General features: G+C 53.3%; 1 protein-coding gene, 1 long non-coding RNA gene and 1 pseudogene across 5 annotated transcripts; 1 reads left to right on the forward strand and 2 right to left on the reverse strand.

Annotated features, from left to right (window-relative positions):
* Window positions 1-885: 885 nt before the first annotated feature.
* On the reverse strand, window positions 886-6,000 carry LOC139080323 (uncharacterized). Its single transcript, XR_011534757.1, has 2 exons — window positions 5,322-6,000; window positions 886-3,386 (listed from the first exon to the last, which is right to left on the reverse strand). It is a non-coding gene; the product is annotated as an uncharacterized lncRNA (long non-coding RNA).
* Window positions 6,001-6,376: 376 nt separating this feature from the next.
* Window positions 6,377-91,117, forward strand: FBLN1 (fibulin 1). Of its 4 annotated transcripts, none has more exons than XM_070600319.1 (17): window positions 6,377-6,621; window positions 24,445-24,550; window positions 30,300-30,435; window positions 32,535-32,706; window positions 35,755-35,814; window positions 37,297-37,398; window positions 38,024-38,161; window positions 39,299-39,436; window positions 44,085-44,228; window positions 45,074-45,202; window positions 45,935-46,060; window positions 48,746-48,865; window positions 49,730-49,861; window positions 51,727-51,850; window positions 67,146-67,288; window positions 69,361-69,492; window positions 90,351-91,117. In XM_070600319.1, exons 1-17 carry the CDS (start codon window positions 6,543-6,545, stop codon window positions 90,488-90,490), a joined length of 2,121 nt encoding a protein of 706 aa, XP_070456420.1. In that variant the 5' UTR covers window positions 6,377-6,542; the 3' UTR covers window positions 90,491-91,117. The 4 variants fall into 4 exon arrangements, with proteins under 4 accessions (XP_070456420.1, XP_070456422.1, XP_070456423.1 ...); XM_070600320.1 differs by having other exon boundaries at window positions 6,412-6,621; window positions 24,448-24,550; XM_070600321.1 differs by lacking the exons at window positions 67,146-67,288; window positions 69,361-69,492; window positions 90,351-91,117 and adding an exon at window positions 59,157-59,598 and having other exon boundaries at window positions 6,378-6,621.
* A 15,875-nt stretch (window positions 91,118-106,992) lies between these two features.
* Window positions 106,993-107,092, reverse strand: LOC139080394 (U6 spliceosomal RNA; annotated as a pseudogene).
* Window positions 107,093-122,712: the final 15,620 nt, after the last annotated feature.

Genomic DNA, 122,712 nt, shown 5'->3' on the forward strand with positions numbered 1-122,712 from the left:
CACTGCCAAATTCAGGCCACAAAACCAGTCAGGTGATGTCACTGTCACCTGCCACTGTGCCACTCAACACCAGATGCCACAGCTTGCTCTGCTGCCAGCGCTGACCCCAGAAATTCCATGTTCTGGCTGCTGCTGCTTCTCACTGCCAACAAGGTGGATTCACCACCAACCCCGCTCCTCTCCATCACCAGCTCCCTCTGCAAAGGCTGGGGCGGTTCCGTGGGATTGGCTCGCCTCCGTCACCGCCAGCACCCGGGCTTTAGGGGAGGCTGATGTGGGAGAAGTGAGAGTTTAGTGTCTGCAGTGGAAGAAAGCAGTGGCTCCTGGTGCTGCTCTTACGTGAGAAATTCCTCAAACAAGGGATGGGTATCCATCAGAATCCCATTCGCTATTCTGCAACCTGGACTATTAGACACTTAAATATTGCCATTCCTAAGCAATACCTCAGGCTAACAGAAAGAGAAATGCACACTTGTCCTGGAACATACAAAAACCCAACAGTCTGTCCCATTCTCCACTGCTGGGCCCAGGCTGGGGGCGGGGCCAGGGGCCGGGCTGGCAGTTCTTACAGAACCTGATCAGAGCTCCCTCTTTTTGTCAAAACAAAATGACACTTGCTTCAACCACGTAGTGGCGGCTGCTGCTTCTTTTCTTTTTGGACCACGAGCTCCAATGCCTTCAATCTTTTCGACAATCACTTTTTCCAGTTCCACTGAACTACTCTAAGGACAGCCAGATATCGTGCCCCCCCTCCCCACCACCCCCCCCCCCACTTCCCCATGTCAGGATCTCATGACTTTTCTGTTTTCTGGACTTTTCTTTCCGTGGCACAGGAGCTTCAGTCTTCAAAGCAGAGCACATCTCCTCAAGAACTACGTCTTAATGTAAAAACAAATGATGGTGGTTTTATTTGAATTTGCCCTGGCAATCCTTCCTCAGATCCATAGAGCCTTCTGAGGTTCTAGGACGCCCTGGAGTGTTGCGTGCTCCCCGCCCCCTTCCTTCCCCGGTTCGAATGCCCATTTACAATATGCCAGACCACAGACACATAACGCCTCTTCCTCAGCCCTCTCTTTCTGACTGTGGGAGCCCGCTAGGGCTGCGTCACGAAGGACCACAGACCCCAGGGGCTTAAACAGCAGAAACTTAGTTCCTCACAGTCCTGGAAGCTGGAAGTTCAAGGTCAAGGTGTCGGCAGAGTTGGTGCCTTCTGAGGCCTCCCTCCTTGGCTTGGAGATGGCGTCTTCTCCCTGGGTCCTCACATGCTCGTCCCTCTGCGTGTGTCTGTGTCCTCATCTTCTCTTCTTATAAGGTCCCCAGTCCTATTGGATTGGGGACCACCCCAATGACCTCATTTTACCTTAGTCACCTCTTCAAAGGCCCTGTCTCCAAATACAGTCACATTCTGAGGTCCTGGGGGTGGGACTTCAACGTATGGACTTTGGGGGAACACATTCAGCCCATAACGCTAGCCAGCCACCTGCCACTGTGCTGGGTAGGGACTGCGGGGTGGCGATAAACGTGTGAGCTCAGGACTCAGGCGTGCCTGAGTGAAGCTGGCAGGTTCCTCTAGGATCCCGCTTCCCCTGCCGTGGAACAGGGTCCACACAGTGGGGAGGGCAGCCCTTCCTCACCGGCTGGCTGTGCATGCGAAATGAGATCAAAGGCCAGAGGCATGCGAGGGCACTGGACACGTGGAAATCAACATCTTCAGATGTCATAGGGGAGACAGAATAATGAGATGGGCCCCCAGTCAGGGACTTCCCTGGTCACCACCTGCCCTGAGGACATGGGCTTGTCGCTAGATGTGGAGGAGCCCCGTGAAGGCAAGGAGGGTGTCCGAGGTGCCCAGTATGGGTCACTCCATGCTCGTGTACTGTGAGAATGAACATGGCATTCAGGAGAGGCTTCATTTCGTGCCATGCTGCGTGGGAGGCACAGGGTCAAGAGCGCCAGAGTTTGGGAGAGATGTCTGCTGGAGGACTGGGGGAGCCCAGTGGGTCCCTATATTTTGTGTATGTGGCATAATTTGGAATCTCTAATTTTCGGCAGCCTAGGTGAAGGGACAGAATTCTTTTCACATTTGTCACACTAGTCACACGATTGCCCCTAGGACCTTCCTAGTGAGGAAAAGGCCCTAGTGCAGGAGTGGAGAGGGGACGTGAGTGGGCCCAGGAGGGAGGAGCTTGGATCACAGCACCAGGCCAGCTCCCTGGCCAGCAGAGGGCAGTGCCCGGGAGTCACACTGGGCACCAGGGACTCACTGGGGTTTTGGGGCCAGCTGTGCCACTCCCTAAGCTGCCGTCTCCTCAGCTGTAATATGGAAGGGGAAAGCCCACGTCAGCAGTGGTGGCGATGCACAGCGTGACTCAAAGCCAGCTTTTCTCATCGTGCTGCACTGCTATGCTAGGAACACGGCTTTCTCCATCCATGCACTCAACAAGGATTTATCATGCACCAGAAACGTGCACACACAGTCCTTGTCCTCAGGGAGCTCACAGGCTGGTGGGCGGAGAGACAACCAATGCTTTAACAAAGAAATAAAGGAGTCTGAAGAAGGGGAAGTGTCACAAAGGGGATGGTATCTTGGTTGAGACCCAAAGGACAGGGAGGAGCCGGCTGAGCAAAGAGGCAGCAAGGTAGAAGAGGGAGTTTGGGTGTTCTAGGAGTCGTGCAAAGGCCCAGGGGCTCCTGCCAGTGAGCAAGGGGTGTGGGGCTGAGAAGCTGCTGGAGGGGTGAGCAGGGGCCACTGCCCTCAGGAAACCACCCAGGTGGATAGCAGCAGCACATGCAAGAACCACAGGAGGCTTGGCCTCCAGAGGCTGGGCAGCATCAAAGCCGTTTGTTTTTGACTTCGGGAAAAACAGTCCACGCACCCGACAACGATCTTTCAAACAAACGGGGAGCTATTTGTTATCGAGGAGATCAACCAGTTGTTCTGCTTCTCTGAGACGGGAGAAAGCTGGATTGTCACAACAGGACATAACGAATGACTTCCTGCTTGGAGCAGAATCCGAGGGGTGTGTGTCATCTTGCCCTGGCCCCCGGGTGTCAGAGGGTGGGGGGCTTCTCCTTTTCTTAATCCCCCAAATGGAACCTCTCTGAAGACCAGTCCCATCTTTTGCAAACTACAAACAAATGTGCTGTTCATCAGTTTCTTGACTCTTACATAAGGACCCCGAAGAAAATGGACAGAACTTAGAGCCACAAAGAACCTTTTCTCTCCTGACAAAATGGGAGGCTTTCTTGGGTCAGAAAACAAGAACTACATGAGTGATTATAATTTGATTGTTACTCTGGTTGCCAAGAAACTCAAGGTCAAGTTTAGGTGTAGTAATTATATCTCTCCAGGCTTCTGGTACAATTAATCCTGTCTCAATTGTGTCCTGAAAAAAAAAATTAAAAATAACAAAATTTAGTCAAACAAAATTTAGGAAAGCATGCATTTTCATTCAGTTCCCTTTTGATCTTCAGCTACATGAAGACAGCTTCTACACAGCTGCAGTTCCCGTGTGGACCTGTAAGCTCACACTCAACTTGGTTTTCTATTTTTTTTTTCATAATAGTAGTTCGCAAAGATCCTATTTCTGCTTAGATATCCTATTCGGCCTGTTCAACAACAGCACGATATTCCCCTGACTCACTGAACGTTGATACAGGTCATCCCGTCGTACATACCGTGAAGAGGCTACTGTTGGGCATGGCATGCTTTTCTAGATTTTCACTGTAATAAATAATTCTGCTATTACCAGAATAAATCAGTACAGCCTAGGAAAGATGTCACAAAAGGAGGAATAAAAACGGCTAATAAGCACATGAAAAATATTCAACCTCTATGATGATTAAAGACATACGCTGAAACAAGAAGACGCCTGTTTCTTTTGCCTGTGGACGTAGCCCAGATTAGACAAAGATGGTACTCAATGCCGGAGAGGAGGAGAGACGTGCTGCCCGGCTCATGTCTCTCCCCAGGGATGCGAATCAGTCCTTTCCTGGGGGCAGCAAATGCCGTTCTGGTGCATCCGCGCTCGCAGCTGAGCTGAGAGCACCCAGGTCTCATGGCAGCATGATTTAGAACCTCCCCTCCCCACAAACTTAATCGGCTTAAATGCCCACTAACAGGAGAGTGGTTAAGGAAATGTATACACAACTTCCACACTGTTCCCTCACTAGATGCGTAATGCAGATTTCTAATAAGATGGGGAAACGTTTGTGCTATAACGTTCAGTGAAATGCACAGCTACTCTCAGACAAGCCGGGGGCCTGGGCGTCAGATGGCCTGGATTCAAATGCCAGAGCTGCCACTCACTAGCCACGAGGATCTGACCCATGACCTCACCTATCTGAGCCTTGATTTCCTCATCTGCAGAACGAGAGTACTGGAGCCTCCAAGAGCTGTCGTGAGTATTAAGGAAATAGTGTGCGGGCACAGGCTACCTGGGCACGCACTCCAACTTCTCTTTCCTCTAACCTATTCTCAAAAGGCACCAGTAACCTCCCTGGGCTGCCCAGGGTCTCTGGTGCCTCCACGCCTTTGCAGATGCTATTCCCTCAGCCCAGGAAACTCTTCTGCTTATCTTTCAAGGGCCAGTCCCATGTCACCTCTTCTGGGGGCCCTCCTTAACCTGGGAGGCAGTTAGCAAGCACCTCCTTTCCTGAGCTTTTCTGGGCTCTCTGCAAACCTCAAACTTGCCAGGCATCCTGTGGGAAGATTTTGTTTCTTAATTTGTTTTCGAGGAAGATTAGCCCTGAGCTAACTGCTGCCAATCCTCCTCTTTTTGCTGAGGAAGACTGGTCCTGAGCTGACATCCATGCCCATCTTCCTCTACTTTATATGCGGGATGCCTACCACAGCATGGTGTGCCAAGCAGTGCCATGTCTGCACCCGGGATCTGAACCGGTGAACCCTGGGCCGCCGAAGTGGAACATGTGCACTTAACTGCTGTGCCACCCGGCTGACCCCTAAGTTTTTTGTCTTTGATTTTTGTATCTAGCATTCATTCAGAAAATGGCACTTATCGTAAGTGGATAGCTTAATACATTTTCACAAACTGAATCCAACTTTGTAACCACTATGCAGACTAAAAATCAGATCATAACAGCCCCTGAGAAAGCGTCTGTGTACCCCGCCCCCCCATGTCCCCCTCCCCCGGTCACTAATCCACCTCAAGGGTCATCACAGTCCAGACTTCTATTCTAACTTGTTCTTGTCCTTCATATGGACAGAATCACGCAGTTGGCATTCTTTACTGTCTGGCTCTATTGTCACGTTGTGTCTGTGACAGCCATCCTGGCAGCTGCATGAATTGTGGAGCACTCACTTTTCAGAGCTGTGTAGTGCTCCAAGGTGTGACTACCCAGCAGTGTCTCCATTCTACTGTTGGTGAGGTTGGGCAGTTCCAGCTGGCAGCTCTCGTCAACAGTGCTGCTATGAACACTCCGGTACCAAGTCTCTCTCCTTCGGTGTGTGCATGCACATGTACGCGGTTCTGCTGGGTGTCAACCTGGGAGTGCAATTGCTGGGTTGGGATCCACACATTCAGTAAATGGTGTTCCTATGGGTCTTATTCAGCATCTTCACCTGCATTAGTTTGGTTTTCAGTTCTTCAATAAATCCTTTGATGGTTCCAACAGACTAATGCATCCTCAAGCACCGCTGACTGGTCGCAGTCATGAATTCCTACACAAAGAAGTGGCTCTTACAAACCCAGCTCGAAGGCTGCTTCCTGTCCGGCAAAACGAACCTCTCCCGGGCTCGTCACATTTCACAGGTGTTGGGATGTCGGCTCGAGTCTGCATCGCTGCCCGGACGGACGGGCAGTCCCCTGAGGGCACAGCCAGGTGACGGCCTGGAGCACGCCTGCCTGGGGTCGGCCACCGACCTGCGGAGCCCGGGCAACCCGCGCGCGAAGGGCGGCGGAAGGCGGGAAACCAGCAGGGAGTGGGTGCAGGGCTTTGCCTGCGTGGCCGCGTCCTGCAGGGAGGCCCCGAGAGGACACCGCCCTTATTCCCCCAAAAGGCGCCTCCGACCCTCGGGACGCCCCGCTGCCTGAGTTCGGGCCCCCGCCCGTTCCGCGGAGACGGGCGGAGCTAACCTTTGGTACCCAGCCCGCCGCGCGCCGGCGCTGGGGACGGGATCGGTTTTCACTCGCGCGGGAGGGGGAGATGAGGGGTGGTCGCGGTGGGCTGCCTCCCGCCCGAATGCGCCCCCCTTCTCTGGCCCCCACCCGGGAGAAGTTTGGGGTCCCTGCTCCCACCCCCTAGCCGTGGGCCGCGCGCCCCTCGGGGCCGGGGTGCCGGGAGGGAGGGGGCGCCAGCTGTCCCGACGGGGGGCGGCCCGGAGAGAGGGGATGGGCGCCCGCGGCCCCGCCTCCACCGCGCCCTCCCCCGCGCCCTCCTCCGGGGCGGGATAATTGAACCGCGTGGCCGGGGCCGAGCGTTGGCCGCGGAGGCTCGGCCGGAGCGTGGAGCCCGCGCTGCCCGCCCGCCAGCCCGTCAGCCCGCCAGCCCGCGCCTTTGTCCGTCCGCCGCCCGCCGGCCCCATGGAGCGCGCCCCGCCGTCGCCCCGGCTCCCGCTGCCGCTGCTGCTTCTCGGCGGCCTCTCGCTGCTGGCGGCCCGAGGTAGGGGCGCGGGGGGCGGGCCGGGAGGGAGAGGGTGCCCCGAGTCCCCGGCCCCCTCTGTAGGGTCTCCCCCGACCGCCCAGCCCCGCGCTCCCTGGGAGTTCTGGAGCGCTGGGCACTCGGAGCCCGCGCGCCGCCCCGGCCCGGCCCCGAAGACGATCCCTCCCCCTCACCCCACTCCTAGCTCCGGTCCTCATCCCCTCGCTGGCTTGGAGGCTGGTTTTAAAGACGGGATCCCCCTCAAACACACCCCGCTGCAGGCCCACTCACACCCATGCTGTCCATCCTAGGCCTACCCAAGTTGGGGGTGGGGGCGGTGGCCGAGTCCCCTGCCGCCGTGCTCATTGCACGGGGGGCGCCGCTGGCACACCCGGTCTCACTGCCCACCTCCAACCCTAGAGAGGGGCTGTGGTACCCAGCTTGCTGATGAGAAAACTGAGACTGAGAGGTGGGGAGCAGTAATTTGCCCAGGAGACAAAACCAGTCAAGGAGTAGAGGGTGGACACGAAGAAAGCAGAAAGGAAAGGAACAGTCTGGAGATTTTCAGGCAGATGGTGTGTGGGGAAACCCCTGCCTGCCCTCCTGGGACACAGAGGGCCCCGAGGCAGAGGTTCTGCCCAGCGCCATACTTAGCTGGGGCTGGAAACAGGCCACTTCAAAACCCACCAGCCCTGCAGCTAGGGGGCCGGAGTCCCCACTAGCGGAACCATGGGCCAGAGCGCCCAGCCCCGAGGCTGACAGCGCCTGGCCGGCCAGCACTCAGCTGCACCCTTCTTTCTCCCCTAATCCTCAAGCCCTTGCTCCCCGGGGGTGACACCGGGTGCTGCCGATGAGAGCAGCTGCGGGTGAGCAGAGCGCTGACCTCTGATCTCTCTGCTGACCCGAGGCTCGTCAGTCATTAGCCAGGCCCGCCCTCTGGGAGGCTTTGTTCCTCCTGTGACCAGGCGCAGACCAGAGCCCCGGCCACCCTCGGATCCCAGATTCTTTATCTCTGGCTTAGCTGAGTTTCTTTTTAAACTCTCCAGTGACCACCCTCCTTCTTGGTCAAAAGGTCACTTGTCTCAGCTAAAACGTGCTGGGGGATTCAGGGAGCGGCTGTTGGGGGGGGGGAGCTGTGCAGAGGTTTCTCGGCTCACTTGCTGGGGGATTCAGGGAGCGGCTGTTGGGGGGGAGCTGTGCAGAGGTTTCTCGGCTCACTTGCTGGCTGCAACAGACCTTTGTGGGCTCTGGGTGTTGCCGCCGCCGGCTCTGTCCTGGGCACGTCCCGGGGATGTCTCGTGGGGCGAGGCTCAGGGCTCAGTGTTGGCGGAAGAGCCGTCCCAGCCCCCTGGGCTCACGGGAGGCTTTTAGAGGAGATGGTGCTTGGGCAGGACCTGATCAGCCGGGCAAGGAGCAAAGACATTCAGGTGACCACTGGCTGGAGTGAAGGCCCAGAGAGGGCTCAGATTGGGGGCCACACAAGACTCTTGTTGGAAATGGAAGGGGCCCCTGAGAGGCCTGTATTTTACAGATAAGGACTCTGAGGCCCAGAGAGAGGGCATAGTTGACCTCTCCTGAGCCCCACCCCAGACCCTCCATCGTTGTTCTTGTCTGCCTTCTGTGTGAGGACGTTCGCCCGCGGCCTGGCAGCGCCCGACTTTGAAGGAACACGCAGGACCGGCTGGGCTGGAGAGCCGCACAGCCGCCCTTCTCCAGAGAGAGTCCTAACTTGAAGCGTGTAAAAGAAACCTCTTCGTTGCACACTTCGTTGAGAACACCTGGATCATCTGTGGCCTTTGGTGCTTTGGGGAGGTCCCTCTTTTGAGTTTCAACAAGTTTGCTATGGTTGGGAGGGGGGGCTGGGAGCCCACCCAGTCCCTCTGTGCGGCTGCGAGCTCGGCAGCTGTCAGTTTCCCTGAAGTCCTGTGGGGCTGTGCGCGGTGACACTGTGCCCACTCTCCAGAGAGCAGTGGGGTCCGTGAGGATACATGCAATTTAAAAGTGACCATGGGGAAGGCCATCAAGGGTGAGCCCGTTAGCTAATCTGCTGAAACTCATTTGGTGACCTGGTCACTGAAATGCAGAATGCTCTTTCGTGGAGCCACCGATCTGTCCTGTTTTGTCTGTCCTGTTGGGCTTTACTGAGAGCGGGGGTGGGAGGGAGTGGAGAGGAAGAGGGTGTTGGGAAAGACAACTGTGTTTTCTCTAAGACTTTCTTGGCCTCTGGCTCCAGCGGGCAGTGTTTCCGACTGATTACAGAGAAAGTCGGAGAACAAAGGCCAAGAGGACTTGGCTTGGAAACATGTGGCCTGCGCCGCTGCCGCTCCTGGAAGTTTCCCAGTCGGGTGGCGGGGGCCAGAAAGGCCGAGGGGGGCTGCTGGAGCACCAGATGCATGAAGACGAGACTCAGGGGGCAGCACCGGGGCTGCAGGGCCCACAGCTCTGGTCACCCCTCCCTCCTGGCCCTGCCCCGGGTCCACCAACTTCGGGCTGCGTTTGCCACCCCTGCTGGACTGCGGTGTGGGTGGGGGTGGAGGCGGAGACCATGGCTCAGGCATCTTCGGTCCTAGTGTTTGCAGGATGGAAAACAACTCTGCGTGTCATGCCTCAGAAAAAGCCCTTGGGATGGTTTGGTGGTTTTCTCATTTGTAAAACGGAGGTAACAGAAACGATTTCTTAGGCTGGCTTGAGGATGGAGGGAGAGAACACAGGACGGTGCCTGCCATGGTAGCTGTACTGTTAGAATCTGTTATTTGTTCTGTCCCCTTCCCTGGGCTAGAACAGTATCCTTTTCCCCAAGATTGCTTTGAAAGTTCCACTAACACTGAATTTCCTCGGCCAGGAGCTGGGAAGGAGGCCCAAGCGGGTGACGGAACCTTTAGCCGTTAAGTGCCAAAGCTGCATTGGTAACGGTCGTGCAGAGTGGCCTCAGCTGGCCTCCTTGGGCATGCAGTCATTCATACGCTAAAGATCTGCTGAGGGCCAGCTCTGTGCCTGACGCTGTTCTAGGTCTTGGGGGTATGGCAGGGAAGAAGAGAGACCCGGCCCTTCCGCCCATGGGCCTCACGTTCCCCGGGAGGTCCAGAAAAGTGAACAGACAATTACAAAGCAACCCTGACTGGCAGAGAGTGAGGGAAGCCTTCCTGGAGGAAGCAGCACGCAAGCTGGCATGTGAAGGAGCCGGAGTTGGCTAGGTTTGTGGGTAGGGCTGGGAGGAGGGTGGGGAGGGTGTTCCAGGCAGCAGGAACAGCATGGGCAAAGGCCCGGAAGGTGCAAGAGAACATGGGAGCTTCCGGGAGTTGTGCCCCCCCCTTCATGCTTGGGGAAGACCACAGTACATCTCCAGCAGCCTCCCCTCCTCCCCGCCCCCCGTTCCTTTGAGGGCGGGGCTCTGTGAGCAGTGGGCACAGGGGCTGGGGCAGCTTTGCAGGTAAAGTTTTATGAAAACAGCCCTAATAGGGTGCACAATTATTTTGCCAGTGTATTTTATACAATAAAAGATTTTCCTTTTGGAAAGCATCAAATTATAACAATTTGATTAATAAGTGCTTTTGCAGGCTCCATGTGGTTCCAATTTCCTTGTAATGATCGATTGCAAATGTGGCCACATAACAAAATGTGGGGAGGAGGACACCAATATGTTGACTTTTCTGGGATCAGAGACTATTCAGCTTGGAGAGAGCTCGGAGACCCCGTGTCACCCAGCTTGTAGCCGGCACGGCGGGCCCCGAGGCTGGGCTCTGCGGCCAGTGCTCCTCCTTTCACCCCAGGCTGGTCCTGCCAGAGGCTGGGTCAGGAGGGAGCCAGGTGCCTGCTGCTCCAGCTGCCTGCGTGTCATCAGGAGGGTCCTATGTGCTGGGGCCAGCACTGGAAGGGGGTCAGGAGACTGCTCCCAATTCTGAAAGTGACTCGAGAGCTTGACCAGCTCCCGTACCCTCTGCGTCTGTTTCCTTAAATATGGAATGAGAACGCGCTCTGCTCTAGGAAATGATTATAATTGAAAGCTCTTACATTTCGTCACTAATTTGATTCTCTCAACAACCCTGTGAAGTAGGTACTGTTATTATTTCCTTTTTACAGGCATGTAAACTCAGGCCCAGAGCAGTTACATAACTTGCCCAGGACACATGGTAGTGAACAGAGGACCAGGACATGGGACCCCTGCTCCTGACCTCTGGCTGGACAGTGCTTTAACCCCGTGAGCGAGCGTTGTGCACTCCAGGGTGTCCTTAGGAAGAGCAGGCACTTTCCACACCGGGGGGAGATCATAGAAGCCGGGGCCACAGGCCAAGCCCTTGAGGGACTCACTGCCAGCTGGACAGGAGGTGACCACCAAGGTGATGGCACCCGCCGTGGTCGGGATCAGTGGGTGAGCCTGTCCTGTGTTGGTGGCAGGGCGGCTTGCTGAGGCGTCGAGCCCGGGGTCTGGCCTGGCCCTGCCTCTCGCCCGGGTGTGGCCCCAGCCAGGGCCTTCTCGCTGCCTTCTGGAGTGGGGCTCAGGAGGCTGGCAGGGCAGGGGGAGGTGGTGCATGTGGGGGCACAGCAGGGATGCAGGGACGGCTGGCTCTGGCCACTGGGAGAAGTCTGGAACTGTTGGAGGGGAAGAGGGTCACCCCTTTCCTGGAGCCTCTATAAAGGAAAGTGCTCTTGGCTGGCCCTGGGTCCCGCGCCCAGCAGTGCGGGCCCCGCATCTGCAGAGGACGGCCCTGGAAGTTGTTTAGGCCGTGTTCCTGCTTGATCTGTCAGGACACCGCCCCCAGCCTTGCCAGCTGCTCCTGCCAGAGGGCTGTGCTAACGCGCCAGTGCCCCGAGTCGGGAGACTGATTCCCACCAGCTCTTTTGCCGACTTCCTGGGGGCTCAACCGGCAGGGGCCCTGGTTGCTCCTCCCCGGGGTCAGGGCCCAGAGCCGCCTTTGCCCCAAGCAAGGGGTTTGCGATGTGCGCTGTTACCTGCACTGCCAGCTTCAGGTCACTCAGGGGACGCCACACAGATGGGGGTCCTACCCCTCCTAATGGTAGCAAAGATGTGAGAGCCAAAAGGCCAGCTTTGGAGTCCGAAGGGCCCAGGGTGGGTTTTATGTCGGGCTCGTGGAGAATTTGGGAAGAAATAGTTTGTCTATCAGGATACAGAAACTGCAGATCAGCTGGTCCACTCTCTTTATATAAGTGGGGAAACTGAGGCCCAGAAAGGGGAAGTGACTTGTCCAAGGTCACTTAGCCGCTAAGTGGTGTCATTTGTAAGCTATTTTTCGGTTCTATTCGGCACACATTTCCCAAGCATCTCCTGGGAGCCTGGCCTGACCCCTGAGCTGTTTGTCATGCATCTATCATTTGTCAGTTTGTCCATTCATTCAGCAAGTGCTCATTGCGGAGGGGGGCCTCTGACTAGGCCCCCGGGGCATGTGGCAGACGAGGACCCTGCCACCTGAAGCTTGTGTACTGTATCGGGTTTCCTGCGGCTCCAGACCAAATTAGTGCAAACGAAGTGGCTTAAAACAACAGAGATTTATCGTCTCACCATCCCGAAGGCCGGAAGTCAGCTTTCAAGGTGTCTGCAGGGCTTCACTTCCTCTGAAATTTCTAGGGAAGGACCCATCCTTGCCTCTCCAAGCTTCTGGTGGCTCCTGGTGTTCCTGGGCTTGTGGCTGCTTCACTGAAGTGTCTGCCTCTGTCTTCACCTGGCCTTTTCCTCCTCTGTCCGTCTCTTTATAAGGACACTCATCATGGGATTTAAGCCTCACCTGGATGATCCAGGGTGATCTCATCTTGAGATCCTTAATTACATTTGCAAAGACCCTTATTCCAAATGAGGTCACATTCCAGTGCTCAGGACGTGCCGTATCTCATTAGGGGCCGCCGTTCAGTCCACTGCACGTAGTAATAGTAATTACAGAAACACGCAAACATGTCGGGAGGGATCAGCACCCAAGGACCGTACGTGCCCTGACAGTGACAGCGGGACGAGGGTGCCTCTCAAGTGGGTGGAGCAGGCCAGGGACTCGAGCTGAGATGTGAGTGGTGAGGAGCCATCTATGAAAAGACTTGGAAGAGCGTTTGGGCAAAGGGAACAGCTGGCCAAAGGCCCCCCGGTGGGACCAGGTGTATTGGAGGGACTGGAGGAAGGCTGTGCCTGGGGGTGGGAGGAGAAGGAGGGGGATGAAGGGTGCTGGAGAGGGGGGCTGAGATGGGAGGGGCCAACACAGTAATGGAGGGCCTTAAAAAATTAGCATGCCGACTGTGGATTTTATCCTAAATGGGCTGGGAATCCGCTGGAGGATTGTAAGCAGGGGGTGACATTATTTGACTTACATTTCTAGAAGGCTCTCTGGACTGCGGCATGGGTTATACAGAGATGAGAGTGGAGGCAGCATAAGCCAGCATGGAGGCTCCTGCAGGATCCAGGGCTAAAGATGCCCTGGACATGGGGCTGGCCCAGTGGCTTAGGGGTTAAGTTCCCACACTTCACTTTGGTGGCCCAGGGTTCACTGATTCAGATCCTGGGCGCAGACCTAGCACTGCTCATCAGGCCATGCTGTGGTGGTGTCCCACATAAAATAGAGGAAGACTGGCACAGATGTTAGCTCAGTGACAATCTTCCTCACAAGAAAAAAAAGGGAAAGCAAGATGCCCTGGATGAGGTTGTAGTCTGGGGGCTGGCGAGCAGTGGGAAGATCTAGGGTGTCTGGGAGGTTGAGTGGGCAGGACTTGCTGAGGGATCGGAGAAAGAGGGTGAGAGAGAAGGAGTGATTCAGGCTGACCCTGTTACTCTGGCTGGAGCAGCTAGACGGATGGTGATGGCTAATTACCCAGACGGAGAAGGCTGGCTGAGGGTGGGGGTGGGGAGGTGGAGGGAAGAATCAGAGTTCTGTGTGGACACCAGAAGCATCCTGTCAGATGTCCAGGTGGAGCCTGGGCTCCAAGGTGATCGGGATGCAGACAGAAACTTGGGAGTCTCAGCTCAGGGATGAGGCTGCAGGAGACCACCCAGGGAGATGGCAAGAGTGGGGACAAGGGGTCACGGGACTGAGCCCTCCCTGGCAATTTGAGAGGGAGAAGCAGCAAGGACGCTCACCTGCTCAGGGGTTCCCAGGCCCTGGGTGGTAGCTGGGATGTTGCCAGGACTGGTTTCCAGATGGGAGCCATTAGAATATTTTTATGCTAATGGAGTGAGCCAGCATTTTTTTTGAAGCTATTTTTCCTTTTGATCGTACTATAAGTTTTGCTACTTACACACGCTTCTTATTTTGACCCAAGACTTCTCTGGGCAGCCCACTCTACACCGTTCCTGTCACTATCCCCATTATCTGTTATCGGTGTGAGGACACTGAGGCACAGAGAGGCCAAGTAGCACACTTATGGGCACACAGCTGCTAAGTGGCAGCACCGGGATTTGAACCTGAGCAGCTCGGCTCTCGTGTTGTATTCTTAGGCAGGACGCTGAACTGCCCCCACTCATCTTTCCAACTGAAAAGTTGTGATTTTTGTTAAGTCCAGCTTCGGGGGGAAGCCAGTTTCCTTCGGCGTTTTATAGTGGATGTGTCTGAGCTTTCCAGTTGGAGTGGGATTCAGCTGTCGCCTCTGTGTTTGCTCCATGGCCTCGGGCAACTGGCTTCATCTCCCCCGCCACACACACACACCTCTCCCCCTTTCATAGAGTTGCGAGGATCACATGAGATCATTTGTTCATTCGTTCTTTCACAGGTGTTTATTGAGTGCCTGGGGCAGGCATGGGGCAGGCATGCGGCAGGGTGCAGAATGAGACGAGCCCGTCCCAGCCCTCGTGGCCCTAAGTACACACACAGTTAATTATTTGTGCTAGGTGCTGGGAAGTTCAGGGTGCAAAGAGACTGTGCAAGAGACTAATCGGATCTGGCCCCCGCCCCCCCCCCCCCCCCCCGCCACCTGTGCATGTGTGATGGTGGGCGATTAGGGAGGAGTTCCTGGAGGAAGGGACCTTTGAACTGGTGTGGGTGTGAATGAGCTAGCCCGAGGGGAGGAGTGGACCTGGGACCACCCAGCCTGTGCAGCTCCAGCTTCTGAAGGCCAGGTGCAGAGGACACATGACCTCCAGGTGGCTGGAGAGTTGAGAGGAGAGCCAGGGAGATGGGTCCTGCAGAGTGGGATGCTGTAGAGATGTCCGAGGGTAAGGACGTGTGACCGTGTCCACTGGCCTTGGTCCCAGGAGGTCAATGCCTGGGCCAGAGCTGCCTGGAGGGATCAATGTGGGAGATGCTTCTCTTCCCCTTCCCAGATATGTGCCTTCTGGTCCTCTCTTGCTGCCTCCTATTAGCTGGTTCTCTATCCAAGACCCCTCTCTCTCTGTGATGGGTGCTGGTATGTCAGGGTGAGGGCACCAGCAGCTCTTGTGCTGGGGCAGGGTCTGGAGCCGTAAGAGCTCAGGCATGTCTTGCTTCCTCCTGGGCAGGGCAGGTGGCCTTGAAGGGGAAGTGGGTCTGTCCTCATCCTAGACCTGCAAGGGGCACAGAGGCACTGGCACCCAATCCAGTGACAATTGCCTGGCATCTCCCTGTGCTGTCCCCTTGAGGACAGAGTCCTGCCTTTTCACCTCTGGATCTCTCACCCTAAGCCAGAGCCTGTGCATAGAAGGATCCTAAGAGGGGCTCAGGAGGGGAGGGCCCCTGGAAGGGGTGGGCTCAGTCTCACATGGTTCTCTTTGCTTGGAATTTCCTGTTGGCATCTCTGTGGGTGGCGTCTCGTTGCATGTCAGGCTGCGGCCCAGCAGAGTAGGTCCTGGACACCATGGGGATCTGCGCCAGCTTTTTGCTGCAGCTTTAGTCAGTGCTCTGGGGCAGATGGGGCACGAGCCTTGCAGGGTGGCGAGTTTAGAAGACACGCAGGACAACATCAGGATCCCATTCACATTCCGAAACACCTGATGCCCTTGGCTGCCTCTGAGGTTTTCAGCTCGAGCAGAGGAAGTCAGGAAAACTGACTTGCTCGCCAGCTTCTGATGACACACATTTCCCCCCTTCTCATTTGTGCACAGAGCTTGTCAACTTTTTATTTTCCCAAACGAGAATATTAAAAGATAAAATAAACAGAGACCAAACCAACTCCCATCTCGTATCTCACCATTTCACATATATAAAGGGCATTTTAATGCCCCATGTTTTGGACGGACAAGGTCTCAGAATAAAAGAAAGCCTTTAGGGATCGGCCCTGTGGCCTAGTGGTTAAGTTCAATGCGCCCCACTTTGGTGACCCGGGTTTGGTTCCCAGTCATGGACCTACACCACTCGTCAGCAGCCATGCTGTGGTGGTGACCCACATTCAAAATAAAGGAAGATTGGCACAGATGTAGCACAGGGTGACTCTTCCTCAGCAAAAATAATAAATAAATAAAATAAAATCCTTTTAAAGAGAATCAGGCTGGGTTTTGGAAAGGTCCTTTGTTCATTTCCTTTTCTCATTTTGTTGCAATCCGATGGAAATTTTGTTAGACCAGTGTCCATACATGAGGTGGAGTTTGGAAAGCCTTTCCTTGACTCCAGGACAACTCCTCCACCCAGTTTACAGATGAGGAAGCTGAGGCCAGGGCTTGCTCCAGGTGGAAGGACCCTCAATGGTGGAGCTATAACCAGACCCCAGGCCTCTGGAGCTCCAGCCCTGGGCCTGTCCCACAGCAACACTGTGCAACAAGTAACCTGGCTGTTTAATCTCACTGGCTCGAGGGCCCATCAGGCATTGCCCAAAGCCCCTGTGATGTTCACAGCTGGCAGGCTGACATTCTGGAAGCTTCCACCTAAGGAGCCATACAGAACCCCTCCGACTGCCAGCCAGCATCTTCAGTCTTGGAAAGAACATGTGTCCATATCTTTACTTCTCAACAGGAGCATGTGCTCCTCCAGACCACGAGCCTCAGCTGCCCCAGAACACATAGCGAGCCCTTGGCATGCATCAAATCACCTGAGTCACAGCCTGCCGTCATCCTGATGGAGACTCAATTCACCTGGAGGAAATTTAGTTTTAGCTGCTGTGACAAATGGTATCTGACACCTGTGAACCGGGCTGTCTCTGTCCACCTGCTCACTGATTACTTCGGGCAGGTGTGTCTCTTTCCTGAAGAGAGGTGACGTGGTGGGGTGTCGGCCATCTGGCGATGTGTCAGCCTGGGGAGTGTGTGATCCCTTGAAAAATAACGTCCACCCCATCATGATGCGCTAACTCCTGTGTTTATATTATTTTGAAGATCCTGTTCCTTTCTGCGGTCAGGTGCCTGTTGAGGCACTTCCCCTGGGTTCTCTCTTTGATCTTCCCAGCCCTACGCAGTGACTGCCCCATTTGCCAGAGAGAGAAAAGGGGGCCCAGTGAGGTTCCGTAAGACGTGGAGCTGGGTTCAGGGCTGGGCAGTCTTAACCCACAACGATGCCTTCCTTTGGAACGTCTGAGTGGCAGGCTAATGAGATTTTGCGAGAGTTTATTCTTGGTTTAGGTTCAGTGTTGTGCTTTGTGGATCTAATCCGCACAGTCAGATTACAGGAACCAGAGGTTCAAACTGTGTTGCACTGAAGCTTCTTCTCAGAAGAGAGGGAGCTGATCTGAGAGAAGATTCCACACTGGCCCGAGCCTCGCTTCTCTCCCATGAGCATCTATGGCCCGGGGATGGGCGTGGGTGGGCGGCCAGCATGGGGTCACCTGAAGTAATTTCAGAGATGTTAGCACTGCTCCGAGGGGCGGAGAAGGAAGCAGCGATGGCCTCGTTTGCTCCAACTGGCTCTCCTGACACGATGTGGGAGGGCCACTCGGATGTGGCGGGTCTGTGCGCTCAGGTGATGTCTTTGATTTTATGCCCTCCTGGAGCTGCTGCCGGGGGTCTGTGACTGCCGGGTTGGCCTGGTCGATGGGATGCTGTGGACCTCTGCAAAACCCTGGGTACCAGTGAGGTGTGGTGTTGGGTAGGAGGTGTCACTTGGTCCTTTTCTTGCCCCCAGCCCCGTTCCAGCTGCATGTCCTGTGTTAGAGCGGGGCCGTCGCCTGGGAATCTCCTCCCTCTTTCCCCTCCACTGACGTTGCTGAGTTCCTGTGTGTGTTTGGGGGAAGTGATGCTGCATGGCAGCCTCCTTGTCACCTCCAGAAGAACTCCAAGGTGACAGTCACTTGACCCAGCTGCTTGCTCCTTATCTGGGAGCAGCTGGGCTGACTCTGAGAAGGCGCCGTGTAGGGGTGTGATGGGATGTGCAGGCGGGGAGAGGGTGTTGACAGACAAATCCACGAGTGAGGGCAGGAGACAGGCGCCTCTGTGGTCCTCAGGTAGTCCCCAGCTTTGGTGAAGGGGCAGTAAAGCTAGGACACTGGCTTTCAGATAACTGAGAGGTGCCCCAACCCCCAGGTACAATGAGCCGGCCGAGGTGCCCGCAGTGATGCAGTAGAGAAAAGCCAGAGCAACGCTGACCATCAGGCCCTCCTGCCTCTCCTCCATCCGTCCGCCCTGTCCACCACCCAAGACATGCTGTGGAAGTGTGATCCCAGGGATTTTTGTTTTCACTTTTAAATCATCTTTATTTTGGTTGCGAAGTTGCAATTTACTTTGTTACTAAACATTTTATCTGTTCCCATTTGAGGTCTTGTAGCTTGCCACGTAAAACATTGTATTCACTTCCAAACTGCAATACAAGAACATTCTAAGACACCATTTACCAAATTACCTCTCTACGGTATTCAGACTCGCGCCTTAAAATGACATCACTTGAAAACGGCAAGCGAGTTAATCAGCAAAAACATCCAATTCTTTTCCTGATGAAGGGGGGTACCAAATGGCACACAAACACTCAACTTTTTAAATGTATTTTTTATTGTGATGAAATGTACTTAACATAAAATTGCCCATTTTCACTGTTTTTAGGTATATAGTTCAGTGGCATTGAGTACGTTCATGTTGTCGTGCAGCCTTCACCACCGTCCAGCTCCAGAACTGTGTCATCTTCCCAACTGAAGCTCTGTCCTCGTTCAGCACTAACTCCACATTCCCCCCACTCCTGGCGCCCACCGTTCTACTTTCTGTGAATTTGGCTCCTCTAAGGGCCTCATACCAGTGGAATCATACAGGATTTGTCCTTTTGTGACTGCCTCACCTCACTTAGCATAATGTCTTCAACAATAAAACTTGAAATGAAGTGTTTAATTTAGTGTTAGGTGCTCAGCTCTCAAAAGCAACAATCATGGAGAACTTGGCATTAATTTTAACCCAAGGATGCATATGTAACCGTTATTCTGTGGGACACAGGGAGAGAGAAATAGTGGTCCACAAACCAGACTGTCGTACTCAACGTGGTTTCAGTAGAGTAGCTGGTTGGGACCTTTAGAATCTGAACGCAGTGGGTAATGATTTTTCAAACCCTTCCTGCAGGTTACAACACACATTTCTAGGGACTACAGTTTCCCCAGTGAATTCTGAGGACAAAGCGGGGACACCAGCCCGGTCTCCCTTGTCTGCACTCTTTCCCCGGTCCTCTGCGCCTCCCTTTCTGACCTCATTTGATTTTCACCACCGGAGTAAAGCTTGTTTATTACGGAGGGGATGAGTATGAAAACAGCAAAGACAACTCTTTCTGTCCCTTTCTAATTGGGGTCGCTTGGAAGAGCTGCCCGGGGGTGGAGCAGCACTTGTTTTTGTGCTTTAGAGAGCCTGGTTCCGAGAAAGCAATGCTCCCAAAGAGGTGAGTGGCTTTATTTGTTTCTGCACGTAAGTTAATAACAGACCTTTTCTGGACGGGATGCACACGCTTTTAGACCAACCTGCAGGAGATGGTACCTTTGGTGACATCTTGAGCTGTGACACCGGACAGTTCACCCTTCTGTCCACCAGACCCCTTTCCCTGCAGCCCCGTTTTCCTCTAATGGGCTGGGGGCAGCTGTCTCCAAGGCCAAGAAAGTGGCAGTTCTGGAGTCTCAGAGCCGTGTCCCCAGCATGTCCCTGGCTCTGCTGAAATCGCAGCCCGCCCTGCGCTTTGCTGCCAGGGGCTCCAACAACGATTGTGCCTCGGGGTCATTCCCTCCCTGCGAGGGGGCCTGTTTGCAAGCAAACTACATTTCAAGGATGGTCTTGCCGATGAGGCCCCTGGTTGAGATGCTTGTGGGCCAGTCCTGTTTAGTGCTTGCTGAGCCTTGCTGCTCGTGCTGGGCGTGGACGGGTGCTGCGGGGGTACTGAGACGAGAGATACTATCCCTGGCCTGAACGAGTTTTTAATTCTGGAGGAGGCAGACCAGAACAGCTTTGGAGGCTGCCAGAACCAAGCTTGATGCCTGGCTTTGCCACTCGTTGGCCCCTCTGGCTGTGTGACCTGGAGCTGGTGACTTAACCTCTCTGAGCCGGAATTTTCTTCTCTGCAAAATGGGGAACACAATGAACTGGTGTCACTGGGTTCCTGTGAGAGTTAAGACTCACAAAGGCTGGTGCCCTGCCTGGCACATGGTGAGCAGTCAGTCCTGATGGAGCACCAGTGGAGATGGCAATGATGGTGGGGAGACAAGGTGTTGAGGGACATCTCGCAAGAACTGGGTAGTGTCTGGGGGGAGGAGGTGACAAGGCTGGACAGAGAAGGACCAGAGCCTAGAGGGGCCAGAGCCCTGACCGAGGAGCCGGATGAGAGGTTGGCAGGGAGCATCAGGAGCCCTGAGTGATGGCTGAGCATTGCGCAGACCTGGCCACCCACTGGGTGGGGGCGAGGACACCTTGATGTTTATGTTCACATCACTGTTTGGTGACTTAACTCCATTCAGCTTCTTCCATTCTTATTTACATTTAAAGTCCAGGTTCCATAGCCACAGCCACTGATGTGATGGTTTGGTGGCGGGGCACTTAGGGCACGCACTTTAGAAGACAGCAGTGAATGGGGGTCGAGGAGGGATGGCGGTGGGAGAATCCCTGACTGCCTCTGCGCACCAGGCCCCCACAAGAACCCGGTGATGCAGGGTCCGTGCCCCAGTTCATGGATCAGGAGCCTGAGGCACAGGCGGCCTCAGGAGTTGGCCTGGGGGTGGCGAGCTGCTAAGTGGGGTCAGGGCTTCGCACCCAGGTCTGGCTGACGCTGCGACCTTCCTCCACTGCCTGCACTGCCACGTCCCCAGAGCAGCCGCCAGCCCTCCAGGGGAGCATGGTAACAACGAGGGCTGGCGTGCCCCTTGGGTCCCCTCTGACCAAGCTGGAGCGCTCAGCCCGTCCCCACGTCAATAATTCAGCCTTGACCAGGGGCCCATGAGCTTGGGCCAGTTAGCCCGGCTCCAGCTGGCCACCCATCAGCCACAGGCCCTGGCTCTAAACAAACCCCTGTCACCCTGGTCCAGTCGCAGGGTCGGCGGGACTGTGCAAGCAAGGACGCCCCTCGGGACAGCTGTATGTGTCAAGAGTCTTGAGGATGTATTCCCTGTGACCCGGCTTCTCTCCTTCGGGGACTGTGGCTTTAATCATGACTTCAGGAGTAAAGATACACAAATAAGGATGTTCGAACCAGTGCTGTTTGTTCCCGATGGTGAAATATCAGATGACATAGACTCCAAGAGGGGGAATGGGTCAGAAACGATGCCACCTCTCCTCGACAGTGTGACACCATGTGCCTGGCACGGAGGCATGAAAAGGAATTTAAGGGCCCAGGGGGTGAGAGATGGTGAATGCACGGGGCCTTCTCTACAGGGCCCATCAAGTGTCGGGGCTGTTTATTAGGATGAGGACGGTGATGCCCTGCCCAGGGCTGCCTTGTCACTGTCCAGCCAGGCTGTGGTCCCTGGTGAGCTCTCCGTGCCCTCTGACGGGGCCGTGCAGGAGCTTTCCGTTGGCTGACGGGCGTCTCACCCCCAGGGAGGGTACGCTGACCCTGGGCAGCTGTGAGGCTCCGTTTTGCACAAGTTCCAGTTTTGTGGCTGTTTGGAGCATTCCAGTGACATTCCAAGTTTCTGGACTGCGGGAAGGACTTAACATTTTATTGTCCTGCTGAGAATAAGGTTCAAAGAGTCAAGGCTTCCCAGCGGGAATCGTTTCCAAATGTTTCTACAGCTCAGGGCACAAAGCTCTCGCCCCGCTGAGCCGGCCGCGGGAGTCTGAGCTCCACCTGCGCCTGCCCTTCTGGGAGTTGATGGAGGCTCTGGGGCTGCTGCTCATCCCTCGGGGCTGCCGCACCCCACAACGGGGCCCTGGCTCCCCCATCTCATGGGCAATGGCAAGCAAATCCCCTTTGTTCCTTTAACGTGTAATCAAGCCGCTGTTTAACCGAGCACACTGTGTGCTCAGAACTTCATAAGCTTTATCCATCTTCTCAGCAACTCTGCAAAGGAATTGTGGGCCCCATTTTGCCGCCAAGGAAGCTGTGGCTCAGAGGGGTGAAGTGGCCTGCCCAAGGTCACAGAGCAAGAAAGCGCTGGAGCTGGGATCGGAGCCCAAGTCTGACTCCAAAGCTTACGCTCTTTTCCTCAACTCTGTAGCTGCTGCCTGCCAGCTTTGTGTCGAGGTGGAAGAGGACGAGAGGCAGGCCCGGCTCTCAAGATGGTTGTGGTTGGGAGGGGAAGGCAGACAGAATATTGGAAAACGGTGAGCTGTGCTCCACACACACAGTGAGATGTAGGGGCAGAGGGCCACCCAGGCAGGCTGCAGGAGCGGGTGATAGACCGGATGGGGGGTGGGCCAGGACTGGAGAGAGGCTGTGAGAAGCCACGAGGGCTCAGACCACAGGCAGGAGAGCTCAGTGGGCCCGGATGGAGTTGGGGTGAACGGGGAGCCCGGGCTGGCTGTGCAGGGAGACCAGCCTCAGTGTCAGGCCATGTGGCTGGGTCATAGTCATCCCAGGGATGGACCACGGGCCATATTTTATCTGGCAGGTAAGGTCCTTTGTTTCGTGAGTGCTTTTCTTAAAACCAGTTGAAGCAAGAATGAAGGGATGAACAAATGACTGCATGGGAGCATTTGAGACAATCCCCGTGACTGTGGCTCTCCCTCATGGTGGCTCTCCTGCTTTGGTGCGGGGAGGCTCGTGGCACCATGTGAGTCTCTTATGCCAAGGTACATCTCCCATGTTCACTAAACAGCATCATTGGGGAGTACGGAGAGGGTACAGCTGAGGTAGGGATAGACTGAGTGGCCAGGTGGCAGTGGACTAGGGTGCTTTGCTATGGGGTGGACTGTCACCCTTAGCCAAACCCCCTCATACTCCCCCTGCCAGCCTGGGGGAGCCCAGGAGAGTGAGATGGGGCGGGTTACATCCTTCCCGGTGGAAAGCAGCTCGGAGGTCCCCGGGAGGGGACTTGGACTTGGTTCGAGGCAAGACCCCTCCTCCACCTGGCCACACATAACTGCCAGCCTAGCCTCAGCTCCTTGCCGTGCACAGACCACCCCAGGGTCTTTCTGGAAGCAAGTGCCCTTGGCGGCGGTGCAGTAGTTTCTCCTGTGCCTGAGAGCATTCAAGGGCAATGTGTTCCAGACGCAGTTTGACAGCAGAGGCATCCATGGTGGTTGACGCCGGGTGGTCAGAGCCGGTGTTTTAGGAAGTCCCGGCCTCCTCTGAGCCCGGGGTGAGCCTTCCATCCGGGGCCACCCCGAGGGCCCAGCCTTGGAGGAATAATGAGCTCAAACAGGACACCCGGCCGTCGGTGCCAGGAAACGCTGCCAAGCCCGGCGGGATTTACGCCCTTGGGCGCTGGAGAGCTGTCAGTAAGAAAACGTGGTGTTTCTTAAGCCCAGTTTTGCAATGTCCTGCTGTGCGCTGGGTGACCTGCCCGGGCTGCAAAGACCATTGGTGCTCAGGCTCTCGGCACGTGAGTCCCTTATGCTGAGGGCAACTTGGTACCCTGCTGCTCCTCCCCTGGGGCACAGTGGGGTCCTCTCCCTCCTGTGAGCTGAGGGGCCTCTCGGGGCAGCAGGCTGGGGTGGGGGCTGAGAGCCTGTCTGTGGACTGGCAGGCTGGGTTCCCAGCTCAGCTGGGCTGTTATCCAGCTGTGAGGGCATATGTGGGCCAGCTGCTGGACCCCATGAGCATTCATCTTTCCTTTGTGTGACCAGAGACTCAGTCTTGTGGCAGATCAAGGGCAGAAACCACCCCCAACCTCAGGTTCCCCCCCTGCAAGATGAGAGCTGACACCACCCTGACAGTGGAGGTTAAGTGAGAGCACAGATGCGGGTCCCAGAGGCTGGTCTAGAAACACTGGCCCTTTCCCTCTTCGAGGCCCTCGTTTCCAGCTCCTCCTCTGAGCCTCCTCCCTGGTGTGCGCTCCCCACTCACCAGGCCGGGTCCCCACGCACCAGAGAAGCATTCCTCGGTCGTCCCAGGTTTGGGTACCAGCCCTGCTTGGAACCTCCAGGCCTACCCCTCTCTGCACTGTCTGTCTCTAGTGGCCAAACCATCTCCGACCCTAGAGGAGTCAGGTTGGTCACGTCCTGGGTTCCCTGACCACTGAGCTGGATGGCAGCTTTGTCATGCCTCTGTCAGCAGCTCCTGTCTTTCTTGCCCTCTGGACCGTGACGGCAGGGACCCCGTCTGAGTTTCCGGCGTGTGGTCAGAGCAGGCATTCAGTCCGGGCGGGCGTGGATCCTGGATGCTGAGCTGCAGCCCCATCAGAGTGGGTTCGGAAGGTGACAGTGAGATTTCAGCCTGCTCTAGGAAGGAGCAGGATGTGTGCTCCCAGCCCGGGACCCAGTGAGTTTTCAGTATGCGTTTGTCAAGTGACTAAAGGAACAGGTGTGCCCATGGCCCTGTCAGACTGGCCTGATGCTATGGTAGAGACCTAAGGACGTGGGCGTCTGGGTGGTGTGGCTGTGAGGGGGAGCCCTCGGCCACCCAAGGGAGACGCATGTCAGAGGGGAGCCTGTGTGCCAATCACCCCATTCTCTTCCCTGCACAGCAGGTGCAGATGTCCCCCTGGAGGCTTGCTGTGCTGATGGACATCGAATGGCCACTCAGCACAGGGACTGCTCGCTGCCTTATGCCTCGGAATCCAAGGAATGCAGGTACGTTGGCCAATGGCCACCATTTTACCAGAATGGTGGTTCTTTAGAGGAAAGCCGGGCAGGAAGGGAGTATGTGCCAGACTCCCCTAGGAGAGGCTGGGCACCCGGGGCTGGATTGGCCCAGGCTATGGGAGGTGCCGTGGATAACCCCTACCTCCTTTCTCCGTGCTCGCATGGTCGCTGTACGGGACTTGGCTCACCCTTCCCGTGCTGCCCTGTGGTTGTCAGGGGGTCTCTACCCTTCACTGGGCTGCAAGCAACAAGGCCTGGGTTTGCAGCCCTCTCTGCCACAGCTGGGCACTGGCCAAGTCAGTTTCCTTCTGACAAAAAAAATAAAAGCGTGGACCCCCTTCAGACCCCAAAAACACAGATGAGCCAGTCCAGAGCAGAGTCCCCCAGACAGTTCACCTTATGCGGTAGCCAACGTCTGGACTGACTATTTTTATTCTGCACTCCCTAAATTGACTCAAGCTCCCTTAAAAGTTTTGGGAGAATGTAAACTTAGAATAAATGATGAAGGTATATAATGTTGATTGTCACCATAAACATATTGTAAAATTAAGAGCAAGCCTTTATGAAGCTCCTACTTTGCACTGCGCATTTGAGGCGTATTATCTCATTTAACCCTATAATTAATCCCATTTTACAGACGAGAACACTGAGCCTCCCCCAGTATACATAGCTGGTAGGTGATGACGTCAGGATGTGAACCCAGATCTGCCTGTCTAGGCAGCAGATGTCGGGGACGAGGGTGTGTGCACGTTCTGACGTTTGCCATCCATTCGTCTGCTCTGCCTCTAATCCGGTCTGAGCTGCGTTGCCGCTTGGAGCCGTGGGGTGCTGGGTGGAGAGCTGCTATGGAAAGAATGTGCAGGGAAGGCTTGCGCGCCTCCTCCTGGGGCTCTGCGTTTGTGTTGGCGTCGAGCACAGCGTGCTGCGGCCAGCAGTGACGGAGGATGTAAATCTCAACTTAGCAAATTCTTGAAAAGTCAAAAGCATTATAGACCAAACAAAGGAAGAGAAAGCAGGGCGCTTGGATTCTTTGAATTGACTGGGAGACCACGGGGTTAGGGTTCACGGAGCCTCCGAGGAGTGAGAGCTGGGATCTGGGCTCCCAGATGCGGCTTAGCGCTAGCGATGTCGGAGGGGCAGGTGGAGCTGGGGGATCAGCACCGAGCCTTCTGTTCGCGGACGTTGCCGACGAGAGGCCAGACTGACCAGGCCTGGGTTTCTCTGGCTGTGTGGCCTGAGCCAGCTCAGAGCCTCGGTTTCCCCAGGCGTAAAAGGAGGACTGTGGTTCCCTCCTTTCAGGGCTGGGATAGTGATAGAGGCGAGGGAGGAAGCCAGCACCACAAAGCCGGACAGTGGCAGCATGGTAGTCTGCTGGGGGCCACCATAACAAAAACCACAGACGGGGGCTTAGACAACGGACGTTTGTTTATTTCCTCACGCTTCTGGAGGACCGGATTGCGAGGTCAAGGTGTCGGCAGGGTTAGCTCCTTCTGAGGCCTCTCTCCTTGAAGGGTAGAGTGCCGTCTTCTCCTGTGTCCTCACGTGGTCTCCCTTCTGGGTGTATCTGTGTCCTGATCTCTTCTTGTAACGACCCCAGTCATGGGATTAGGGCCACTCCAATGACCGTTTACCCTGAATTACCTCTTTAAAGACCCCATCTCCGAAGACAGTAGTACTAGTAGTAGTAGAGGTACTAGGGGTTAGGATTTCAACAGAGAGTTTTGGAGGAGACACAGTTCAACCCATAACAGAGAGCTGCTCTTATTAATACTGAAATCAAAGACTTAGAAAGTGAGGCATCGCCAGCCAGACTTCTCCATGTCAGAGGGAGGAACTGAGGTCAAGAGACTCAGCGGCTTCTGGGCCTCCTTGAGAACTTGAATTTTAGCCCCGACTACATTTATTCCTGATGTCTGCTCACCGACGTCTTTATGAGGCCTCGAGTTATCTTTGACCCCCAGCGGCCCCTTCTCAACTGTGCAGTAGGCATTCCCATTACGATCTACGTTTTGGTAGGGGTAAGTTTCAAACATGCAGTAAGAGATTTCCTGAATGTGAATAATATCTGAATGGCCAAGAGGGAATTTTTTCTCTCTTTGTGGGAAATGTGGGGGCGAGTCCAGGCTCCTCTTGGCCCCTAATTTGTTTCTGGTGGCGCTCACTTCATCCTGTGGGGCCTGGGGAAATTCTGGCTGGCTGATGGGAGCTTCTATATTACAGTGTTGTCAGAACGCATTAGTGAGCTCCCAGGACACCAATCACAGGTCACTGATTTTGAGCAACCACCCTTTTGTTTCACGGAGGCGCTAGGAGGCCGTTCGACTTAGCCCAGTGAACTCGCGGGCAGGGGGCCGTGTGTGGGTCGACACCGCTTGGCGAGTTAGCTGTTGAGTTGACTGTCTCTGACCGTGTCGCTGCCCTGCTGTCCCTCTGGTGCCTGCCCTGCACATGATCCCTTTTGCTCAGTTAATGTCGGGGTCCCAGCCCCACACAGTCTGAAGAGGTCAGGGGCCCAGCCTGGGCTCTCGGGCTGAAAGTGAGAAGCAGCTCATTTAAGATGCATCTGGGGTTTCATTCAAGATACAGATGTGAGTGCCACCGTGGGGGCCACTCAGGAGACCTAGACACCACCCCCCCGCCCCCCCGCCACTGCCGCCCCAGCCCTCCACGCTTTCCCTGCCCAGCCTGGAGGACGGCAGACGACAGAGGCTTCCGAGCCCCGAGTCGGAGCTGCGGTGCTGCGATGAGGGCAGGCTGTGTGCCAGGGCCCCTCAGCAGCGCAGTGATGCCCCAGAGCAGGGGATTTCTCTCTAACTCTATCCATGGGACCATTTTTAATGACAGCAGGGAAGGGAGAGAGCAGATCAGAAGTCAAATCTGGTTTAAGAGGATGCTCTGACTAGTAATAGTTAAAAGATGCAAGAAACAAGGATCACCGGCCACCTGGTAAGCCACTAGTTCTGGCGTCATTTATCATCTTTCAAGATGGCCTTCTACCAGGCTCACCAGTTTTAAGTAAAATTCTCAGTTTTCCTTCAATCAGCAAGTCTTTATTGATCCTCACTGCTGTTCTAAGCTCAGGACGAGGTAGAATGGGATGACACGAGCTGGGGGGGTGGTGCAAGCCTCCTGGACAGAGCTGAGGCAGGAAGGCCCTGGGGGTCCTGTGGGGTGGACTCCAGGGGGTGGTGAGGCGATCAGAGGGGACAGCAGGAGGAGCCGACCCCTCCGCACACGTTGGCTGTAGCCGAGCGCGTCCTGCTCTGCCTGAGCCTCTGACGCGGGCGCGTTTGGAGGCTGTCAGGAGACGGCAGCTCTGACGCTTCCCCGATTCCCGCATCACCCTGCATTCTAGCCCTAACCAAGTGCCGGCATTTTTTAGGATCCAAATCTAAATTTGCCTAAAACCTCGGGTTGAATTAAGCCCACGGAGTCTCTCGGAGGAATTTGGACACATATGAGCCCAAACCTAAAGCAGGTCCCCAGCTGACATCTTTCACTCCAACAGGCACTTGAACCCCTTCATTTATTCATTTCACAAATATCACTGAGGGCGTGCCAGGTGCCAGGCACCGTTCTGAATGAGATGGGGGTAAATCAGTGAAGGAAAGACGCAAAATCTCTTCTGCAGAGGATACAGATGATAAAATAATCAGTGAATTACACTCTTTGTGAGAAGGTGCAATGTGTCATGGGAAAGGGAAACTCAGGGACGAGAGACAGGGTCCTGGTCAGGGCAGGTTTACAATTTAGGTAGAGCTGTTGGGGACGCCTCACTGAGAAAGGGGTGTTTGAGCCAGGTCCTGAAGGACGCGAGGTCATTTGTGCAAGTTGTCAGGCAGCGAGGGGAGAGCAGAGATGTAGGCACAGCTCCCAGGCACCTGGCGCCGGGCTCCTTCCACCGCCGGCCCCACCAGGGCAGAGTTTAGTCGCTGCTCCCCGGAGCCCCCTCGGTGCAGGAGGCTGTTCCTCTCCCTGTCCCTGAAGCCTTTGCATGGGCCTGGCTCAGTAGGGCCTCAGCCAAATTTTGTTTTAATTACAGTAAAACACATGTAACATAAATTTTACCATCTTCACCACTTATAGGTGTAGAGGTCAGTATATCTGCATTGTTGTACAAGCATCACCACCAGCAGTGCCAGAACTTTTCCATCTTCCCAAATTGAACCTCTGTCCCCATTAAACGCTAACTCCTCATTCCCCTCCCGCAGCCCCTGAAACCCACCATTCTGTGTTCTGTCTCCGTGAATTTGATTCCTCTAAGGACCTCATGTGAGTGGAATCATGCAATAATTGTCTTTTTGTGACTGACATTTTACTTAGCGTAATGTCCTCAAGGTTCATCAGTGTGGTAGCATGTGTCAGGATTTCCCTCCTTTTTAAGGCTGAGTAATATTCCATCATGAGTATAGACCACATTCTGCTTATCCGTTCTTCGATGGACACTTGGGTTGCTTCCATCTTTTGACTATTGTGAACAGTGCTGCTCTGAACACGAGTGTACAAATATCTGTTTGAGTCACTGTTTTCAGTTCTTTGGGGTGTCTGCCCGGAAGTGGGACTGTATGGTAATTGCATTTTTAACTTTTTGAGGAAATGCCCTGCTGTCTTCCACAGCAGCCGTAACATCTTACATTCCCACCCACAGTGTGAGAGCGAGTCAGTCTCTCCTTATTCTGGCCAATAGTTTTGAATGAATGGATGGATGCCTGCACACCGGTCACTCTCCCTGATGATTTAGTGAAATGCCTATTATTTGCAAATCCACCAAAAGTATGATGGAACGTGTAGTCACACAGGATAGACAAAGCCATCCCGGAGCTCAAGGGCAGTTCTGGAAGCACCTGGAAGCCGGGTGCAGACCTCCAGCCCCACAGCGTGGAGGCAGGGGAAGGGCAAGCTGGGGGCTGCAGCCCGCCGGCAGAGGCGGCCTGGCTGGCAGCGCAGGGAGGCCGGGTGGGCCCCACCCTCTCTGGACAGGAGCAGGTCAGGTGGCTCCTCCTGCCTGTGCTGGCTTCTGCCGAAGCCAGATTTATTTTGGGTCTGGTGGGAGCCACACCTGCAACTCACGCACACCTGCTGCCCGCTGCCCTGAGCTGGGTCTGAGGGATGATTCTGGCAGGTCACCGTGCTTGTGCAGACACCAGCCTTTATGCATGTGTGTCCTCCGGCTTCCAAGGCCTTTCTTCCTAGAGCCCCTGACGGGGCTGGGAGATGTGGCCCCTGCGGTCCGGCCTCACTGTTACCACTATCCCTCTCTCCGCGGCCTTGGGCAAGCTCCCCCACCTCTCTGGAGCTATTTTCAGAGTCTGGACAATGAGGATGAGTGTTGAGAAGAATTCAACTTGATGAAGGAGGAGAGTGTCTGGTCCAGAGTCAGCTGTCAGCAGTTTTTGTTTTTTAAACAGGTGGCAATGTTTTGTGGGTGATAGAGCTTAGAGAGGTGATTCAGGGCTTTGGTGGCACAACTGGGTCTCCTGACTCCACCCCCAGACACTACTCTGCATTCAGTCATCTCACTAAACACTTATTGAGCGCCTTCTGTATGCCAGGCATTGTGTGTGTGTCTCTGTGTATCTGTGGGTGAGTGGGGGTGGGTTGGGAATGTGGAGAGACACCCAAAGATGACAGAGCTCCCATCCCCAAGGGGCCACTGCTTCCAGGCCCTGTGTATCACCCGGTGCGCCCCCCCCCCACCATCAGAGCCCTTGGCCCAGCCTGCCCTCTCTGCCCGCAGGATGGTCCAGGAGCAGTGCTGCCACAACCAGCTGGAGGAGCTGCACTGTGCCACGGGCATCAACCTGGCCAACGAGCAGGACGGCTGCACCACGCCATACAGTGACAACGCCAGCCTCGAGGCCATGTTCGTGAAGGTGGGAGCCGGCCCCCTGCCAGCCTGCAGGCCCTGGGCCCCTCCAAGCTCAGGAGCCACGGTTCATCTGTGGGAGGGCCTGGGGCGCCATTCTCCCCACGCCCCCTACCCCAGTCCACCCGCCCAGGAGGGAGGAGGGACCACTGTAGTCTCCTATGGCCTCCAGCTTAGTCAGTAAGCCCTGGACCACGCCCCGGGCAGTCCAACACTGGGAAGCAGGGATGGAGTGACCTCGCCTTGCCCTGAGGACCTCCAGGCCCAGGGCTTCCAGCAGGAATGCTGAGGTCAGAGCAAGGGTCACCTGGCCTCAGAGCCTTCAGAACCCTCTTCTCGGTTCCAGGTGAACACCCCTACCCCACCCAGGAGGCCCTCAAACTTCTCTGCCCTCCAGGGCTAGTCATAGCCCAGAGCTCAAAATAGGCCCCCACTAAGCCTCTGGTAATGCAGGACCTCTGTAACTGCTCTAGAAGAGAAAACTGAGGTTCAGGGAGGCCCACACTCTAAAGTGGCCTCTCAGCAGCCCTGACAGCAGTCCTGTCAGCATCAGCAGGGGAGGGTCTGGTGAGGCAGAGCTGGGAGTGGGGTCCATCCAGCCCAGGGATGCACTGAAGGGAAGCTAGGAGTAAATGTAATCTCTCCTGGGACTCCACATCTGGGCCAGTCGCTCAGGGTCTCTCACTGTGCAAGGTCTGCATCTTTGCATGGGTGCGGAGAAGTTCCCGAGAGCATTCCCAGCTCTGAAAACTGCAGATAAATTGGGCTGTCCCTCCCTTACCACCCAGGGAGGGAGAAAAACCAGCCCAACCGGCAGGCGCTCTGGTCTGGAGAGTTAACCTGGTTGCTGGGGTCCTGTTGGAGGTGCCTGGTGACAAAAACGAGCTCCCTGCAGGAAGGAGTTCCCATCCCAGCTAGGAAGGAGCAATTTCAAGGAGCAGGAGTTGGGATGAAGTGTGGATTCTGGGAGAGGGACGGTTCCTTTTTGGGGAGTCTCTCTTCCCACAGATTGGGACGTGGCGGGAGATTCCACGTGGAGGGATCGGGGTTCCGGGGCCCCTCTGCCCACCCTCAGCCTCTGTGGACTTTCACGGGAAGAGGCTTCTGGCATGAGGGAGCTGGGTGGGGTGGTCTGGACCGTGGGCGTGACCGCCTCTCCGGGCAGGGCTGGGGCTCCGCAGACGCCGTCTGCCTGGCAGCGAGCTCTGCGTGTGTGCCCAGACTTGAGAGAAAGGGAGGTGCGGAAAAGGCATGGGACATTCTAACGGGAGTGCGAGCAGATGGCTCTGGCAGAGGGGTGATGGGTGTTTCCGGGAAGGATTGCTCACGCCCGGCAAGGTGGAGGAGGTCGCCGACACTCCCCTTTTCCTGGCAGCCAGCGTTGTAGACGGAGCGGGATGGAAGACCCATCCACCTCCAGAGGAACTCAATCCGAGCAGCCTCTCCCTAGCTCCTGTCCTGGACCTTTTGGAAGTTCTGGGCTTTTCTTAACACAATAAGGACCAAAATATGCTTTTCATGTGTCGGGGTGAATGTTGTCCCTGGGATTCAAGTGTGACTTCCGGGGCACTGGGGTCCGGGTGACAGGCAGTGACTCTGTCCCCCTCCTGATGGCCTGTCTTGAGACTCTCATGCTTTTCAAGCATACAGTGCTATTCCTGCTGCCAGAACAACCCTGACTCAGGGAGGGAGAGACAAGGTGTGTCTGCAGGGCCGGTAGAGAAATCTTAGAGCGCCTGAAAGGAGTGGGCCCTTAGAGAGCTCTCGGGTGCCCCGGAGGTCCCTCCCGAAGCTCCCTCTTCCTGGAGGTGTGTAAGGTGGGCAGGGCAGGGAGCTGAGGGGGCAGCGGGGTATCGGGAAGCACACGCTGGGTGCAACCCCCTTTGAGGCTCCTTTGAAAACCAGGACCTGTGTGTGCTGGGGGCCAGCAGCCCCAGGCTGGGTTGGCTTCGTTATGTACTGCCGATATTTAGAAGAGATAGCTAAGTCAGATCCGTGTCATTACCATCCAGGGCGAGTGCACATGGGGGGATCCGAGAGGCCCGTGGTGCCCCACTGTGTTGTATATCTGGCTTCTCCATCTGGATTCTCCCCCTGTGTTTGCAGAGGTGCTGCCACTGCTGCCTGCTAGGGAGGGCAGCTCAGGCCCAGGGTCAGAGCTGCGAGTACAACCTCATGGTCGGCTACCAGTGTGGGCTGGTCTTCCGGGCGTGCTGCGTCAAGGGCCAGGAGACTGCAGACTTTGCCCCCGGTGATGTCGGGGACCTCCAAGAAACAGGTAATTTCCCCCCCCTTCCCTCTTGGGGAGTGCGTTAGTCAGGGTTATCCAGAGAAACAGAGCCAGTAGGATGTGTATTGTAGAGAGAGAGACATTTATTTTAAGGAATTAGCTCACACAATTGTGGGGGCTGGCAGGTCTGAATCTGCAGGGTAGGCCAGCAAGCCAGAGACCTGGGGAGAGCTGAGGTTGCAGTGCAAGTCTGAAGGCCTTCTGCTAGCAGAATTCCTTCTCACCTGGGGGAGGTCAGTCTTTCTCTTAAGGCCTTCACCTGATTAGATGAGGCCCACCCACATTATGGAGGGCAATCTGCTTTACTCAAAGTCTGCTGGCTTAAATGTTAATCTCCTCTAAAAAATACCATCACGACAACAGTCAGACCACTGTTTGACCAAATATCTAGGTACCACGGTCCAACCAAGTAGACACATAAAATTAGCCATCAGAGGCAGTGTGGGCACACAGGTTTCCCATTGCTTTAACCTGGTGCAGACCAATTCTAGTTGTCAGAACGATTTCACATTGGTCACCTCATCTAAGAGCTGCTGTCCTGGAGTAAGACTGAGGGCTTGTGATCTGGGATCTGACAAATCTGGGTTCACGTCCCCGTCCTAGCATCTATTTTAGGGAGCCTGACTTGTCCAGGCCTCAGTTCCCTTACCTGTGAGATGGGTGTAACTACAGTCTCACTCCGGAAGCTTGCTGAGAGGATTCAGGGGGAGAACGAGTACAGAGCGTTTGGTGCCTGGCTCTGTGAGCCTTTGCCGTCACAGTTCTTCCCTGTCCTTCCAACGGCCCTGGACAGTGAGAGTGGCTGGCGTTGCTCTCGTTTCACAGATGAGGACTGAGGCTCGAGGAGAAGGGAGAACGCTGGCCTTCCCACTCCTGGCCCATGCCCTCTCTCTCTCCATCTGGGGCCGATGATGTGTGGACAAGAGGCTAGAGAGCCCACTCGTTAATGCTGGGCTGTGCCCTTTATTTAGCAAGGGGCCGGTGACCCCAAGAGCAGCTTCAAGAGAGCTGCCAGCTGAGTGTCCTCCAGCTCTGCCTCTCCACCCTCCTTTAGTCCGAAGCCAGATAAATCCTGAGGCCTTGGGGCATGGTTCAGTGACATGGTTCAGGAACCGTCTTGGTTGTCTAATAATCTTTCCCACTTATTGCTGTGGTTTCCTGCAGCGTAATGGAAAGGACCCTGGACAATCTCAGGAGTCTGCTCCGCCCCCAGCCTGCTGCGTGACTTTGGGTCCCTTCTCACTCTGAGCTCCATCCCCTCGCTGTTAAAAATGGATGAGGGGCAGGAAGGGGTTAGAAGGGAAGAGCTCGCAGACCCGTGCTCCCTAAGTCAGGCCGTCCATCACTGTGCCTTCGTGACCATGATGGCTTCGGGCTCCTGGGTCAAACGGACCAGGCTTTCATTCTTTGTTTTTAATTTCTCAAGTGCAGGACCCCATGGATGCCGTGGGGCTGATTTCAGATATCTCAGTCGTAAAGCGGCATTGGAACCACATCCTGGCTCCTCCTTGACTTTTGAAACCAGAGCTGACATGTTCACTTTAAACAAACTCAAACTATTCATCTTGGTGGAGAATTTCTCCTCTGTCTCTTGGGGGGGGAGGGTTTGTTGATTTAGGTCTTATCTTAATCACAATCTCTGCTCCAGATGTCTTATTTCTCCTCTTTTATCTGCTTCAGTGCTTGCCCCAGGCTTTCCTCAAAGTCGCTATGAAGACTTCCCCGTGCCTCCTCCTCACCCAGTTGCAGACGTGCTTCCTCCCTTCCCCTAGCATTTCTTGTGGGCCTACTGTGTGCTGCAGCGGGGCCACATAGAGCGTCCACAGACCAGTGCTGGCCTGTGAAAAAATAAGTACAGAAATTGAGAATAAGCTTCTAGAAACTTCTTAAGCATTTGATAGAGGAACTTCTGTCTGTTTAATTTAAATTTAAGAATGGGGACTTGTATGTTTCCATGAGGTCACGCACTTCGTTCAGTCTTTTTTCTGCTGCTTGGCTCCTCTCCTTGAGGCGTGGTTGGGCTTCCCGCCCAGCACTGTAATGCGATTGCTGTTGAATTGCAATCGCTGTCATTTTATCCTGTGGAAGGGTCCTTAACGTCAGAGAGCTTGGTTTTCTAAGGATTCATCCCACCCTTGGCTATTTCCACTCAAGGGAACAGGACTAATCCATTTCTTTTTTGCCAGAACTGCCAGTGGAATACCACCCTACTAAATTAGGGCCCCTGCACCCTACCCGGTCCCCCCCATCCCATTGCCCTGTTGAGAGCAGGGCCAGAAGTCCAAGGTCAAGGTGGCGGCAGGGCTGGTTCCTTCTGAGGCTCTGAGGGAGAATCTGTGCCAGGCCTCCCCCCGGGCTTTTGGTGGCATCAGGTGCTCCTTGGCTTGTGGACGGACATCTTCTCCCTCTCTCTTCACGTCATTTTTCTGCTGTCTGTGTGTCTGTTGCTGTGTCCAAATTCCCCCTTTGGTAAGGACATGGTCATATTGGATTAGGATTAGGGCCCCCCTTAATGACCTCATCTCAACTGGATCAAAGACTATGCTTTGAGGGGTCATTTCTGTAGTTCATTAACTTGATCATCTGCAAAGACCCTTCTCCAAAATAAGGTCACATCCCCAGGTACGAAGGTTAGGACTTCGATGTCCTCCGGGGGGACACAACTCAGCTCCTCACACTGAGCTTTTATCAGGTGCATTGTTCTAGGCTTGGAAGATGTGCTTGATTTATAGTAGGCCCGGCTGCGTTTGCTGAAATATTCACGTCCTGTGGACGTCACAGCCACACTCAGCATTAAGACTGCAGGCCCTGTGCTCACGCTGCTTCTGTTATCGTAGGTCTGTTAGAGATTGAACTACACTGATGAGTGTATTCTGTTTTTAAAAAGGATAAAATGAGTACACAGCTGTTAATAAGATGGACGGGTGGGCATTACCGCCTGATACTTACAAGAAGATAAAATACTTGGAGTTTCTTCTGCGATGAAATGGGACACTGCCTGTGGATTAACGCATCTTTGCCTCTCTCTACCCTCAGCTAAGATTTCTGAGGTGAAGGAGGAGCAAGAGGACCCGTACCTGAATGATCGCTGTCGAGGTGCGACTCCGCTGCCTCCCGAGGGCTGTCTGCTGGTTACTTAGGCCCGAAGGAAAGTTAGTGCTCATCTCACTGGGAGTCTGACCTAGAGTTTTGCTCAGGGTCTCCTGGGACGTGCCCTTTGGCTGGCAGTCAACTGTAAGACACTCTGTCCTCCTGGGCACCCTCCCTTCGCTCTCCTTCTAGCCGGGGCCTGGCGGGCCAGGGAGGTGGGGAGAGGGTGGTCTTAGAGAGAAGGGGCCTTGTGAGAAGCTAGCGGAAAAGCCCTCCCACCACTGTCCGCCTGGACCCAACCCAGTTCGCAGGCTCTGTGCCCTGTGAGCTTCCCCCGAGGCTGGAGCCCCCCTGGAGGCGGTGAGCGTTACTTGACCTTGTGTCTTGTAGCCCCAGCTGGGTCGCTGGTACTATCCATTTGTCTCTGTGAGGTGTTTGCGAATTTATAGCAAGTCGAGCCTTGCAGGTTTGTTTTTCATATGATAGAACTTTATTTCTCTTTCATGGAACATTCCTGTATGTCTAGACGGGCAGGTCTGCCCCACGAGTTCGTTCAGCAGCTCGCCCTGTGGTTAGGCCAATAATAGGGAGCCAGTTAAATCACAAAATGATATGGTCGGTGTTCAGGGATAGTCAGCACACAGGCCTGGGAGGGGGAGGAAGGGCAGAGAGCCCCAGAAAACCTGGTAATCCTCTCTGGGGGGCGTGGGAAAGTCCTCCTCGGGGAGGGGATGGCTGGTCTGCAGTGGGTGAGGATGGATCAGCCAGGAAGTAACATTGAAAAGGGATTGGGGGCAACAGGAATGGAGACATGCAGACCCGTAGCAGCCGGGCGCTGGGTTGGGGTTAGGGTGAGGGTGGAGCTGGGTGGGGTGGAAGGACAGGAGAAGGGCCTGGAGCAGTGGGCAGCAGTCAGAACTTTGTCTTGTGGGATCTTTACCTGGTAGGGGTTTGTCCCTGTGAGATTTGCTCTTTGAGCATCTCACTGGCTGCCCTGGAGGAAGCATGGTTGGAGGGCTGGTATAGCGATGCTCAGGGAGCAGTGTGCAGGCGGCCGCAGCTGAGGCAGCGGTCATGGGCCTGGGGCCTGGGGCCGGCCTGAGAGATGTAGGGGGCCGTGAGGGCCTCTTCAGGGCCCGGCCTCCCTTGTGGGGCCTGCTCCCCCCATGTCTATGCCAGGCGGCAGCGTCACACTCTTCTCTGCCTCCTCTTCCGGCTCCACCATACCCTACAGAGGCCGCCCTACATGCTGCCCCGTTCATCAGACCGGGGCTGGCAGCTGAAGCAGCAGCCGCGGGGTACCCAGAGCCAGACCCTGGGGTCTCCCATGGGAAGGGAGGGGTGCGGTGAAGGCGTGGGTGGGCTCCGGCCTGCCTTTCTGTGTCGGTCCACCCCGAAGGCGTTTTCTCTGGCCCAGGCCAAACAGCTGGAAAACCAGAAGGTCTCTGGTGTGCGTCTGGCCTCGGCTCACACGCACTCTGATTCCAGGCGGCGGGCCCTGCAAGCAGCAGTGCCGAGACACGGGGGAGGAGGTCGTCTGCTCTTGCTTTGTGGGCTACCAGCTGCTGCCCGACGGTGTCTCCTGTGAAGGTAAACGCCACCTCCCCGGGCGACAGCAGGACAGCAGGTCGCTGCCTGCGGAGGCTCTGCCTCTCCTTGCTCTCCAGGCAGGACCCACTTTCCGTAACTCGGGGCCCCATTCATGGATGGAAAACAGCCTCGGACTGGCTGTCTGGCATTCCCTGGAGTTTGCAGCGCGGTGGCTTCCAGCCACGGCTCTCATCCAGGAGAATATAAACACCACGTTGGGAAAAAGTTTGGAGTCTGACCGGGCTCTGAATCCAGGATCTGCTGAGTGGCCCTGGGCACATCCCTCAGGCTCTCTCAGCCCCTCGTCTATGAGAGGGGGAGATGGAGGAGGGCCATAGCCCCTTAGAGGTTTCCTCAGGATCACATGACTCCATTTCAGGGCCTGGCATTGCTTAGTGGTGCTCAGAGAGAGAGCAATAGATCAGAAACTTAGCAAGGGGAGAAACCTTTGCTTTTAACTGGCGGTGAGTGCCTGGGACTCCCCTCCAGGGCACAGCCCGAATACGTGCCGGACTTGATAGATGCAGGGAACTAATTCCTCTGTGCCTTCTGGTACATTCCTTCTGATAAAGCCTGAGGATCCGTTGTTTGCTGCTTACTCCTGCATTGCCTCTGTCTCTCCTAGATATCAATGAATGCATCACGGGCAGCCACAATTGCCGGCTTGGAGAAAACTGCATCAATACTGTGGGCTCTTTCCGCTGCCAGAGAGAGAGCAGCTGTGGGACTGGCTATGAGCTCACAGAGAACAATGACTGCAAAGGTATGGCATGCTCTGAGTCTGAGAACCTCACCTCCCCAGAAGTACATATGATGTGATGGGAAAGGCAGCATGGGGCTCCCCCAGGGTCTGGACTCTGTGCGGCGTCCACCTGTGGCGCCTGGGGCACCAGCCAGTTCTGTTGTTAGGAAAGATTTACCTTGTTTACCATAATATTGAGTTAATGACAGTTTCTGAAAAGGCTCAGAGCATGATCATTTAAAAACAAGACCAGGGATGCATTTTGGGTGCTTACATATGCTTTCTACAAAAAAAAAAAAAATCTTTTTTTTTGCACCACAGCTGCTTTCCATCTGATTGCAGGCTTCCTTGAAGTTCAAAGCATACTCCTTCCACTGCATAAAAACATGACATTTCTGGCTGCTGGCCTTTCCCCGCCAAGCCATAGATGTTATTTGGCAGATAAGGCTTTGATGAGAATCTGTTAGAACATAGTTTTCTGCTGAGGGTTTCCAGCCCTCCAGAATGACAAAACCACTTATGTAAAAACGTTGGTTGAATTATGAGGGTAACTCGAAAGCAGGGCACACCCTCTTGGCGGCTGAGGGCCTGCAGGCAAGCCCAGCCTGCTCCACCCTGCAGACGCACTGGGCGGTTTGGACCCCAAGAACCCAGGGGCCCGGCCAGCTGAATATACACTTTTGAACATTTGACAGCTGTGACCTTCAAGGGAAGGGCAGCCAACACGACTGATCATGACAGTCACCATTGTTCATGTTTGAAATATTGTGACGGCTTCAGAATGAATAAGTTTATAGGGACCGTGTTTATTACCACTAAGATTGTTGCTTTATGATCTAAACTAAACATGCACTTAGCCTGAAATGGGGAAAAAAACCACCATATCTTGCCAGGAAAATGCCTGGATTATTTATTATATAACAGAAAGTTTGCCTCATAAGAGCCTTGGGAAAAAAGTCAGCGTTTTAAGACTTTAGCAATGTAAGCACCATTTGGCTAACTAAGACCCTTTTTGTATGTAACCTCTCTGTTGGAATGTTTTGGGTTATAGTCTGAATAATGAGCATTAAAAAAAAATCTTTCTTGTGATTTTAAAGTGTTGTAAGATGCTTCTGGCAGGACTCTTGCTAACAATTTCCTTTTTTTATGATGTACCAGATATTGACGAATGTGAGAGTGGTATTCATAACTGCCTCCCCGATTTTATCTGTCAGAATACTCTGGGATCCTTCCGCTGCAGACCCAAGCTACAGTGCAAGAGTGGCTTTATACAAGATGCTCTAGGCAACTGTATTGGTAAGACATTGCCGCCAGGGCTAATGGGGTCCACCTCGTGGGATGAGTGATCCAGTGATGAGCCACGTCTCGAGAACGTGGGAGGTTGCATAGTGTCTAAAACAGGGATGGGCAAGCTTTTTCTATAAAGGGCCGGATGGCAAATATGTTAGGCCCTTGGGCCGTACAGTCTCTGTTGCAACTACTCAGGTCTGCTGTTGCAGCTGGAAAGCAGCCACAGATATGCGAACAAATGGACAGGGCCGTGTCTCAATAAAACTTTATTTACAAAAACAGGCGGCAGGCTGGGTTTTGCCCCAGAGCTATAGTTGTGCAACCCCTGGTTTAGAGGAAAGAGTTAGTATTTTTGAAATCAGAGACACCTGGTTTTGAACTGAGGCACCTCAGGTAATTTACTTACCTCCTCTGAACCTCAATTTCCTCTTCTATAAAATGGGAATAATCATAATATCTGCTTATAAGCTTGAGGTGGGGATTAAGCAAGGTGATTGTGAAGTTCTGGTAGATTAAAAAATTGTATGAAAAAATACTCTGTGTGAGTGGTCAGATTCATAGGGACAGAGAGTAGAACGGTGGATGCCAGGGGGCTGGGTGGAGGGATGTGGAGTTAGTGTTTAATGGGTTTGGCGTTTCAGTTGGGAAGATGAAAAAGGTCTGTGGATGGATGGCGGTGATGGTTGCACAGCAATGTGAATGTACTTACTGCCACTCATCTGTACACTTAACAATGGTTAAAATGGCATGTTTTATGTTATGTGTATTTCACAGCCATAAAAAAAATACTGTGTTAATATCAGAGGAAGATGGATGTGAGATGAAAGAAAACCTCATGAGAATTTAGTAAAAGTAGGAGGTCTGGGTAAGACTGCTCGCGCTGGAGGAGCAGCCCAGGTGTGGGAGCAGCTGGCAGGAGTGCCTGTTCTGGAAACAGGAGGCGACTGTCCTTTCTCCTGAAATTCATCCTTGGAAATTCTGTTTCCTGTTGGCTTTTGAGTCCAGATCTGCTGGCCTGCCCTTGCTCTCTGCTCAGCAGAAGCTTCTGGGTCCTGCCGTTGAGGCCAGGAAGACTTCTGCCCTGATTTGAACTGCAGACCCCACTAGTCAGGGCCTCCCCTCCTGGGCCGGCCCCTCTCCTTAGAAGGCTGGCGCCACCGTGAGCGAGGGGCCCAGAGTTTCTGTCTTGTTTCTGTCTCACCCTCTCCCAGATAGATCTGTATTGATCTTTGATTTGAAATGGTAGTTTGGGTTGAAAGCTCTCCCCACTTTTTTGCTGCTCCAGGCTATTGAAAGACAAATAGAATAGTGACCCCTTAGGACAGGGGTTGGTCGGAACCCTACCCCCGTCTTCATTCCTAAAGCTCTCCTCTCATCCAGCGCGGGAGGAGAGGCGTCTGAGATGAGGGGGCCTCAGCTGGGCTGCTTTGGGCCCCTTGCCAGCCTCCTGCCAGCAGGGGTGTCGTCACTCTGTCGGCGGGGGAGGGGGGGCCAGTGGGCGGGAGGCTGAAGGCTCTCCCAGGGCCAGCAGGGAGGAGGGTCCTGCCCAGACTTGTGGCATGCTTGGAGGGGGCTCCGCAGAGGAGGCTGGCATCTGTCGGGGATGGAAACCCTGACTCATGGCAAAATCAGCCCTGATTCCCACCGAGAAGGAACACTGACAAGTCCCGACCTAGCCCCGATTTCCCTCTACGGGGTGCAGCACTGTGCAGGGGGAGCACAGGAACGCAGGCAGGAGTGGGCCCGGCTGGTGGGGCCAAACCCCGCAGGAGCCCAGGGCCCAGGACACCCACCGAAGCCCCGCCACCCGGTGATTCAGTGGCTTCAGAACCAAACATTCAGCTCTCAGGGATGTCCCTCACCTCAGCACTGGGGGTCCACTTTCTTGTGTGCCCACGATCCTTCTATCCAAGCTCATGATTGCTTTTAAAGTTATCTTTATTTCAAAAGTTATATACATCTTTATTGACAAAAAAGCAAGCAGAACCCAAGTGCAGGTGGGAAAAGCTAGCCCTGCTCGGCAGTGTCTGTGAGCCCTCTGGGCTCCCGTGCCCTCGGACTTTTTGTTTTTTATTAAAAATGGGATCAGACGGTTCTGCCACTTGCTTCTTTGCCCACTTAACAATGTATTTAGACATCATTGTATGTCAGTACCTGTATGTCATCTTTTTAAAAGTGACTGCATCGTCCAAAGTAATATTTATCAGGAGAAAGTTTGTCAAGACTGCAGGATAGTTTCAGGCTGTCTGTGAGAGGGCAGGTCCCCTCCTCTATGTGCTGGGTCTTCTTCTTGCACACCTCCACCGACGGCACCCTCACTCCCTTCAGAACAGTGTGATCTGTGGTAGGAAGCTCTGACCTCCCGTGTAGCCAGAATCCGTCTTCCTGGAGCGCCTGGAACCATGCCCCATGAGGCTGTCTGATCCTCCCCCAGCCACCCGGCAGACAGCCCAATGGCTGCAGAGCTCTGCCCGAGGGGCCAGCACAAAGCACGGGATGGAGTCTTAGAAAGCAGAGGCCTCTTTCCTTAGTATAAAAGGTAGAATGTTCTAGGACCTTGAGGTTTAGCAGCCGAGGGCCTTGAGACTATCACATCTTGGTCGGTTTCCTTTTTTCTCTTTCTTCTAATCCTACGCCCTGCCGACTGCCTTCCTTTCTGCCTTAGTGAGGAGGGCCAGAGCAGGGCTTCCCACACACCACGGGCCACACGGGTCTCGGGACGTTCACGGGTCCTGAGGCAGGAAAGGGTTCCATGATCACTGGGTTGAACAAAGGGAACAGGGTCCTTTTACAGCTGGGATCATCCGGGCTTTTCCCACACGCATCCGTAAGAGGGAGAGATTCTATGATGTGTTCACAAACTCCTTGGGCCTTTTCTACTTATTTGTTCTTTGTTTATTATTCTTTATTTATTCAGCCTCCCATTCATTAATTCATTCATTGATCGCCTGGTCCTTCCCTCTTGGAGCTTGCAGACTGGGGGACTCCCTCTCTTGAGGGGCACCAGTGTTCCACGGCACAGAGCTCAGGAAGTGTAGATCTGATTGGCACACACAAGGCTGGGGGGAAGGCAGCAATAACATTTCTAAAACGCTGCATTTGTTCTTGACATAAGGCAGGAGCTGCTGAGCTTTTTCTCTAAAGTGCTGGATAGTAAATAGCAACTTCGCCTGCCGTAGGGTCTCGGCTGCAACCACGTGGAAGCAGCTGTAGACAATACGCAAAAGAATGAGCCTGGCTGTGCTCCAATAAAACTTTCCAGAACAGGCTGTAGTTTGCCTACCCCCAATTTGAGGGCCCTCGCCCTGGCTGGGGGGCAGGAAACCCCGGTTCTAGACCTGAGCTGGCCCCCAACTCCCACCTGGCACTCGGGGAGTTTCCTGTTTATAAAATGCAGATAATCATCCTGGCCCTGCCTAACTTTCAGGCTAGCTGTGGTGTGGAGGGCCGTAATGGATGTAAAAGCTTTTGTAAGCTGTAAAGTGCTGCGCTGGTGTAGGAAGGTGGGCTCCCGTGGGGGAGGCGGGAGGGCTGATCATCTGACTGTCTGAGGAGGGTGGGGCTCGGCTGGGAGGGGCGAAATCCAGCTGATCGCTCTTTCTGCCTTCAGCTCAGGGGTCCTCTACCATCACGCCCCTCTGTTTGCCCCCTAGATGCTTTGAACAGGTGATTCTTAAAAACTTAGGTCCTCTTAGAGGACCGCCCCCAGTAGGAAGTTCAGTCTGTGCAGTTTTTCACCAAACTTGAGCGTGAGGAATGAGCAGGTGTGCGACCCAGGTCTCCTGGTTCATTTACTGGTTCTCACTCGCTAGGCGTGTGTTCATCAAAGGTGAACGCCTCATGGTCCCCACATGGGAGGCAGGTCCAGTGAGGAGGGAGACGGCTGTGCAGCGAACATAGAGCGGCAGCCCATCCCGCGGGGCCCGAGGAGCCCAGATGGGGGACCAGAGGAGGGTGTCTTGAGGAAGTGGCACTCAAACTGTAAAAGTGTTTACCGGGCAGACAAGGGAGATGGCTTTCCAGGCAGGGACTGTGTGAACAGACATGCAGCGGTGGGACCGAGGGGCCTATCCGGGAGCTGTAGGTGTGTTGTTAGGGCTGGAACCTGGGCTGCAGGAGAGACTGGCCAGAGTGAGGCTGGGAGGCAGGCAGGGCCAGGCCAGTCACCAGAGGGGCCCAGAGTCTCACAGGGCAAGAGTGCTGGCAGCAAGGGGGCAGCCACTCCTGTTTCCCTTAGCCCCACGCCCCACTCAGGGAAGATGCTCCATATACTGCATGGAATGGGTGAACACAGGATGCCACCCACATTGCCAAGTCCACAGTGTGGACTGTGAGTCCTGTGGGATTTGTGTGATCATGGAAGGGCCTGGAAGCCAGGCAGGCAGCTTTGGATTCAGTGCAATGAAAGGTGAAGGTGTTGAAGGTCTCAGGGCAAGAAGATGGACCAGGGAGGTGGTATTTAAGGGGGTGTGTGCTGGTGAAATCTGGGAGCCAGTGCGGAGGCTGCTGTATGGTCCAGGTTGAGGGCATTGTAGCGCCTCTGTTTGTGTTTTTGCAAAGAGGAGGGCAGTGGGGTTTCTTTGGAGATCCAATTGTTGGGTTTGGGGAAGCCGTCCACGTTTAACCTCGTTGTTTCCATCTTTTCCTGCTGTAGATATCAATGAGTGTTTAAGTATCAGTGCCCCGTGCCCTGTGGGGCAGACATGCATCAACACGGAGGGCTCCTACACATGTCAGAAGAATGTGCCCAACTGTGGCCGTGGCTACCATCTCAACGATGAGGGAAACCGCTGTGTTGGTTGGTATTAAAAAAGAAAACCCATCTGAAATAGACTTTTCTATCTGCTTCCAGCACAACCCTCCCTTCTCTGGAAGGGGAGAGTAGATAGATGCCCAAAGCAAAGCTATTTCCACCTGCCCATCCATCCCATTGCTGACCTCCAGGCATAGGCCTTTATCATCTGTTGTCTGGACTAGTGCAATAGCATGCCAACCCACCCATCCACTGCGCCCAGCTTTGTCCCCTTCGGTCTGTCCAGTCATCCTGAGCAGAAAGCTCTTGCCCCTCCTTGCTCACAGCTCCCACTGGGGATAGCTCCCCATTGGTGACAGAGGACACATGGCCCTGCTTACAAGTCAGTCTTCCTGGGCTGGCCCCAACTTCACAAACCTTATAATCCAGATGAACTAGGTCTTGCTGCTCCCCAAACATGCCCTGCCCTTTCACTCTTACTTTATCCCCTCTGCCCACCTCTCCCACATTCCATCGGATCCAGGGCAAAGGCCTCTTGATCCAGCCTGCCAGCCTCTTGATCCAGCGTCTCCCGCTCTGTAACTCCCCGAGCACGTCCGCAGCATCTCCCCAGGTCACCGGCACCTCCTGCCTTAACTAAGGTCATTGCTGGCTGGCCAGAACAGGTATCCCCTAAGGGTAGGGGCTGCGTCCAGGTCAGCTGTCTCCCCAGCATGGGGGCCGGCACGCAGTAGGTGCCTCTTGAAGTCGTGTTGAAGGATAAACGATGCTGCTTTGTCAATGCCCATTTTTGTTTGCTCCTTTCTTGCCTTGCCTTCCTTTCTGATCCTCTTAGGAAAACAAAAAAGCCCACATTAAAGGGTTTTCAATGTGTCTTTCTCTTTTGCAAGACGTGGATGAGTGCTCCCCGCCCGCGGAGCCATGTGGCCCTGGGCACCGCTGTGTGAACTCCCCTGGAAGCTTCCGCTGCGAGTGCAAGGCTGGTTACTACTTCGACGGCATCAGCAGGACTTGTATAGGTGCGTGGGGATCCCCTGCAGGCCTGGGGTCCCGGCCAGGTGGCCCTAGAGACAACCCAGCCTGTGGTCCCCTGGAGTGACCACAGAATGCTCCTCGCCTCAGAAAAAATCCCAGGCGCAGCCGGTTCCAGAGAAAGACCCGAGGCAGGAGACCCCCTGACTCTAGGTCCAGCCCTGCAGCTGCCCTCTTGGTGTGAGCCAGCTCCCCACCTGCAGAGCAGGTGCCCAAGACCTCCAAGCATTTATGAGACTCCAGCCCTCTCCACAAATGCCCTAAAGGACTGTGAGTTCCCAGAGATTCATCACCCACCTGCAGTGCTGCAGGGCCCAGAGCTGCATGCTTATCCCAGGGCAGCAAGAACCCAAGACAGCCGCCCCACGGCCAGCAGTGGGGACAGACCCTGCTGCCCGATGCCTGCCATCCCCAAACCAGGGTGCTCAGGGGAGGCTGGCGTCTGCTCTGCCCACCCCCACGGCCCCTTTGTCACATCCCAGTGGCCCACCTCGTGGGCTCTGGGGTGCAGAACTAGTGGGAGGGCGAATGCGCAGGCATGCAGTCGTGGAAGGAGCCTGAGGCTTGCCAGAGGGCAGGCCGGTGGGGTGTGATCCCGGCTCCCCGCTGACTTGCTGTGCTCTGCCAAACTCGGAGCAACGGGACTGAAGGAGTTGGGGGCGAGGGTCGCGAGCTGCCGGTGGGTGGACGTGGCCCTGAGCCCCGCCGCTCTCTTGCAGACATCAACGAGTGCCGGCGCTACCCCGGGCGCCTGTGCGGCCACAAGTGCGAGAACACGCCCGGCTCCTACTTCTGCAGCTGCACCGTGGGCTTCCGGCTCTTGGCCGACGGCCGCTCCTGCGAAGGTGAGGCTGGGGCGGGGCCTCGTCCGCTGCCTCCCCGAGCCGCCTGCCTCCTGGGGAGGGCGCCGCCGCTCCCACCGGCCCCGTGTGGGACTGACTCACATTCGTTTCCGAGCACATTTTAAATGCAGTGTTAGCAAGACAGATGCCCATGAAAGGCTGTTTGTCGGAGAGGACCGCTCGCCTCGACTTCTCCTGGGCCCTGGAGGGGCTGGACCCCCAGCCCTCCACGCCTGCACACGTGGGGAGTCCCAGGCTGGCCCGTGAAGCCGTGGGGGATACCGTGGGGGACACGCCTGAGGGGGTGGGGTTTGGAGGGGCCACACCCACCGCTTACTCACGTGACCCTGGGGAGTGGCTGACCTCACCTGCCTCGGTGAACGTCCTCCCCCGGAGATGGGGCTGGTATGTCAAAGAGAAACAAACTCTAGACGCTTGTTGAAAGGGTGACACAGATTTTATTCAGACTACTGCAGGCAGGGAGAGAGCGCTCCGTGTGAATTGATCTCAACTCCACCAAAACGAAAGGCGGGGGGCTTTTTAAACGCTGGGGGCTGGGGCTTGCTGAGGAAAAGGGCTGAAAGATGTTACGGGGTGGTCCTCGATTAGGCCAGCTGTGTCTGCTCACTGGCACAGACGGAGGATGGGGGCTATCCCCCCAGGTCCTTGAGAAAGACATTCCTGGGTTGTGGAACATACATCTCAAAGGGACAGAGAAAGGATTTATATTTGCATGTTTTCTAAAGTAAATGCTTCTAAGAAAAAGGGAGGTCAGGGCCTGTAGTCAGGCGTTGGCTGGAACACAGTAAATTCTTCAGGCAGCGTTGAGCTTTCTCAGGCAGGTGTTTTAAGGGGCCAGGATCGTCATCTTGGGCCAGTATCAGCCGTGCTGGAGTTTGGTAGGTGTCTGAGCGTGGGGGCCGGGGGTTGGATGGAGCCATTGGTGCCAGGCATCCTGTGGTTCTCAGATAACACTGACCTCCTCTGATGGGACAGATGGAGATGGGGTGTGCAGCTCGGCAGGCGTCATGCCTTCTAGGGGAATTAGGTTCTGAGGTCAACAGAAATTGAGAGCTTTTGACAGCGCTTAGCGGTCCCTCAAGTTGCCTGCCCAGCCCTGTTCTGTGCCGTGCAGTCCAGGGGGCAGCTGCTTGTGGAGCAGGCTCAAGACATGGCCAGTCTTAAACTTCTGGATTAAGAAGGATGATCACAAAGTCCAATATGCCAGGAGGCACTCCAGCGTACATAATTCTCCCACTGGAGGATGGACAGCGTGAGGGGCTCCTGGGTCCTAGGCTTTCCCTGAGATTCTGGGATTTGTCCCCAAGAACCAGACCCAACACAGGAGTATTGACAAGGAACAAGATTCTCACATGGGGGTCCCTCTGACCTAAGTTCAAATCCCAGCTCTGTCGTTTTTGTGGCCTTGAAGAAGTAAGAGCATTTCTGGCCTCAGTGTCCTCATCTGTAAAATGGGGAGAGTAGGACCCACTTTAAAGAGGATCACGAGGATGAAGCAAGACAAAGCATGTGAAGAGTTTGTCACAGAGCCCAACATGAGACGAAATGCCAGCAATATGGAGACTGCTGGTATTATTGTTATCATTCCTGGTTACTCCTAAGTGACTGAAAAACAGGCATTCATATTTTCGTTAGTGGGTAATATTGTGGGCACAAAAACGGGGTCTGGCCAGCCTTGCCGTATTATTCTACAAAGCATTTATAAAGCACCCCCCCCTCCAAGGTGTGTAGCAAGAACATAGTTCCTGCCTTCAGGGAGTGTCTCTAGGATGTGATGAGAAACCACACTGGGCAGAGGGGAGCAGGTGAACAGCTGATCAGGTGGTGGCCAGGCATGTGGGGCCTGCAAGGGTGAAATACCACGTGAGAGGCTGCTGGACATTCTCAGCTGCCCACCGCTCCTGCCTTGCTAAGAATTAGCAGTAAATAAATTCCAGAAGGGACTTCTAGGCCAGAGATTGGCAAACTGTTTTTCTAAAAGCTACGTAGTAAATATTTTAGGCTTTGCTGGCCACAGTCTCTGTTGCAGCTGCTCAACTCTGCCTTTGCAGCACAAAAGCAGCCATAGACCATGGTAAATGAATGAGCATGGCCGTGTGTCGATAAAACTTTATTTACAAAAACCAGTGTTGGGCCGGGTGCATGCTGATCCCTGCTCTTAGCAAAGGGAACAGATGAGCAAGAGCCCAGAGTTGCTGAGTGGCCTGGTGAGTTCCGAGCGTTGGAGAATTAGGAGTAGTGGCACATCAGCTGGGTCAGGCAGGGCCTCCATCATCGGCAGAGGATGTTGTCTGGGAGGTGAAGCGGGGAGGATGTGATCAGATTTCCATTTGAGGACTAGAACTGATTCTGGTACCCGGTGGGGGCTGGATTGCAAGGAGCCAAGACTCCGAGTTTGGAGGCAATTCCTGTCATCCTGGCGGGAGATGGTGCAACTTGAAGCAGGCAGTGGCGGGGATGGAGAGATTCCAGATCCATCAGTCTTGCAGGATTGGAGTGGGAGCCCCTCTCCCTCGGGGTGACCCAAAGCGGGTCCCTGGCCCCACACCCCAGGACCTCCACCTCTCCATGTGTATTAACTTGAGGGAGGTGCTGTGCTCACAGCCCCACCAGGGAGGGGCATGTGATGTGCCTTGAGTGCTGACCCCCGGGACCCTTCTCTTTCAGACATGAACGAGTGTAACAGCAGCCCCTGCAGCCAGGAGTGCGCCAACGTCTACGGCTCCTACCAGTGCTACTGCCGCCGGGGCTACCAGCTCAGCGATGTGGACGGGGTCACCTGCGAGGGTGAGGGTGCCCCGCTCAGCTGATTGGCTGGAACAGCCCGTGCCCACCTTCCACTTAACGCCCTTTCCTGCTGGCGGGTGGTTTGTTTTTCCCTCTAACTGAGATTTATTTGGATACATTTTACCCGTTGTTGAGAGGTCTCGAAAGGAACGAACCTGGATTTTTCTGTAATAAATACCCCGCAGTGGTGATCGCCATGTGTGCTGACACCTCAAGCAGGGCTGGGTGGTAGCGTGTGGCCCAGGGGTGAGGAGGAGGCTCAGAGGCCACCCACATCCCTGACTCGCAGCTCTGCCTCTGGCCTTTTGAAAGCCCCTTACCGGGCACGAGCCATCCTCCTCTGTGACGTGGTCCAGACTCACCAGGTTGTCAGAGGATCAGACTGGATGTCGACTCAGAAGGGCTTCATCCAGCGCCTGGCGCATGTAGGTGCTTATTGGGCAACTGTTACTAAGATTATTGCTATTTCCATGGGAGGTGTGTTTTTTATTAACACATTTATGATAACTGGCATTAGGTTTGCTTGCGGCCTTTAGGGCACCTGTACTCTCTGTCATTCTGAAGCCCGTCGCCTTTCGCCCCTGCTCAGCTCCCCATTCTGCCTCCTTCGCCCCCCCCCCCGCCCACATGTACACACACCATGAACTTGCTGTGTGACCCTAGGCCAGGCCCTTCCCCTCTCTGGGCCTCAGTTTCCCCTTCTGACATGACGGTCTCAGAGGCTGCCCCAGCCCAGCAATTTGAGGCCTCCTGTGTCCGGCTTGCCCTGTGCAGCTGCCCTCCCAGGCCCCAGCCGGCCCACTGGGGGGATGTAGCTGGGCGAGGGTCTGCACGGGCCGCTGAGGGTGGGCTTTGCCGTCGCAGACATTGACGAGTGTGCTCTGCCCACCGGGGGCCACATCTGCTCCTACCGCTGCATCAACTTCCCTGGAAGCTTCCAGTGCAGCTGCCCTTCCTCCGGGTACAGGCTGGCCCCCAACGGCCGGAACTGCCAAGGTGAGTGCATTGGGACCCCCGGGACGGCTCAGGCAGTGCTTGGGGCTCTGCAGTGTTGGGGGCTGGACCGGGCAGCCCCCAGCGGAGGGGATTTGCTTCCCCAATCCAGGGGCCACACCACAGATGGGGTGCATTTGGGAAGTGGATGGGGAGCCTCTGCATCCCAGGTGTGTCCTGGGGCCCACATGCACCCTAGTCTCCCACACCGGCACGCCTGTCCTCTGGGGGTTCTGAGCCCTCCTACCTTCCTTGGCAGCCCCGAGGCAACTGGAACAGAGCTGACAGTCTTTAGGAAGATGCCCACCAGGGAGGAAATGGGAAGTCAGTGCCCGAAAGGCCCCGCTTGCTATTGCTGGCCCCTACAGCATAGTGCTGTTTGTTCAGTCTTTCATTCAGTCATTCGACAAACCCTTGCTGCAAGCCAGGCCTTGCCAGACATTAAGGACAAAACAGTGGGCGGATGGTGGAGCCTTCTGTCCCAAGGTGCTGGTCATTGCCCAGGCAAGGGGGTGGGCATGGTCTGGGTGTGTGACAACCCTGAGGTCTCTGTACTTGTGGATACTATGGCTGTGGGGGTCCCGCTGGGGCCGGGGGTCTGCTCCAGCATGGGCTACATGAGAGGGCCTTGCTGTACTCAGCTCTCATTTCTAAGAACACCCTAGAGGTCATCATGTGTCCTGGAACTGTCCATTTGGTAACTGAGTGGATATTTGTGAATGAATGATCCTGGAATGGAATGCTGCCTCACCTCTGGGAGCGGCCCCAGAGGCTGAATCACAGAGGCTGGGTCTGTCCAGCCCCTTCCTCATGAGCCCCACGCAGGGCTGGCGACCCTAATGGGCTCCAGAGACCCCGAGTCCCGCAGATGCCGTCTCTGGTCATGAAGGCAGCCACTCTGATCAGAGGCGGGCGGGAGCTGCGGCATTTCTGGGGAGGGACCTACTCGGCTCGTCGGGAGCTCGGAATGGAAGTCACTTTGTGTTTGCGTTTCTGACGGAGCAGGTGACTTTCCTGCTCCTGGCCAGGCTCCCTCACCGCAGCCTGGCGTCCTGCCAGACACAGCGCAAACACCTTCCTGAGCCTCGGCCCTTGGGATGGGGGCATGCTGTTTTTGCCGCCGACAGTCAGACATTTGGCACCTCTTAACAGATGCCTCCCAGCTTGGTGATGTCCCCTGGGCCTCACCATTCAGCTGCTCCTGAGAGCTGTGGGAAAGGGGATGGCTCCCATGTCCAAGGTGCCCCAGGCCTGGTTCTGATCCAGCCCAGACAACGTCGGACACTGGGCCCCATGTAGAATCCTTTTAGGCCTCGGTTTCCTCATCTGTGATATGGGGCTGGTACCTGGGGTGGTACGAGTCACATGCAAGGTAAGGTGATGAGCCTTGGAAACCACAGAGAGAGCCACAGAGAGGTGCTGGCTGGTTAAGGCTCGGACCCTGGCACCAGCCTGCCTGGGTTCAAGGCTCAACTCCGACACTTATGAAATGTGTGACCTCAGGCGAGTCACTTAACCTTTGCGAGCTCCTCCCTAAAATGAGCATAATAACAGTACTTGACTCACTGAATTGTCAGGAGAATTAAGAGAATTCCTGCAAGGCACTTCCAGGGCCGTCCTATAGTGTTTGCTGTTATCATGGTGACACTCACTCCAGGGATTGTGACTAATAAGTAAAATTCTATAAATATGAATATCCTGTAAATAAAAGAGCTGGCACAGAGCACTGCTCCAGAAAGCAGCCAGGGGATGGCAAGGATGGCTTGATCCCCCGACTCTGGTTGGTGGGAGGCCTGGGCACCCTTGACTGGGTGGGGATGGCTCAGGTGGCCTCAGCCTTCACTGTGCTGCCTTGGGGTCTCTCGCAGACATCGATGAGTGTGTGACCGGCATCCACAACTGCTCCGTCAATGAGACCTGCTTCAACATCCAGGGCGGCTTCCGCTGCCTGGCCTTCGAGTGCCCCGAGAACTACCGCCGCTCCGCAGACACGTAAGTCCCTCGGGCCCTGAGATTGTCTGTCTGTGTCCGCCTTCCTGGGGGCCTACCTCCCAGCCCTTGTGGGTGGCTAATGAGCTGTGCCCTCCCACAGGGGTCTCGGGAAGCTTGGGGATCTCTGGTTCTCAGGCCCCTAAACACCAGCAAGGGAGGTCACAGAAAGCCAAGATAGTGACTTCAAGTGAGCCGAAGGTTGGTGGGCCTGCCTCAGGTGAGCCTGTGCGTGGAGCCAGGCAGGAACCCCAGCCCTCTCCTTTCTCAATGTGAAACCTTGGGAAGGGACAGCTCTCTGGGCCTCAGTTTCCTCATCTGTGAGACGCAGATGTCAGAAGGTGCTCTGACTCAGATGAAGGTAGTGATGGCTCCAGGTGGGCCGACCTGACTTCTTGGGCCATCGTTATTAGGTCACCTAAGAGCTCCATTCTGTTCAGCCCGATGACTGTGTGGGAACAGCATGGAAGGTTCTGTGTTGTAAAGTTGAGACTGTGTGTCCATGTGTCATTGTGAGCTCACTCACTCCTAGGCCACCAGGATGTCACCTGGGGTGTCCGGGAGCCCCCTTTCTCAGGAAGTAGTGAGGACCCTCTGGCCTTACGACACTCCACTCCCGCCCTAATTTTGTTCGGAGAGTCTCATTTAGTGCCACTGTCAGTTGTTTCGGGAAAAGCTCCATGGTGGCAGCCAATCTCAGGAGCATGGACATGTGACCCTCCCTCCAGCCCCTGGAAATGCTCAAAGCCAGCACATGGCCAGGCTGCCTGGGTGACCCAGCCTCTTGACCTGCTCCCCTCACTGGAGGGTCAGCGCCTTCTTGGATGGCGCACCAGGCCCCAGCGTCCACTTACTCAGCCTGAGGGCCCTGGCTGGTGGTTCTGGCCCGGACTCCAGCTTGCCAAATGCTGGAACAGGAGACGCTCTGACAGCCCCAGTCTCCGGCAGCCCTTTGTGTTCTTTCCAGCATTGGGGGCTCCTCCACCAGCCTCGCGGCCTGCTCTGTTGCCCCCACATGTGTTTTTGTCTGCCTGGAAACCCAGTACCTCGCTTCCTTCCTGTGCCCAGTTAGGGAAAAGCCACTCGAGAGCTGGGTTTGCGAGCATGCAGCGTTCCAGACCTGTGGGTTACGCAGCAGCCTGCGTGCAATCATGAGGCTCGTCTGGGCCTTTCAGAAAGTTCTGTGTCCTCAATCTGAGGCTGTGCTGCCATTTGTCTTTGTAAGTTCCCTCACTCCCAGGCCTTTGTCCACATCTGGGTTTGAGAATTCTGGAAGATGGGCTGTTGTTTTCCATCGGCCTCTAACTCACACACAGCACCGAAAGCAAAAGGGGAGGAGGCTGCCCTGTGCGGGGTCTTCCTACCTCCTAAGCCCCAGGGTGGGCAGGCTGATGCTGTGCACTGAGGTTGTGACTGAAATCGGCAGACCCAGCTCCTCCCGCTCGTGTTGGTGCATGCTGTGGATGCCTTTGCCAACCCTCAGTGCTGGAGAAGGTCATTTACTTGTTTGGGGCATGTTCACTGTGGGCCTACTGTGTGCAGGCACCTGGGCAGACATCAGGTCTACAAAGGCCCCTATTCCCTGCCCACTAGGAATACATGTAAAAACCAGCAGTGGCCAGTCAGTGCGTGGGTGCTGAGACCAAGGAGGGCCCCCACTGGCTGGGGCAGGGGTGGTGTCAAGCGGGTACCTGGAATAAGTGATGCTTGAATGAAGCGGGACAGAGGAGCTGAGTTGGGCAGAGAGGGAGGGAGGCAGGGGTGGGATTGGGGAAGAGGCATGGCATGCATTCAGCAGGGAAATGCATTCTGGAATGCATTTACAGGGGTCCCCAGAAATGAAGTGGGGTGTTCAGCAAGGAAGTGCATTCCGCTCACTGAGGGGTTGATGCTTCAGGGCCAGGTCTGTCCCCATCCCATGGAGGCATCAGCCTGTCCCCGGGGCTGATAAAGGGGGGGGCTCCGTCATTCTCTGTAAGTAGGAGCAGAAGGTGGTCCCTCACCCGCAGTAAAGGCAATGGGGATGGGGGTAATGAGGCTGAGCACCCGTCCAGTGAAGAGAGCCATCAGGTTAACACACGTTCCTGCTCGCCAGCCCCCCAGTGGCCTGAATGGAGGCTGGGAGGGGTGTGGGCCCCGTGCTGAGGGTCCTGAGCTGAGGAGGGTCAGGCTGAGCCCCTGTGACTGTTCACGCCTTGTTCGGATGCATTCTGGAAAAATCCTGGCTTTGGAGTTAGGCTTGCTTGGGTTTGCCTCCCAGCTCGGTCCCCTCCAGGTCCCTTAACCTTGACCTTGACTATGACCAGGTCTTGTGAGCTTCTTAGAACCTCCATATTCTCAGCTGTAAAGGGGGTGGTGATATTGCCCGCCTGGGTTCTTACAGGGAGACCTGCGACTCAGGCAGAGCCCCCTCTCACAGCTCACTCTGGGTTCAGCTCTGATGGGGTGTGGCTGGGCACCCCGAGGAATATTTACTGCCGGTACTTATGGCTCTCCTGTTCCTCAGTGCCGTGGCCTCGGGCCAGCTTCTTGGCCACCCAGGGGCCCTTTCTGCATCTGTAACACAGCACTGAGAACACCTGCTTGGCAAGCCCTTGGGGATTAGTGAGGATTAGCGGTAATAGCCCGGGCACCCAGCCGAGTGCAGCATCGGTGCTCAGGACAGAGTGGAGGTGAGGGGGAGGGTTAGCATCCCGCTTCTCTTCCTCATGATGCAGCGACTCAGAATGCAGACATGCCTGCCAGTGACCTTGCAGCTCTTACTCTGCTGCTTGCCGACTGTGTGACTGTGTGCCGGCTGTGTGGCTGTGTCCCGGCTGTGTGCCTGCTGTGTGACTTTGTGCCGACTGTGTGACTCTGTGCTGACTGTGTCGCTGTGTGCCGGCTGTGTGTTGACTGCGTGGCTGTGTGCTGACTGTGTGGCTGTATGCCGGCTGTGTGACTATGTTCTGACTGTGTGGCTGTATGCCTACTGTGTGACTATATGACTGTGTGCTGGCTGTGTGACTGTGTTTTGACTGTGTGGCTGTATGCCAGCTGTGTGACTGTGTGCCGACTGTGTGACTATATGACTGTGTGCTGACTGTGTGACTGTGTGCTGACTGTGTGACTATATGACTGTGTGCTGACTGTGTGGCTGTGTGCTGACTGTGTGACTGTATGCTGACTGTGTGACTATATGACTGTGTGCTGACTGTGTGGCTGTATGCTGACTGTGTGACTATATGACTGTGTGCTGACTGTGTGACTATATGACTGTGTGCTGACTGTGTGACTGTATTCTGACTCTGTGACTGTGTGCTGACTGTGTGGCTGTGTGCTGACTGTGTGGCTGTATGCCGACTGTGTGACTATATGACTGTGTGCTGACTGTGTGGCTGTGTGCTGACTGTGTGGCTGTGTTCTAACTGTGTGACTGTGTGCTGGCTGTGTGGCTGTGTGCTGACTGTGTGCTGACTCTGTGACTGTGTGCTGACTGTGTGGCTGTGTGCTGACTGTGTGGCTGGCTGAGTCAAACGTTGCTCAGCCCTCAGATGGAGAAGATGGGACACTGGCTCCCGAAGGGCTGTGTGCTCATGGGGCCATCCCTGTTGTACCCCGGAATCTGTCTGGTTACAGTTTTCTCCTTTGTTGAGCCCTGTTGAGGGATCATGGACCAGCCGGGAGCCCAGCGTCCTACGTAGGAAGTGCAGGTGAGGCCTGGAATCCAGATTGAGGGGCCACAGTGCGTCTTATCCTGGTTGCCCCACCTCAGTCAGGGGAGTTACTCTGGGACCACGGGAGCACCAGTAGCTTAGTGTGAACCTGGTGACAAGTCATGTACCCAACCCAGACAGGATGCTGCCAGGGCTCCCAGTAAGGAAAGGCCAGCCTTCTCTCAGCTGCTAACTTCTCAGCCTGGGATTTTCTATTTTAAACCCTCTTTTCTCCTCCTCAAAAATCTTCTTGAAGAATTTATTATCTAACCTTCAGAAAGCAACTTTTAAAACCTAAAAGAGCTGTATTAGAAAGGATCCAGTGGCCAGCACTTCTGTGGTGAACATTCAACCAGAGCGGCCCATTCAGGGAGCCCTGGCCTGCAAGATTTATGAGTCTCTCTCTCTCTGTCTCTGGTCCTCAGCCTTCTCTCTTTCTCTACACAATCTCCTTCTGGGCAGCATCCCCGCTGGCCAAGGGGCAGTAACTGGAGCATGACCCAACAGGCTGGGCCACAAACCACAGAGCTGGGCCTCGCAGACTGACCAAGCTGTTAAGATTCTGACCACAAGATTCCCTCCTACCCGCAGGAGGAATGTTCAAAGTGTCCCGGAGCCTGAGATGGGACTGAAAACATCCTCTTTATCCCTCGGCGGGGCCGACCCTGAGACTCGTGGTCTTGAAAGCCAGAGCAAGGCTGGGCGGTCTTGGTTGGCACAGTTCTTGGCTCCAGGGTATAATGCCAGTGGACAGAGTGGGTGGAGCGGGGCCCTGGCCGGTTCCTGAGGCATGTCTCCGGAATGAGAAAAGCGTGAAAGTCAGGGAAATGCCAGCAGGGACGGCTGCAAGCATCAGACAGCCTGGGGTAGCAGAACGGCCACGCCTCCCAGGAGAAGGGACCGGGCCGTAAGGGCCTTTTTTCTCTGGTGCGTGGTGGCTTTCAATGATTGCATTCTTACGGAACTTGGGGTGTGTTGATCAAATTTGTTGAACTGAGAAAGTGGGGCACATTGTTCTCTCATGCACAGTGAGATGGAGAGCAAGGTGTGTGGTCCCAGAGGCCTGGCCCTCCTCTGCTCTGTGGGAGATGCAGTGACGACAGCCCCTCCTCAATCTGGACATACCTGCCAGCAAGGACTTTTGTGCCATTCCCAGTCTGACAGGCGGTCTGTCGGCTGCAGTAGTTATGATTTCTGGGATCTTTCAATAAGTTTGGGATAGAGAGGATAGGATAATTGAAGTTGGAACTGACTGGGAAAATCAGGGCCATATTTTTTTGTGCACATTTACTAAGCAAATGGTAGGTGTTGAGTCCGTGCTGGGTACTGGAGATAAAACCAAAGAGCCACAGGCCCACCGTTGGGGAGCGAGTGGTCTAGAAGGGGCCAGGCCCAGAAACGCCTCGTGTGGGGAAGGGTTTGGGGTGTTCCGGTTAATGACTCTTTGGGGTCAGGCTTATGGAGACCGTCGAGGAGGAATGAACGTCCGGCTGTCTGGTGTGTGATGGCGCGGGAGCTGTACTAGAACATCACACACACCTCGCCTGCCCTGCCTGCCGCGTGTGCTGGGTTAACGCTTCCATCTGGCAAATCGAAACCCTGTCCTCGGACAGGCTGCAGGCCGCAGGGGAGAAGTGGAAAGCTGCTCACATGAAGGAGACTCTAGCGCCACCTGCTGGCCGGAACCGCCAGACCCTTCCTGAAGCCGCTGGAATGCACGGGTGTGTGTGTGTGTGTCTGTGTAACGGCTTTGAAGTAAGGCAGGCCGACTTTGCCTCTGCCACTTACTGCAGACTGTGGAGTCGTGGATAGCTTACCTGTCCTTACTGAGCTTCAGTCTTCCCATGAGTAGAATACGGAGGATGATGTGGAACAGTGAGCTAGTGGAAGGAGAAACCCTGACGTCCCCAGCATGAGGCCAAGCACTGTCAGTCAGTGTCTCCCAAATCACCCGGAGCACTCCCTTTTGGCCTATGCCTGGGTGTCTCTGGGGGTGGGCTGCCCCTCAGCAGCACCCATTCCCACTTTCTTTCCTGCCTCTCCCCTCTGCCCCTGGGCCCCGTCTCATGCAGGACTCACCCCGTCAGTGTGGCTGATGCTCACATACCTTTAGTACCATGGAGGTCATTCCAAGGACGGTCCTTTCTAAGAACTTGGAATGGTAAATGCCTAAGTAAATGAAAGGATTCCTATCAGTCCTGATAAAGAGCCTGGAAATAGAATGGAGAAAGAGACCACTCACAATGAATGCCAAGTGTAAAATATGTCCGAGTAACCAAACACTAGGCATAGAAACTTAAAAAGTTGAAAGGGAGACACGATGGAAGACTAGGGCAGTAGATGCTCCTGATTGGAGAATCCAAACACAGTCAAGATGGCGGAACTTCCTGGGACATGCTCTGCCAAGTCCTATGGGGCTCTGCACTTTGGCTCTGCTTCCTAAGGCAGTTGTCTTCAGAGTGTGGTGGGCCTGGAGTTCAGGAGGCAGAAGATACTCCCTGTCCCCATCATCTCACAGGAAGTTAGGGCCCATCCTCATCCTGTCACAGGAAGTTAGGGCCCATCCTCATCCTGTCACAGGAAGTTAGGGCCCATCCTCATCCTGTCACAGGAAGTTAGGGTCCATCCTCATCCTGTCACAGGAAGTTAGGGCCCATCCTCATCCTGTCACAGGAAGTTAGCTGCTATCTTCATCCTCTCACAGGAAGTTAGAGGCTATCCTCATCCTGTCACAGGAAGTTAGGGCCCATCCTCATCCTCTCACAGGAAGTTAGAGGCTATCACCATTCTGTCACAGGTAGTTAGAACTATCCCCATCCTGTCACAGGAAGTTAGAACCTGTGACAGGAAGTTAGACCCTATTTCCATCATAGGAAGTTCGAACCTGTCTCCATCTTCATTCCAAGCCCTGGCTGGCCCTGGGGACACAGACGGGGAACTGGGCCTGGAGCACAAGGCTTAGTGGGGGGGAACAGGGAACAGACCTCACTGCTTGAGCACAAATCTGGCTTCCTCACTCACTCTGTGGCCTTGGGAAGGCCACTGACTCTTTCAGCCTCAGTTTCCTCGTCTGAAACATGGCGCTCTACCCACCCTCGCCGTGCGGTTGTAGTGACACACTAGAGAAAGCATGATGATGTTGACCGAGCACTCAGCAACTGGCAGCAGCTGTGATTGCTAGTGGTGGAGATGATCACTTCAGGGGTCGTCTTCGAGACCCACTCAAGAGCCCTGGGTAGCCCTGACCCCTGTCTGGGCGAGGGGCCAGGAGCCTGGACGACACTCAGAGGGCCGGGTGTGCCTGGGGAGTGCAGCCCAGGGTGGGGCTCTGCCAGTGAGAAGGGGACACACCTCACTCCAGGCACAACCCTTGACCCCAGCCATCCAGCGCCCCCTGAGGGTGTTGGAAGAGGCTAGTGCCTGAGTCAGCGGCCCGGAGGTCCACGGCACCTCCCACAGGTGAGTGAGGGGTGCTCTTCCCGTTGGCTGAACTGGCCAGAGGGGCGGCGGGAGGCCCCGCACAGCGAGCCCCCGCTTCCCCTCGCTCTGTTGTTTCTCTGCTTGCTGAATTGGCCCTAACCCTCTTCTTGTCTCTCTGTCCACTTTTCTTGCAGCCGCTGCGAGCGCTTGCCTTGCCATGAGAATCAGGAGTGCCCCAAGCTGCCTCTGAGAATAACCTACTACCACCTCTCTTTCCCCACCAACATCCACGTGCCCGCGGTGGTTTTCCGCATGGGCCCCTCCAGTGCCGTCCCCGGGGACAGCATGCAGCTGGCCATCACCAGTGGCAATGAGGAGGGCTTTTTCACCACCCAGAAGGTGAGCCACCACAGTGGAGTGGTGGCCCTCACCAAACCCGTCCCCGAGCCCAGGGACTTGCTCCTGACCGTCAAGATGGACCTCTATCGCCATGGCACCGTCAGCTCCTTTGTGGCCAAGCTTTTCATCTTTGTGTCCGCAGAGCTCTGAGCTTGGGCCGTGGGGGCTCCTCTTGTTGCTTTCCTAACCCTCCCCTCGGGATGCTAATAAAGTTTCAGCAGGCGATCCCACACCGCATGCATCGCGTGCCTTCGTCTTATTTGGCCCCTGGTTGGGAGTCTCTGAGCTGCTGACCGCCCCGGGGTGAGCTGAGCACTGCCACTGCCCGGTGCGCCCAGGGGCTGACCGAGGGGTGTTTTCCGCAAGGGGGTACGCGCCCGGGAGTCCTTCTTGGTGGAAGTCGCTGTCCGTACGGCCAGGGAACCCAGGCCGGGGCGGGGAGGGGAGCAAGGCGTGGGTGCATCTTTTCAGATGAATTCTCTCTTCTCCACGGTGTGTTGAGCCCGAGGGACAAGGTGACGATTGAGAAGGCCCTCAGCGATGACCGAGCTCCAGCCCTCTCCTTTTCCTAATGTGGAAACTGAGGCCCAGAGAAGGGCAGGGGCTTGGCCAAGGTTACACGGCCTGTTTGCAGCAGAGCCGGGCCTAGGAACCGGGTCTCCTGGTCCCAGCTTGGTTTTCTTGCTGTGTCGCATTCAATGGAGACAAAAAAGCCCTGTCCTGAGAGTCAAGCCTCCATTCTGCTTGTCTTGCTGAGAAGTCCGAACGTGTGGTGGAGAGACACTGAACGCAGGTGCGCCACCGTGGCCGCAGCCCTGCCTAAGTGAGGTCAGCTGTCTCCACTGAGGATCCCCGCGCCATGCCTGGAGGGGGCAAAGGGCAGCACCATAAATGTGCTGCTTGTGGGAACCACTAAGTGTGCATCAGGCCTTCAATCCTGCGAGGCAGGTGTACCATCCCCATAGAGACTCAGAGAGGGCGAGTGATTTGCCCAAGATCACACAGCTGGTATTTGAACCCCGGTCTGCTGACTCCACAGCTCTGACTGTTCCATTCTGTCACCATACCTTCAACATAGGCCTCGACCTACCTGCCTCTCTTCATTTCCTCTGTTATGATTCTAGCCAAGCCGCCATCACAAGTCTCCAACGTGCCTTTCAAGGCCTTGCATAATTTAGTCCTTGCATACATCTCCAGCTTGACCTCAAATTGTTCTTTCCTTGCTCACTTCCCCAAGCCAAACTGCCAAGCTCCTTTCTGCCTCAGGCCCTTTGCACGTGCTTCACACCCTTGGCCTGAATGTTGGTTAAACCTCAGTTTAAGTGTTCCTTTCTCAGAAAGGCCTTCCACGACACCCTGGGTTTATGTTTCTTCTGTCAGTCTTTCTCATAACATTTCTTTCGTGATGCCTGTCACAGTTTGCCATTCCCATTTGTGTTGCTCATTTGTCTTCCCCACCATCCAGGAGGCTCCATGGCTGCAGAGACTAGGTCCCTCTCATTCAGTGTCATGTCCCCAGCTCCTGGGAAGGTGCCTAGCACGCAGTGGGTGCTCTGTCCATGTCTGTTGAGGGTATAGATGACTTTCTGCCAAAATCAGCTTATGTCTCTGCATCTCTGTGCCTGCTGATGCTGTTTCAAAGCAGAAACGTGGAGCGGAGAAGGCAGAACGCCACAGAGGAGTCAAGTAAAGGATATCGCAGGATCCTAAGTCCTTCCCAGAATTACACATACGGAAGGGGGTGCCCAGCCTTGTGGTCTAGTGGGGGAGACAAGTGTACTTGAGGCTCTTTAGCTCTGTGCCTCGTACCTTACGACACAGGCAGCAGTCGACCTGCCGTGGAAGCACGCACAGTCACCTCCTAGCCTCCCACCCTGTCTCCCAGACCTCTCTCATCATCTCTGGTCTGGACCAGCGTCCGGTCTCCCATCTTCCAGTGCATTCTCCAAGCTGCGTGCAGAGGACCTCTGAAGGGCCAGTGTGCGTGTGTCGTTGTCCTCTTTAGAACCGTCTGTGGTTCTCTTTTACTAGCAGATGAAGTCCAGCTCCCTTGGAACGGCATTCGAGGCGCTGCCTGAGCTGCCTCTGGCCACCTTTCCAGCCACCGCCCCCCACACACACACTCTGGCTCGCCTCCTTTGCTCGTGTTCTCTTCACGCAGGTATCATGGCCCTTCCCGAAGGGGCCTTTGGCTATAGCACGTGCCATGCCCTCCCCTGCAAACTGCCATTCTCCTTGAAGACTTAGCTCAAAAGTCACCTCCTCCGTGAAGCCTTTCCTTGATCTGCGCTCCCCTAGCCCCGGGCGTACTCCATCAGAGCATTTACCCTCTCGCCTTGTGGTCGTTGCTGTCTGTCGTCCCCACTGCACTGGGGCCTTTTTGAGGGCAGGGATTGTGTCTGTATTCTCTGCACCTTCAGAATGTTCGGTCTATAGAAGGAGTTCAGTAAACATCTGAATGCACGTATGGATGGACGGGTGGGTGGGTGGATGGACGGATGATGGGTAGATGAATGAATGGATGGAGGATGGATGGATGGTATTTTCAAGACTTAGTTCAAATATCACCTCCTCTGTGATGTCAGCAAGGCACAGCAGGGGTTCAGTCGCTGCATTCAATTATTCTTTCATCATGGTCCAGATAATTCAGGCCAGAAGGGCCACTGTTTCCTCACTTCCGTAGGAGCAGTAAGAGGGGGGAAAACCCTCAGGGCTTTAGAGGCCATCCAGTGCCCTTGCCAGAATCCCCTCTACAACAGTCCCACCATTTGCTTGCATTCTCCCGTGTTTGTGGAACTCCCTACCTCTTCTGGTGGCCTGTTCCATTTGCGGGCACCTCTGATGTTTCTGCATGTGTACCTGAGTGCCCACGTGGGGATGATATCTGAATTAGCTGCATGCTCACCTCTCCCCTGAGGTTCCTTGTGGCTACATAGCGGTAGTCCTGTGTCCTGCTGCTGAGGTCGCACAGCGCAGGAGAAACAAAACAAGCCGCAGTTTGAATGTTCTCCTTACCATTTCCTAGTTCTGTGACCTCGGATAAGTCATTTGCCTTTCAGAGCTTCAACGCCCACCTCATGGACTGTTGTGAAGATTACATGAAATTACACATGAGGCAGCATCTGGCAGATGGTAGGCAGGGTCACTCATTGGACCTGCCAGCAGGTGTTGGTTCATTCACTGGAAGGTACTTAAGTGTTCATTGGATCTTGATTTAAATGGAGGATGAAGGTTCAGAGAGTTCGGACGTATCCAAGGTCACTGATGTATACAGCTGCCATACTTCTGACTTGGAGACCTGTGCACTTCTGGCTGTGTCACTGTACCAAACCAAGCTCCTAAGGGGGAATGATAATAATCATGATTATCATTATTAGAATGATAATATTCATGACAGTTATGGCAGTTAGCATGGATACTGCTTACTGGGGGCCAGGCACTGTTCCAAGTACTTGACTCAATTAATCCTCACAACAGCCTGTGAGGAAGATACTAATATGATCCCCATTTCACCATGAAGATGTGGAGGCATGGAGAGGTTAAGTAATTTGTCCAAAGTCCCACAGCTGATACAAGGTGGGGCTGGGATTCAAACCCAGGTGACCTGGCTCTGGGGTCTATGTTCTGCAGCCCTGCCCCATGCTGCCTAAATGCTATGAAGAGGGAAGGACCAGTCAGTGCTGGTCAGATTGTTACTCTAGCCTCATCTCAGGAAGCCCTGGGTACCAGCCCCGTCTATAATCTCCAAGTACAAAACAGGATATTTGATTAGCTAAAGAAGGAGCCAGTGTGGTACAGAAGAAAGAGCTGTGAAGATTAAATGAGACAATGTATGCAAAATGTCTAGCATAGAGAACATGGGAAGATGCAGCAGCATAGTGTTTGAAGCTCTCTGGATCCTAATCAGAAAGTACACAGAACAACTAGATAATAAAATTCAAAAATCCGTGGAAAACATTTACAACTAAATAAGGTGACGAGGTATTTCTGTGAACCCTAAAATATAGTTCATGCCCACCTGTATGGGATTGGCACCTCTGCAGGAGAAAGCCGTGGGAGACTCCAAAACAGTCAACAAGTATTCCCTAGAAAGTACAGGAGGCCGATTTGGGAACAGCAGCTAAGACTGGGAAGAATTTTGCTCATTCCAGTGGGCAGTGTGTGCAAGAAGCTCATGGAAGGGTTGAAGGCGTGGAGCGATCTAGCCCCCAGGAACTCTAGAAACTGAGCCCCCAGGGCTTCCCTTAGGGCCAGAATCTCCACTATGAACAAATTGCTGGAAATGAAATAGAAAATTGAGTAGGAAAGAGATAGTAGGGACTATGGAAAAGAAGGTCCAGGTAAATATAGAGGAAAGTCAGAAAGCAAGCTGTCAAAAATAACAGATGACGGAGCTCTGTGAAGTCAGAAAAACCGCTGTGAACCACGCCTCTTTCTAAAATTTCAGGAAAACTAATTTCCCATAAAAATGACCAACCAAAAAGTATCAAAGTTAAATCTCATACAAAGTTATTTTAAGAAAAAAGGGAATAAAGAACATAATGACATCCCTTTGGGTAATAAAAGTACACCAGAAAGATATGCTCACAGATTGGATCAAAACTGTAACCTGCATCAAAGCAAACTAAAAGTATTAAGAAAATGATCAAAAATGGGAGAAAAATGTAAGTCAGAACTAGGAAAAACTGAGAAATAAAGTGATGGAACTTAGGAAATAATTTAAAATTAAAGAAAAAAGTGAGTTCAGTAAATACATACTTAAGAGAAAGAGAAGCTGAAAAGAACAGAAATTTTATAAATCGAACAAGAAATAACAAGAAATGAAAAGATTTAAAGAGAAAGTGACAGATCTTGAAGACAGGCAAAGACGATCCAACATACAGATAATAGAAATCTCTGAAGAACTAACCCAAAACAAGGGGGTAAACATAAATACCAAAAATGATAACTCAAGAAGCTTTCCAGAAATTTTTTTTTAAAGATTTGAAATTCCATATTGAAAGAATACACAGTATACCTGACCATTTCTACTCAGAGCGACCAACACAAGACACAGTCTAGTAAAATTATTGGACTTTAATGAGAAGAGAAAACAAACTATGGGCATCTGGGCAAAAACTACAAGTGACTTATAAGGGGAAAAAAATGATATTATCATCAGACTTTATAGCAACACTTATGCCAGAAGAAAATGAAGGATTAGGATCCTCAAGAAAATGTAAGCCAAGGATTTTCTACCTAACAAAACTGACTTTCATGTACAAACGGCACAAACTATTATCAACATGCAAAATTACTGACCTGCAAGCATTAGAAGTAGTTACTCACAGAAGTGCAGCTAAATGAGTGTTGAAAGACAAAGCATAGTGTGAATTGCTATCTGCCCGGAAAATGTAGATACAGGCGTAACTCAGAGATCTTGCAGGTTTGGCTCCTGACCACTACAATAAAGTGAGTCACACGAATTTTTTGGTTTGCTGGTGCATACAAAGTTCATGTTTACATTATATTGTAGTGTATTGCGTGTGCCATAGTGTTATATCTAAAATAATAGGGTACATACCTTAATTAAAAAAGACTTTATTGCTGAAAAATGCTAACCATCATCTAAACCTTACTGAGTTGTAATCTTTGCTGGTGGAGGGTCTTGCCCTCTGTGCAATATCTGTGAAACACAATAAAGTGAAATGCAGTAAAACAAGGTATGCCTGTATAGCATATCTATTTAAAAACTGTAGGTGGAATAGGGAGAACATATCGAAAAAAATTATTATTTCAAGTAATTATGTTAATGTGGTAATTTTAGTATTGTTATTCTGAGACTACTGTGTCAGAATATGGACTACAAGTAAGTATGGGATATTCTGTGATCTCTTATATGTTCTTAAGAACCAGGATTCTGATATGGAAGAAAGGAGATTCCTTTGTAATATGGAAGAGATTAGGTAAGAAACTGTGTGGTCCTTGTTTTGAATCAGAAATATCAGTATGAACTCACGATGTATTTTATCTTTAAAAATGTCCACTGAAGAGGCCCAGAAACAACCACCAACCCAGGAGTACTGAGTCTCCCTGGTGTCCAGATTGTGGTCTTGAAATTCCATTTTTCACTAAAAAACAAAACAAAAACAAACCCAAGAAATAGCTGGGGCAGTAAAAGTACAAGATGAGGCTGGACCGCTTCATCATACGAGATAGCAAGAGCACTATCGAAGCTTCCAGAGGCCAAGTCCAAGGGACTCAGGAGCCGAGCTGATTTTCCCTCTGGCTAAAGATGGGAAAACTTGAGCTCCAACAAAGGATAATAACTGCAATGGACTGAAATCCACCAAATAGTTTAAATCCATGTGTTCATATTGGTATTTTTAAAAATCAATTGGTAACCTCTGGATGATGATAGACAGCTAGTTCATCATCCTGAAAACTGGAAATACAAGGAAAGAATCAAGCACTGATCTTGCTTTTCCTCTATGAACTAAACCCCCGGTAACCAGATAGCATATGAGGGGAAGCATCTGGTAACAGAAGTATTCCAACTAATAAATGAAAAAGAAATGATCGAATTAGACTATCAGCATTTTGCAATCCCCAGTGAATCAGTGGATCTGGGCCCTGAGCATCAACACGGAAAGAGAGATGACCAGAGACCACACGCTCCTTGATGGAAGACACGCCACCGTCATCCTGCCACTGGAACTGTGCCTGCACTGATCAGGCGTCTGGATCGGCTGCTCAGGTGCAGAAAGTACAGAGGACAGAGCAGCACTCGGGGCTGCCCCAGGAGGATGCAGTCAGCAAGGGCAGATGGAGAAAGCTCTGTAGCGCAAATGCTTCTGGTTCCTTAACAGATAAATTGCATGGAAAATGAAGGGATGGAGATGAAACCTGTAGATTAAAAACTACTTAAAAGACATAGCAAAAATTTTCTAATGGACAAATCTAAATGCTTGTGTCTCGAGATGCACACTTGTGTAATACAAGCCATAAAGAAACCCAGGTAGGCGATGGCTAGGAGGGTCAGGACGGGTTACACTGGGGACACAGGATGGGGCTGAGATTGGCCTGGGGCACATGAAGGGTCCTCAGGGGGCTGGCGAAGATCTCTGTCTTGACCTGAGTGGTGACTACAAAGGCGTTTACACTCCTCAGGAAACTGTACCTTTGTTTTGTGTAGCTTTTGCATTTGTGTTTTATTTTACGATGAAGAGGTTTTAAAGAGATGTCTAGCACAAGGCCTGGAACACAGACCCATAACATACTTGCGTCTCTTCTCCTTCTCCGTCCGTCATGTGACACTGCAGATTTGACTTCTTGTGCTGGGCACCTTATATAAGTTCCCTCATTTATTGCCCCTGCAACCTACCCGCCCAAGGGCTCCATGGAGGCAGCACCACGTCTCACTCGGTGTTGCCGGCACCTGGAACCCAGCAGGCACTGAAAACACACTTACTGAGCGAGCGAATGAATGAATGTGCTTTGCAGTTGTAGAAACGGAAGCTCAGTTCATGCAGCTGGCACATAGCAAAGCTTCGCTTCTTCACAGCCGGGCAGATGGAAACTGGAGTGCGTCTCTGGTGTTTGGGTCCCAGTTCAGTTTGCAGGAAAGACCATGAGGCAGCCGCACCGGGCAGCCCGGCTGCGAGGCCACTTCGGTTCTCCAGTGGAGCCTTCTCTGGGCCAGGAGCTCCCAGCCTGGCGACCTGCTGCTCCTCCCTGGACCTCGGTCTCTGTGGGAGTGGTGGTTCTGACTTTCCCATCGCCTCTTGTGCTGTGGTTCCCCCCAGGCTCCGCCAAGAGAAGACAGACACTGTCCGCTGCATCAAGTCCTGCCGCCCCAACGACGTCACCTGCGTGTTGGACCCGGTGCACACCATCTCCCATACCGTCGTCTCGCTGCCCACCTTCCGCGAGTTCACCCGCCCTGAAGGTGAGTGCTGACTCCCACGGCCCGGAATTGGCATGGAGGTCCCAGGGGAGGCCCTCATCTAGAGAGGCGTCCCTGAGAGGCAGCCCCCTTTGGGGCCTCCCAAAGCTTGAGCTGATGCTTGGCCCGAGAAAGCCATTCCTTGGTAAGACATGGATTTGGGGTTGGAAATGTAGACCTCGCCCCACCCCCGCATGTCCTCCATCCCCAGACCACACAGCACCACGCCGGCCCAGTCCTGGCTCTCGGTGCCGGGGGTCTCTTCTCATGGGTAACAGCCATTCAGCAAATAGCTATCAAGCATTGGCTCTGTGCCGGCACTGGGGAGTCAGGGAGGGCCTCCAGGAGGAAGTGACTTCCACACTGGGGCTTGCATGCTCACTGGGAGGTAATCTGGTGAAAGTGGGGAGCACAGAGAGAGGAGGATGCGAAGCAGAGCAGAACACATCTGGAAAGGTCTGGAGGGAGTGTGGGCATTTGAGGAACTAGGCCAGGTTTTTCTGGCTGGAGTGGTAGAGACTTGGCAAGCAACGGGCTGAAAGGATAAATGAGAGCCTGAACTTGGAGTTGGGGCTGAAACGCCAAGGCTTTGGGACCCATTAAAGGTTGCACCGGATGATATTTGCATGCAGAAACATCACCTGGAGACCGAGGGGCAGCGAGACTAGAGGGGCTAGACAGGGTCCAGGGAGCCCAGGAGTAAAGTGGTCAGTGTTCCCGAGCCCGCCCCACCCTGCAAGCAGCTCCCAGCCTGCTGTGTGGACCTGCCGTCACAGCACCCGTTTCACCAGGGTGGGGCTGGGGCGGCATGCTGCTGGTGCCCGACAGAGGGCTCTGGAACGGTGCTGCTCGGGACGCCTTGCTTCCGGGGGGTGCAGCTCTCGTGCAGGGCTGGTGTGGTCTCCAACCACCCCTTCCTCTCCGGATGCTTCATTGTGGCCTTCAGAGGGGCTCGTCATGGTTGATTCACTCAGCAAACACAGACTGAACCTGACATGTGCCAGGTGGGGGCCAGGATCTGGGACACAGTGAGGAGAAGGAGCCCCCTGACCTCTCAAGGGAGACGTACAATTGAGCCAGCATGACTGCCCTGTGTCTACATACCACGCCAGGGCCCTGAGGGTAACGCAGGAGCACGTTCCAGAACACGAAACCTGGTCGTGGGGGTGGTGGGGGCAGGAGATCCCCCCCTCCCCGAGGACGTGGCTGCCTGAAGGAGTAGGTGGCTCCTGGCTCTCCACTCTCTGACCTGTTCCTCTAGAAAAGGGGAGGGTGGCACGGACTTGGATCGGAGAAAATCATTGACTGGTGTTTGCCTTATGCAAAATGACGGGTTCCACCAAACCACAGACGAATCCTTCCCACATCCCTAACGGCCAGTTTTGTGGCCTCTTGGCCAGTGCTGATCTATGAGTTGGTTCTACAGGGAAATGGGCGTGGTAGAGACAACTGTCAGCATCTTCGACCCAGGAAATCCAGACTTCAACCATTAGTGGTGAAAGGACCGTTAGTGGGCGCTGGCAGGCTGCCTCCTTCACTTTACAGATGAGCAAACTGAGGCCCAGAGAGAGGACGCCCCCAAGATCATCCAAAGCCGGAGTAGAATTGGGGCCACGTGCTTTCAGCCGAGGGCAGTTTGACCCTCTTCATGTCAGGCAGTCTAGGAGATGGACGCAGCCATCGCACTGCCCAGCCCACCCTGAGAAGTGGCTTGTCTGACCTGTGTCACTGTGGGGCAGACCAGCCTGCTCCCTTGCCCTTTCTGAGCTCTCTCCTGTTGTCCCCTCATCCAGGTCCTTTCCCCTTTGTCCCAGCTTCGTGAAGATTCATGACTGATTACTAATTACTTCTTAGTGCTGGCACCGCCACTGGTTGGCTCCCTGACCACGGGGCAGATCCAAAATCCCTCCAAGCCTGTTTCCCCACTGATGAAATGGAGGCTATGATCTGTGGCCCCTCAGGACCCCTCCACATGCAGGGGTGCCATGTGTTGGGGTCTCGTCCCCAGAGGGTGCGTGCCTGGGCTCCGCAGGCTGGGTGCTGCGCCCTCTCCATGCTGAGCTTCTCTCTGGCAGAGATCATCTTTCTCCGGGCCATCACGCCAGCGTATCCTGCCAACCACGCCGACATCATCTTCGACATAACGGAAGGGAACCTGCGGGACTCCTTCGACATCATCAAGCGTTACATGGACGGCATGACTGTGGGTGAGTGGCCGGAGACATCCAGGTGTCCCGACACCTCCTTGTCCTCTAGCCAACGGCTTGGCCAGGGCCTGTTGTGCCAGTCGGGCAGGAAAACCTCTCAGGACCAGCCCAGCTCCTATCTGAGTCCCCTTCCTAAAGCCGACCCCACCCGTCCTTCAGGGCCCAGCTGGAACCCCCACACCCCCGAGTCAGTCCCGGCACCAGGAGTGCCCAGGGTGGCAGAGCCTGCCTGGGACGTGCCCCTGGCTGTGCCACTATATTGCTGCATCTCACAACCCTGAATTTCAGACACGATCCCGCAGGTGAAATGCTTGTCCCAGGGTGGGCACAGCACCCCAGGCAGTAGGGGCTAATGTAATTTTTATTCTCGTGGCCCAACGGAAGGAGTAGCAAGGGGGGAGTCAGAGGAGCTGCGTGTGCCCTGGTCTCACCGGAACTGGCTCGCCTTGCTGTGTCACTGTCCCCTCCCCACGTGGCAGTCAGTAAGGGGTCTGAGGTCGCGTCATGGCGCACACATGCACACAGCCCCTGTGCTTGTTGGGCCTGCGGGAGCCTCCCCTGGAGATGCATACCCGGGGCCGAGGGAGGCGAAGCGTGTCCACAGGGTCCTGGCGGAGGAGCGGGTGAGTCTGGGAGGCTCCGTGAACTTCGTCTAGAGGGAGGGAGCAGACCGCAGAAGCCCTGTTCCCGTCACTGTCGTTCACAGCACCTCTCCTGAACTGTCGCCTTCTAAAGAATTTAAGTTTGTGGGGAATGAAAACAATACCATCTGCCATTTTGGACTTAGATTTAGACTCCGAGCATTTTCAAAGAAGCTGAGAAGACGAGGGCCAGGCCTGTCCGCACCTGGGCCTCAGTTTCCCCGCGGTGGATGCGGGGTAGTGGGCTTCGTGGTCTCTTAGGGTCCCGGCTCTCTGAGGTCTTGGGCCTGCGCGCGCTTGGCCCCAGCAGAGCGGTTTGGAACATGGTCTCTAGGTGGCGCTGTTGGATCTCAGAACCGGGGTCCCCGCCGCCCCAACCCCGACTCTTGCTACACTGGCAGCTGGAGGCGGGCAATCGTTATTCCTCTGTTGCCAAAGAGCCATTTATAGCGACTTTACAAGCTCTTAAATGGGTTTGCACGTTGTAAACATGACTGAGTCATTTGGGGGCTACCCACCCCCAGCCTCCTCCTCCCCTAGTTGGCAGCAGGAATAATGAGTTAATTACAATTAATGGTCCATTAGCCCTGGCTGGGATTCCAAGGGGAGGGCCTGCAGTTGGCTTGTCAGCAGTCATAAAACTCGCTGCCTGCTCTTGAGTCACTGCCCACTCTGGCCTCGGTTTCCCCCATTGTTGGGTGAAGAGACACTTAAGGGACCTTCAGGGGCCTGGGGATGAGGGCAGGCAGGAGGAGGTAGGGTCAAGGGTTTGTCCTGCCTGGGTGGGTGTCGGGGTGAGCAGCCTGATGACATTTGCGCCCAGAAGTCCACCTCCCGCCAGCCCTGTGCTTGATGCTGGCCCTGCAGGTGTGGCTGCAACACGGCCCACACTGGGGTAATTCTCAGCTCTTGGAACCACAGGAGCTGGGAACCATCACCTTCTGATTCATTCGTCCGTTCTTTCCGTTTCTGCACTCTTCCTGAGCCCCATCTGTACCAGGTCCTGGGCCAGGGGGTGTGGATACAGAGATGCACAAATACAATACAGCCTCGGCCCCTGAGGGCTTTGCGTTCCGGCAGGGGAGAGACAGCCACATAAACAGACAGACAGATCGACAAAGCACGGTGCTGAGGCCGGCATGCACAGAGAGACCAGGGCTCTCTTGGGGGTGCATTCCCTGCAGTGTCTGTGCCTTCAGTTCCCAGCTAAATCCTTCCTGGGGTGAGCCGAGCCTGGCGGTTGGGCAGTGGCCGGGCCCAGATCCAGTGCCTACCAGCACTTTTTTGCAGCCGCATCTATACTCCAAACAGAACCAATCTGGGAGTCCCTGTTTCTCGGCTTCCCATCCAGTGGGGCGGAAAATCCTGGCGTGTCAGAGCCTGGATGCTCCTGGAGATCACCTCTCCCAACGCCTTCTTTGGTAGAGGAGGAAACTGAGGCCCAGAGAGGCGAGGGGGCTTGCCATTCTTCTCACGGTGACTCCAGGGCAGAGTGGAGAACGGAGCAGAGCCCCTGGGTGTGAGGGGACCACAGGTGCCATCCCCGCGTGCGCTTCCTGAGAATGGAATGCGGCTGAGGCCTCGGAGACAAGCGGCTTCTCCTCCCTGTGCTTGGTCGGTGTGGGCTCTGGTGTTTGGAATTCCAGGCTGGTGCTGCGTGGGGGAGGGCCCAGGCTGCCCTTGGGACTTTGTCCTGCCTCTGGTCCTCCCGGGTGGGCCCAAGCTCTTCCACTTGTCCGTATGTTTGCAGGACGTCCCATCTGGTTGGGCTCCTGGAGTTTGCCAATGTCATCCCCAGGTGGAGGACCAAGGCCAGAGTGGGCAAGGTCTCGCTGGGGCGGGACCCAGGCCGTGTTTTGGTTTGGGCTCTTGTCTCTACCCGCCGGTTGCTGCCTAGGGTCTCTTCCCTGGGCATCCTTATGCCCACCTCCTTCCCTCTCCTCCTCTGCCCCAAATAACTTCTGTGTACCCCAGGAGTTCCGGGCCTCTGGGGGTGGCCATCCTGGCACATGCCGGCCCTGGACACGGGCATGGTGCTGCAGCTTTGGGCCTGTCGGCCTGCGATGGATCGTTCTGCTGCTGGACTCGAGCCCGGGCGCGAGCAGCCTGGGAACCGTCGCTGAGCACGTTCACCCCCGCATCCCAGCTCGGTCCTCACAAATACCTCCAGGGACAGCCGGGATTGTCTTCCTTGGGCAAAGAATGGATCTGAGTAAATGACCCCCTAAGACTGAGCAACTGAAAAACCGCAGGGCCCAGGATGTGGGGGCTGCCAACTCGTTTTGGCAGTGAGTTCTCCTTGTGAGCAACACCTTAGACAGAAACCCTTTATGTCGGCAGAGAGGGAGAGAGTGTTTTCGGGGCTGCTCTAGCCTCGCACCTGCTGCGCCCTGGCCCAGTGAGAAGCACCACGCAGCCCCAGGCTGCCCGCAACACCGGAAAGGACACCTCCCCGCTCACAGGCATTGGCCGAACACCTGCCCGCTCTAGGCCACGCCCTGTGTGGACTTTGGGCGCAGGGTCAGGAAGGCTTCCTGGAAGAGGTGAGGTCTGAGCTGAGTCCCGATGCATGTGGAGGAGCGACTAACAGTTAGTGAGTGCCAGGAGCGGGGACACACTGCCACAACCCTGTGACAATGCGGGGAGTATGCCCATTAATGATGAGAGAGCAAGGGCCAGAGAAGGCAGGAGGTTTGCCCGAGGCCACTCGGTGCTGAGGGCAGAGCTGGCCCAGAGCTCCATCTTCCCCGACCACCCAGAGCGGGAGCCCACAGACGGCTTGTGCTGATGGGGCCAAGCTGCTGACCGTGCGGGTGTCCCAGTGTCCAAGCCGCCAGGACCCCGCGGCCGCTGAGTTCACCTTCCCCAAAATAACAGAAGAAGAAGAAAGTGCCCCAAGCAGACTAAGGACCTGAAAGGGCTGGGCCTGCCCCTAGCGTTTCCTTTAAAAGCCAGCTCTTTGCGGGGATCCAGGCAACTCTGGAGCGGGGGAGCCTGCTGGCTCCGTGCCGCCCGGCCCAGCCGTCAGCGTGCATTCCTCTGTACCGGCTGTCAGGGAAAAATGAAGAGTGCGTTTTCGGCCTGTGCAGAAATGCTCTATGAATGCCTGAGGTGTTCTTGGGCCACTACAAAGCCTTCCTCAGCCAGCTCCGGGTTCATTCTCCGCTCTGCAGGGTCCAGCTGTAATCAGGGGGTCCTCAAGAAGGGGTCTTTCAGATAATAGGTCCTCAGAGCTGACTAATGGCGGGAGCCCTGGCCGCGATGGGCGCAGGCTGTTTATTATCAGCTGCCAGCAGCCGGGGCCACCCCTGGCTCCCCAGCCCTCTGGGCCACGGCTGGTGTCTGAGTCTCTGCCCTCCCTGCCACGCCCCCGCAGACCACTTCTTTTTAACTCCCTATTTTTCTAAGGAGGGGAAAAAAAATCCATGTATACTGAGTGTCAGCTTTGCCAAAGTTTCTGTTAAAACCTCCCAAAGCCAAGAGGAACTCAAGTTCTCAGCCAAAGGTGGTTTTTGGATGCACTGGTTAATTTTGTGTATGGCCTGCCTGATCCTGGGGCCAGCGTGGTACCCGACAGGGTTGATGCAGCAGCTTTTTGCAAGGCAGTCCCTCCTGTCACACAGACGTGACGTGAAATTGAGGCCGTGCAGGGAGCGTTGTGACATCAACCACGTGGAGCGTGAGCCCCTGGTGAGCTGGGACTTTGGGTTCCCCACCAGGCGTTGACATGCAGGACGTGATCGAATATTTACTGAAGGCCGTGATGAAAAGATGCGGATGCCCCAATGGCAGAGGCTCAGCGGGGAACCGCCTTCTGCAGCATTGAGACCTCCCCAGCGAGAATGGACCGATAGGATGCGATGGCACCGTGCTGCTGCACACAGGCCCCTGCCGGCTATGTAACTCAGCTTCCCCATTTCGAGAGGAGTCAGCCACATCTGGCTCCCCGCGTGTGAGTTGAGATTCATACAATTCAACTGTATTGATGGGTATCTCTTATAAATACTAATAATTAAAATAGCCCTAAAGCTACTAGTCAGCTCCACCAGCCCAAAAGCAAACTGAAATAAGGAGATGGGTTGGCTAACTGGCCTCCCGATGGAGCAGGCAGTTTTGATTTTTGGTTTTTACATAGTTAACAGGAAGGCTCTACTTTTATTAAAACACAGATGAGCACGAAAGAACAAATCAGCGTTAGTTACCCAGGGTGTCAGCTCTGGGCCTCAGGAGATCATCACTAGTGTTGTCACTTAAACTGGGAGGCGAGAGTCCCCGTGTTCGGGCTTCTGAGATCCTGGAAGTAAGCAATCCGTACTTCTTATGCATTTCATTCAGTGGGGAGCAGCTGTCAGGTGCAGCTGCTGCCCTGAGCTGCCCCCGTGTCTCTGCAAGCACTGCCTCTCTCCTCCTGTTCCAATTAAATAGTGGGAAAGTTCAGTGAGAGCTAACATTGGCCTCACCAGCTTCACTCCCAGGTGGCCGGGCTCCGGGATGGCAGCAGCCTCGGGGCCGTGGAGAGTCGCAGTGGTCAAGGGGGCGGGCAGGCCTGGAGGGCACTGGGACTAATCAGTTAACTGGCTCGCCCATTCCATGGTGCTTCTGGAGCACCTGCTATGTGCTGGGTGAAGAGGATGCAGTCTCTGCATCTAGAGAGGCTGAGGGTCCCAAGAGTAACAGGAGAGCACAGTGAGAGGTGCCGTGGGTGCACAGCCCAGGCTGCCTCCTGCCTGGGTAAATCAGGGCGGGATGCAGGGAGGAGGTGGCACCTGGGCTGGGTGGCACTAGCCAGGTGAAAAATCTGAGAGGGATGTTCCAGGACTTGTTTCCTCCCTCAGCATGGTGGCATTTTGAACCTCACCTCTTGACCACATGGACTTGAAGAGGGCTCTTTACTCATAAAGGGTGGCCTTGAAGCTTCAAGACGACCACTCCTGCACGAATCATGGAGCTCAGCCCAAGTCTGTGTGGTCAAGAGGTGCTGGGGGTGAGCACGGGGTCCTGGAGCATCCTTTCTGCTGCTTCTTCACCTGGCCGCTGCTGACTCGCTTTGCTCTCACAGGCAGCTGCACCAGGGGCTGCTGCCCAGGAGCCCTGGGCCCGCCTCCTCCCCCTCTGCCGACGGTGGGGCTGGCGGGGGTCCGGAGCTGCAGGGGAGGGCTGTTCAGCCGGGCCGAGCCGCACCCGCTTCAGGCAGATGCTGGGGTGGGCTGCAGTTTAGAGGGATTGTGTGCAGGCTGCGGAGGACCCTCTCTGGCTGCAAATGTGTTTTAATTATAACCTGCAAACCTGGAAAGGAATTCAGACCCCACTCCACTTTATGAACTTGTTTCTGGGAAAGCCCTCTGGTCTGACTTCATGTGCGTGTGGAGTGTGTGTATGTGTGTGTCGCTGGCTGAATGTGAGTGTATGTGGGTGTGTGTAGGTACGGGTGTGGCTAAGTGTGTAGTCGTGTGTGGGGATGGAGCCGAGTGTGTGCACATACACAGGGTTTCATTTCTGAGATGTTTTGTACTCACTGGCTTGGAGAAAGGACAGCCCCAGGGTCTGGAGGCCCGGCCTCATCTCTCCAGTCCAAGGCCGCCCTGGGCCCAGGGACAGGGCCTGGAGATTTTGCTCACCGTTTTGCTTGGGAGTGGAAGAGTTGCCTGGTGTCCCGTGTGCGATGACTCTTCCTGTGCACAGAGCCCCTCATGAGCTCTACACTGTTAGGCCTGCACAGCCTCGTGGGCCCCCCCCACCACCCCCAGCCCAGGCTGGCATCACTGTTTATGTAAGAAAGAAAAGGAAGTGCTGGCCCGGGGCCCCACGGCCAGTGAGTCGGAGCTGTAGTTGGCCAGCAGGTCTGCAAGATGCCAAGTCTGTTCTCTGTTGTCCCCTACACTCCCATCCTCCCAGGTGGCTCTGAGGGCCCTCGGGTCCCTAAGAAACTGAGGTCTTCCTGTCCTTGCTTCTTGGATGGGCCCAGTGGACTGGACACCGTGGCAGCCAGTCCTGCACTCAGAAAAGTCTGAATGAGTGGCGATCAGGTGATGGCCCGGCGCACTGGAGAGATGGCTTCCTGTGTTAGATTTGGGAGCGATAGGCGCTGTTTACAGATGCCCGTCACTGTGATTAGATGAAAGGGTCATGTGGGAGGCATGTGCCTGGCGCATGGCAGGTGTGCAGAAGGGCAGCACTGCCAGAGCCCCCCTTCTCCACGAAAAGGGGCTCAGCAGCTCCCCCTCCGCACGTCGTCTGTGCTGAAGCACGACACGGGAGCCTCTGAATTTGACCAGTGTGTTGACACCTCCATATGATACCCTCACACCCCCTCATAAAGGTAACTAAAAACTTTCACATTTTGAAATAGCATTCTAAATTTCATCTGTGAATGTATATGGGTTATTACTCTAAGTTTACCCTTTGAAAAATATCAATGGTTGCAGGGACCCTTTTGGGGCAAAACATGATTGAGTCTCTGCATCCAACTGGTGACCATGGGGTGCGACGTTCTGGGCTTGATTCTGGTTCTCTGTTTCTAACTGTGTGACCTCAGGTGGGTCACATTACCTCTCTGAGCCTCAGTTTTCTTCTCAGCACAATTACCATAGTAATATTTGCCTTGCCAGGCTATGAGGACCGGAGGGCGTGTGCGCGTTTTAACGTAGCTCAGCAGGTTGTTAGGGGGTAAATGAGCCTCTGGGAGGGAGCGGACGGCGCTGGAGCGCTGGGAGAGCTCGGAGCCTCCCGAGGGAACAACAGGCCAGAGTGAAATACAGGGGACAGGGACAGGACTGTGCGCCCCAAAGTGGCCCCAGCTACCTGGGAGCCACCTGACAGGCATGTCTCGTGGCCTGGGTGGGCGAGTTAGGCCCAGCCTGCAGCAGGACGGTGGACGTCACGTCTCCCAGGTTCTGTCATCCTTGAATTATCTTATTCATTCAACAAGAACCTCCTGGGTTCCTACTCCATGCCAGCCCCTGTGTTGGGGTCTGGGGAACAATTTTATATCCAAGCCAGAGATCCTGCTTTCAAGAAGCTGCCTCCTAGCTTCCCTAGCATTCTGCCATCTGAGTTCCTGCAGCGGAAAGTGCTTGTGTTTCAGTGGTGGGCTCCGTCCCTGTTAATGTCTCAGAGGGAGAGAGAAGTTGTGTGTGGCAGGGCTGCCGAGTACAGTTGAATATGTTGTACACTGCAAAACCCTAGGGGGATACCATTCACAGCCTCATCTGTGTGCAATGCACAAGCTACTCAGCTGTACACGGCAGCCCCAGTATAAGAGCTTATGATCGAAGATACTGACTTAGTTATACCTCTCCCCCTGGCCAGGCGAGGCCTCGATCAAAGCAGAGAGCTTGCTCGCCCAGCCATCTGGCTTCGAGTCACCATCATTCGTCCCAGCTAGCAGGGCCCAGATCACTTCTTTAAATGATCACCTAAGGGGTTAAATCTGCGCTGCTGACCCCGTCCTGTAGCCTGATCCGGAAGGCTTGGCCCAGGATCAGTACACATTACGAATGAGATTCAGAAATTCCACCTAAAAACAACAGGGCAGCCGCCCCTGCCCGGTGCTGAGTGATTGGCCCGGTCCCGGCTTTCACGGCAAATCCCGGGATTAGGCGCCCTCTCTTCTCCAGGAGGCACAGCCCCATCACCCGGGGCCACACCCTGGCCAGCAGCCAAGCCGTTTCCCAGGGTGAGGGCCGGCCACCTCCAGGCCTGGGATGGGCTGTGCGTGACTTCGCCTCAGGCTGGCCATGTGGCTGCAGGGGAGGGGGCCGAGGGCTGCGGTGGGGTCTCTCATAGGGGACGAGGCTGGATGAGAGGAGGACAGACTTTTGCTGAGCCCCCTGTGCCGGGTCCACGTGGAACAGGGGGCGAGGGCGTCAGCCCAGCACCGCCCTAACGTGTACTGGTTCTGAACCGGCAGCGCCCATCCCTCCAACGCCCATGCAGAGGGCTCTGGACCCCCATTCACAGATGCAGCAACTCTCAGAGGCCACCCCAGTCACACAGCCGGCAACCCCCTCCCGAGGGTGCCCCCGCCTCAGGCTGGACTCTCAGAGGGCTCGGCGGGGTCCAGGGGGTACAGCCTTGCTTTGAGTACCTACTGCGTGAAGCACATGGGGCAGCACTGAGACCTCCCGGCCCCTGGCCCAAGCTGGACCCGCAGTGACAGGGACCGCACCCGTCCAGAGCCCAGGGCCTCAGCCTAAGAGGGCCGTGTGCACGGGCACGCCACCCCCATGCCCCCACGCAGCCTGCGGACTGAGCCCCAGCCAGCAGCCCCCTCGGCGCCCACCTCAGGGAAGGAGGAGATGGCTTGGTGGGGAGGACAGCACGGGAGGAGGCCCCTGCGCTTGAGGCCCAAGCCTGGCCACGCTGGGCTGGGGTCTGAGCGCCCCCCTCGCCACCCGGACAGCCTTCTGTGATGCGGCTGAGATGAGAGGACGCGGCAAACGCGTGTGGTAGATGAGCTCTGCGTTCGTGCACCATGGTGTCACCACGGGTGGGACTGTCACAGCCCCAGCAGGAGGATGGAAGGACACAAAACCCAAGGCGCCTGCCTTGTTGTGGGGGGGGGGGGGGCGGGTGATGGCAGCCATCAGGTTTGGGCTGGAAGACTCACTGGCCTGGTGGGCATCTGTGAATGCCCACCCCCGTGCCTACTTGGTCCCTGTGGACACATGCCTGAGTCGGCGGGGCTGTGGATCACCAGTGCATGAAGACGCAGATGGCATGCCGAGCAGGTCAAAGGCAGCTCCAGCAGGACAGGTGTCGTGGTGTCATGGAGGATGTCGGGGAGGGCGCAGAGGGGACAAGAGGTGGGAAAGAAGCACGCCATCCTCCCTTGGGTCACCCAGAGGGCCCAGCCCCGTGCCCTGCCCAGGGGCGTATTCCAGCGATGCCGTTGGTGGGTGAAGATAGGCCATCAGACAGCTGGTGGGCAGGGCTGGGCCAGGCCTGGAGGCTGAGTCCAGAGACGATGCGGGACAGAGGCCCCTCTTGTGGCCCCCTATCGAGACCAGCTGTGGGTCCTGGGACCCCGAGATGCTGCCCTTCTCGTGAGCCTCCTATAGCCTCACAGCAGCCTGCAGCCTGGACCCATGTGTCGCATGTGGGCTGCCCCTCAGACCTGCTGGTCCCCCTGCCTCTGCTGTCTTCTCCAGGCTGTGGGGTCCCATGGGCACACGGCTGGCTGAGCCTGGCCACGGCATCGCTCCCTTCCCAGCAATATGCTCCGTGTCACAGTGAAAGGTGCTCCAGTCAGCCAGCTAGGAGTCCCTACCTCGTACGCGTCTGGTTCCAGAGGGCAGGAGCAGACAGGAAACAAGTACAGCGTGTACACTGTCAGGTGGAGGCGCGTGCTCTGCAGAGGGCAGCAGAGGAGTGGGCGAGGGCAGGGTCAGGGGCCGGGGAGCAACTTTAAATCTGGTGGTTGGAGACTTCTGTCTGAGACCTGAGGGGCTGAGGAAATGATCCATGCAGAGATCGGAATGAAGAGAGCTCCAGGCAGAGGGAACAGCACGTGCAAAGTCCCTGGGGCAGAGGCCAGGCCCAAGTGGCCAGAGCAGAGGCCTGAGGTGGTGGGTAATGAGGCCGGGTCTCGAGGCCATTGTAATGCCTCTGGCTTTCCCGCTGAGTGAGGCGGGTGCCATATGAGGGTTTTGAGATGAGGGATGAGATGACCCAACGTTTTGAAGGCTCCCTCTCGGTGCTGGGGTGAGGCTAGAAGCGGGGAGACGCTGAGGGCAATTGCGTGATCCAGGCTGGAGGTGATGGTGGCTTCGACAGTCTGGGTCCGGCAGAAGGCATGAGAGGCAGACAGGCTCAGGACGTGGTTGGAAGGTGTGCCACGTTTTCCTGAGGAGTTGGACGTGGAGTCAGATGACCCCATGTATTTTGGCTAAAAGAAGAGAAGCCCGGGGTAGCCGTCAGCTGAAACGGGGAGGCTGTGACAGGGTAGCTTTGGGGAAGTCAGGGGTGCACTTTGGACATTAAGATTGAGGTGCTTTTCAGACACACATGGGATGCGGAGTAGAGTAAATGAGTCTGAGAGATGTTAGCATGTGGGTGACGGTCAGAGCCCCGAGACCGACAAGCTCGCCGTGGAGTGCGTGTAGATGGGGAAGAAAGGAGGCCAGAGACGGGCACCGAGGCCTCCATGCTCGGAGGTCGGGGAGATGAGGAGGAGCCACCGGAGGGCGAGGAGGTGAGCCTGGCACGGTGTCCTGGAAGTGATGTCCTGGAAGGGGAGAAGGTGTTTCCAGGAGGAGAGGCAGTGAGCCGTGTCAGCACTGCTGAGTCTAGTCAGACGTCGCAACACCCAGGCCGGTGGTGACCTGGACGAGGCCATTTAGGTGGAGCAGGGCGGAGGGGAGATGCCCTGCAGTGGGAGCGCTGGAGGCGGTGCTGGGAGCTCCTTCTAAATGATCTGCCGTGAATGGAGTCAGAGAAATGCTCACGCTAGTGGGAAGGGCATGGTAGTCGTGGCATTGTGAGTTTTTGCGTGACTTTCTCTTCATTTGTGCAGTGTCCCCTTCTGTGCCCCCCCAAGCTTGTCTTTCTTTCTTGCATGTGTGCACACATGTGTATGTGCACGCGACACTCACTAGGAGGTAACCTGGCACCAGGGAAGCTGCAGGATCACGCGCACCTGCTGACTTTCAGGGTCCCCACGGGTTAAAGCGAGCCCAGAGCAGCCTCCTAGCCTGTCCCGAGGCCTCCCGGGGATCATCTATGTCCAGCCAGGATGATTTGTGGCCCTCTTGCTGCTACTGTCAGGCCCCTTCTGAAAAGCCTTTGATCACAGGGCACATTCATAAATTGTTCTTTTTTAAAAAGCAGTAGAGGCATGTTGTGCAAAATTAGAAAAAAAAGAGTCTGATGGTGATAAGAATCTTCCTCTGGCCTCACCTGACAACCGTAAATACATAAAGGACTCAGACAGCCACTGTCACCCACTGTCACGGACAGCATTTCCTGCAGCCTCGATGGCGGATGTTTCCAGATGGACTCTGCTAGGAGTGTTCAATCCGGGGCCAAGGCTGAGAACCCCACATAGCGGTCCCCATGATCACAGTCGTCACATTGACAGCTAGCTCCCCGGTGGCCCTTGCTGTGTGCCAGGTACTCTTCCAGCAAGTTATATATGCTCCTCTTGGCAACGCTTTGGGTGACTGTCCCCATCACCAGGTGAGGAAACTGAGGCACAGAGGAGGCTCCAGGCTTAGGTGGCATGACTTAGGAGTGCCCGCGGCATGTCGGGACTCGATGTGGGGTTCTTGACCCTCCTGGGTGACCTTGTGCAGGGCGGAGTCCTGCTCTTCTCTTCGGTGCCCGACCCAGTCCTGAAATTTCTCTGCATCTGCATTTCTCTGCATTTCCGAGCCCCTCCCCAGCCTACTTCTTGCCAGGCCACCTTGTCCTTCAGAGTTTAGCTCCAGGCTGACTCCTTGGTGAAGCTTCCACGAGCGCCCGGTGCCCGGTCCCGGGTGAGCGCTTCTCCCTACTCCACCGAGGCACCTTGCTTACCTTCCCGGCCTCTGCTGCCCCATCAGGTGTCCACCTTTCCCAGCAGGCCGAGAGCTCCCTGAGGACCCGGACCAGCGCTGCTCAGTGTTTGTAACCAGCACCCTCACAGTGCGAGCCCAGAGAGAGCGAGTGCTCCCTGCTCGCCCGGTGAATAAAGAGAGGGCGCTGGCTCCCAGCCCATTCTGCACTCACCAGCCTCGTGCGGGGCAGCCTCTGAATCCCTCAGGGCCTTGATGGCCTCTGAAGAAGGAGGCAATGTAGCCTTAGCAACTAGAAAGCAGAGGGCAGGAGAGGTGCTCCTGGGTCTTCAATTCCAAGTCAAGTCATGTTAGCAAGGCTTGTACACATCCTGCTTTCCGTGGCCTTTGCTCATCTTGGGGGCCTTGTGAGGGATTCAGCGTGGCTGGAGGAGAGTGTGCTGGGAAATCAGGCTGGACAGGACAACGGGGGCCAAGGTGCGCCTTACCTGCTGTGAGCTGCAGGCGAAGCGAGAAGCATTTTGAGCGGAGCCGCAACTCGACCCTGCATCTGATATGCGTTCTGGAAGGCTAGCTCTGGCTGCAGTGGGAAGGTGCGTGGGGGTGAGGAGGGAGGTGTTACAGAAACAGTGAGGCCTGCACGGAGGCGGGGGTGGGGGTGCGGGTGGAGCAGAGAGGAGAGGCTAAGACTATAAAATAGAAGTCATCAGCCTTAGTGACGATGCAGCACGAGGGGTGGAGGCAGGTGGCTTGTTGGGGACGACTCCAGGTTCTCGGGGGCCTGGGAGAAGGGCGCGGGTTTAGGGGCACAAGGTGGGAGGGTATTTGACTTGTCATGTGGGGGCATCTGGAGAGGTTTGCGCGGGCTGATGGGTTTGAGTCTGGGGCTGGGAAGGCCCCCCGCAGGTGGTGAGCGGGGCTGATTCCGGCGGGAGGACACACAGAAGGAGAGAAAATGATTTCTCACCCCTCCTATCCCAGTCATATTTTTGGCCAACGTATTTCGGTACAAGTAGGTACATCTCATGGCAGATCCCTTCCGGAAAGCTGCACAGGCCCTCTCTTCCTCAGCTGGGGAAGGGGCGGTGGCCCGGGATCTGGGTTCAAGGGCTGTTTGCTGCTCACGGGCTCCCTGATGTTCAGCACTGACCTCCCCACACGGAGCCTCGTTTCCTCTCTGTAGACCACGGAGCAGGATGGAGAGGAGCTTGAAAGGGACGGTGGACGGGAGTGGGCTTTCAACCACAGAGCGCTGCAGAAACGTTGGTTACCACGTCGGGGAGGGAGGCAGCAAGGTGCAGGGGAAAGCTGACATTTCTCTTCATATTTCTCCCCACGGGGAAAGGTGGACTGGGGGGTTGCCTCCTTTATTTGGCTGCCTGCAGCTGCGCCGGCCACACTGTCTGGTTTACGGGAGCCCTGGGGAGGGAGCACATTTATAATCATCGAGAAATGGGGATGATGAGTTCTGCTGGGACATGTTGAGTGCCATTTGGTATTTTAAATATGTGGCCCAGACACCTGTCCCCCTTCCTTCCAAGCTCCTACCTGGCTGTTTTGCAGAGCGAGGGGAGAGGAGAGGGGTTCAGCAGCTCCATTCCTTCCCTGCCAATTACTGGTGTAGTTACTCTATCATTCCTTTCGGCCATTTTTGCCCTATGTTTATGACTCGGCCAAGGGCAGTATGTTCTGGAAGTTTCCTCCACATCACGTTACACTGTGAGGAGAGAGCAAATGCGGTGGGATGGGAAGAGCCTGGCTTTGGGGTCAGTCCCATCTGGACGGAACACATGCCCTGTGAGCATGTGGTCTGGGACGTTCTCCTCCCTGGTGGCGGGAAGGTGGTGATCTCTCCTCCATAGCGCTGTGGGAGGAGGCCGCGGGCACGTGGGGTCGTCCGTCCCCGTCCGCCTTCCTCTGCGGGCGCCTTGCTCCCAGCCCATCCACACTCCGGTGTTTCGCTTTGTCAGTGCTGACGGTAGTCCTTCGTGCTCTTGATTTTTCCTCTCTGCCTTTGGTCTGTGCTGTTAATCCAGCCTCAGGGGTCATATTTCTATCAAGCACAACTGACTGAGGTCTGCTTGATGGTTTGCTGCTTTCTGGTTGCCCATCGTGGTTGTGTTTGGTAAGACCACGTGGGCCTCCTCTGAGCTCCCCGGTTCTCTGTTCCAGCACCTTGTCACACAGGCACACACTCCACCTTCCTCGCTGCCCATGGCTCTGCATGGTGGCCCCCAAGGCCAGACAGTGAGGCCTGCCCCTTATTTCTCATCTTTCTCCTTCCAGGTGGTCAAAGCCTGGAAACTCAGTGACCTTTGGCTCTCGTCCATTCTTTCCTAACACTTTCATTTCTGGGTGATAGTTTTCCACTTGTGCTTACTGCTTTGATCTTTAGTTCATTCATTCACTCAACAACAGTTGGTTGAGTGCCTCTAGCATCAGGTACAAAGTAGGACCAAAGACCTACTATGTTCCAAGAACCAGAGATACAGGAGTGGCCAAGAAAGACAGTGCCGTGGGCCTCTTACCCTGCAGTGGGGAGACTGGCGTCAACCAAGAAAGCAAATGACGCTGCACCCTGATTGCAGCTGGAGATAGCGTCTTATTCTTTCTGTGATGTTGTCGTGTGGCTTTCCGCCTCGACCTTTTCTAACTCAGATCTCTGTCTTTTAAAAAGCACAGTTAGTTTCCACCAGTAGGAGATACCACGCAGCCTCTTGATTCATCATCTTGTTTGTTAAAATATTTTTTGACAGTCCTGTCCACACCATAGCACTTTGTCAGTTAGAATCACAGGACTTTGGAGTTGGAGGCTGAACTTCAGAGAGGACAGTGACTTGCACAAGGTCACACTGCTGGTCAGTGAGGAACCAACATGGGAACCCATGGCTGCGACCCCAGGTCTCTTGATAAAGAAGTGTCGCCTGTCAGAGACATAAGACTCTTGCAGAGAGCCCCATGGCTGATTTTCATCCTTTCAAAACATTGATGGACAATCGAACACAACCCGACCAGCAGAAGCTGGGGGATGGCTTCAGGAGACAGGAATGCAGACCACAGACCCCAAGAGGCGACACAGATCTCCCCACCGGACCCGTGTGCGCCGTGTCAGCCTCCTGGGTCCCCGCATATCAGCTGCAATTTACGAAGCAGAGACAAGACATGAAGGTGAAGTGCCCGAGGGGGCCTGCATTTTTCAAAGGGAAAAAAAAAGGCTTAATTATATCTTTAAGAGGCACAGACACGCCGAGGAATACCAGCAGCGTCTGAGACCTGAAGCAGAAATGCCAAGGAGGAGATTTGGAAGATTAACACTGTTGGACTCGGCACCGTGGCCTTTCTTTTGTCTGAGGCTCTGGGAAGCTGGGGAGGTAAACACCCCGGCAGGTGAGATGGACAAGGCAGATGTGAAGGAAATGCACCTCTCCCTTTCTCCTGCGTTTTGCTGCCAGAGTCTTCATTCTGAGTAAAACTGCTCCCTCAGAGCTCTCAGGCTGCCCTTTCGTCGAGGACAGTTTTGTCTTCCTTCCTAGATCGTGGGGGCCTGAGGACTGATGTCTCTTCTTCCCCCTCCCCTTCCTTCCCTTTCTCTCTCCTTCTTCGTCCTTCCATTGCCTGCATCCCACTCAATAATCATGATGGGAGCTCATATGTGTCCTGCCCAGGCCCTGGCTGGGAATGGTGGGACAGAGATGAATGCGATGCAGACCCTGCCCTGAAGAGGGCGCCAACCGTGAAGGATCCCGGCAATGGGCAGATGCAGTGTTACAGCCAAGGGAGACCAGGTACCAGGTGACACAAACGGGGGCTGGGAAGCCTTCACAAAAGAGGACATGAGCAGTCCAGCTGGTCCCCAGACCTGGCACACAGCAGATGCCAGCTACATGTCTGTAGGATCAAGTGGATGGTTGGAATTGGACCCTTGGTGGAGGCTTTCTAATGTTCGCGATGCCACATATGATGGGCAGCAAGAGTTCCTCTCCTCCCTCCCTCCCTTGTTTCCCTGCATGAAGAAGGTTTTTGGTGGTTCTGAAAGAACGCTGGTCTAGAATCAGTGATGAGGAGGGAGCCAAGAGACTGCTGACCCAAATTCCTGGTTCTGTGAGACTGACGAGGTGTGAGGTCCCTGGAGACGCCCTTTACCACCTCCTCAGCCTCATCTGCCTGTCTCACCCTTAGATTGATACTGTTCCCAGAACTTGCCTGAACCCTCATACTTTTGGGCTTTGCACATGTCCTACCTGCTTCCTTGGCTCCTACTTATTCTTCAAAATCCAATTTAAAGTCAGTTCCTCTGTGGAATCTTCCTTTAATGTCCCCTGTGCAGAGTAAGCACTATTGGATGGATGGATGGATGGATGGGTGGATGGGTAGATGGATGGATGGATGGATGGATGTAGGAGGGATGGATGATGGATGATGGAAGGATGGGTGGATGGATGATGGATGGATGGATGGGTAGGAAAGCTATGAAGAAAGAAGTGATATCTGGAGAAAGCCTGGGTTCAGTCAAGGTGAGGACAAGGAGGTGGAACTCAAGCTTGAACTCACCTAGGAATGGAGGGAACATGTTCACCCAAACCAGAGCTCCAGGGAAGTGTGGCTAGGCTGATGAAGTAGTGGTCAGGTCCACTCAATGGGCTTGGCCTGAGAAAGGGGGCCCTGGGTTCACTCGGGCTATGGATGGAGTTGGAGATTCAATGTGGACTTCAGGTCAGAGGGCAGGGATGGAGAAGCTGGTTCTGGAGGGCGGCAAGGGAGGCACATTCCTCAAGCCCGGCTGTGTGCACTCACACGATTTCTCTTTCTCATTTAACCCTTGCAGCGTGCCTATTTGTTCTGCCTTAATAGTTTTTCTTGTTAAATGCAAAGATCCTGAGAAAATCCAGGCCGTGAATGTGACCTGCATCCGAAATTCAGCCTCACCCTCCCCCCGCTTCCCAATGCCCTTTTCGCTCCCGCAGCCCTCTGCTTTCTCTCGTGTTTCTTTGTCTCACCGTTTAGCCGTTTAGAATCTGAACAGTCAGCCACGGCGTGGAGCTCTGGTCCTTACATCACAGAAACTGAGCCTTGTGAAGCCCCTTGACGTGACGTATTTGGATGCAAACATTTTTGACACATTCAGAGCTTTCCTTTCTCATAAAATTTTAAAATCCATCCAATAAAGATACTCAACTCTTGTTCTATTTTTCAATCATGCAAGAATTCAGCCATCCTTTAACTGAAAATCAGCTCACATTTAAGTATGGGGACACTCTTAGAGAGCCACTGGTCGTTTTGGAGGGAGAAGAAGGATGGCCCTTGTTCATTTTGTTTCTAATTTTGAAGGTCACTATTTTTAATCCCTCTTTCACAGAAGAGGAGATTGAGACTCAGAAAGGTTAAATAACTCTTCTGGGGTCCTGCTCCTGTTCCCTGTTGAGCCCAGCTCCTGCGTCAGCACTTTCTCTCTGCTCCCTGTCCCCAGCTGAGCCCACCCAGGACAGCCCATCATTCTCTCTACATGCTGATTGAGCCCAGTGCCTGCACACATAGGTACGCCCAGAAACTTCTGTGGCTCCGGACTGTGGACGCTATTAAAGTCCCACCTGCAGCAAAGAATCTGTATTTAAATGTGCATGTGTGGGTAATATAATTATCTCGTAATATTTTGCAATATTTATATTTTACGTTAAAATTTATAGTAGATATATTTTATATATTAATGATATATAAATTATACATTTTGTATAATACTAACATAAATTTATGTGAACATATATTTAAATAAAATATATAGATATGTGTAAAAGTTTATATAAATTTAAAATACATAATATATTTTATGTATAATAATATTTTTATATATTAGATTTTTAATATATTTTAAATAAACATTTATGTATTTTGTATTTTATAGTAATAACATATTTTGTATTTATAATAATTATATATTTGTATAGCATATATCCTAATTATATGCTGTATAAATATAATGGATATTAATTATATGCTATATAAACATAATAATGATATGTAGAAATATATATCTGGTCAGAGCTTGCAGAAGTGTACTCTCCACCTCCGTTGCTCCCTGTCCAGCATAGTTCTCAGGCTCCCCCAGCCTCTCTCCCTTCCTTCGAGCCCCCTGAACTCCTCTGAGCACTGGAAGGGTAGGAACCCTCTCTGCCTCTGGGATGGATGAGCTCAGCAGGTAACCCAGGCCACTGAGGCCGGTGAGCGCCGTTGTTGGTCTCAGGCCTGGGGAGAGGAGAAGGTGATGCTGGGGGCACGAGGGGGCAGGAAAGCATGGGGCCATTCTCCCCACGAGGAGCCGCAGGGGAGCCCACACTGACCTGGCCCAGACTGTGCCCAGGGAGGGGCAGGCAGGAGTGGCACGGTCATCAGGGGCCGCTGGAAAACCAAGGGTGGTGATAAGCCCATGTCTTTAGGTGGGACCTGAAGATGTTCGTGGGCATTCAAACAGGACAGAGCTGCCATGTCATCGAGGCATAGGGGTAGAGAAAGGCTGCTGACAGCCCGCAGAAGCCTGTGCTTGTCTCGCCATCAGAGCTAAAGCCCTTGTTTGCTTAGAATAGCCTGGAATTCCACCCCGGCTGCTGGGCATTTCACTTTTGAAACATAAGCCCAGGGAGTGAACGAGGGGCCTCGCACCCAAATTCCCCTTCTGAGCGTGAACTTGGTGATCCTGACTGGGAACCAGCGCTGGTGCGGGAGGCCCTCGCGACCTTTCAGTCGCCCCCGAGCCTTTGCTGAGTGCAGAGTGGGCGCCAAGGGCCCCTGTGCACATTTGCTAAGTCTGTGGCGGGGCAGTTTGCAGAAACCAGCCTGGAATCCGCAATTTGACACCGCAAACAATCAGTGGCTATTCCTCAACACGCAGTTGTGGGCCTGTAGGCTGCACGCTTGCTCTTTGCCAGCATCCCTGCAGTGGGGTGCCAGGCCTGCTGATTATGCGCTCTTCCCAACCCCGCCTTCAATGACATCCGTTGGTGGCTTGAAATCGGCCATGGAAATTGTCATATGGTACAACCAGAGAGCCAGTTGTTCAGCAATTCCAGCACACCCCCGCCCCACAGGACTTCGGGCAAGTCCTAATATCAGAGCAGGCGGGATGGAGAAGGGGCCATGGAGGTCGTTCATTCCTAAATGTCAGCAGCTGTTGGTGGCACCTGCTGTGCGCCGGGCTCTGGGGATCAGCCTGCAGGCTCTGCTAGTGCTGCTTCCTCTGCAGGGAAGGTCACCTCCTCCAAGAAGTCTTTCCTGACTCCCCCAGCCTTCCTCACCTCTGTTCTCTCCCCTGCTGGACACTGCTGACTTCCATCAGAGCACAGGACTTTACCTCGATCCTCCACTGGCTTTGAAACCAAGATTCTGTTAGTTTTCTTTGTATCACTGAGAACAGCTCCTGGTGGCTGTTGAGGATTGCGTGAATGCACGTGAGTCCGCCGGTCTGGTGGGGAGGTCGCCCTGCACAGCTGGAGCTCACACCTTCGGCAGACGCTGTGCTAGGGCGTCTGGATCATGCGGTGCAGAAGCCCAGGGTCACGTGCCATCATTTTCTCACTGAGGAATCTGAGGCCCAGAAAAGATGGCAGTCTCTCCACAGTCCAGCCAGGATGATAACGCTTACCCTAGCCCCATCTGTCTCATCCCAGGGTGCAGGGGGGTTCTCTCTGTGAGCCTCTGGGTGCCCTGCAGAGGCAAGGCAGGGCCAGCAGGGCCTGGCCTGGAGATACAGAGCTGGCCAGACACAGGTTTGGGGAGAGTTATGGGACCCACTCTTACCACCCAGTCCTGCTCCCCCGCCGTAGAACGCCTGGGGTTGCTCCCTCTTCCACCCTGACCAAGCTGAGCCCTGTGCTCTGAGCCCCCACAGGGGAGGCCACCAGTCATGGCCTTTGCCTGGTCCCTACCCTGGCCCAGGCAGAACTCCCTGCCACCCCCAGCAGCTTCACACAGCAAGTTTCTGCTTCCCCAAAGCCGACACCTGTCTCCCCTCTGCCGCCTGTCCTCCTGATTGCCCTGGCCCGTCTCTGCCTCAGGCTGGACGCACTCTGAGCCTCTGTCCCCTGAGCTGCTTCTTGCTCACCTGTTACCACAGACACTGAACAATGAGCTTAGGTGTCACCCCCCACAGAGGCGCGGAGAGTGAGGGCTATGTCCCATGGGGAGCCGGGACTTCTGTGCTCATATAAAGGGCTTCCAGAACCCCACTGCAATCCTCAATTTGGCAGGGATGGCACCTGCTTTGTTTCTTCCCAAGGGTCAGAACTGGGCACAGTGCATGGGAGGGAGGGGACAGGTGTCTACTGGACATCTGGTCCATGCCAGGCCCTTCTCTAGGCTCTTAAATCCTATCAGGTAGATGGTGGTAGAGGAGGAAACCCAGGCTCGGAGAGAGCAGGAGCTGGCACTGACCCCACAGCCACCTGACCCCAAAGCCCACACGCACAGATTCCTCACAATCAGAGCTGTGTGCACGGTGGAAAGACCGTAGTGAGCTCAGTGTCATGTCACTCATTCCTGGAGGGGGAGCAGAGCCCGGGGGTGACGGCATGGAGGGAGGTGCTATGCAGGGGACTCTAGCATCTGGCTCAGAGTGGGACTTGATGAGGCCTAAGGCCCCTTACAGCTCTGAAACTCCTCGAGGAAAGTCATTTCCCAGATCTCCACATTGCTCTGGTCCCTGCTAACTTCCAGAACACCTCTGCTCTCTCCCCAGGTGTTGTGCGCCAAGTGCGGCCCATCGTGGGCCCGTTTCACGCCGTCCTCAAGCTGGAGATGAACTACGTGGTCGGGGGTGTCGTGTCCCACCGAAATGTCGTCAATGTCCACATCTTCGTCTCTGAGTACTGGTTCTGAGGGCCAAGTCATTGCTGCCAACAACTCCGCCCTGTCCCTGTTGTACCACCCAGACATTTCTTGATTTTATGTATTGTTTGTAGTATAAGGCTGACATGTGTTAAGCTGGGCCAGAGGAATAAGTCCATCTGATGTATTTTGGTGTTTAAATAATGAGTCCAATTACTCAACTGTTTGGTTGAAAACCTTGCTTGTTTTTTAATGCAAAGGTTCAGTTTGCTCCCCTTTCCCTGCTTGTGGGCCAGGCATTGCTAAGGACTGAGGAAAGGAAGACATTTGTCAGGGGACAGCTAGTCCAAATCCAGAAGAAGACGGGTTCTTGCCCTGACTGTATGAAATTTGACATTTGGTGCTTATTTTGCTAAAATCAGATCTTGTGTGCCCAATTCTGCAGAACATCAGGTAAGACAAATTCTGCCCGAAGCAGCATGACACACAATGCCTTGGGGAGTGCTTAGAAGGTAAATTGCAGTTCTGTTGAAACAGAAAAATCCCTTGGTAAAGACACAGCGTGTTGGGGGTGTGTGTGGCCCCTGGATGCTCCAGGGGAATGGCTGGGTGTGCTCTGCCCCCTGCATCGTCTTTTCTTATCATAGGTGGGAAAATAAACAGCTTTGTGATCCTCCCGATGGCCTCTGCACGGGAATCTTTCAAGACAGGGGCTCCCCACTAGCAGAGGGCCTGGGAGTGTCCCCCAAGGCCTTCTCAAAGACCCTCCAGCCTCCCGAGGCTCTGGGGTGGGGCCCAGTGTGTAGTGGACCAGCTTCCCACCCACAGCATTTCCGATCCCAGGCCCACCGTCTGAGTGGTGTGGCTCCAGCACATGCGGTTGCCCCACTAGGCAGGGCACAGAGCTCTCGCTTCTGACAGTGTCCCTCGTGGGCATTCTGATCCCCTCTAGAAATCGCTGGGGAGAAATAACGATTCTCTTCAGCAGGAAGGAGAGCCCCCCCATGTGCACGGAGTCCCATGCACTTGGCATGTGGAGCTTCATTTGTTCCTCCCGGCAACCCAGCGGGGGGCCTGATCATGCCCAGCTTAGAGACGGGCAAACTGGACTCAGAGAGAGGGACTCAACTGCGCAAAGTCCCACAACTTTCCAGAGACAAAGAAACGATTCAAATTCAGTTTATCAGACTCCCAACTCCTTTCCTCTCTAAAACCCTGTGTTAGAAGAGATGTGGACAGACTGGAGTTATGGGGTGTACCGTCACCACCCTCAGCGTTGGTGGGGGTGCCAAGAGCACCCCACGCCCTGAAGCCACCTGGACCCACAGGGATTCAGCACCCAGGCCCTTCATTTCCACACACGCTTCTCCTCCACATCCTGCCCTGGGTTCATCCCATCTTCTGGAGCATCCTGTTCGCATCTCAGAGCCGCTCTCCTCCCGTGCCCTAGCTCAGCCCAGCAGCCTGGATCCTGGCAGTGGCTGAGTCTCAGCCCACATGTGGGACGTCCCCCCTCAGTGGTTGGGGTTTCAGTGTGGCTGGTGTTCTGATAGTTCAAGCCAGCACTGCTCCAACTCTGCAGAACACGGTCTCTAACCACCCTGAGGAACTCCCAGCGTTCCTGAGGGCACTCATTTGGGGTACTGGTGGGTCAAAGCCAGGCCTGGGCAGCCAGGCACAAGGCCTGCTGGGGCCTGGGCATCTTAAGCTGATTAGAAGGGGAAGAACCGGCGTGGGGCTGGACAGTCCGGGACCCAGGTCCAGGGATGAGGAGAGCACACTGGGGTCTTGACAGGGAAGGGAGGGGCCTGGGGTATGATCACAAGAATGGAAGCCTCGGGATGAGGGGCGGGAAATGAGGTCATATAGGGTTCCCGTTTCCCACCTGCAGCTTGAGGACCAAGTCTGCAGGAGCCAGGCAGTTCCTGGCCCATGCCCTTGGAGAGGGAGGCGTCTGGGAGCCTCATCCTTCCTGAGGCCTGGGTGGAGATGGGGTGGGAACACAGAAGCGCTGACGCCTTCTGAGAAAGGACCCTTCCCATACTCTTAATGGACGTTAGGATAGGAGCAGCCATTGGTGGGCAGAGCCAAACCTCCTGCCGTTGATTGGCTCTCAGATGAACACGTGACCCAAGCTGGCCAATCTGCCCTTCCTGAGGGAGGGGCATGGGCGTGGGAGCCGGCAGAGGGGAGGCGGAGAGCTGCGTGGGGGAGAAGCAAGGGGAAGAGAGGGAGCCAGGCGCCGGCCCTCCCTGATGCAGAGTCAGAGAGGCCGAGTCCAAACCTCCCCTTGGCGGGAGCTAGCTGCATAAGTCCCTGTCATCTGCCGAGCCTCAGTTTCTGCATCTGCAAAGTGGAGCCAGTAAGCCCTGCCCAGCTGCCCTGCCCCTAGACAGCAGCGAGCAGCGCTGGAGATGCCGAGCCCAAAAGGCCTTTGCAGCTGTAAAGGGCTGCCTGCCTGTGTGAGAGCTTACTGTCATTCATCTTTGAAAGTAACATGATGATGATGATGATGATGATGATGATGATAACGATAACGGTTGCCACTGTGAATCAAGCCACACGAATGCACTCCAGGAAGCCAGGCATCTTCTTAATTCTGCATTTCTTTTTTTAATCATCCGTAAGCGACTGATAGACAGTTGTGTAAATTACACACAAACCTAACTTTTCATATTTCATATCATTCTCTAAGTTGGACACTTGACAGACCGATAAGTATCCCATTATTCTTGCAAAGTAATTACTGTCAGGGCCCAGCGTCGGCTGTATTAGGGGACCAGCTGGTGGGAGCTAGCAGCGCCTCTGGGCCCCCGACAACAGTGATCCTTCTTAATTGCAGCCTTAGAACAAAATAATTGAGAATCGCTAAAGGGAAAGCAATTTATAAGCAGGATGAGAAGGCAAACACATACAGACACCAGGTTGAATCATTCATAGATCTCATAGTAGAAGAAACCTGGAGGGAAGTTTCCAGGTCTGGTGCTGTAATGTTCTACCAGAAAGCTCTGGCTGCTTTGAATAAAGGGAACCCACTCTAATGTTCGGAGGAGCGCCGCAGCCTGTGGCAGGAGCTCCTGGGTCACCTGGCGTCCTGGAGGGACCAGTGTTAAGGGTGGCAGCCCCACCCCACCACCTAGAAACCAAAGAGGTCAGCCACTCTTCTAAGTCCCATCAAGGGTCTCAAGTTTGTTCACGTGAAAAAACACCTGAAAACCACGGTGCATTTTTTCTCTCCTAATATTTTGCTATGAAGAATTTCAAACATACAGCAAAGTTGAAAGAATTTTACAGTGAATGGCAGGGGACCCGCCCTGTGGGTTCTACTACTAACATTTTACAAAATCAATTTGCATTTTGAAGAAATGATTTGATGAGCTATTCAACTTAACATTCAAAAACTGTGGGTTTTGCAGGTTCAAATTTAGATCCAGCGACTTATGAGCTGTGTGGCCTTAGGCACATTGCTTAATGTCTCACAGCCTTGTTTTTCTCTACTACGAAATGAAAATAATTACATGTACGCCACAGGGGCCATTGTGAGGACGAAAGGGGGTGATTACGTAAACACGCAGCGCAAGAACTGCTACACAGCAGGTCCCCGAGAAACAGTGCTCTCATCACAAATACAGTTGAAGAGGACATTCTTTATTCAATCAACACACATTTTATTAGGACCTAGTGTGGACAAGCGGAGGAGGCAGCGAAACTCCAGAAGAGTTTGTAAAAGAATAGTCTTGAGTGGTCTCAGCGACATGGCTTAACAAGCAGGACCCATGCTCACTCAGTCAGGGACACCAGCTGTGACAGGGCACGTATGCTTGCTCTGGGGCCACTTCCTGGACTGTCCCCCCAGGGCCAATTCAGATCCATATTCAGGACAGTTTGCGTAATGTGTCTCCCTCCCTGGCTATGCTCTGCTTACCCAGCTGATGTCTGAGTGCCGGCAGCAATTCCTCATCTCTAGCCACGTTTCCCAGCATCATGCATGCCAGAGATAGGCTTCGAGAGGCTGCTCATCTCCATCCTGGAAGTGGAATGAGACGGAAAGTGACTCGAATGACTGGAATTCTTAAGGAAGAAACAGAACGGCTGCTATTAGTTCTATCATGGTGGAGCGGTTACTAAAGAAATAAAACTATACAAGTAGAATTTTTATAATATGGCCTGTGGGAACATGGTGACAATCACCAAGATTCTTAATAATCACTTTGTTGAAGACATATGAGGTGCCAGGAACGCCTCTGTAATGGTCCCCAACACACACGAGTGTGCGTGCACACACTCACAATCTCCATCCTCAGCCCCTCTGCAAGGCCAGCTCAGGGCCATCTTATCCCACAAGGATGCCCGTCTCATCCCCTGGCTGGTCCTCTGCTCCCATCACTACAGAACTGACGGTGGGACCGCCTGTCCTGTGCTCTTTATATACCAGCGTGTATCCACAACTCTCTGCATGAATAGCTTTCCCCCCTAAGATACTGCATCTGTGACTTTTACATTTTTTAAAAACTTGTTATTATAGAATTTTAAAAAATGCTTTAAAGTATAGAGAAGAGTATAAAAACCTCTCCTACCCATCACCCACCTTCAACAATTGTCGCCTCTCCGCCAGTCTTCTTTCCTCTCTCTCCTTCCTCAACTCCTTTTATTTTGCAGGACCATTTTTTTAAATAAACTTTATTTCTTAGAACAGTTTGAGATTTACAGAAAAACTGAAGATAGTACAGAGTTCCCATATAGCCGGCCCCCAGCTTCTCTATTATTAATTTTTTACATTGGCATGGTACATTTGTTACAATTAATGAGCCCGTATTGATACATTATTGTTAACTAAAATCCATGTTTTGGTCTCCTTGGTTTGTACCTAATGTCCGTTCTCTGTCCCAGGTCCCCATCCAGGAGCCCATGGTACATTTGGTCGTCATGTCCCCTTAGCTCCTCTGCGCAGGGACAGTTTCTCAGACCCCCTTGTTTCAATCACCTTAACCGTTTCCAGGAGGACCGAGCAGGTGTCTTGTAGGAAGCCCCTCAGCTGGGATCTGTCTGCTGTTTCTCTCATGACTAGACTGGGGCCATGGGTCTGGGAGGAGGACCACCGAGGGGAGGAGCCCTTCTCGTCCCATCCCAGCAGGGCAGGCGCTGTCACCAGGACGGATCCCTGTGGTGTTGACCTTGGTCACCTGGCTGAGGGGTGGTTGTCAGGCTTCTCACTGTAACTCTGCCCTGTCCATCCTGTCCTCTTCGCAGGTCACTAGGCACAGCCCACCCTCAGGGAGTGGGAGTTATGCTCCACCATCCTGAGGACAGAGTGCAGGAGTATTTTAAAGCAAATCCCAGACACAGCGTCTCTTCATATTTAAATATTTTAAGTACTTTTTAAATATACATTTCTAATGATGAAGACTTTTTAAAACACCACCATCCTACCTGTTACACATAACCCTATTAACAATGATCCCTTAATATTTTCTGGTAAGTGACTTATCTTTCTAAATCAGCTCAACAGCGTTTAGTAAGATGGGTGTGAGGACCCTGGGAGAGATACAAAGATAAGGAAGACGAAATCCTTGCTCCCTCGGGTGGGGAGATAGGGACCAAAATAGAAGGCAATTATTTTCTTAACAAAAGGAACTTTTCATTTACCAAAAAGATTCACCTTGGGACTCTTTTACAAAACCTGCCTCTAGCTTGTGTTCATGACTTACAGAAAACGGACTCGTCCCACTTCATCCTTCAAGCCTCAGCCCAAACGTGTCTCCCAGAGTTGGGGCTTCTCCTGGACTCCCAGCGCACAGGGCATAGACCTCCTTACACAGCTTGGGTTTCAAGTATGTAAGCACAGACCCCACCTGCTCCCAAGCTGCCTGACCTGAGGTTCCAGACCTGCTCACCTGGTTCTAGGCAGGGCTCTGGGCCGCTCACAGGCCAGGTGAGCAGAGCCAGGAACCAGAGGCCAGGCAGGACGGGGAGGGGGAGGGACATGAGCAGGATACCTGTGCACCAGCTCCTCAGTCTAGGGGAGCACTGTGGGAAGGCCGAGGAGTGTGTAGTGGCCCGAAGGACAACTGCACCCCCCAACTCTATTTGGTGAATGAAATAAAGCTTAAGTTAGAAGGGACAATTACTCTATGTATAGACAATTGAATAGTATCCCCCCAAAAGATATGTCCAAGTCCTCACCCCAGGTACCCAGGAACGTAGCCTTATTTGCAAACAAGGTCTTTGCAGACACGATTGGTTTGAGGATCTCAGAATCAGATCATCATGGATTTAGAGGGGGCCCTAAATCCAGGGAAGGGTGTCTTTACAAAAGAAAGACGAGAGAGATTTGCCACACAGACCCAGATGGAAAGGCCATGCAAAAATGGAGGCAGAAACGGGAGTGACAAATCCACAAGCCGGGAATCACCAAAGATTGCCCACAGCCTCCAGAAGCCAGGAGAGAGGTGTGGGAGGGCTCCTCCCTCACAGCGTCCCGAGGGAACCGACCTCGCCTGCAGCCTGGTTTCTGAGCCCTGGCCTCCAGACTGAGAGAGTAGAGACCTGTTCTTTTAAGCCAGCAAGTCTGTGGTAATTTGTTACAGCAGGAAACTGACCTCGTGTGTGTGTGTGTTTGTACATATATGTGTATGTCTATATTTTTTGAATTCCCACTCAATAATATATCTCTCGGTTTATATATTTCTTGGAGAGCATAGATAGTGAATTAATACTGCTATTTTCTCATGTTTTTCAAAACTAAGCCACTCTTGAGTGTGGGTGCACCTGCCTCACACCCCGCCTCCATCTCAGCCTGGAGGAGAGCAGCCCCCTCTGGGGCACCTGTTCCCCCGAGAATCACAGCCAGAAGGAAGCACAGAGCACAGAGAATTACCCACCTCAACGCGACCGGTTCAATGAGCTCAAGCACCCTAGGTGACAGCAAGCAGCACAGAGCTGCAGTGCAGCTGCCTGCCTTTCGGAGACTGATCCGCGGTGTCCACGGCAAGTTCAGGGGCCACGACTTAATTACTCAACCTTATGGAGCATTAGAAGGCTTCGGCACGTGGTGGTGAGTGATCCATTTTTAACACAGCTGCTTTATTAATATTTGTGGCAGCTTCTGCATCAATCGGCGTCATTTAACTAAGCAATGATATTATAATTATGCTTGAAATTATGTATGGGAAGGGGTCAATGGTACAAGTCAGACTGAGGGAATTACTTTGAATCATTAAAACCTCCTGGACTTGGTCTCCCTGCAGAGAAATGTCGCTCTGGCTTGTTCCCTGTTGATTTTCTGCGGGCACTCAGAGTCCGGTGCTGTGATTTTATGAGCCGTCTTCCGGGTGGTGTATTTGGTGCCACATGAGATAAATGCAGGTTTCTTCCTCATTGGAGCCAGTCGAGGAGTCATCCTGAATCCTCTCCCTCCAGCTGCCCTCACCTCCAGGTCCTGCTTCTGCCTGGTAATTTGCTCCTTTGGAGTAAACCACACTCGGTCCCAACCCCTCTGCTTCATTTGCAAGATGCTCGACCACCTGGTCCCATTCCTTCCATCTACTCTCCTTAGTTCATTCATGTGCTCATTCATTCATGTCATTTCACCCCCTCCCACAGGTGAGTCATCTCAGCTGAGGCTCCTCCTCCATCTACCAGATCTTCCCCACGGCTGCCAGGCTATCTTTCCAAAACCCAGATAGGATGGAGCTCCTCCTGCTCTCGAATCCTTCGGGGCTCCCACACCAACCTCCTGGTGTGGCTACAGAACCCTTCACGTTTGGGCCCCAACCTTACTTCCTGCCACGCCCCCCACCCACTCTACACAGAACTCATTGGCTCGGATGTGCAGGCCTCTGAGCCTTTGCACACACAGATCCCTCCACCTGGAATAATACCCTTTCCACCTTCTCTGCCTGGTGAACCCCTCCGACCCAGCATAAAATGCCGACTGCTCTAGGAACACGTCCTAAAGAACTGAAAGCAGGGACTCGAGCAGATATTTGTGCACACGTGTTCAGAGCAGCGTCGTTCACAATAGCCAAACGGTGGAAACCACCCAAGTGTCCATCAACAGACGGATGGATAAACGAAATGTGGGCTATCCATACAGTGGAATATTACTCATCCAGACTAAAGATTGAGATTTCGATGCTACAACATAGAGGGACCTCAAAAACATTATGCTTAATGAAGTAAGCCAGACACAGAAGGGCAAAATATTATATGATTCTACTTATAAGAGGTAGCTAGAATAGGCAAATTCATAGAAGCCCAAAGTAGGACAGAGGTTTCCGGGGCTGGGAGGGGGCGTTACAGGGACTTAGTGTTCACTGGGCAGAGTTTCTGTCGGGGAGGATGAAAAGTTTTGTGTATAGAAAGTATAAATACAACAGCATTGTAAATGCATTTAGTTTCACTGAACTATACACTTACGAATGGTTAAAATGGTAAATATTATGCTATGTATGCTTTACCATAATTTTTTAAAAACTCTAAAAAAGACATGCCAGTGGCTCTGAGGCATCTCCTTTAACTTCCCGGAGATGATCGGTTCTTCCCTTCTCTGTTGTCCATTCGGAATCTTTCCGTGGTACTCGCTTGCTGAATTGTACTTTAAATGTCCGTTACACGTCCGTCCCCTGGCAGACGGGGAGAACCCGGAGGGCAGGGGCTCACCTTTGTCATCTCAGGCTTTCCCCCAGCACAGTGTCTGGCACAGAATAGCTGTCAGGAAATGTTTATTGGATGGAAAACATAAGAACTCTGTGCTATGGACTGAACTGCGTGCCCCCCAAATCCGTATGTTGAGGCTCTGACCGCCACTGTGCCTTTTTTTGGAGATGAGGCCTTTCCAGAAGGAATTAACGTTAAATAAGGTCCTAAGGGTGGGGCCCTGATCTGAGAGTGTCAGTGTCCTTATAAAAGAGGAAGAGATGCCAGAGAGCGAGCTCTCTCCACTCTGTGGGGACACAGTGACAACGTGGCTGGAAGAGTCCGCATCAGGATCTGAATTTTCCAGCACCTTGATCTTGGACATTCCAGCCTCCAGAACTGTGAGAAATAGATGTTGTTTCAACCCCCCAGTCATTGGTATTTTGTCATTGCAGCCCAAGCTGACTCATGCACATGGCATACAGACAGGAATGGACGTAATGCTCACAGACACAGGACCATCAAGCCATTTGGTGACCCGTAATATCAGTGTGGCAGGTGGTGTGAGCAGCTGGCTCTGGGAATTGAAGAAGGGCAAAGAGTTTCTAGGGGGCTTCTTGATCTCTCAAGGATTCAGCTGTTCTAGAATCTCGTGGTGTGAGAAGTTCTTTCTGAGGTCTAACCTAAGTCCACCCCCCTCATCCTCCTCGGTCCTCCCACACTGCAACATGAGCCTCTCCAGAAAGCGTCCATGAAAAGGTGGAAGACCCCGTTGTGCAAACCCAAACATAAATCTGCCCCAAACCAGGCCTGAAGCGTGAGTCTCCCTCCCCAGGATCCTTTGCGCACTCAACCATCGTCCTCTCCGAAGTCAAGTCTGCGTTCTGCAGGTCGGGGTTGGCAAAGACCAGGAATCGTATCAGCTTCCTCCCTCCACCCCGCCCTCCACCTCTGACCCCCGACCTGAACCAGGACCACCATGTCCCCTTCAAATTCCATGCTGAAAGTGCTTGTGGGACGGATAGCTCCGTAACTACAGCTTAGGTTGTAAAAATGGTAAGTACATGCCTAAGGGGCCAACCCCAAACTGCTAGATGTTGCTTGAACTGCGGCCAGCCACAATAGGATTTAGAAATTGGAAGGAATGTTTTCCACTCTGCAGGGTGCAAACGCTCTCATCCCACGGCCTATCTTGACAACACGATGGTTGCTCTTCTCAACCCAGCCTAGATAATTGCGTAATTAATTGCGTGCAGGTAACTCATCCAGAGAAGGTGGTTATTAGGAGCGGGGAGCCCGACGCCCACTCCCTGGACGATTACCAGGCTCGCCTCTGTGCCAGATCCCGGCACGGAGGGGCTGCCAGCCGGTGTGCACGGGGTCTTCTGCGCTCACCTCTGATCACAGGAGCAGCTAGACCAGAGAGCCTCGCCCCCTCGCTATTGCCTGTTTGTTCTGCTGGTTCAAGTCCGAGGCTGTTCCTTGGAACCGAGGCCCCGCCAGGGTGGTTGAAGTGAAGATGTCTTCTTGTCTCGAGGCTTGAAAGGATCAGGGGTTTCCCTTGGGGCTTTGGCCAGTCCCCCTTTGGGTTTCCTGAGACACTTCTGGAAAGCCGGCCTCCACTTCCTTCCCCACCCACTCCCCCACTGCAGTCCACGTAGCTGGGCTTCGGTTTGGGAAGATGAAAAGAGATCTGGAGATGGCTGGTGGGGATGGTTGCACACAATGTGAATGTTCTTAATGCCGCTGAATTATATACTTAAACACAGTGAAAAGGGTAAATTTTGTGTTATGTACATTTTGCCCCAATAAAAAATTGATTAATAAAAAAATAAATCGTGTGAAAATGAACACCATAAAAACTTTGTCTCATAGAAAAAGCCCTAGGCCACTTTCTCCTATTTTTTTCTCAGTAGAGGGATAATGGAGTAACTTCCACATTTTGGCTTCTCTGCCCTCCTGCCAGAGTCAATTGTTCCAGACCTCTCTGAGGAGGCATCTGCAACCTAAACGCTGACTCGCTAGCGGCCACAGCTCACACGATCCCGTTGTAATTTGATGAGAAGTCAAACCACTGTGCCCAGAGCAGGTGGGCATTGCTAAGCAGCTGGACGCAGGCACTGGCTGGAGCCCCACCGGCCACCCCCTCCCGCGGCCGGTGGCCAGCCCCGGGCCTCAAGGAAAGGAACACCGTGAGTGTTGTCTTGCGGCAGCAGCAGTGATGGCCACCACCGTTTTATTTCATCTCTGGCCTCGGGGTATTCACACTGCTGCCCTGCTCTTAGTCATGTCACAGCATCCACAATTCTGCTTGTCAACCAATTGGGAGTGGGAGGTAGCGTCACTGCACGGGGCACTGAGGAAAGAGGAAGACGCGGTCTCTCCAGGAGAGGAGGAAGACAGGAGGGGCGAGGTATGCCTGGTGCTTTAACGGTGGCTGGTGACACACAGGGTCCAGAGAAAGGCTTCGTCAGGCCAGGACCCCACGGGCACTCGCTGTCGTCCTCAGGGTCCTTGAGCCAGTTTTATTAAAGGTGGACAGAGGCCGGCCTGCCCTGTTGGCTGGTGCCCTCAGAGGCCTGGCAGTGCTGGCCTGACTCAGTGGGTCTATGGGCTGCCTCCTGAGCCAGAGTTGACTGTGGCCAGCCAGAAGCAGGACAGGGCCACGATTTCCTTGGCAACTGACCCTAACGACAGCCAAAGTGCACTGGTGAAGAGCTCAGACTGTGGAGCCAGATGGCCTGGATTTGAGTCCTGGCTCCGCCACTGACAAGCTGTGTGATGTGGACATGTTGCTAAACCTCTCTGAGACTGACATGGGGACCATGATGCTACTCAGGAAAGCTCCTAGCATGGTACCGGTACCTAGTCCCCGGCTCCCATCCTCTTCCCCATCAGCATCCAGTAGAAACTACAGTCTTGTCGGTTTTGGTAACAAGACTCCAGACACCCTCCTGTGCACTCAGCTCGTCCCCGCACCTCCCTCCATCCGTGGAGAGGCAGCTTCTCAGGGACAACGATCACTGTCAGAATTGGCCAGTGTCCTGCAGAGCCAGAGGGGCTAATTCCTAAGGCCTTGACTTGGGTGTTCTGCCCATGTAGTCTCTGCTGGATGACAAGGCGTGACCCAAAAAACAGGCAGAGATGATAACGATGCCAACAAAGCACTAAATACGGAGAGGAAGCGCTCGCGGTCCACAGGCCCAGAAGGCCGGGCTGCAGTGGGGAAATCTAGTTGTGTGTATAATTCCCAGCACACAGTCAGCCTGCAGCAAATACCAGTTCTCCTTCTTAGCCCCTTCTTTTCTTCTGGAAGATGAATGACCCACTTTCTATGCATAAGAACTGGCAAGCACAAGGCAAGGCAAGGCCGAGGCCCAGCAGAACCAGCAGGGAAGAACCATGGTCCCCTTGGGATTGAGCCCCTTTGTTCCTTACATGGACAGCCTCATGTGCCAGCGACAACCAAAGGAGCCAGGGGACTGCAACACAAGTGACCAGACGCCCTGCTGCTGAGGCCCGTTCTAGGCTACGGCCAAGTAGGGTCATAGCCGCAGCCATACCCTGAGCGGTGAGGCGAGAAGTCTCAGACTTCATCAGAACCCGGGAGGGAGGTGGGGAGAAACTGGATATCCAATTGCTTCACCAACTGTCTCGTGACAGCCTCCTTGGTGAAGAGGGGGAGAGTGAGAAATGGTCTTGTGGCAGCTCCTCACGAGCCTTCCGCGCTCTCATGGTCCAGGAGGACCACAAGACCAACACTGAGACCAGCTGTGTTTCAAGACTTCTTGCCCTGTGACCTACGCTGGGCACATTCAGGGGCCAGAACAGAGCTGTTGTCCTACAAGAATATCAGCAGGATTGCTAATAAAATACTCCATCAGACCCATAGGAGAAGTTTGTTTCAACCACAATAATTTCTTAAAAAGGTGATTTCTACAGTTGGGTCTTAGTTCATTGCTGTTTTTGTAAGTGAGCTTTAACATACACATAGTGAAGTGCGTAAATCTTAAGTGTACAGCTTAAAGAATCTTTACATTTATATGCACACACGTAATCTCCACCCCGATACAGAACATTTCCAGTATCCAGAAAGTTCCCCATGGCTCTTCCCTGTCAGTGCCCAGCCCCCTAGAGGCAACCACTATTCTGACTCCTGTCACAATTTTGCTTTTTCTCAAACTTCATATAAATAGAATTATGTAGAATGTACTCTTCTATATCAGCCTTCTTTTATTCCATATGATGTCTGTGAGATTCATCCATATCACTGGGTGTATCCGAAGTTCATTACTTTTAATTGGTGTGTGTTATTCCACTGTATGAATAAACTACAATTTATTTATCACAGAGCTGCCATGTGCTTCCTTGTCCGTGTCTTTGGTGGACACACCCGTTTCTGCTGGGTGTATATTTAGGAGTGGAATTGCTGGTTCATATTGTAGGCGAAGGTGGTTGTGTCGATTTACAGTGCGTATGAGAGCCGCATTTACTCTACGGCCTTACCAACACTGCTATCGTTGGTCATCTTCGTTTTAGCCATTCTAGTTGGCTGTACGACACTGAGCACTTTCTTAACCTCATTCAGTTGTATCTCATTGCGGTGTTAAGTTGAATTTTTTTTTTTGATGTCTAATGATGCTGAACTCCTTTTATTATACTTTCTGGTCATTTGGATATCCTTTTTTGTGAGGTGCCCCTTCAAGTCTTTTGCCCATTTTTAACCAAGTTGCTTGTCTTTTCTTATTGATCTGTAAAGGTTCTTTATATGTTCTAGATATGAGTCCTTTATTGAATATATGTAACATAAACATCTTCTCCCAGACTGCAGCTTACATTTTCACTCACTTATTGGTTTCCCTTAATGAACAGAAGTTCTTAATTTTGATGAAGTCCAATTTATCAATCTGTTATTTTGTGATTAATGGCTTTTATGTTCTGTCTAAGAAATCTTTGCTTATCTGAAAGTCATGAAGATATTTTCTGTTTTCTTCTGGAAGCTTTATTGTTTTATCTTTCCCATTAAGAATATAGTTCATCTTGAGGGGCTAGCCCCATGGCCGAGTGGTTAAGTTCGTGTGCTCTGCTTCAGTGGCCCAGGGTTTCACCAATTCAGCTCCTAAGCATGGACCTAGCACCACTCATCAAGCCATGCTGAGGTGGCATCCCACATGCCACAACTAGAAGGACCCACAACTAAAATATACAACTATGTACCAGGGGGCTTTGGGGAGAAGAAAGAAAAAATTTTAAAAAATATTTTTAAAAAAAAGAATATAGTTCATCTTGAATTAATATTTGTGCATGCTGTGAGGTAGGGATCAAAATTTACTTTTTTCCACATGGATATCCAATTCAGCATCATTTATTGACAAGACCATCCTTTCCTCTACTGTCTTTCTTAAGTACCTTTATTATAAATTAAGTACAAATTAAGTGACCATATATGTGGGTGTCTGTTTCTGGTTACATTGAATCTATAGATCAATTTGGGAGATTTGACGTCATAACAATATTGAACTTTCCAATCCATGAATGTGGTATATCTCTCCATTTATTTAGATCTTCTTTAATCTCTCTTGGAAACGTTTTGTAGTTTTCAGCACAGGTCTTGCACATCTTTTAAAAGATTTATTTGTAAGTATTTTATATTTTTATACTATTGTAAATAGTTTTTAATTTCATTTTCTAGTCATTTGTTACAAGTACATAGAAATAAACTTAATTCCATGTATTGACATTTTAGCCAATGATCTTGCTAAATTCATTTATCAATTCTAATAGTTTGTAGATCCTTATGGATTTTCTATGTACATAATTATGTCATCTAAAAATAAAAAACAGCTTTACTTTCTTTCCAATCTTTATACCTTTTTCTTTTTCTTGTCCTATTTCACCGGCTAGGCCTTCTGGTACTATGTTGAACAGAAGTGGTGATAGTGGACAACAAGAGGAAAGTGTTTAATAGTTTCATGTACATTAACAGTAGGGTTTTTAATATATACTCTTTATCAGATAAGGAAGTTTCTTTTTATTCTTAATTGATGGATAGTTTTTATCATGAATAAGTGTTGAATTTTATCAAATGTTTTTCTGCATCAATGGACATGATCATATGTTTTTTCCTCCTTTATTCTGTTACTGTGGCAAATTACGTTGATTGATTTTCAAATGTTAAACCAACCTTGCATTTCTGGAATAAACTCTATTTGGTCATTAAGTATTATCCTTTTAATATATCTCTTGTTTGATTCCCTAATGCTCTGTTTAGAAATTTTCGTCTATATTCATGAAAGATATAAGCCTGTAAACTTCTTTTATTGCAATGTCTTCATTCAGTTTTAATATCAGGGTTTTGCTGGCCTTATAAAATGAGTTGGGAGGTGTTTCCTTTTTCTCTGTTCTCTATAACGGTTTGCGTAAGATTGGTACTATTTCTTCCTTAAGTGTTTGGAAAACTACCAGTGAAGCTGTCTGAATCTGGAGTTTTCTTTGTGAGAATGTGTTTACTTACAGATTTAATTGTTCTTAACAGTATGGGATTCTCTGGATTTACTATTTCTTCTTGTGTTTGTTTTGCTAAATTGTAGTTTTTAAAAAATATATCTCGGGGCTGGCCCAGTGACATAGCAGTTAAGCTCACACACTCTGCTTCAGCGGCCCCAGGTCCACCAGTTGGGATCCTGGGTGTGAACCTACACACTGCTCATCAAGCCATGCTGTGGTAGCACGCTACACAGAAGAACTAGAAGGACTTACAATTAGGATATACAACTACGTACTGGGGCTTTGGGGAGAAAAAAGAAAAAAAGAGGAAGATTGGCAACAGATATTAGCTCAGGGCCAGTCTTTCTCACCAGAAAAAAAAGTGTCTGTTTCATCCAGGTTGTCTCTTTTATTGACATAAACTTGTTCATTATATCCTGTTATTATATTTAAGATGTCATTAGTATCTGTAGTGATGGCCCCTTTTTATTTCTGATATTGGTATGAAAAAATGGGATTATTTTTTCTGTTTTTTCCTTGGTCAGTCTTGATGGGATTATCAATTTTATTAATGTTTTCAAACACCTAAGTTGGTTTTGTTAATTTTTTCTACTGCACATCTGTTCTCTAGCTCATTGATTTCTACTCTTGATTACATTCTTCCTTCCACTTTCTTTAGGTTTAATTTACTGGGATTCCTTTTAGTTTCATAAGACAGAAGCTTAGATCATTGATTCTCAACTTTCTTAATTTCTAATTCATGCATTTAAAACCAAAAATTTCCATGTAAGCACTTCTTTAGCTGCTTCTCACAGGTTTCAATATGTTTATTTTCATTATCATTCAGATCATATCATTTTCTAATTTCCATTTTGATTTATTCTCTTACTCATGGGTTATTCAGAAGCGTGTTGCTTAATTTCCAAACATTTGGGGATTCTCCAATCATCTTTCCGTTATTAATTTCTTCTTTAATTGCACTGTGGTCAGAGAACACACTCTGTGTGATTTCAGCCCTTTGAAATCTGTTAAGACTTGCTCCAGCATATGGTCTATTTCGGTAGATGTTCTATGGCTCCATTATTCCTTTCTCATCCTGGTGCCATCGATATTATGCATTTTAGCATTTAGTCATTTGTTATTGCTCAAAATAGTTCAGATTACCCAATATTTACCCTTTTCAGTGTTCTTCATTCCTTCCCGCAGTTCAGTGCTTCCATCTGGGGTCACTTTCCTCCAGCCTGAAGAACTTCCTGTGGGGTTCCTTGTGGTGCCAATTTGCTGGTGACTAATTCCCTTAGCTTTTGTTTAAAGACATTTTGGTTTAACCTTCATTTCTGAAGAATATCTTCTTCAAAAATGTTTGCAGAGGTTTTTTTTCCCCCACTTTCAGCAATTTAAAGATGTTGTTCCATGTTCTCCTGGATTCCAAAAATGTGAAATGCTTCACAAATCTGCATGTTGCCCTTGGGGGCCATGCCATCTTCGATGTGTCATTCCCATTTTAGTATAGGCGCTGCCAAAACAAGCATATAACGTAGTTTTTTAAACATTTATGCTTGTCCTTAAAAAAAAATCTTTTCTTCCAGCTTCTCTGTTAATTCTCTCCTCTAGATGAGGAGCAGATAGAGTCCCCACACCCTCTGGGTGTTTTTCTTTTTGGTGTGGGTTTCCAAGGGGGCCCTAATAAATAACCCCTCCACCTCCTCCCAGGTTCTGAGGCGGCTGAGAAGCGAAGCCAGGAGTGGCAGCTGTAGAGCTAAGGAGCCCTTTGAGTTCGGACACAGGGGGCCCAAGTCGAAGGTGGAGGTGGATATTTGGAACGGGGGCACTGGCTCCCATTTAATGAGGGCCCACCCCATGCCTGATACTATACGGGGCACATCCCACACATTTTCTCAACCAACTCAGAGCCCCGTCCTCCGAGGCAAGTGTTATTGTCTCCACCAACAGACAGGAGACCAAAGTTGTAAGAATTAAGCAAAGTTCCTACCAGGCTCGTAGAACTAGGCCAGGATTCAAACCCAGGCCAGTCACAACTGATTGAGGTTTTCAAAGTGGGAGGGGTTCTCAGTTCCCAGCATAGCGCTCACCACAGGGCGGGTTCATTAAACCGAGTACAGTGTATGTTTACGAAATAAGAGCATCAAGCCATCCTTGCCCTTGGGCACAGTACTCTCGCTCCATTGGCCTCTTTTCAGTCCCTCAAACATTCCAATCTCTTTCCCACCTTGGAGTCCTTCATGGTGTTCCCTTGGTTAACATGCTTGTCCTGGCCGTCTTCGTCTGGCGAACTCCCACTCCTGCAGGTCTTAGTTTAAATGTTCCTTTTAAAGTTGTCCATTTTGACCCCTCTCGCAATTTAAATCAGGTCCCCTTTACAACTTTTTTCATTCCCTTCCATTTTTTTCTTTCTAGAACTTATCATACTTTGTAACCACGTAACGAGTCTTCTCATTATTTACATAATCTTGTCATTTATATATGTTTTCCCTTTAGACTATAAGCTTCTTGAAGGCATGGGCACATCTCTGTCGCTCCTGGCGGTCCTCCTAGCCCCCAGCTGAGTACTCGGCATCCTTAATGTTAATTAATGGCGGCTGATTCTCCACCTCGTCTTCTGTCTTCTTTTCACAACTTTCCTCTTCGTCCTCCTGTGTGGGGGAGGGGTGATCAGTTGCTGCTCTCCCTCTCTTCCAACCCAGTTCTAGTGGAGACAAGCCAGGGAATTTTCTGGGAGCTGCACAGGGAAGCAGAGATGGATACCTGCATGACCGTACTGGCTGGACCACAGCGGGGCCGCTCGGCCTGATAACACGTCTACCTGAGTCATCCTTGGCAGAGGCTGCCAGGCTCCAGGACGGAACATGTGTGTGAGAAATACCTCTTCCAGGGCATGCCCACCCCTCTTTAAAGTTAGACAAGAGCGGGTGGGTGTGGTCACCAGGTAAAGAAGTCTGAGGTTACTAGAGTTGAGGAATTTATGTGCCAAATACGGAATGGGTTTCACTTTCAAGAAGCTGAGGAGAAAACCCCGTTCAGGTTAGCATACTTTTGTCACCTTTTGTCCCGTTTTATTTATATTGAGCCATGTCTTCACAACTGGTTTCAGCTCCTTTGCAGTAAGGATTCTATTCTTTTTCTTTCGTCTCCCACAAAATACCCAGTCCAACGGGGGGCCCAGTAAGTCCGCAACAGAACGAGCCTTTATCACATCGTGAGCACTTTTTAATGAGGATGGTCATAGGAGAAATAGCAACCTCCAATGCTGCTGAAAACAATTACTGAAGCTATCGACATGCAACACTTTAAAATTCTGTGCTGTTCTTTGCAAAGCCCGGGGCTTGCTGGAGGGATGAGGTCAAGGCCATGTTTGCACGGTGTGTTTCTCCCCATGGGCCCCGGCACAGCTCGCTTATCTGCGAGTGCATCAGCCACAGACATTTCACAGCGAGGGAGCGGCAGCCGAGCCTTTGCTTATCTGCATAGGTCTCACCCTAATTCCTTTTCCAGGTCTGTATAAAACAAAACAAAGCCCCAAACCTCGAAGGAAATGGGATGCACCGAGTCAATGAAAATACTGCGGTACTGCACGTTTGCTTCTGTAAAATATTTCCAGAAACCCAGGCCGTTCCTGGTCCTGGGGACTGGTGCACGGCCCTGATGGGAGTTACTATGGTTTTGTCTCCTCACCAGAGCCGACCTGAAAATGACGGGAAACACTAAACTCTTGAGAAAGATTCAAAGGGAAATTAACTCGCTTCAAAGCAGATTGGTAGCAATCACGTTGTGGCTGCTTAATGTCAAATCATCGTACTTCATGGCGGGAGTAATAGATTTAACAAAAAATAAAATAACCTGGGTTGCCATGGCATTAATTGCAGTAGCGACAGCGTTCTGGGTTCTACTCCCAGCATGCCTTCATGTGGCCTTTTCTGCAACCTTAAAAGACTCCTTTCCTTTTTCTTTTTAGTGATGCCAGTGCCGCTGTTGGAGGCACATCGAGTAAAATTCACATCTCTTTAGGGAGATGCAGCATATGGCTCCAAGCAGGTTACCCGCCAGAGTAGAAACGCGGAGACTTGGGGGTGAGGCAAACCTGAGCTCAGGCAGCCACTTACCTGATAGCTCTGTGGGTTTGGACAAGTCGTTTAGACTCTCTGGGTCTGTTTGCTGGTGGATAAAGTGGAAATAATAACTCACGCCTTGCACTGTGGTTGTGATGTGAGCAGAGCCTAGCCCAGCACCGAGTTGGGGTTTCCTAATGGGAGCTGGCCACCTTCCTGTGCAATCACAGATGTCATTATGATTTATGATATGATCTGTCCAGTGGAACTATAGATGTGGGTCTGCACCATAATTTTTCCTGAGAACCTACTAGATTCTGGGCAAGTGGTGAGACAGTGACATTGTAGGGGAGTTAAATGACTTGACCACAGGTCACAAAGTTGGTAAGCTGAGCCAGAATGAAAAGGGAGAGTTTCTTTTTCTTTCTTTCTTGTTTGAATCCCCTCCCTCTCCAATGTGTTAATGAGTTCAACTTTTTGAAATGCCACCTTTTATACTCAGTTTGTCATATGAGTAGTTATTATAAGGGCTCTTCTCCCCCGTCCTGCAGCAGCAGCTCACGGGCCCCATCTCCACCCCTAGCCTCCATCCTTCTCTGTCTGAAGTCTGGACGATGCAGAAACTCTCAGGATGTCCACGTGCTGTGGTCAGGCAGCCACATCTGACTGGACCACCCAGCTAAGACTTAGCTAGAGTTCATACACTTGGCCTCCAATTACTCCCTCCCAGATGAGCTCCCCTGTCCACACTCTGTTAATGAACACACTCTGTCTGTTAATTTATAACATATTCACACTCTCTCTGAGGGGTCTGCTGGGAAAGTTAAGCCATTGGGCTACTTAATAACTATAGGGAAAAGTCTGGACTTCATGGCCCAAAGTGGCCCCAGGTTTATTTATGGGCTTGCTAGCTGCAGGTTGTCCTAGCCCTTCATCACTGGTCATCCCAATTAAGCTGTGAAATAGCTTAAAGATTCACATCTCTGAAACAGACTGGAGCGGTGTGAACATGATTCAGGGTCACTCATCAACTCATTGATTCAGAGCGCATCATGAGCCACGGATTGTAATTAAGCTGTCGTTCAATTAGATTCACCTGAGGTTCCAATTAAAAAATGTTTTAAAGAGGAGGCAGAAGGATGGGATGAAAGAAAGCATTTGCCATCCGGGCACATGATGCTGGTAGCGGGAGCAAGGACAGGATAGAGAGGCTGAGGAGAAGCACCCGACCTGAGACCCATGGAGAAGGTGGAGCTCAGAGAGCCCAGCCGGGGGATTCAACAAACGTGCACTGAGTTCCTGGGATGGGGCGGGAGCGGGGACCCCGGGCAGCCTCTTTTCCAGGGAACAAACAACAGGTAACCATCTTAACGGCCCTGAGGATCACATGTGCTCAGCGCGTGCACATGGTCTCATTTAGCATCACAAGAACCCAGAGGTGGGCCCAGCTTCGGGGGCAGGATTAATAAGAAAAGGGTTCACTGTATCAGAGAAGGGTTGCGCCACTCTGAGTTAGCCAGGAGAAATCCAGTGAGTCTGGGGCACGTGTAAAGGTCACCAAGACCTTGTGGAGAAACAACAGGCAGGAGGAAACCGCAGATTGTGCCTTCTCAGGGAGGCTGCGAGCACAGCTGGGGCAGGACAAAGAAATGCCAGGGTCTCCCTGACAGCGAGTGAGTGAGAGGAGCAGGCTCACTCACAGTTGCCCTGGCAACACAGCAGCTTATGTTCAGAGAATGGTAATGAAAAACCCGTATGCAAATGAGGTAGATTGCAATTAGGGCAAGTGGTCTGTCCTTGAGGAAGTGCTGGGGGGGACGTCTGGGAGGGATTTGCACCGGAGACAAAGGATGAAACCGAGAAAGGAAGAACTCGGCATTGTGTAAAAGCAGCACACAGGCCTGGGGTGCCCAGGAGTCCCTTGGGTCCTGTAGACCCGGCAGAACTCCCCTTAAATTTGGGTGGTCAGATGAATAGTGCACATCATGGTTGCGGAGCCCTGTGGCTGCCCTCCGCCTGGGGAATGCCATTGCTACATAGACCCAAGGGAGCAGGGTCAGCAACTCAGCAACTAGAATTCTCTCCTTGCAGATGAGAAAACAGAGCCTTAGAAAGATACAGTGACTTAGCCAAGCTATACACAGTGGAAGCAGATTTGAACATGGGTCTCTCCCAGATAAATTCCAAAGTTGGTTTCTAGAACAGTCAGCCACCCACTCCTGGGAACCCCAAGTGGTCAGGCATCTGCCCCCATTCCTTCCCCTGCAAAAAAATTCTTCTCTAAAGACCAACCTTCCGTATTCTGTTATTTAGAGAGCCACTACCCACCTGGTCACTCCAAACTAAAACCCACCAGGTCCGGCCCGCCCACCTGTACAGGGCTGCCTACTGCCTCCTTACACACTGTGGGAAACAACCAAGGAGCATCGGATTTGGAGGAAAGCCTCTGACATTGGAGACCACAGTAAACTAACAGAAAAACAGAATCCCTGAAGTAACAGAGAATTAAAGAAATGGGCAAGAGCGGAAACAACCACAAAAGAACCACAAACCCCTCTAATTAGGATCCTTGGAGAGACCGGAGAGACCGGAGAGGATATGGCATTTGCAAAACAAGAAGAGGACACGCCGCCAAGAAAGGGACGTCCGAGGACAGGAGAGAGATGCTGTCTACGGTGATCGATAGCACAGGAAATAAAGGAATGAGTATATTGCTAAACGGAAGGAGGCAGAGGAGGCAGAGGAGGAGAAAGCTGTGAAGAGAAGGGAGTTCCAAGCAGAGGAAGGTGCAGGAGCCAGGACGGCTGGGCGCTCCTATAGGTCCCTGGTGACCAAGTGCCAGCCCTGGGCCTGGAGTCCTCCACCCGTCAGACCAGACACACCAAGTCCTGCAGTAGCAGCCCACGGGCCCCACCTCCACCCCCAGGCAAGAAGTACCCAATCTGTCCTTTTCCACATGGGTCAAGGGGCGAGTTGTCTAATTTTCCTCTGGCTAACGCCACCTTGAAAGTGATTCTTTATCCCTCATAACAGGCAATGGAAAAAGAAAGCCATTGTGTTCAGGTTCACAGCCTGCCTTCCCTTCCATGGGGGCAGGGGTGGGGTGGGCGGGGGTGCCAGTGTTTATTTTCCTAACTGACAGATAGCCTGGGACGGTGGCCTAACTTCAAACCACCCAAGCAAGAATGCCCTTCTATTGTTTTGTCTCAAGAAGCGACCTTCGAATGTAGTTCAGGGTCGACCCTGGAAAATATTAGTCATGGAAACTAAGATGCGATGAGGCACTGGACTGATAAATGCCTCAGACCCGAGAAGGAGCCAGCTAATCACTGCTTCCCAGGAGCCAGGACTCTGACTCCCACTGAGTCAGGCTGCGCTGGAGAAATGCCCGCAGTAAGACCAGCCTGGCCCGCCACATGGACACCAGGTCACTGACATGAAGATGGGGAGAGCTGGGCAGAGAGCCAAAATCCTACAACACAGATAGCTGATGGGGAAACTGAGGCGAGGAGAGGCTGCATCATGGAGCTGAGCTCACACATTAGTAGCAGCAGCACCAGAATTTGCTGGCAGGTGGACAAGGGCCAGACTCAGCCCTTCATCCCTGTGGTCGAGGGCCTCTTAATACTTTTAAAATGCATGTTCTCAGATGGGGTTAATCAAGACACTATTCTAAAACCACCTGCTTTGCTGACACTGGGTCTCTCTTTTTTAAAAGTCCAGTTGAAGTTTGCACAACTGAGTCTTTAAGAGAAACAGAAGGGTTCCCAAGGAAAACCGTAGAGAAGACTGGAACTCAGGCTGGGTGGTGGCCGGCGGGGAGCCTGGCTCCCACTGTGCAGTCATGAGGCCCCAAGTGGGCACTGACCACGAGCAAGTGTCAGCTGTGAGCTGCAAACAGCCTTTGCTCGTCGAAGAGGAGCAGGGATGCCCGCATGCATGTGTCACAATAGCTTTACAGAAATGCCTCCCATCCCCCCTTTGCATGAATTTAACCCAATCAGATGAGCGGCAGAAGGCAAGGAATATTGTGTTTACTGAGTGATTTTAAGCAGCTGTTTTCAAGTCTTCTTTATAAGCCCTTCAGAACATGATCAAATCAGCCCCACCATTTCAGAGATGACACAGAGCTGTGAGGGGAGTTCTGCAGAATCATGAAGTCAGGTTATAAGCCGAGGCAGTGGGTGACTCCAGGAGCTTCCGCAGCCTTCCACGGCCTCGCGTCTTTGTGCTGCGGCTGCAGGTCCGATGGGGAGAGTTGGGGGATGTTTGATAAGAGGGTATGGCGGTATTCCAGATCCCCTTGCCTCTAGCCAACTACCATCCCTGCTTATCTGCCAGGCCCCTTGCTGCAGGTAGGCTGCCCTGTCGTGGGAGCAGTTTATAAAAAGTGTCAGTCACATTTTTACTGGAAAGCCTGAGCATGGGAGACAGGATGGGTGCACCAGGTTCCCCTGCCAACATTCAGGCGCTCTGGGCTCACTCCTTCAGAGCTGGTCAGGGTGCGGGCAAGCGAGGGCCAAGGGTGGTCCAAACAGTGGAAACTTTAGTGGTTTCTCATGGTTTGGGCCCCGGGCCACTTCAGTTCCACTGGGGAGGTCCTAACATCCCCAGCCTAAAGCTTCAGCTCCCCATATGGTTTCAGAAGAATGGGACGGGGGGCCGGCTCAGTGGTACAGCCGTTGAGTTCTCACCTTCCACTTTGGAGGCCCGGGGTTCACTAGTTCGGATCCCATGTGTAGACCTATGCACCGCTTGTCAAGCCACGCTGTAGCAGGTGTCCCATGTGTAAAGTAGAGGAAGATGGGCACAGATGTTAGCTCAGGGCCAGTCTTCCTCAGCAAAAAGCGGAGGATTGGTGGCAGATGTTAGCTCAGGGCTAATCTTCCTCAAAAAAAAAAAAAAAGAAAAAGAAAAACGGGACACTTGATAATCAGCAAAACAGGCCATTTGAAAGTCAGCTTTCCGTTTTCCCTTGTGTGACTCCAGTCATGTTACATCCATGAGCAGTGAGGGTTGGAGCTGCCCACTCTAAGTTTGTACTCTGTGTCCTTATGACTGGCTGACTGACGTGTGTGTAAGAAGCGAAACCTTCACTGGCCTTTACAGCTGTCAGCAGAGGAGCAGATGGGGGTGGCGGGGCGGAGCGGTCAACACTATGAGTTGTTTGCATCTGGGGAATTTTGCTAATGCGGGAAGGGAATAGTTTGGAATCTGAAATTTGCCTTAAAGTCCTGTCCTCTCTCCCCTAGCTCCATGCACCTGCCAAGGCCTTACTCAACCTCTGAGCCCAAGTAATGTCTTTCCAAACCTGTTCAGGCCAAACAGGGCTGTGTCTTACCCCCGAGGACACCAGCATTCGGTTGAATGACTAAGCAAAGTCTCCGTCCTGGAGCCGCCCCTCCCCTCAAGCCTCACCTCGACCGTGACCCGTGCTTCTCAGACCTGAGACAGGGCAGCCACTGAGAGAAGGGGACCCTGTGAAAATCAAAAGGCGTTCGCTGATTTGGGGAAAACTGCTCTGACCTCCTAGGTCTCTGCTTGTTGGAAAAACATCGACTCTCCCCTTTAGTTTTTCCTCAGCAAGAAGATTTCCCTTCCCCTCTTCTATTTCTTTTATAACTTGTCCCCAGAAAGGAAAATCACAAAATCCTCTTCCAGGAAGGTTCTCAGCAGCAGTGGCAGATCAAAGAAAATGTTATCAAGTTGGGAGTGAGTCTTAATCTATATTCATCCCATTCTTAGCCATCTGTATTCATCTATCTGACCAGACTCTTTTTTAAATATTTGCGCCAAGGAAATGTGACTTGCTGCCGTTTGAGCTATTGTGGATAAATGGGCTTTTTACTTGGCCGATCCAGAACCTTCCACCCTCATCAACCAAGCCTTTGGAGCACTTATTAAGTCCATAGCAGGGTCCTGTACACAGGCAATGAGATTATTAAAGTTTTTAAAGTCAACTAAGAAAATAAATCAACATTTTTGTTTGCCAGTAAGAAGCTGATGGCATATATATGTATATATGCGTGTGTGTGTGTGTGCGCATATACACATACATAAATAAATGACACACATTGGTGAAAGCAACGCTGTTTGGTTAAGACTCAAGGCATTATTGGGGAGGAAGGTGGTGGAATTAGATGTTGATATAGTAGGTGTTTCAAATGTCAGATTTCAATGGTAATGCGAAGAACAGGAAAGAAGAAAAATGGCTCCTTTAGAATATATCAATTCATCATTTTCCCTTTTGCAAACATTGAAAAAAGCAAGAGAAGCCGTATGCCTTTCCTTGAGAGGCGCCCTTTAGTTCTCAGAGAGACCGAGTTTGGTCTGATGTCAAGGTTACTAAGGAAACGATGTATGCTTATGAATAGCAAAGCAAATAGACATATAAAACTCGGGTAAATCATTAATTCATTAATATTATTATTGATGGGATCTGGAGAGACTTACATATTCCTTCTTTACTCTAAGTTCTCAAACGTTTTCTTTCATCGCAAAGCAAACACTCGGATGGCCACTTTACGGATGCTTATGCCCTCTTCGCTCACTCTAGAGAAGGAGGACTCGCTCGCAGATTTTAATGGATCAAAGAAAATGGCAAACCAGGCAGAGAAGTGTGCTTCGTGGTTTGTAGTTGTTTTTTTTATAATTGGCGGCTGTGGTTTTTGAAGAGAATGGAAAATGCATTAAGGAGAGTTTGACTTACACACAAAGCACCTTTTGGCTTGACAAACAGATCCGAGTAGGGGCAAAGCCACACCATTTGACCCACGATTATGTCCCCTTTCGTGGTGCCTTTTTCGGTGACCAGATTTCATAGCCCCGGGGTCTGGGTAGGAGGATGTGGTGAGTGTCGCCTGCTCCAGGGTGCTCTTGGGGTGCAGAGATGTGGAAGGTCTCTGTGCATTGATGCAAATGCAGGAGGGACACAGGCCTGGCAGCTGGGGAAGGCCACAGCCCCTCCAGGAGGCTGTGGTTGCCATAAGAGAGGGAGTCCCAGCTGCCTATTATTCCAGTGAGTCAGCATCTTCTCCTCTGGCACCTATCAGGCCCGGAGGTCACTGCAGGCATTAGCGAGAGCTGGACTATCCCAGCAGGGTTTTGCCTCTGGTGCTCCTCATCGATACTTCCACCTTCATAGAAGCCCTCACTTCACTACTATCTCCTCCTTCTCTCAGGATTGCAAATGCCAGGTCTGAAATATGTCCATGATCATTGCCACCAGGGAGGGTGGAGATGGGCCCTCTACCGCACAGCCAAGCCTAGCATAGTTGAGAGTGCTGGCTAACAACACACGCCCACGTGGGGCTCGTAGAGCTGCTCCTTCCAAGCTGTGTGACCTGAGCAAGTTGCTTAACCTCTCTGTGCCTTGGTTTCCTCCTCTATAAACTGGGGTTAGTCACAGCACCTACCTTGAAGGGCTGTAGAGAGCATTGTTGGGGTGGATTTGTGTGCATCGCTGATGTTGCAACAGCAAGGGAAGCAGAGGCCAACAGGATCGCGGCCTGGTTGGCAACATATCCGTGCTCTGGACCCTGCTGTAGGTCCTGGGCACCTTCAGAGCCTCTAGGGAACTTTGAATGAGGATGGCCTCCCCTCTCATCCTGTCCATCCCTTCAGTTCAGGCCAAGGGGGAGAAGCTGGTAGTCTCTCATCACCCAGCAGAGCTGGAGAGAAGTCTCACAGTGAAGTTCCCCTGCTCCAGGCCAAGCTTGCACGAAGGCGAGGACCGCCCAGTGGAATGCTGCCCAGGGGAGGGAAGTCGTCGATGTCTATTGAGGGAATAAACACGGTCCCTGCAGGGAGGTGCGTGCTGAAGGGAGACAGGAGAGCCACAGCCGTGTGCCCGTGTGAGCCAGAGGTGCCTGGGGCACCAGGCGGGAGCAGAGGCCGAAGCAGCTCCTGCTGGTGGGCCACGAGGGGCGGGACCGGGGGCAGCTTCCTGGAGAAGGTGGCTTTGGAGGTGGGTCTTGAAGAATGAAGAGAAGCCTGCAGAGGCTCAGGGAGCTGAGGTGTGGGGTGCAGGGCTCAGGGGTCAGTAAGACGGAAAGATGGAACCTCTAGCTCCTCGTCGACACTCCCAGTCGCAGAGGTCTCGGCAGGCAAGGAGGAAGCTTCTTGTCAGCCCTTCAGGTCTCTGAGGGCAAACCCCTCCCAACCTTCCTTAGACTCCAGGGGCTGGGCGGGCAGGGCCTGGGGAGTCCTGGGGACGGTCAGCAAAGCAGACTCCCAGACCTTGCAGTCTCTGCTCAGGAAGTCGTATCTCGGCCAGGGAGGGGCCTGTCCCGAGCTGCTGTGAGCACCAGTGAGACAGGTCCTGGGCCAGGGCAGGGGTGGGGAGGCTTTGGGCAGGTCCCTGTGTCACAGAGGAAGGGGCAACGGAGGTGCTGGTTGAAAGTAGCGCCCGAGTTTCCCTCCTGAGCACCCTGGCTCCTGCTCTGAGACCCATGTGTGCAACTGGCACTTTGAGGGATGGATCTTGCGGCCTGGGAAGTCCCAGGATGGGGGAGTGCAGGTGGCCCACGGGGTCCACTACGGGCTGTATGTTTGTGGCAGTCACACTCAGCTTTGAGGGCGACCAGGCATTCACGTCCGCCAAGAGCTGAGGACGGAATACTAGGACCCTGTCTACACTCTCCCCAGGTCGACTGTTGTCTACACTCTCCCTGGGCTCAGAGAGGAGGGGAGGAGGAGAGGGGGCAGCACCAGCCCTCCCCTGCATGTTCAGAGCACTTGCGTCCCGTCCCCGAGAAGAGGCAGAGAGGTGCTCCTTTTCCCTGCTTTGCAGATAGAACATTTGAGTTTCAGAGAGGTTAACCAACATACCCCAAGCCACACAGGCAGGAAGAAGCCACTGTGGGCCCCGACCCAAGTTCCTCTAACACCCTGTGCTCCTCCCACTCAGCTCCTGGACAGTCCTGACGTCTTCCTCCGCCCGGCAGCGGAAAAGTCTGGGCTTAGTCGAATTCCCACATTCCATGAACACGCCAGGTGAAGCCGGAGGGCGAGCGGCCCTGGATCCCGGCTCCCACAGGGTGAGCTTTGACTCAGGCTTGAGCTTCCAGGCCTCATCTGTGCCACGGTGCTGCCAGCCCATGGGCTTAAATAGGCTGACGTTTGAAGAGAGCTCAGCAGCAGGAGGTGGACGAGATGGAAGGTGGCAGAGGGCCCGTGTGGGAGCTCCGTGGGAACAGGGCAGGGGCGGGTGGGACCTGGGCAGAGGTGTCCTTTTAGATTTGGTATTTCCACTGTCCTGTTCACAAAAGTGGCAGAATCCAATCCGTGTTCTAATTTTGCGTAGAGGTGGCTCTGGAGTCCCAGAGTATGAAGGACGGCCGTGTCGGGTGTCCCCCTGGACAAAGCAAAGGCACGGAAGGGAAGAAAGACTGGCCCTACCACCAATGCTTGCTCTGTGGTTCTTGATTCGGTGAGGCCAAATCGCCGAGCCGGTGAAGACTCTGACGTGGAAGGTCTGGGGTGAGCCCTGGAAGGTGAGATTTTAGCTGACCCTGCCAGTGACGGGTCCTGAAGCAGGCGGTTGTGCACGCACTCCAGGCCTTGGTCTGGGGCTGGTGCTGGGCTTGCTGAGAGCTGCTGGGCCCTGGGAGGGCAGGGCTGATGGGGCTGGGCTCCCCGGGCTTTGGGTGTGGAGACCACACGTCCGGGGCACGGAGGGAGCAAAGTATTTGGAGTTGTGGGCCTTGTGATGCATCCTCTTTGCTCCCTAAAGTAGTGGCATTACTATGAATAAAGTCCTCTTTCATTTGCTGCCTACTAGGCCTTTTGGTGAACCTGTCACACACGGCATATTTTCAGAGCTATAGACATTTCAGAACCATCAAATAACTGGGTTCAAAATCAAAACCCACTCCTTCCTCTATCATGGAAAGGCCTGTCTAGTCTAGACCCAGATGTGGACAGAAACAGGTCTGTCTTCACCCTCTCCTTTCAATGAAACGCTTTTAGCTTTGGCTGTTATTTTTAGATTTGATATTTCTAACGTCCTGCTCATAGAAGTAACAATCTGTCTTCTAATTTTGTGTAGCAAAAGCTCCCCTGGGTGGGAGCCCTGTGCCTTCAGAGGCTCGTCCACATGCTGCTGTGGGCTAAGAAAGCCCTGGCGGGTGAGCGATTGAGGGGCGGGGTGGTAAACTGAGGAAGCGCCACAAAGCTTTGTGCAGAGGTCCCACATTCCACCCGGGGTTACTACTGCTCTCTGCATTGTTGACAGCTCCCGAACAGATTCTTTCCGCGGGGAATCAGCCCGCGCACAACATGAATGGGCTCGTTTTATATCAGAAGGCTGAATTTTAACTGACAAATTGGACAGGTTCCCTAAGGCAAGGGTTACTAAGCTTTGTCATTCTCACTAAAAATGGGATTTATAATATATTTCTATTTGCTAGACACTCCTGTTCCCAGGAATGAAGGCCTAGTGCAGAAACAGGAGGTCTGCTAATATCCTAACCCCATAGAAAAACGCTCTTCTGCTCCGGAGTCTCCCTGCGCATATAAACAGGTGCGCATAGGTCGAGATGCAACAGAGCCAAGTGAGCGTAATTTCATTGTTTTCATGACAGGTGAAGCAGTGCGCCACTTAAAATTCAGGAGAGCTGAGAGAAACCCACAACTCACTTTAAAATGTTACATTCTAAAGGAAAGACCTAAGGGTCTGCTGAAAGAAATTTTATTTCCTCTGCTCCCAGTTTATAAAAATAAAAGCAGTATTTGTTGTTCCCTAAATACTCTGACATTTGTGAATTCAGAATACGTCGGATACAGAGATCAATGCACACCTTCAGCCAACCTTCCTCAAAGACCCTTTGTAAAATCCACACAGAAAAAAGCAGGGTAAACCATCCGACTTCTTAAAAGTCGGAGTTAAAGTTGCGAACTCATTTAGCCCGAGATAACCAGCACTGCTCTGAGCTGTCTAAGTGGGCAGAAATGGATTTGATCTCTGTATCTGATTGCTTAGCAGAAGTCAAGCAGCCAATTTTTCAACAATGTCTCCATATCATGGAACTTCCTAAAAATCTTCAAGGGGGTAACCTGAGCTTGTGAAAAATGATCCCGAATGTCAATAGGACAAAGCTTCCCTTCCAAGATGTAATTAGGGGAGCCGAGCTCGCTTTTCATATTTTACTTGACAAGCATCTTTTCTCTTTGTTCTGCCTGCTCTGGAGGGCTTCGGCAGGGCTGCGCCACTTCTTTGTTAAGAGGAATGGTTAAAAAACATATTTATATAATAGTATTCATTTAAAACCGAGCCCATCTAATAGGAATGTTCATTTGACCCAATATTTTTGTGTGTGAAAGTAATACTAGTTTTTTCAGGTAATGTATATCTTTTATTTAATTGTACGCACGTTTGTCCATAAGTTCTTTGTTCGTAAACAGTAAGGACAGACTCGCCATATGAGCAAAAGATTGCTTGGAGGGTTGATCTAATCTCTACGCTCCACTGAGGGACGTCCCGTGTGTACACCCCAAGATGCCCAGGCTGGTCAGAGCTGGTCTGGAGTTCTGTACCACATCGCGGTACAAACGTCGCCGATGAATGAAGAGCGTCCGCAGAATGGACGGGGATGCTAAGAAGTCCCAGCTGTCTCAAGCAGGGCTCCGCGACCTCAGCACGCGTGCATTCTGCAATGGATAGTTCTTTGTGTGCGTGGTGGGGGTGGGGCCCGCCGGGAGCCCTGCAGGAGGTTGGCTGCATCTAGGCCTCTGCCCACTAGATGTCAGTAGCAGCCTCCCTCCTCAAGGTGTGACAACCGAAAGGTCTCCAGACACTGCCACATGTGCCCTCAGGGGCAAAATCCTTGTTTGAGAACCACTGCTGTAAAGAATGAAGTTGAGCACATTTAGCCCAAAATGGCAATATTTACAGGGAGCATAAAAGGTGTTTGCAGGCGTCGCATAAAAATAGTTATTCTGAACTGCTTCAGAAGGCTGAACAAGGACAAATGGGGTAAAATTGTAAAGGGGCTAATTTTGACTAAGGAACAGTCTAGAACTTTCTAGAAGAACTCCTCGGCTCCAGTTCCCGAGGTGCTTGTGTTTACACGGGGCTGGAATCCTGACTCAAGATCCAGGACTCTTTCCTCCGACAGAGCTTTCTTAGAGCGCTCACCGCCAGCAAAGCATTGTGCCCGTAGCTTGGCATCGGTGATCGGATTCAGCTTTGCGTTGGAGGTAATATGAAAACTTGAAAGGTGGGCCTTCTGCTCGCAGGAGTTTGCCCGTCCTCCGAGCTCACCGCAGTCCCCCAAGGAGGGCGGGCAGAACAGCGGAGGCAGGGGCTGTGCGGAGCGGGGCTGGGGGCTGGCAGAGGGGGGAATCCAGAGCGGTGGAGCCGAGGGAAGAGCCTCTCCCCGCTTCCCGACAGACACAGTTTCCCGTGCGAGGTCTCCCAGCTGGCATCTGGGCCAGGACTGGACTCCGGAGTCCCGGCACAGCACTCTCCCCGGGCGTCCTCCCAGGGCGGATCGGGGGCAGCTCCGAGCGGCGAGCACCGGGCCCGGGTCCTTCCTGCGCTCGGCATCCCCAGCTCTACGAAACCACTTGGGCGGGCGGCGCCGAGCTCCCCTGCAGGAAGCATCTTCCCAGGTGTCCACTAGGTGTCACTCTGTGGTCTCGAATGACTGCGTGCTGGTGCCCCAGACAGACGGCGGCTTTTTTTTTTTTTTCAGACTTTTTACATTTTCCTCCTCTCTGCCTCCAGCACAAACATTCCAAAATTCTCAATGACAGATATTTTTGCTTTTCTGCTAAATGGCCTTCCCACTTTTCTCCCTGCCCCTGCCTCCTCCATGAACTTCCTCCCCGTTTTGCGGACGTTTCATTGGCAATGTCCCGCCATGGTCTTAACACCACAATGGTGTGGCTGCTGGCGTTAAAGTCCTGTAGAAGAACCCCGTGGAAACGACCCCTGTGAGCGCCCGAGAGAGCAGGAGAGGCCAGCCAGGCCGCAGGAGCCACCAGAGCATTGCCCCCTGAGAATGTGTCTCCTCGCATCCCCATGCATGCCGCTTGTCAGTCTGCGGCTTCTCGTGGGCCCAGCCTGCCTCCTGGGTCTGT

The sequence above is a fragment of the Equus przewalskii genome, chromosome 29 (genome assembly GCF_037783145.1).
Source record: "Equus przewalskii isolate Varuska chromosome 29, EquPr2, whole genome shotgun sequence".
NCBI lineage: Eukaryota > Metazoa > Chordata > Mammalia > Perissodactyla > Equidae > Equus > Equus przewalskii.

Coding starts and splice junctions, on each gene's coding strand:
- FBLN1 (XM_070600319.1), top strand. CDS start 6,543: ATGGAGCGCGCCCCGCCGTCGCCCCGGCTCCCGCTGCCGCTGCTGCTT. Junction 30,436..32,534: donor TCGAGGCCATGTTCGTGAAG/GTGGGAGCCGGC, acceptor CTGTGTTTGCAG/AGGTGCTGCCACTGCTGCCT. Junction 44,229..45,073: donor TGAGGGAAACCGCTGTGTTG/GTTGGTATTAAA, acceptor CTCTTTTGCAAG/ACGTGGATGAGTGCTCCCCG.